The sequence below is a fragment of the Brienomyrus brachyistius genome, chromosome 16 (assembly GCF_023856365.1).
Source record: "Brienomyrus brachyistius isolate T26 chromosome 16, BBRACH_0.4, whole genome shotgun sequence".
Lineage (NCBI taxonomy): Eukaryota > Metazoa > Chordata > Actinopteri > Osteoglossiformes > Mormyridae > Brienomyrus > Brienomyrus brachyistius.
Genome location: NC_064548.1, coordinates 28,656,220 through 28,777,348, shown reverse-complemented (window position 1 = coordinate 28,777,348; position 121,129 = coordinate 28,656,220). Strand labels below are relative to the sequence as shown.

General features: G+C 44.1%; 2 protein-coding genes and 2 long non-coding RNA genes across 7 annotated transcripts; 1 reads left to right on the top strand and 3 right to left on the bottom strand.

Annotated features, from left to right (window-relative positions):
• Positions 1-23,516: 23,516 nt before the first annotated feature.
• LOC125709571 (neuronal membrane glycoprotein M6-b-like) lies at positions 23,517-61,009 on the top strand. 3 transcript variants are annotated; one of them, XM_048978162.1, is made up of 7 exons: positions 23,517-23,617; positions 52,035-52,221; positions 52,618-52,774; positions 52,968-53,136; positions 53,990-54,063; positions 54,391-54,456; positions 59,108-61,009. In XM_048978162.1, the coding sequence occupies exons 1-7, from the start codon at positions 23,614-23,616 to the stop codon at positions 59,255-59,257; spliced, it is 807 nt and encodes a 268-aa protein (XP_048834119.1). In that variant the 5' UTR covers positions 23,517-23,613; the 3' UTR covers positions 59,258-61,009. The 3 variants fall into 3 exon arrangements, with proteins under 3 accessions (XP_048834119.1, XP_048834118.1, XP_048834120.1); XM_048978161.1 differs by lacking the exon at positions 23,517-23,617 and adding an exon at positions 39,865-40,223 and having other exon boundaries at positions 59,108-61,008; XM_048978163.1 differs by lacking the exons at positions 23,517-23,617; positions 59,108-61,009 and adding exons at positions 39,867-40,223; positions 55,494-56,634.
• A 13,672-nt stretch (positions 61,010-74,681) lies between these two features.
• On the bottom strand, positions 74,682-91,683 carry LOC125709565 (epidermal growth factor-like protein 6). 2 transcript variants are annotated; one of them, XM_048978153.1, is made up of 13 exons: positions 91,514-91,683; positions 89,463-89,569; positions 84,908-85,000; positions 83,422-83,541; positions 83,037-83,156; positions 82,352-82,486; positions 81,789-81,911; positions 81,303-81,365; positions 79,833-80,084; positions 76,635-76,694; positions 76,472-76,567; positions 76,005-76,267; positions 74,682-75,543 (listed from the first exon to the last, which is right to left on the bottom strand). In XM_048978153.1, the coding sequence occupies exons 1-13, from the start codon at positions 91,579-91,581 to the stop codon at positions 75,436-75,438; spliced, it is 1,608 nt and encodes a 535-aa protein (XP_048834110.1). In that variant the 5' UTR covers positions 91,582-91,683; the 3' UTR covers positions 74,682-75,435. The 2 variants fall into 2 exon arrangements, with proteins under 2 accessions (XP_048834110.1, XP_048834111.1); XM_048978154.1 differs by lacking the exon at positions 81,303-81,365.
• A 437-nt stretch (positions 91,684-92,120) lies between these two features.
• Positions 92,121-93,664, bottom strand: LOC125709574 (uncharacterized). Its single transcript, XR_007382748.1, has 3 exons — positions 93,580-93,664; positions 93,074-93,441; positions 92,121-92,981 (listed from the first exon to the last, which is right to left on the bottom strand). It is a non-coding gene; the product is annotated as an uncharacterized LOC125709574 (long non-coding RNA).
• Positions 93,665-94,333: 669 nt separating this feature from the next.
• On the bottom strand, positions 94,334-102,312 carry LOC125709575 (uncharacterized). The gene is made up of 4 exons (XR_007382749.1): positions 102,001-102,312; positions 99,526-99,670; positions 99,131-99,239; positions 94,334-96,188 (listed from the first exon to the last, which is right to left on the bottom strand). It is a non-coding gene; the product is annotated as an uncharacterized LOC125709575 (long non-coding RNA).
• Positions 102,313-121,129: the final 18,817 nt, after the last annotated feature.

The following is a 121,129-nucleotide window of genomic DNA, read 5'->3' as shown; positions in this document are numbered from 1 at the left end:
TCATTCATTCATTCATTCATTCATTCGTTCATTCATTCATTTATTCATTCATTCAATGATTATACTTACTCTTTTATTTATTTTGTTGTATCAGTCGGTAATTTAGGTGCACTATACCTCCCAGTTGACAGGTACCTGAGTATTACTACCACTAGGAAGCTTAAATCATTGAGCTGTTAAGGTAACAAACCAGAAGAAGTTGCAAATGTGTCTGTACGTGTGTGTTGGGACTTGGGGGAACCTTTTAGTGTATAATTTTGGTGACGCACATAAGCTGAGCTCTGCAGATACACCTAGCAAGGCCTCCTGTAATTTGCAGTCATGCTGGCTATAGAGCCGCATGTGATGGTGCTGCTGCACAGCTTGACAAGCCTCAAGTGCTTTCAGCCTGCAGATTGGCGTCTACTGACTCCTCTACTTAGACAGACAGCTACGGCAAAAGAAAGGTATTGGCCATTCCGTCCATGCTGCTCTCCTACCTAAATTACAAGTGTCATTTCAAAGTGCTCATTGTGTGCTGCATTGTTACTCATGTTTTATTGTCATGTAAACGCTTGTTAGTCATTTTGGAGGAATGATGTTGTTATGATTACCATCGAACCATCCATCCATCCATCCATCCATCCATCAGCAGTAATACCATTTACATGCCCATGTGACATCTCTCCCCAGTTGGCCAAATAAGTAAACAGGCCCTTGAGATCTGTCCCACCTGTCACAGCTTTCCAGACTCCTTCCCATGGGCCTTAAATGTCACTGAGATTTTCATTACCCTGGTAAATGGCTTTTAGCTTCACATTAATACTTACATCTTATATTGCTTGAAAAATAATTGGCATCCATGCTGTTATAGATAATATATAACTTCGCTTCCACTTAAAAATGTCAGACTTTTGTCTCTGTTCATAGTTGCCATTTACTTCCATCCATTTTCGGCAACCACTTGTTCTATTATGTAAAAGATAGCTGTAAAAAAATAGCTAAATGTAAAATTGGAGTAACTACAGTTATAGCTGTTGTCTTGTTATTTTCACTAAAGGAAATACAGTGTCTTCAGTCTCATGGTACCATCATAAACTAAACATAAGATCAGATTTAGACATGTATTACCATGTAAACATAAATGATTTTTCATTACAGAAACGTTATATGCAAACATCGCCTACTTGTCGATATTTCTAGGACATTCCTTTTCTCAAGAAATCGGGCTTATTCCCAAACTGCTCCAGTCAAAAAGGCTGCCCAGCCACTGAATTATTACTGCATAACTCAGATAAGGAGTTAATTAACTTGACAGGAAATAAATTTATTCATAGCCAAGAAAAAAAAAAAAAAATTTGTCTTTTCCACTGCTCCAGTATAATTGTTGCATACTTACCTTCACCATAAAAATGTAGGTAAGATTCATTTTAAGCCTATTAATTACCATAAAAAGAAAACACAGGGTGCTTTGTGTTGATGCTAAATGGTTCTGCCTTTCAAGAAATCAAGAGACACTTTCGGTTCAGGAAGTGGAAAATATATAATGTGAGGCAATGCAAAAGGGCAATGTGTAACGAGGGGTAATGAGACAATATTTCCTATTTATATTGGTTGATTTGTTATATATGTAGAAATAAGCATTACTTTTGACAGTTCATAAAAGCCTGAAATCTCGTTATCTGGTGTAACAGTCACGGCTCATAAACGTCACCTTCCAGACACATGGAGAAACATTTCCCCCCAAAGGCTGTAATCTGTCTGCTGAGACTTAGTCCCAGAGGCTTTATTTAAACCAATTATCCATCTATCAACCGAATGCTTGTCCTGGACGGGGTCAAAAGGGGTCTGGATCCTGTGGAACTCTACATGACATGGGAAGAACCGACAAACTTCACACATGCAGAGGACGGGTAAGGTTCATACTCCCAGGCTAGACCAGTAACTACTTTATTTTTTTCCCAATAATTTCATTAATCCATAATCTTTTTAATCACCAAAAGAAATGTAGACAAATAAAAAAAACATGATGAAAAGGTAATGTAATGTAATGCAATCGTCCAACAGAAATCTACGCCAGTAGGGGGGCAATCTGAACTACACAGGCAGGCAGTAACTGTAGCAGACCTCAGGAATGCCAACGGGGATGCCCCTCTTGGCCACTAACTGCCCCAAGCAAGGGGCAGAACTGTCTTGGCTGGAAAGGAGGTCGCGGAGAAAAGAGAACGATGAGCAATTGGCATCTGTTTGCTGTGTGCCTGCACTCAGGTGGCTTGGAGAGTGTCTGCTTAGGGATCCAGTGCTTCTTTCCCTCCTGGGCTGTTCACTTGCACCATCCTCTCCTGTGCCCTTTTGCTCACCATGGTAGCAGTTACTGGAAGTCTGAATCATATTCTGTATTTGTTTACATATAGTGGTCTCCAATATATTGGTTAAGATATGAAAACTAGGTCAGTAGCACTTTGGGGTAATGAATCGTTAAGAATTATAGTCAAAGGCCCATAACCTAGTATGTGCAAAAAAGCATGTAAATCAGTGTGTATAAGCTACCAGTATAAGAGTATATACCAGTGTAAGAGCTTCTATGGCATGTGTGAAATATGGCATGTATGAACTATTGCATGTGTGAAATATGGCATGTATGAACTATTGCATTTGTGAAATTTTGCATGCATGAACTATTGCATATGTGAAATATGGCATGTATGAACTATGGCATGCATGAACTATTGCATGTGTGAAATATGGCATGTATGAACTATGGCATGTGTGAAATATGGCATGTATGAACTATTACATGTGTGAAATATGGCATGTATGAACTATTGCATATGTGAAATATAGCATGTATGAACTATTACATGTGTGAAATATGGCATGTATGAACTATGGCTTGTATGAACTATCACGTGTGAAATATGGCATGTGTGAACTGGCTTGCGGTTTCCTCCGGGTACTCCGGTTTCCCCCCACAGTCCAAAAACATGCTAATTGGAGTTGCTAAAATTGCCCGCAGGTGTGCTTGTGAGAGTGACTGGTGTGTGAGTGTGCTCTGCGATGGGCTGGCCCCCCATCCTGGGTTGTTCCCCGCCTCGTGGTTTGGAAGCAGTTTGGAAAATGGATGGATGGATGGATGAACTGGCTTGCATATCAAATGCAGTACTATGGGTTGGACCCTGGTTGGACCCTAGATAATTAAATCTTATATCCTGGCTCATGTTTTTTGTTTCCAAAAAGGTATGTTCATGACAGAAAAAAATGTATCCAAAAATCTCAAGTCTCCTGTCAAAAGGAAAGCAAACCACTGTGGCGAGTTTCATGGGTGATCAGTTGCCACCTACTCTCAAGTAATCTGCTGAAGCCCAGCTAGTCTAGCATGAACTCCCTGCCTTTTTTCATGTTATCATTAGAAGATGATGTGTATCATGTTACTGTGAAGTAAAACTGGTGCCCCCTTGTGGATGGAGTGTTTTTATGGAAGAGTGCTATCTAGAGGTAGGGAACCTATTCCATGAAGGGCGGGTTTGTGAGATGACCTCTCAATCAGCCAATAATAAAACAGCGATTCTCAGCTCCTGTCCTGGGGACCCACTGTTATTGGATGATTGAGAGGCCATCCCAAAGACCTGCAACCACACCAGCCTTCCATGAAACAGGTTCACCGCCCCTTGTTTAGACTATATTGCATATATGTGTCCTAACAGGAGCTATTCTACAGGTTTATCTAATGGATAAGAGGGTTCCTGAATAATAATTTAAAAGATGGGCACTTCAAGAACAAACACCTTGTTCGGATGTGACAAATGGGGACTGTAGTCTGCGGATATTGTTAAATCAAAAACAGAAAGCACTACTGCATAGGGTGTAAGTGGACTTAAGTGAACAGATATAGTCACCTGACCTGCCCTCTCAATAAGACATAGGGCACAAGAAATCACTCTCACATAGCCACACACTATGTGTGATATATACACGCTAATGTCTTTGGAATGCTGGGAGGAATTAAAATTCCATCCATCTTATAAGCACTAATCCGCAGAGTCACAGGAATGAATTTGACATGATTTCCTGAAATGGTAATAAGACGTTTTTGATTTATGTTTGATCCATAAATCAGGTGTGTCACAGGCTTTTGTGCAGCAGCACATTCTGGAGGCAGTCATCTGTCACCAGACTTTAGAAGGATCTAGAACCAAGGCTCATGCATTGGCCCACCTCTGATAATTAAACAGCAGATACCATAATGGTAAAGGGGGGCATTTGTCTTTCTACCCTGGTGCTGGAATAGCGAAGTAGCCCATACTTTAGTAAGCTGGGCTGCACCAAAGTCAGACTGTCATTCACATATTATATTATGATTAGCTGATCTACCAGCTGTAATTATCTTGTCAGGAGCCTGTCATAGCTGTCTTTCCCACTTCCTCACTTGTTTAACCTAAATTCCAAAAGGTTTGTTTGTCTGTTTAACTTTGAAGGGCAATTAGACATTAAAGCTCTGCCGACAGCAATGTATGACGATAATAACAATTAGACAAATTAATCAAAATACATAGTGTTCAGTTTAAGGTCCCCAAGAAACTTTGCATCCCCTGTTAAAAGTCTCTTTCACACCGAAGTTCCGGAACCTGGGCCCCGGGACTTTACAAGTCCCTCAGCTGTCTTGACCTGGAACATTTGTAGCTTCTGGACATTTTCAATTGTCGCTTTCATGCCACACAACAGGAACTGTGACCTTTATGCTAAATAAGAATGGGAGATGCAAAAGGCTCACAGGTTAAACTCTACACATAATTTCATATGAAACTGCACAGCTACACCAAAACAATGGAAGATAATTAAGTCATTTTGTTAGTTATTTCTTAGTTATTGGCAGAAACAGAATACAGCCTTTTATTTATATTTTACTTATATGAGCTGTGACATAATCATGATTCTTATTGAATCTGGCCGGCAGTTCGATCTTTCATTTTCCACAGAATAAAAAACTATGTGTCATTATCCCGCTATTAAGTGCTGGCAGGTTTCACCACCAGCACCGGTGATATTAGACAAAAGTACATCGGTTAGTGATCTAATTTTCTGATGCAAAAATATGGAGACGCAGGCAAAAAAATGCGTTAATTGATGCATTAAATGAATGCACAAATGGGTGCACAAATAATTCCATCTGCTCAATTTTTGCATCTCTAATGTTCACCTCAGATACTATTTCCAACTGTTTAAAAATTTAATTTGATTTTTTTTCCAGAACTTTTATTTACATTATTTTGATAGTATTATCATTTCTGCTGATTTTAATATTTATATTAACAACCCTAAACACACTACTGCCAAAGAATTATTTTCTCTGTTTGAAAAATGGTCCTACTCACACACAGGCCCACACAGTTGATTTGATTATAAGCAATGGCCTCCACATTTCTTCTGTTAATGTCAAACACATTGCCGGGTTGGACCATTGCTGTGCTTCCTTTGATGAGCTTTTTCACTCAGATTCTCTCTGTATATACATGGCAGATAATACTGCTGAAGTGTTCATCAGTGTGTTACTGAAGAATAACACCCTGTATGCAGAGCCAGTTGATGTCATGCTTGACCATTTTAACTTCAAAATCACAGTGGTCATTGATAATTTAGCACCTGTCAAGGGCAAAGCTTCCTTTGTCAAACATAAGGCATGGAGAAATGCTGCAACTGCTTCCAATCAAAAAAGATGCTGCAGAATTCTAGAGCATAAATGGAGCAAAAGTAAACTGCAGATTGACTATGAGATTTACCCAGAAAGCTTGCATACTTACACCTCTGCGCTAGCCAGTGCTAGGCAGTCTAATTTCTCTAAGCTTATTAATGGAAATGCCAACAGTTCACACAAATTATTTGCTATCGTTGACAAGTTAACTAATCCCCTGTTAGAGATATCCCCTGATTTCGTAGCAGCCCAAAAATGTAATGAATTCGCTTCTTTTATCTGTCAAAAGATTGCAAGCAAGAAGTCAGACATAATCTCCACTCATTCAACTTATTATTATGATTATTATTATAATTATTATTTCATTTGATCAAATTAAATACTAGTTGTCTATCAAAATATAATAAAGATTAGTGAAATATAGTAAACTTTCCCTATTAATGTCTGAGATCAATTGTATTAACTTGTTGACTTTAAAGGAAATTGGACAACGTGTGAAGACTTCAGCCTGTTCCACTGACATTGTACTTGGTCTTTTTTAGTAGCTTAGCTCTAGATTTCTTCAAATAGTAAACAGATGACTGGAAGCTGGAGTTTTCCTTACAGCACTAAAGACAACCATTATAAAGCTCCTGTTAAAGCAAAGCAACCTGGATCCCTCTGTCCTTATAAACCACAGACAGACTTTTGTCTAATCTGCCTTTTATAGGCAAAATAATTGAAAAGGGGCTTTTCAAGGCTGGGGCTTTCATGTTGCCATAGGGAACGATCAGTCTAAGTACAGTATACTGATATAACCTGTGGAGTCCCTCAAGGATCTGCTTCCACTAGGTCAAATTATCCGGGGGAGAAATATTGGCAATCATTGTTATGCAGATGACACTCAGCTCTACTTGTGACTTTCTCCAAATGACCTAAGCCTGATTGATAAATTAGGTGAATGCCTACAGGAAATTAATATCTAGATGCATGTTGTGTGAAGGAGACTTGGAAAAACTCATTCATACTGCAATGCTTTTTTCGCTGGAGTGCCCAAGAAGACTATCAGACTGATGCAACTCATTCAGAATGCTGCTGCCAGGATGCTCACTAAAACCAAGAAAAGAGAACATGTCAGTCCTATACTCAGAACACTACATTGGCTTCCAGTTAATTAATTAATTAACAGCTTTTAATTTTTACATGCTTAAATGGTTGAGGCCCAAACATATAGCAGACATGTTGGTAGAATATAGGTAGATTTCTTAGATTGTTAGGCACTGTCAACTGACAGACACCTATTTTATCTAGCACTTTGGGTTGCCTCTGGTATGAAAGGTGCTATACAAATAAATTTACCTTGCCTTGCCGTGCCTGAAAAAGGCTTCTGGAACTGCCACCGAGGAACTACAATCGGGCTGAACTCCTGCGATATGAAGCCAACAAAAGTCCCTGGTTCTGGAAAAAGGTCCTGGTTCCAGAAAAAAATTGTGGTGGTGTGAAAGCACCTACAGGTTACATGAACATCTCAGTCCTTGTCCAGACTCCGGGGCAATCGAGACTCTAACAGAACACGTGTGAAAAACTTCATATTATACAAATGTTTCCAGAACAGCCTTCCGCTTTCGTGCTCCCCCTCCCACTCCTGATTCAAGGTCAACTATTTTAAAAATAGTCTATTTTATCTTACAACCAGCAAGGCTTATCATTTTTTTCCCTGGTTTTAATTATAATTAAAATTTTATTTTATTTTGATATAATTGCTTTCATATGAACTTTAATATAAAAAAACAGCTTTTACCCATCTTACAATTAAATATTTATGCGAGCAATTGCGGTTACGGACCATATTTAAGGGGATAATAAAAGGGCAGTAACTGTTTTAACCTTCTGCTTTCAGATTAATCCCTTATCTAGCCAGTCACCATCTGCCCCACACTATACCTTCAGATTAATCCCTTATCTAGCCAGTCACCATCTGCCCCACACTATACCTTCAGATTAATCCCTTATCTAGCCAGTCACCATCTGCCCCATACTATACTTTGAGATTAATCCCTTATCTAGCCAGTCACCATCTGCCCCATACTATACTTTCAGATTAATCCCTTATCTAGCCAGTCACTATCTGCTCCGTACTATACTTTCAGATTAATCCCTTATCTAGCCAGTCACTATCTGCTCCGTACTATACTTTCAGATTAATCCCTTATCTAGCCAGTCACTATCTGCTTCGTACTATACTTTCAGATTAATCCCTTATCTAGCCAGTCACTATCTGCTCCGTACTATACTTTCAGATTAATCCCTTATCTAGCCAGTCACCATCAGCTATACTTTCAAGAATACCGACTCTTTATTTATTGCTTTGCTTTTGTCCCTTTATTAAATATTAAACTTACATTTAATTATATTTTTAACTTGACTCATTTTTAAGAGTTTGAAGCTGTTTTAATTGATTCAAGATTACTGCAAGACTATGACACTTTTTTGTGATGTTTCGTGGGACACTAATGTCTTTCTCATTATAGTTAATTACACTTATGAAATGCAAGCCACATAGCTTTAATTGAGCATGACTAAATTGCCGATTTTTTTTTGAAGATTGTCACTACTCATGAAACTTTAATGAGGAAGAAACACACATACACTGCTGAACGCCCCTCGAATTTCACAAATATGGTCTGATCCCGACATGTCTATTGTCATTTGGACTATTGAGAGTGACTCACTTTAAACAAAATAGAGCAGAATTACTGTCTTATGATCAGCAAACATGTAACCTGAGTTACCAGGTCTATTCACATCAGCATAAAAGTTTTTTTTGTGTAAGAATATTTATTTCACCACAAAACAAAAACACACCACAGCAAAATTCATTATTAATTAAGGTCTTTGTGTTCATTGTCTGAGGGGATTCACACAGAATGCAAAATGTCATATTATTTCCGGATGTTTCCCGCTTAGTCTGCTGTGCTCCTTGTTCTGCCATGTGAATGACAATACCGAAGTGCTATTTAGAATCAAGCAACAGTCATGAATTCAAATATTTGTATTGATGCAGGGAGCCTGGCCAACACGTTGCTATGGCAACCTGGGCAAGTTTTCCGAGCCTGACATTGACAAGGCCTGTTTGGTGTTTGTGGAGCGGGTTCCGTGCTGTATGCAAATGCCATGGCTCGTGAGGTGAGGACTTCTAGTCTGAAGATTCAGCAGACATGGTGGTGAACATCTACTGATCCTCCTCAGCTGAGGTCATGTTGCCTCATGATGGACATTCATTTAACTACTCTTGTTAGATTTTATCCTTCATTCTGGCTTTAAATGAAAACAGAGAAACACTATTGAAAAATGCCCAAATTGTCTGTGTTGTGTCTCAGAAAGCTTACCGGTGTCATCCAGTGTGTGCATGTAGAAGAACCCTCAGAGTGAAGCAAGACAATTCCCATCTTTTTAGCCATGTTTTTCTGCGGAATGTCTGTTTTAAAGCTTAATGAAATCACCAGGAATCATGAAGCTATTGTGTTTTCAATGGCTAATTCAGTTGTGAAGGGCCAGTACATTTTCTTCAGTGACAAGCCCATGGTATATGCATGGGAGGTGTGGTATATGCATGGGAGGTGTGGTATATGCATGGGGCTGACACCGTGGTCCTGAATTATGAGTTAATTCCAGATAACGTCAGTGGAAAACAGCTTGAATTGGGGCAGTTTGATTGCTCAGAAACTGTTTGAGAAAACAGTCTTTGAAAATTTTACCAGGTTAGGACCAAACGTATGACCCAGGATGTTTTGTTTTACACTGGATCATATAATTTAGGTTGGTAGAGAACTATATAGTTTATGTTTCATCCAGCATAACACAGCAAGTGCATGGGTTCCCCCAGACTGCTGGTCTATCTGTATCCTCTGGCTTAAATAGAGTCATGCACGGTTAATTCTATGAACAAGTATTTTGATATGACCCTTCTAGTTCATTTGCCCGTAGCCCACAGTGTAAAACCATCATTTTTAGTATTGTTTTTAGAATTATTCATTTGTCATAAATAAGAGCAAAAGAGTTATTTTCCCTTTGCACCTTTTTGGAAAAAAAGTCAGTAACACTTTACTTGAAGCTCTCATCTATAATGCACTATATGCACACTATATAAATAATGCATTATAATGGTCGCCATAAGAAATAAGCATGATTTTTGCTGCATTATGAAGGTATCTATAGAGCATCATATATGAGATCTTCATAAAGCATTCATAATGCATAATAAACGTGGCTAAAATGTGTTATGCCTTTGTATTATATTTATAATTCTCTATGAAAGTGTTATAATGTGTTACAAATGTGTTCATAGATTCTAATAGATATGGCATTCATAGAAGTGCTGTTAAAAACTCTCGTGGCAACTGCTACCATTCTAAACATAGAACTGAACCATAGATAAGTGGTGGCGACTGAACATAGAATATGACAGATAAACGGCCATCATGCTCTCCCCGGCAGCCATTGGGCTCTGTGACTGGTGCAGCTGCTTTCTTAACATGCTGCCTACCCACGTTACCACGCACAGCAGACGTGTGACACCAAGAGAGTCAGCCAAGGCTCCCTGTCACTCATGAGCCATTTGTTTATTGCATGAGCAGTGGCTGTAAACACCATCACCATGGCAACATCAGCAAAACACACTTTGATAAGGGGATTGAGGCTCTGACAACAAATTAATTCTCTGAGCTCCACATGTTTCCACTAGTGAGCACAATTAACCACTGCCAGTGTAATCAAGCACTGACTTTCACTGGCTCTCAGCGACCATTATCAGAGATGGAAAATAAATACATTTTATCATCGGTCCAATCCAGCCTTCAAAACCAATTTTTAATTAAATTTTTAAATTGATACACTTGTATTCTTGTATTTCAAAGACTTTAATCTGAGGTTGGGTTGTGTGGAACGGTGTTAAAGTGGTTTAAATCGTATTTGACTGATCGTTATCAATATGTTGAAGCGTCAGAAACTTGTACTGCATCGGCAGTGTCACCAGTCCAGTATGGAGTACCACAGGGATCAGTGCTTGGTCCTTTGTTTTCTCTGTACTGTACATGCTGCTAAAAGGAAGCATAATGAGAAAACATTATTATCACTCCTATGCCGACGACTCCCAAATACACATTTCGCTTACGGTTAACGACACCACATCTTTTGTCTACTCAGCCAATTGCTTTAACAAAGTCAAGACCTGGATGGCTGAAAACTTCTCACTAGATGTTCAGAAATCCGAAGTTCTTTTGTTTGGAGGCAGGTCTGCAGATAGGAATATTATAATTGCCGAACTCCACTCCAAAGGGCTGAACTTTCTCTCAGCAGCTCAGCCCATAACCTAGGTGTCATCTTAGATGCGAGTCTCTCATTCTAATCACATGTGGATGAAGTATGGACCGCGTGCTTCTTACAGCTACGCCAAATTGCCAGACTTCTTACAATTTCTTACTATTCAAGACACAGAAAAAATTATACATGCCTTTGTATACAGTATCTTAGACTACTGTAATGCTCTGTTATCTGGGAGCATGCAATGCACATTAAATACCTTGCAGCATGTTTAAAATGCAGCTGCACGAATTGTCACCAGGAGCAGGAAGTTTGAACACATAACCCCTGTTCTTAGTTCCCTGCATTGGCTTCCTGTAAGGTTTACAGCTGACTACAAAGTTCTCTTACTTACATATAAGGCACTTCATGGTCTAGCTCCTGCGTACCTGACAGAATTACTTCAATTTTGCTAGCCATATCGTCCATTCAGATCACAGAATGCAGGTTTCCTTGTCTTCCCACATATAAATAAAGGGCACCACTTTACAATATGGCTCCTTTTTGCCACTTGTAAATGGTAGCAACTCATTAATAAAAAGAAAACTGTTATAAGTTCTTTATAATTGTCTATTAATACGTTACAAAGTGTTACAGCCTAATTAATAACAAGCTTATAAACCATTCATTAGCTCTTTATATGGGTAGTCTTACTGTAAAGCGGCACCAAATAAAGTGAGGGTGGGCGGTAAAGCACTCTGCTACAGGGTCCCTATATTGTGGAATGGTTTACCAGCCTATGTTTGGGATGCCAAACCTGCAACCTAACACACTGTATCTATAGCTTCTAGTTCTGCTGTACATGTCATTTTTATCTACTGTGCTTGTATATTTATCTGTCAAGGTATGTTCTGAACATCCATGCCATATAGTCCAACCCCACTCCAGGAGTATGCTTCCAGAACCCGAGCCGTGTGTTGGGGTGAACCCGACTATATCTCAACAATGTCTCTCTAAATGTTACGTACATACAGTCCCACAATCAGTTTATTTAGCATCAGAAAGATTTACTCATAAAAGAAGAAGAGAGGAAGAGAGGTCCCTGATTTCTTCCATATTTTTACATGGAGTATGTTGCTGCTCAGATTGATTCCAAGGCAAAATAATCTCCGAAGCTGTAATTCTTTTCGTAAATGGAAACCTATAAATCAAATTTGTAGCTCAAATGGCAGATGAGAGGAAATAAATCAGTGGAAAACAATCAGCCCTGTCATTTCCATCAGGAAAAATATTCTTTTACAATGGATTACTCAATTTTTTTCTATAGATGTATTTTCTGTCTTGGCCGTAGATAACCGATGCTATGAAATAAGTGGTTTGTGTAAAAACTAAAATGTTGACAACTGCATAATTGCTCTTACACGAGGGGGACCCCCCCCAGAAAAACGCACCAAAACATTTAGCCAATGCACAGCAGTAGCAAAGGCTGGACTGCCAGAACGTCTAGCGTACCAAACGGTGGGCCGATGGGTATAAGGCAGAATATGTTTCCCCTCCCCTACTTGGCAAACTTTACTGTGCCATTGTAGGGGACCCCAAAGTCCAGGGCCAAAATTTAATCCTAATCCACTGCTGGCTGTAGCCATTTTCACGTCCTGGCAGTTCTTGTGTGTTGTCCTTTTTCAGACTTCACAATATCTCCCTACTGTCACGACTAAGATTTATTGCTGAGCTCATACTGAACCAAAAATGTGTTTTCAAGTTTTTCATTGAATTTGTATTCATACACACAAGCTTGCATTTGTAATTAAATATAGAAATGTCCTTGTTATAATGTAAGCTTCTAAAATCTGAGCTCCTCTGTTTTATATTCTGGAGACAAGCATAACATGTCCAGCAGGTGCTCAAAATAACATCAACTGAATTACAAAATTCACCAAAAGTATAGATCTCACTTAGCAGGTCCTGTAAGCACAACAGAATTATGACTCATTGATGACTGCAAATAAGCCCCTAAAACCATTTCAGTTGACTCACAAACTCTGATCTGTAAATGAATATATTTTACCATCCATCCACCCATCCATCCTCCGACTGCTTATACTGTATGGTAGACCAAGTGTAGTTGACTAAAAACAGAAAGTTTTGAAGACATATATGTAGAAAACACAAGATCCATACAGGTTTGTGGGAATGGTGACAGTATAGCAAATGGGACCTCAAATCATACCACATCCAACATTATTAACCAACCTAATAAATAAACACGTTCCACAATGTGGGTTGCGTATGAGTTCATATCCTGACAATATATCTAATTAATTGAGACATAGTTATTTGCAGCATATTGACATTTTTCTCTGGTCCTTTTTCTGTTTTCATTAAATTAAAATGAATTTCACATCGAATGATATTGCTTGCGGTTTTTCAGACAGCTTCAAGGTCCCCGTGTTGAAGAGTGACAGAGGATAGTTATGCTTGCTCTTCCTTTGAAAGCAGAAAAAAAGATTGGTGCATGTACCATATTGTATCCAATGTGGTTTTGTGCGCAGTGTGGGGACCACAGATCTTTAGAAATCAGCGACCTCAAAGTTCGGATGATAAGGAAAGAGTATATGGTCTCTGTGAGTAGGTATACGGTCTCTGTGAGTAGGTATACGGTCTCTGTGAGCAGGTATACGGTCTCTGTGAGTAGGCATACGGTCTCTGTGAGCAGTTAAATAGGGTTTTGATTCATCGTAGTAGGTTTGCTAAATGGCTGGTATCCCATGGGTCACAGCTGGCTACCTCACAGATTTGCTGACAATAAAATAACACACATAATGATCCCACCCTAGAGTATTGCTACTGGGACGTATTTAATTCCGTTCAAATGTTTATGGAAGGTTGTTGTTGGTTCTGCACTGGTCTACTAGACATTAGCCTGACCATCACTGTCACCAATTCCTGACATTACAGTTCATGGGGGGGTGCACTGGTTTATTTCCCAAGGAAAGCATTTAGGTGTAGATAGCGTAGCTGTTAAAGCTTTGATATAGCAGACTAATGGTTACTAATTTTATCATATGAGAGGCGTTACTGTAGCTTTGCTGAACAAGGTACTTACATTTGCTCAAGTGAAGCATCACACAATATGGAGGGACTGAAAGCCCCAATGTAAAAGAAAATAATACAAGAGTTATGTATTATATAAATCATATTATTCACCAGTGACACAAATTGATGTAGCTAGCATTTCACCCAAAGCACCACACCTGATTCCTTCTGTGTACTTCAGAGCAAAGATTCTCTAAAGCTTGAGGTCCGAATGTTTGGTTCAGGTCAGACCAAGCAATCCAAAATCAAAGGGGAGGAATCAGAGGTGATTGTTTACTGCTACACTGTCACCCAACAGTCTGTTCTAATACACAGGGGATCACATCATTTATGGGGTTTCCATGTATCTTAGAAAGAATGACCTAAGGTTGAACCTGCCTGCAAATTGCTTTGGATGGAAGCATCCAAAAAGCACTTCTCACTTGCCTTCCCTGCATTATACACCTGTGCCCAGCAACAGATACTGTTATCAAATCCTTCAAGCACAAAATGCATAAATGTTTCTCTCCATTACTACCATTTAGTTATTTATTTAAAGGCAGGTAAATAACCAGAAAGCTAATGTGCCTTTAACATAATCCTATGGGACGGTTAGGCCATTTACGATCGGGGGTGCAGCCTTCAGTGCCACCCTACACAAACCAATGTGGATAACGGACACATCGATGGGCTTTTTCTTGATCCTTTATCACAGCTCATGTCTACAGTAGCTTTTAGCCCTCAAGTCCACTCTTTTCTGTTTTCAGTAATGTTAGTATGCCCAGGAGTCTTGGGCAGCCAGTTGAGCTGGGACCCCCAGAGGTATGTAGATAGGGCTTAACTAAAGGTTTTGGAAATTCTCACACCCGTCAGATACCTATAAAACATATTGGCAAAAATACAGCAAATACCATTTTTTATAAGCCTTTGAATATGGAGTCGATGTTGCTGGGAAGTCTTAGATGAACATTGCGCATTGTGCAGCAGATATCCAATTTCCATGTCACATCAAAGACACTTTGACAATGAAACTAATACATCAGGAAAAAGGTGAATATTTATGTAATACATTTTAGAACCTTTTGATAATTCAAAGAGATTGTAAAGGTACATTTTAAAGAACTTGGCTCTAATATTGGAAGGTGCAGTATACTAAATTATCCTCTTTCAATCCGTTGCCATAGGTGACAAAACTCTGAGAGCCTATGATGAGGTCCTACATTTATTAGAGATCTCCTAAAGGAAATGAATGTCAAGTGTGATGTGAAGTATTTCTGTGAGGAGAATCAGCTTTGCAAAGAGGGGTCAGTTTTAACAAGGGAAGTCAAATGGCAATTAAAGACTGAAATGTTTCTGTACCTTAGTAAGCCAGTGCCCCCTGCTCATTGAATCAATCAATGGCATTTTTAAATCTGCATCTTTTTGCATATATCATCAATTTATTCATGTGTTTCATATGCAGTTAACTGAATACCCAATAAAGAAAAGCGTCTTCATGGCTGTGTTTAAAAGGTACAGGATGAAGTGGCTCATTCTCCATTTGCAGTAGGATTTCGGTTTCATTGATCCAAAAAGTAAACCACCTTAATATGTCTATTAACTAACGTCCTATAATCATGGCAGGCATTCATTTGTTGATAGAATTTAGTTAGTTTGAATTTATATTTCTGTGTGTCTGTAATTAATAAATGAATGAATTTTAATATTTTAAATATTTATTCATATTATCAGTGATCTTGCGTTGCAGTGATCAGTACATATTGCAAAAATAGAAAAATATGGGGGTCTGTTACGCATTTTTAAGGCATCTTCATATCCCACTTTACAAAAATCGGGAAAGAAAACATAAATGCAGGTACGATATACTAGCGAACTCCCTTTGTTAGCGGTATGACTGGCCGAGTGTCCAAACCAAATTTGCTATACATAGTAATCTAGTGAAAGCTAACCAGCTGTCTAACCATCATCTTATTATTTTAATAATAACTATTGTTGTACTTTATTAATCCCCAAATTGGAAATTCTCTTTTTCACCTTGGTCTCCAGAGAGAGACATACGTGAAGTTTGAGATCAGATCAGTCAGTCAGTGTTCAGCACCACTGGAATAGTTATGTTTAAAGGTTTTCCTTAAGGGCCCAAATGTGGTGCGATGGATTTGCTGGGAGCGGGAATCAAACCAGCAGCTTTTCAGACAGAGGACTCTTAACCCCTGTTGTGCATGTTTAAGCCATAAAATGCTCACAGCACTTGTGTTTCTCAAAAGAAATATATTGTTGTAGAGTGGAGAGTCCCAGATATCACAGATATGAAACATAGTTCATTACACAGTACATCTACCACTAAACATTGTGTGTGCAATTTACCTACATTATGTGTACTTCTGCAAAAAGTTTTTAGGCAAAAAAGTTTTGTATTACATTTTGGAATGTTATTTGGTTCCAGGACCAATTGTATATGTGATCAGCAGGATAAAGTAATGTTACAGTTAAATTAACACATTTATACTATTACATTGGAAATACTTTTCTTTGCTTGCATGCAACTGCGCGGCCATAGAAGCCAAATCCATGAAGATCCTGGTGCACAATTTTTGTGTTGGGATTAATGCCAGAGGAAGTTTGTAACTGTTGTTATTGGGTGAACAGAGTGTTAGTGTCTTAATGACACACTATGTACCTCAGCACTTGGTGACCCTGCTCTGTCACTTTTCATGGTCTGTCACTTCGGGGCTGTTTCTCTTCTTCCCTAGTGCTTCCATTTTGTAATAAAACCACTTACAGTCGACTGTGGATTATCTAGCAAAAATTTTTTTTTTTTTTACGAACTGACTTATTGCAAAGGTGGAAACTTAAGGACATAAGAGGTTTACAAAAGAAAGGAAGTCATTCAGTGTATCTAGCTCATTGGGGAGAACTCAACTAATAGCTTAAAATTGTTAAAATCTTATCTAACTCTGACTTAAAAGAACCCAGGGTTTTAGCTTGCACTACACTAACAGGAAGACTCTTCCACACTCTAATTATACTCTGTGTAAAGAAGTACTTTTTCAAATCCATTTAAAAATTTTCTCCCGCTAATTTCCACCTATGGCCTCAAGTTCTTGTATTTGAACTAATTTTGAAATATTTTTTTTGGTTTAACGGCATCCAGACCTGTTAGAATTTTATATACCTGGATCATGTCCCCATGTCCCTCTTAGTCTCTTTTGCTTGAGGCTGAACAGATTCAGCTCAGTTAATCTCTCCTCATAAGACATTCCTGTAAGACCAGGAATGATTCTCGTAGCCCTACGCTGCACCTTTTCTTGGGCAGCAATGTCCTTTTTAAGGTAAGGTGGCAAAACCTGCACACAATTTTCTAGCTGGGACCTTACCAAGGAATTATATAATCGTAGCATCACCTCCTTTGACTTAAACTCCACACACCTACAGATGTAACCCAGCATCCTATTGGCATTTTTTATTGCTTCCCCATACTGGCGAGAGTGAGACATGGAAGCATCAACATACACACCGAGATCTTTCTCATAATCAGCTACCTTTATTTCAGTAATACCTATAAAATATCTATACTTTACATTTCTGCTCCCTGCATGGATTACCTTACATTTGCCTACATTCTCATCTGCCAGGTATCAGTCCAATTGCTAATTAAATCAAAATCCCGTCTATCAGTCTCTGCGCAGATAGGTTGGTGTAGCAGATACTGAACTATCTGCAAATTTAACCAGTTTACTGTACGTATTGGTGTCAATATCATAAGCTATTCAAAACAACCCATTCATTCACAAATGTTTGTAAACCTGACTGCATAGCTAGATGCTTGATTTTATACCCCTATGGCAATAGGTCTGAATGAAACATCTGAATTCAATGATTCAATTCAATTCAATTTAATTCAATGTATTTTTATATAATGCCTTTCACAACAGAGTCTCTCCAAGACACACATATGTGTGTGATACTTTACATCATTAACAGAGAACAATACAAAACCAGGGAAAAGCAAAGACAGAGAAAAGAAAGAAGGAAAGTCAAATGACAACAGAGGAGAGAAACCAAAAACTCTCAAGTAGGGAGAAAAAAAACTCTTGGGGTCCAAGGTCATCTGGCTGCCCCCCCGTCATACTAATATTGTTGGAAAAAGAAAGAGTGGACTTGCTTGCTAAAAGCAAGGGGTTAAGTCAAACCAAGGTCCATCGATGACTCAGTTCTCTACGCCGGCCTGTCCAGGGTGCAGATTGGAGTCGGTACCCACAATGTTTCATTGGTAGGTCACATGCAGAATCTCACCCCTCTGAGCACCATCCGAACATGTGGGAAGGCAGAGAGCATGGATGGTCAACACATGCACTGACACATTAATGGACAAACACATTAGATAGAAATGGCATGTGTATGTTAGCATACTGTTGGCTACCTTTGGCTCTCATGTGTTTCCTTTAACCCAGCCTATCTCTAGCATTAAGGCTTCTTTCATCCACGGTGCATCTGGCCCAGTCTCCAACTCCACTCATCTCTACAGTCTGCTGTGGATGTTACCTCAACTGCTGAGACACCTGTCCTTACATTCAAAGCAGCTTTCTTTAACTTTTACTGCCACTTAGAAAATAACCTCAAAATTCTCTTTGCAGTTTGAAATTTTCCAGTACTATAATTACAACGAGAGACTGTGACCATCTAATATAAAACCAGTCCAAGTCCATTTCTGATTTTTTTTGTGTTTTTAATTACACAAGACTGCTGACATACTGACAGATGCAAGAATAAGGAGTCTGGCCTTCTGCAGGCATAATGGATGCTTCCTCTGAGGACTTATGGGTGTCCCAGCGAGTAGAACTACCATCCTCTCCATGGTTGGTGTGCATGTGCAAATGTCATGTGATGGACTGAAATCCTGTGAGGGTTTCTCTCAGTCTAATGCCCTATGGTACCTGCCTGCTCTTGACTACGGGCACCACAGTGATCCTGGTGAAAATTAGTGTTTAGAAGATGGATGGAGAGTTCCACCTAGTGTCAACTTTAAAGAATTGCATTGACACAATTATACAGCCAGGACACCCAAAATCATGTGGCTTTTCACAGTTCCTCTTTGCTGGGTTTGGAAAAGGGACTCTCTGTGTACCTTTATAGTGATTTGCTCCAGGGGATTTCCCACAATGCAGCAGTAGAGCAATACCTGGTTCTGGAGTGAGGTGCTGCAGCAAGGTGGCACAGCCATGTTCGCAGTGGGAACTCATCGTTCCGGTTCCCATCGTTCCGGTTCCCATCGTTCTGGTTCTCGTCGTTCCGGTTCCCATCGTTCCGGTTCTCATCGTTCTGGTTCTCGTCGTTCCGGTTCCCATCGTTCCGGTTCTCATCGTTCCGGTTCTCATCACTGTTTCATATTTATTGGTTCAATCATGTTAGACATGTTAAGCCTGGGTTGTCATTTTTCGAAGGAAAGGGAGAGGAAATATATAAATCTGATTTAGTTCTGAAGACATTGCTCTGTTTTTATACATTTTTCCTTGAATTCACGTAATTTTAATACTATATCCAATTTTTGGATACGGGTACAGTGCTATGTTATCCATTAAATTATAATTAAATGCTTAGAGTAGACATATGTCATTATGCACCCTAATAGATTACGTTTAATGCAGCCCATACATTTTTTGTAACTGCTTGTCCTATTCAGGGTTCCAGGGGGTCCGGAGCCTATAGTAGAGGCTATGGGTGCATGGCAGGTTTAATGCAATTGGTTTAATTGCTTCATATCAGTGAACACACCCTCAGTTTAACACAAAAATACCCACCAAGGCAATATATTTTTAAATCATTAAAATGTATAAAATTAAATTACTTGACATACTTCATGAAACTGAATTGTAAATGATTACTAAAATGTTTTTTCTCCTCTATGACTAGTATGCTGTGCTGATTGAGTTTTACTTTAATTAGAAAATCCTGGTAACAGTTTAATAGGATAATTCTTGTTTGTTTTTAAAGCACATTCTGCTCTGAAGTCTTAAATAATAGGGGCCTCTTCCTGGAGGATGTGAAAGGCTTCCTTTCTGCTTTATTGTCTCCCCCCGCAGTTCGTGTCTTTGGGGGGAGTTACAGAGATACGACTTCCTCTTTCTCCTCCCACAGCTGGGGGTGCCTCTTCTTCGGGACACTGAGGAGATGAATTACGGGAGTTACAGTACCCCCCCACCGCCCCTGGCTCCTCTGCTTTCCCAGGAAGGCAGTATATCCAGCTAGTGTCCATTTAACACAACGTTCACGGATCATTATTCCACACAGCAGGTCTAGGGCCTACGCCGTTCACTGCGCAGAGTTTCCAAAACCGTGCAATGAATCTCTCCCTCTTTAGCACATTACAAAAGAGTAAATGTCTTAACAGTTTTCCACATTCAACAGATGAACCGATTTTTCATGCTTGAGCAGTGACTGAAATCAGATTGCTTACTATGAAGAGGGATTATGTACAGCTGTCTGGAAAGAAGCGTGGATTCGATCCCTGCATGTAATGCGGTGCCCCAGTGAACAGCACTCTGTCCTCTAGGTTAAATGTTCTAAAATGTAACCCTTTTAGCCACACGCCCCCATCTGCAGTGTCCAACATGTAGCCACAATGGACAAAAATGTAAATCAGGTCCCAGCTAAAGTTACAGGTAAGATGATTGTAACAACAATAACAACAACAAGCATCATCATGATGGACCGAATGGTTCCCTCTTGTTTGTAAATGTCTGATGTTCATATCATCGTCAAGATCATCGACAGCACAACCCTCCCCCAGAATAACAGAGAATACATGGATGGATGTTGTTCAGACAAGATAAATGGTTGTTTGATATGCGAGGCAGAGGGAATGGCCTCAGGTTATCTGCTGAGTAAGAGTCAGGTGACCAGGTGTATCTCTACTGACCAGTTGCACCTGCATTTCATTCTCTGCCAAATATGAATGTTCTCCTCAGTTTCTGTCCAGCTTTTGGTCTGTCTGTGGCTATGAGACCAATGGGAATCCCCATCTTGGTTTTTCTAATTTCTCCATAACAGTATGACAAACCAAAGCATTTATAGGACTTTGAAACCCACCTGCCAAGTGGGCAGTAATGTTTCTCTGACATTGTATTCTGTGGCCTGTAACTCATAGTTCTCAGAATACCGATGAGGTGACTCTGAATTGGCTAATTTCCGATGGAGGCCATTTCAGTGTCTGATTTATTTTGTTCATAAACTTAGAAGTTACAGTGGCAGGTTGCACTCCCACAACAAACATTATTGCCTCATTTCACACCTTAAAAAAGCCTTGATAAATTTGAACTTCCAGTTCACGCACACTCCTTTACTTCTCTTTTAGTAAGTCTTCTGTTTAAATGTTGCTGTTCTTCAGTATTTAGTCTTCCACTTAGGTGGAATTTTATTGTGAGTTTACCAACATAATTGTGCATGTTACAATTTGCCAGTTACCAGTTCCTATAAATACCCTGTAAGGAATTAAACATGACTTGTATACTGATTTCCTGCTGTTTTGTGGCTGCCACCACATGCAGAATTGTCCAGCATCTCCATGGTAATGAAGCAGCTCTCCTGCTGGTGTCATTATTGCCTTCTTGACATTGTGTGTGTTAAGTTTAAATGCTTTCCCTGTGTTTACATGGGTTTCCTTCCACACTCCTGCTTTGGGCCTCTTGCCACCTGGACTGGGCTGCAGGCTGACTGTGACCCTATAATGGACAAACAGTTATGGAAAAATGGATGGATGGATGGATGGATGTATAAGTTTTCGATATGTGCCTGTGTGAAATATGAGATATGTCTTCACACCACTACAACAGCATAAGTATTTCACTGTGTTCCTCGAAATACATGTGGCAAAAAACCCTGTTTTAAACATGTCTGCACCAGATCTTGCTTCAGCTCTCAGATTAACATTTGCGATCAACATATTCTTTACAAATGTGTGTGCCATAAATCAGCCTGCCGTTAGCTGGGCTCTTGCCTGCCTTCCTATACTGAATTAGTGGCTCAGCAGCTACAGCGGGATCTTGATTTAATTAGTGACTGGGCCGATACCTGGCAGATGAAATTTAACGTCGATAAATGTAAGGTACTCCATCTAGGGAGCAGAAATATAAAGTACAGGTATTTCATGGGTGTCACTGAAATAAAGGTAGCTGATCATGAGAAAGACCTTGGTTTGTATGTTGATGCTTCCATGTCCCATTCTCGCCAGTGTGGGGAAGCAATAAAAAAGGCCAATAGGATGTTGGGGTATATCTCCAGGTGTGTGGAGTTTAAGTCAAGGGAGGTAATGCTAAGATTATACAATTCCTTGGTGAGACCTCACCTAGAATATTGTGTGCAGGTTTGGTCACCATATCTTAAAAAGGACATTGTGGCCTTAGAAAAGGTGCAGCGTAGGGCCACAAAAATGATTCCTGGTCTTAGAGGAATGTCATACGAGGAACGGTTACTTGAGCTAAATCTGTTCAGTCTCAAGCAAAGGAGACTGAGGGGGGACATGATCCAGGTATATAAGATTCTAACAGGTTTGGATGCTGTTCAACCAAATAGTTACTTCAGCATTAGTTCAAATACACGAACTCGTGGCCATAGGTGGAAATTAGCGGGAGAACATTTCAAGCTGGATTTAAGGAAGCACTTCTTTACACAGCGTGTAGTCAGAGTATGGAATAGCCTTCCTGATAATGTAGTGCAAGCTGAATCCTTGGGTTCCTTTAAATCAGAGCTAGATAAGATTTTAACGACTCTGAGCTATTAGTTTAGTTCTCCCCAAGCGAGCTTGATGGGCCGAATGGCCTCCTCTCGTTTGTATAGTTCTTATGTTCTTATGTTCTTATGTTCCTCACTGAGGAAGCTGGCCGAGTCTCCTCTGCTCTCTCTACTGTTCTGGTGTTACCATGTGGAAGTGCTGCATGATTGTGGCCCTAAACCCGCCATTCAATCTGGACTGCTGGTTGTCAGCATATCAAAGGTGGAAGTCTGATGTTTTTTGGTGTTTTCTGAGCTGCAAGCGATTATTTTCCCATCATGTGATGTGTGTCCCACAAATAACAAAATGTAAAATGTGTGAAACAGACCAAATACCCGGGAATCGGTCTTTCACTTGGTTTCTGTAACCAAGATACCAATATCGGTAACAGTTTATAGGGGTAGCAATCATATACTTAAGTAATGCTTAACTAATGACGATGAATTGCATAAATTAATGCAAGATGTGTCATGAAGTCCTGTTGATCACCATGATATTATATCAAGTCATTTTGGATTTTAGTTAGGTAAACGGTATTCAGATTTCTTAGAAAGAAAACATTTATATTTCAAGGACTGGATGATACATGTATGTAACAATAATTTTTAAAAAAGAATGACAGTGTCGCATACACAAACATTTGGAAAAAAAGCAAGCTGAGAAATGCCGAAGGAGTCGCCGGCAGTGATCCCGGGCCGTGACGTCACTGTCCCAGGCTGTCCTGCGCGGCTCGTGGTCCAGTTCAGCACTCGTCGTGCAATATCTCCGCTCGGTCACCGCGCGTTTAATCACACAACTTCTCAGTTTTTTTGAAGACGCCGGAATGGGTATGTACATTTTCTAATGTTTTTTTAAGATCTCTGTATCCATGTTCAGCTGTCTGAGATGCATCTATTTTTCCCCCGCTTTTGTTTGGGACTATGAAATATGAGTAATAATGATTACTTTTAAAGATCATATGCGGGTAAAAGGATCCCCTTAGTTACTGGCGTAGGCTACTTAGAATTTTTTTTGCATAAAAACATTAGCAGACTTGTCTCGTATTCGTAGAAAAACGTCTGTATGTAATGATTCCTTTTCTGAAGGGAGAAATTAGTGAAGTTTAAATGTAAAGTCTGTTTATATAGAATGTCTGTTATGTTTAATAATTGTGACAAGGAAATGGCGATGTTGTTTTGTGTATTTGTGTGTTAATTCGAAGTAGTACTACTTATGATGTGTGTTGCAAATGTTTCTTTCAAACCAACTTTTTACATAGAATGGATTTTCTGAGCTGCGACTGATTTTTCTTTTGCTACCCAAAATTCCCGTGCTAAAAACTGTTCATGCTGGGTACTAACCCAGTAAGTTATTTAAACCACTTTATTATTATTATTATTATTATTATTATTATTTATTGAGCGTCAGCTGATGTTTCTCTGAAACGTGCAGTTACTTGTACAAACGTGGTACGCGCTTCTTCTGTGTGTTCAGAGCCTTAACACTTGGTAACGGACTCGGAGTCTCGGAGTCAGCAAAAGGGCAGTCTGATAATCTGGAGCATTGGCGAGTGTAGACCATAATCTATAGTTCCACACCGTATGGTTGTTACAAGGTGCCTAAACAGAGGGACGTCTTGCAGTGATCACTTCAGAAAGCCAGTTTTTGACGATGCATTCTTCTTGGTAAATTTAGGCTATTTTCTCATAATGTGGGTTTGTGGTTATAAATTGTGCAGAGAATAATACAGAAATTATGACTGAAAGACTGAAAAACACAGGGTTCATAGTAATGGAAGGTAAGTTGACCTAAATATACTAAACGTAATATTTAATCAGGAGTCAGCGATGAGGCTGAATTTGTCCTGGTGTTAGAGGAGTCAGGCACAGGCTGATGGTCTGGACAGAACACTTATACTGTCCATTGGTGCATTATTTTACATGCATCTAAATTAGAATATATTTCAGTCTTGAATGAAAAGTTCCCAGATGGGCTTTCTGATGTGCTTTCTGAAAAAACTATAAGCTAAAGACTTTCCTTGTCAATACACCTAGAGTGTGAATTCTGTGAATTTAATTACAGTCATTGCCTTTTTTTACTAAAGTGCGGCAGGAATAAAATTATAACAAAAGGCAGAATGAAGCTTTCATTAATTCTGGCTGAAGCCACAGAACTAGCTTTGTGCTCTTGAGAACTGCTAATTCAGTTCTGTTCTTTTGTGTGACTGTAGGAGCAGCTCCTGTGGATGGAGAGCTTAGGGAGTGGCCCAGCTAATCTCATTGGCTGCCTTTGTCAGGGTCCCCTGGCCAATAGTCATGCACAGTTTCCAGGGGGCATTGTAGTAAACCCTCATGTTTAATTTATTTATTTTAATACTTGCTAGCATAAATGCTTAAACAGTGCTGGCCCACTTGGAAAAGCTGTAACTTGCAGACTATAATTTGGCCCTCAAAGATGACCTGGTTACCTCTGGAGAGGAGAGGCTGCCACACTTTCCAGATTCCTGTTGGCCTAAATGTGCCCACCTTTTTCTTTGTCCAAATGGAAATCGGCATCATCCATTACTGTAACCCCAAATCCCAAGTGAGAATATTTCTTTTCTTAGGGATGTTTTGTGAATGTGATGTGTGGAATTTCACTCCGTAGAGTATGGAGCCCCACAACCCCCAGCCCGCTCTGTGTTATTCCATCCGCCCATGGAATGCTGGAGGTTTTAATGTTGGGTTGCATAATTTTCATTTGCCTTTTTATGGCGCTTGACATTCATCTGTCCTGATCACATTTGAAAGAAAGGAAACAGTTGAATCTATTACATCTGTACCGTCGATTGAACCCCCCCCCCCTGACATAACCAGGTAGATGTCATGCCAGTCACCTCACTGTGCGAGTTTCAGTAGGACCTAGTACAGAATGCACAGGAAGACCAAGCCTGAATTTGGACTACATTGAAATAGGCTGTCACCCATTTTCACTCAGTCCTGATTTTTTTAATTTCTCTCTGCTGTCCACGTTTCACAAAACTTCACAAAAAAATCATCCATCCAAACTGGTGCTGGGTTGCGGGGGTAGGACCAGGCGTGATGTCCCTCCCAGCAGTATAAGGGAGGGGGACACTTTGGAAAGATTGTTACAGGGCACATGTATTACGGTAATGAAACACAGTGACCGTCCAAGTCAGTTTTAATAAATATGAGAAAAAAATGTTTGCAACAGTATTATCACCTTAAAAAATGCAGTTCATTGAAATGTTGAGAGACCTTTAATAAAGCATTTTTATAAAGTGATATTTAAATGGGCACGTGTGTGTTTTGTTTTCAGAAATTATTTCGTTTACGGGGTTGTTGCCAAGGAAATAGCAGATTTTGACTCTTGGGATCAGTATCTTCAATGGACAGGATATTGCCTAAAGGGTTATATGTTTTTCTTCAATATAGGCGATTAGATCGTCAGTAATTTAGCAATTAAGACTGTCTTATGACTGCTGTGGTTAATCAATTATAGGGAATTATTGGTAATCTTGTCAAAAATTCCTTTGTTTGCCCTTTGTTAGACCACGATAACTAAAAGAGCAAAAATGCCATCTTCGTCATGGAAATGAAACCCCTATTTTTAAAAGAAAAGCTTGTTCTTTGTTCATATTTTTTTATCTTGGCATTTAGCAAACTTTTTGTAAATGGAAAAAGTGATTCGCTCCAAACCTTGTTAAAAGTGTTTGCATTTGGTTATGAACAGTGTGTGATTTCTAAACAAGTTGCTTGATGTAACAGTATTCTGTTTTTCTGTGAACTCGCTCGCATGTAAGTCTCACTCTGTGGGCCTGTCTGGGCTTTTAGGAAACACAATGTAAAATGTCCACGCTCTTTGATCCTCATCGCTTCCTGCAAAACAAATAGTCAGGGTGGTCAAGTTATGGAAATGGTTTATATCTATACAAAATAAGCAAAAAGATGTCTTTTCAAGCCATATGCCAAATTTGGTTTGAACCCAAAGCTCAGAGGACTGTAGCTGGTCATTTTGGTACAAATGTGTCTGTGTAAGACAGCACTGTTCTGAGATGGAAGGACACTTGTTACTTTCTGTGCATCTCTCCCAGAGGCCCTGGAGTTCAGCTTTGCTTCCATACAACGTCCTTCCTGCCCTAAAAACAAGTCACTGCTATAAATCCATAGTTTGGAAAGAAGTTGTGCTTCCTGTCACTTTATTCAGCTTTTTTCTCTATTTTTAAAAAATAAATAATGTGCACTGGGGGTCAGCTGTTAGCGCCCCCCCCCCACTATGTGTATAATATGAATGAAATTTCCCTTTGCTCATCTTATCTTATTCTATCCTACCTTATCTTACTTGATCTTATCTTACCTTATGATGTGGCGCTGTGAGGAGGACCATCTCTTCTGAAATGCTTCTAACCCGCTTTGAGATTTCCCATTTTCCAGACAGTCTGCACAGTTACATCATACCGATGCCTTGCAGACTGATAGTCGTGTTTGGCTGATCTGACTGTAACCTGTGTGGACCTGAGCTGCAGATGAGGTCTTTTGTGCCTGTGCAGTGAGAAGCAGGAAAAGTGACTCGATGAAGTGGTGCAGCAGTAAACTCGCACCGCTGCACTTAGCTCCTCTCCCATACCCCATCTCTCCTTCTCTCTTTTCTGCATTCATCACCTGTCAATCTCCCCTTCTGTCTCATCCTCCCCTCCTTTGTCTACATTTCCTCCCAGTACACAAACTGGCATCTTTGGCACTGGCTTTTGATGTACTTTTTCTTAATAAGCTTTCTTGGTGACAAAGAAGGACGTTGTTTACAGTGGTATGCAATGGCAGGACTTGGGCGTCTGCTCAAGTGTGTCTGGTTTACACAATTCCGACTGGGTTCCATTCAGAGGGCCACACTGGGGATGCTGGACAGCCTGACCTGCACTGAGCCGCCCTCATCGGGGCTGAGCTCATGCTACGTTGTTTACACTGGCCTCTATCAGTGCCAGCAAGTGTCAGTTTATATTATGGAAGACGCCTGTAATATTTAAGAGAGATGTTGCTGTGATGGTAATGAGCTGGTCTCATCACAGAGTAACATGTGCCGTGTCTTTGTGGATGAATAATGCTGACAGTTTTGCTTTTTATGTGGCCAGATTTTTATGCTCAGGCAGAGTGTTGTTGAAGGTTGCTTCATAAGGAATGACAAGTTTGAAGCAGGACAATACTCCTGCTGTGTAGCTAATTTCCACCCAGATTGCCAATGGAATTGCATGTTTTGCATTTTGGTTTTTCTCCATGTCTCCATGTCACAAAGGCTTTCTTTCGTCTGTTTTTATTACACATGTCCCCAAATAAAATCTCTCTTCCTTCCTGTCTTCCACATGACTCTGTTCAACGTCGGGGCTGTAGGACGCCTTTCAGCAGGGATGTTCACCAGGTTTGGAGCAGAAATTACTCACTGAATTAAAGATGAGTGGAGGGTAGGTTCTTCTCATTAGACACTTCATTAGCAAGTTGGCGTCCTTCACAGCTCTAGACTAGAAGTGACAGGACAGATGGCAATATTAGGGATGTGGGAAGTGTTTACTTCAGTGGTCCAATCACATGACATTCCAAGAACTTTTATGATCTGCTCCATGTAATTCAACAGAGGTGTTAAGGGTAGATGCCACATCAGTGATAAGGGAGTGCTGTGTCCTATCTGATTGGTAGATACAGACAATATCTGACACATGAAGAAATCCCAGATGAGTCTGATAAACCGGGCTGATCCGACAGAACATCGGGGACGGGGACGGAGGGAGAAAGCGGAAAGTGTGTGTGTGTGTTGGGGGATGGGGATCTGCTGGGGGGGTCTTCCTCTGCAAAAGGAGGTTCCATTGAAATCAGCCCTTTTTCAGTAGTGGGAGGTATGGCAGTTTAAAGAGAAGCTGCGGGAGCGAAGCATTTGGCAGGCAGGCTGGGGACATATCCAGCCTCTCAAAGGCTGGCCTTTGTGTAGTCTGAGCCCCCCCTCCCCCCCCTTCACTTAATGCTGCTGCTAAACACAAATAAAAACAAAGGCATTGAAAGGCCCCCAAGCAACTAGCTGAAGCTTTAAGCAAGTGGGGAATTTACCAAGTGAAGTGGAGTCACTGACATGGCCGTCCAGGCTTATGCACGAGAAGTCACTCACAGGGCTGTACAGGCTAATGCACAAGGAGTCACTCACAGGGCCGTCCAGGCTTATGCACGAGGAGTCACTCACAGGGCTGTACAGGCTAATGCACAAGGAGTCACTCACAGGGCTGTACAGGCTTATGCACGAGGAGTCACTCACAGGGCTGTACAGGCTTATGCACGAGGAGTCACTCACAGGGCTGTACAGGCTTATGCACGAGGAGTCACTCACAGGGCTGTACAGGCTTATGCACGAGGAGTCACTCACAGGGCCGTACAGGCTTATGCACGAGGAGTCACTCACAGGGCCATCCAGGCTTATGCACGAGGAGTCACTCACAGGGCCGTCCAGGCTTATGCACGAGGAGTCACTCACAGGGCCGTCCAGGCTTATGCACGAGGAGTCACTCACAGGGCCGTCCAGGCTTATGCACGAGAAGTCACTCACAGGGCTGTACAGGCTTATGCACGAGAAGTCACTCACAGGGCTGTACAGGCTAATGCACAAGGAGTCACTCACAGGGTCGTCCAGGCTTATGCATGAGGAGTCACTGACAGGGCCGTCCAGGCTAATGCACGAGGAGTTACTCACAGGGCCGTCCAGGCTTATGCACGAGGAGTCACTGACAGGGCCGTCCAGGCTAATGCACAAGGAGTCACTCACAGGGCCGTCCAGGCTTATGCACGAGGAGTCACTGACAGGGCCGTCCAGGCTTATGCACGAGGAGTATTTACTGAAGAGTCTTTAAATGCTGAGTTACAGCTCACTTCTGAGCATACCTACTAAGCCAGTGCTTTATATTTGTGAATGGTTTACAAGCTGTTTTGCAAATGTGAGGAGTATGTTATGATTGTAATATATTTATAAATTTGTTTGTTAATGGATCTTTATATCTATTATCATATGACTAGTAACAATTATTAGTAGTTAAGGAGCACACATTATACTAATGTCTACCAAAAGATTTCATCCGAAGGCTTTGTGAATGGTGAATAAACATCTTGGGAGAGGCAGTCAATGGAAGAATCAAATAGATCATAAATCATATAGATGTGCATATGTACATTAGAATTCCATCATTAGCCGTTCTGTTGTGTCTGTACTGTGTCTGCTAATCTGTGATTTACTCTCCTATGAGGAAAATGTAACTAATACTAAAATTTTGTCAGCTTCTTGATGGTCTAAATAAATTAAATAAACAAATAAATAAATGTGTGAATAAACAAACAAATAAACATAAATAAATAGTAAGAAACGTTCTAAGCACGTTTTACAGGGTTACGTAACGTAATCCTGTACGTAATGTAATATGCACATGGTTCAACGTAACCCTCTGTGGTAGATTTTTTTTCCTGAAGACAGTGACCTTGCCAAAACTATTGCTGAAGTCACTAACTTTGTCCATCTTCTTAGCCAGTTTCATTTCTTACTAGTGGACTGGGAAACGCTGAATAAACTACAAACTTTCCACCTTTAAAGAAGGTACCAGGCAGGTGACCATGTCTGCAATCTGGAAAGTTTCTTGCTTGATAGAATGACAGCTGTAGGATATCTGGTGGCCTGGGTGACTATATGGTGAAATTGTCGTTCTTCCACACAGTGGTTCTTCCTGAAAATATCTAAGTAAGATTTTTTTTTTTTTTTTTGGGGGGGGGGGGGGGGGGGTTAGGAAGCACAAGCGTAGGAAGTAATGGCAGATGTTCCAGATGTTCTTGTGGAGCAGAAAACTTTCAGAGACCCACACAGTGTCCCATGATGAAAGATGACAAGCGCAGAGTGAGATCTGCAGTAGAGTTTAAACGGTTGTGAGACGTCATCGCCCATTTTAGCCTTAAGGAAACTTTAAGGAAACAATTGAGCCGCTGTAGCCAAGGAAAGAACACGTAAATCAGAGGAAGAGAGCATCTGGAGTGAGGAATTTCTGGGTTACCTCAGCCTGCAGAGGCCTGAACCCGGACAGAAAGGTGCTGCTGTTTCGCAGCTGACATGGGATTTGGGAAACACTTTTCATTCCATTTATAAGGCACAGTAGTTAACCAGGATGTTTCCCATGGATTGGCATAGATAATGTTTTCTTTGTTAGTACCTTCTTGGGTGTAGATATATCACATAAAATTTTAAACAATTTAATTTAATGATTTTTTCTATACCACAAAAATTTACGTTTCCAGACTGCTTGATTTCTTCTTCTGTGCATTTATTCCTCCAATTATCGGACCCTAATATCAAAACACCATGTCTTTGGGGTTTTAAAGTATCTGTTGTCATGTGAAACAAATATAAGCAGTCTGGGTCCTTGGAAATAATGTGGTTTATAAGGAACTGCACCCACAAAATCTCAAATGATGTCATTAGTTTCTTTGAGATGTTTTTTGTAGGGAGTCCTTGAAGAACAACTCATTAAACAGGATATTAGTTCTACTATATTTTTGTTCTCCTTGTAATGGTCTGACATCCCATTGAATATGCCCTTTGCTATCTGCGAGAGGCATCTTGTCCACTATAAGCTGGAGGAAGATGGAGAGAATAATGTGCTTTTGTTTTTCCGCTATTACAGTTGACCCTCTGATTATTTGCCCCAATTTTTTTTGTTGTTCTCATGTGAATTTGAAGAAATGTTTTTAAGCATTGGCCAACTTAGGGGAAAAAGCACAATGTGGCACCCTAGGCAACCCTCATCACTGGCCACCTATGTTGCCTATAAGGTTGACCCTGGTGAATATTGACAAAAGGTAATGAAAATGGCAGTGCCTGTCAGACCATTAATTATTCAGACTTGTTGTAGTTTCGATGAACGTAAGAGAGTTAAGTTTCAAAGACAATCCTTAAAGTTTTCCTTTAGAAGATCCATGACCCCCCTCTTGGAGCCGAGACCTTATCATGGTGGAGGGGTTTGTGTGTTCCAATAATCCCATGAGCTAAGTTGCCCGGGGCTTTATGCCCCTGGTAGGGTCACCCAAGACAAACAGGTCCTGGGTGAGGAACCAGACAAAGTATAGCTCAAAAAACACGGATCTACGTTTTCCCTCGTCTGGACGTGGGTCACCGGTGCCCTCTCCTGGAACCAGGCCTGGGGGCGAAGGCCTGGTGGGCAGGCCTGCACCCATGGGACCTAGTCGGGTACAGCCCAAAGAAGGCACGTGGGTCCCCCCCAATGGGCTCACCACCTATAGGAGGGGCCATAGGGGTCGGGTGCGATGTGAGTTGGGCAGTAGTCGAAGGCGGAGACCTTGGCGGTCTGATCCTCGGCTACAGAAGCTAGATCTAGGGACATGGAATGTCACCTCTCTGGTGGGGAAGGAGCCTGAGCTCGTGAATGACTCTCAGGTGTTACAGTGTGTCAGCCTGAGATTCCATATAGAGAGACGCCTCATACAGGCTGAATGACTCTCAGGTGTTACAGTGTGTCAGCCTGAGATTCCATATAGAGAGACGCCTCATACAGGCTGAATGACTCTCAGGTGTTACAGTGTGTCAGCCTGAGATTCCATATAGAGAGACGCCTCATACAGGCTGAATGACTCTCAGGTGTTACAGTGTGTCAGCCTGAGATTCCATATAGAGAGACGCCTCATACAGGCTGAATGACTCTCAGGTGTTACAGTGTGTCAGCCTGAGATTCCATATAGAGAGACGCCTCATACAGGCTGAATGACTCTCAGGTGTTACAGTGTGTCAGTCTGAGATTCCATATGGAGAGACGCCTCATACAGACTGAATGACTCTCAGGTGTTACAAGTGTGTCAGTCTGCGATTCCATATAGAGAGACGCCTCATACAGGCTGAATGAAAGGTGTTACAGTGTTTCAGTCTGAGATTCCATATGGAGAGACGCCTCATACAGACTGAATGACTCTCAGGTGTTACAGTGTGTCAGTCTGAGATTCCATATGGAGAGACGCCTCATACAGACTGAATGACTCTCAGGTGTTACAAGTGTGTCAGTCTGCGATTCCATATAGAGAGACGCCTCATACAGGCTGAATGAAAGGTGTTACAGTGTTTCAGTCTGAGATTCCATATGGAGAGACGCCTCATACAGACTGAATGACTCTCAGGTGTTACAAGTGTGTCAGTCTGCGATTCCATATAGAAGCACAGACTCGTCTTTGGCATTGGGTGACACTGGTCTAATCACCAGCCATACTCAAATTCATTAGATTAGTTAATTAAATTGCGGCAGTATTGAGCATGATTTAATCCACAGAGACCTGAGCGCACGGAGCAGCGTGGGCACTGGGTGCCACGGCAGGGTGGCTGTGTACAGGGATCCACGGAGCCGTGTCGGAATGCCGGCAGAGGCCTTTGGTGAGATGCTATTGTGTGCTGGCGGCCCGCAGTGGCATTTTGCGGCCAGAGCATGCCCCACGCAGGCTAACCTTTGAGCTGACGTGGGGGCGGCTGGGCACAGCAGGCTGGGAGTGATTGTCATGTGCTTTGGCTGGGGTTCCACTCCATGCTGTTGCTCGGTGATTGAGAAACTGATTAGTGCTGTCTGCAGAGGGCCCATGACTATGTGATCATGATGTGTTTCTGCTGCCTTGGCTTCCAGAAGGATGTGCTGTATGTGTCTGGGCTGCATTTCAGTAGTGTTACAGGGAGGTCATCCTGGGATGGGCATCTGGGGATTCTGAGTGGTAGGTCTTGGGGGGGGTCGCCTAGTTGGTAAAAGTAGTTAAGCCGAATATTTACAGTTTTATGGGGGCTCCCTAAGCATTCTGTTAAATGAATAGTAAATATCCTATTAAATAAATAATGATTGGTTAAATTTGGTCTGTCTCTGTTGAATGGGCAGATGCTCGGTAACCACGCCCCTACCCACATGTAGCCATGCCCCTTTCCACCCATAGCCATGCCCATACCCACTCATAGCCACGCCCCTGCCCGCCCATAGCCACACCCTTACCCACCCATAGTCATGCCCCTACCTACCCATAGCTACGCCCCTACTAACCCGTAGCCACGCCCCTGCTGCGTCTCTTACGTATCACAATGTTGCCATTATGTTACCGACAGCATATCTACTTACGTTTTTAGCCAGATTGGTTTCTTGGGAATTATGGAAAAAAGTTTTTCCACATTCTGTACTCAGTTTTGAAATTGTTCATTAACACGTTACCTTGTTCATTAACTCTTCAAGGCAATATGTTTATTTTATGCAAATAAATTAAATTGTTTTATTTGCTGTCTCTTTCGGGAAAGCCACCTACCTGGATGGTTGACCTGGCTTCTGTTTCTTGTACATGGAAATAAACTGATGGCAGTAAAATTCTTGTTGGGGGCTGGAGTGGAAAATATATTAGCCTTAAATTAAGATCTCTCTATATATTCCTTTGAACTTCTGCATTTAATCATTTAAAATCTGCGGCTTACCAAAAAAAGCTGAGTTCTTTTTGCAAATCAAAACAACGCTCCTCTCTTCTAAGATTTTATAGAGTGTTCAGATATTTACTGGGGAATAATAGGCTTTCTAGCATGGATCTATGAAGTGTGTCCACTTATTGTGCTTTTATAACAAGTATGGGGTCTTGCAGACCACTGTAATGTCCTCACATAACCCTGGCCCGGTACCATCTACATCCTGCCAGCATACAGTGACCTGACTTACTGCAGAGACACCCCCATACATAAAACTCGGCTTTGGACTGGGGAAGGGGAGACCACAGCACCACGAAGTTTTCCCAATGGACATGGTGGAGGTGTGGGGGGTTCCTTACTCAACAGCGGGAGAAGGGAGCCTTCCCTTCCAGGTCTAAACAACAAAACCGCAAATATGCTCTTATTTCTGCTGCTGAGTCTGTTTCCCTGAAATAGGGCATTTACATTCTGGAAAGGTTTTGTGGAAAATTACTCAGCTGCTGCCATTTATAGTTTTTCTCAATTGCTTTGGCGACATACTTAGCATTCTGAAGACTATAAGAGCATTTCTCAAAACATAAGAACATAAGAAATGTACAAACAGGAGGAAGCCATTCAGCTCATCAATCTCATTGGAGAGAATTCAACTAATATCTTAGTTTTTTTAAAAAAAAAAAAAAAACTAAGTTGACTGGAGTGCCAATCTGCCAACAATCTCCAAATTTTTCTTTGCAAGTTTGAGGACCACCTCAGGACGAGATTCAGTTTCATGTCTTATCCAGGTGTTGCCATTGAAAAAGATCATTTAACATATGCAAAAAAAAATAATTATCGTACATGTGTGTTTGTAGATGGTAACTCTCGTATAAAATAATGGTTGCTAAGCAAAAGTTCAGAACAGCCACAATAACACAATAACGAAAATTCTTTTGTTGATTCCATTGATATCAGCCGTGAGTGTTGTACTAGCCAATAAATGTTGTAATGCAGAGAGCATCCTGCCGTGGGATACTGTAGTTTTCTGCATCATACACAGTTATTTCTGTCATGTCAGCATTTCAGTGCTGAGTGAAGTTCCCTCACTGGAAGCTGTAGGCTGTAGCCCCATCTAGTCACTCTTCAGGTCAGGGTGAGAGGCTGAAAACATGAGTGAGAAACTGGACTGAAGTGAGGTGTGAGCTTTGGGCAACTGATCAGCCTTCCCTGAGTTTTGTTAGGGTACAATCCCGGTCAGTGTGGACAGCACTGTCTCTTTGTGAAAAATGCTTGGAATGATTTTGTCAGTTCCGGCCGGTGCTTCTCCCACATCCATTTCACTTCATTGGCCACGTACACCTACAGTACATGTATTAGGAATATCAGTTGGCAGTATTGGTGCATACATTTACAAACAACATAGGACATAATTAGTAATATTCAGTAATTAGTATTTACAAAATGTGCAATGTGCACGTGTCCAACTGCAAGTTTAAATATTTAAATTTATATGTTAATTACTTAAAATACTTCAGTTTAAGTCAATGCTCTGTGTGGTTTATACATGATGTTGAAAGTTGTTGGATGGAAGTCAGATATTCCAGGACACACTATTCAAGTCAGGCGCAAAATTCCATCTCAGGGTGTACCCCAACCTAGTGCCCTGTGTAGTCTGGGAAATGCTCCCCCAGGACCTAAAAAAATAAAAATAAATATGAAATCATGACATTTTCATTCAAGTGGTGGAAAAATGCAGTACATTTTGATAATGTTACTGTCCATACTCGACAGACAGAATTTGTAAATTTAGATGTTACCTAGAATAAGGTCCTGATTGCCTTAAGCTTAATACTGTAGGTTGAGTACTTATGGACTGACGGATGGATTTAAATTTTTCACTCAACATTTGAGAACATAGTGCTGATCTTGAGAAAATTATAGCCAACAACAGCCCCTGTGCTTTTGATTCATATTAACTCAAGTCACATCCTTTGGTAAATATGTATGGTTTATGCAATATCTCATAGTTGAAAATAATGATTTGTTCATTGTTTGGATAGTAGAAGAATGCTGACACTCTGTTGGCAGCTGCAGCCTGCAGCTTATGCCCTGTTTGAACTTCTCTGCCTACAGATTTTTCTCTACTAACAGGTGGATGTTCTTAGGCTTTTGCTTAAGGTTATATGATACCAGCTATTCCTCTGGTTGAACCTGTGTGTGTTATTATTATTCTTTATGTAAACTAATTTGGAAGTTAAATGACATCAACAGTGTCTGACATGTTTGATTGGAGGGCTAGTCCTTCCATATTTAATGTGATGATCATCTACAGTAAAACAAATGACTACTGTTGTAAAGAAAATGTCTGTTGGACAGGTTTCTTCTGAAAAAAAAGTTAATAATATAGTCACTAGTATTCTTTCAGTAATGGTGTAAGTTAAGCATATGCCAGTTTGACACCAGACCCCACGTGTCACCTCCCGTGTGATTGTTTCACTTATACAGCACAAACTCATTAGTTCCACATTTGTATATTTGTTCTATTTTTGTGATAATCATGTGTCGGCTATAGGGGAGGTGCATAGTAAATCATTTTCAATAAATCAGTCATGCTCCAAAGTCGAGAGAAAATCTTCTACATGTGATGTGTATGGATGGTTTATGCTCTGTCTATGAGACAGATCTTTCCTGACAGAATATTTATACCGCAAATATTTGGAACTTTTCCTTAATCCCTCCCATGAATGGATTCTGCATGGGTGCAGGCAGAGGTTATGCAACATCAGGAAGACTGCATCTTGACCTCATTCGTTTCAGTGTGTCAATTCCTTGTCTCTTAAACTGAGTGATTTCTGCTTGGTGTGAACAGTGAAGTCAGTTTGGCATGATGTCACATGAAAGACAGACAGCTGGCCCAGAGACTAACATTAGACTCCTTTCAGCATGCATTAAACAATGCAGGGAATGTGATTCGCGGATAGTACACAGACAGAGTGGTGAAGGATTGGAGAATCCAGTGTAAGCTAATTCTGTAATGCTTCACAGAGGAAGCCTACCATCAGAGTGGAGGAATGCATTTTACTCAGATCCCTGGGTTGAATAGACCGATCACTCAGCCATGAAGACAGTGATGATTTCCATGGATCCAGTGGCAATCTCTTTTGTCAAATCAGAAGTGTCAGGATGCTCCCTTCTGTCCAGTAAGAAGTATCAAGACATTCCATTCTACTCTTTCAGAAGTATCAGAAAACTCCATTCTGTCCAGTCAGAAGTATCAGTACATTCCTTTCTGTCCTGTCAGAGGTATAAGGACACTCTCTTCTGTCCAGTCAGAAGTACTGCGGCACTCCTTCTGTCCAATCAGAAGTTTCAGAACCAATCTGATGTAAATTTACCAAATTCTTTACAGAAAAGAATCACAAGTTAGACAGGTCATTTCTCAGGAAAACAAAAGGAAAACATGACTGAAAATGTACTCTTTCTGTGCCCAGTGAGCTGTATCCAAGCAGAAGATAACTGAGTTATTTCCAGTGCTGCAAGCACTCGGATGGAATCACATGCCTCTGAAGTCGGTTGACACGCACTGTGATGTGCAGGATGACCTGCTAAGGTCCTGCTAAGGATCTCTATGCTGACTCAGATATGGGCAAATGTCCTGGTACCAGTGATGCCTGGAATGCTCACCTGCAATGGTCCAGCTGTTTCCATGTTTACAGGAGTAACAGCTTGCAAAGGGAAGCTGTGTGGACCTCAGGCACTTCCTTCTCTCTGCCTCTCCACTATGGGGATGTCTGCCTCAGGCCTGCTTTTGATTCATAATCTATAATCAGACAACCATACTGGGTGGGTTTCAGATTCCCCACCTAGAACCCACCCTTTCTAGCAACAAAACTTTGACGCAGCTTTTACAATAGAATAATATTTCCATTCTTCACAACTCGATGAGCAGGAAGAGAGCTTTAATTCTGCTTCCTTTCTAGGCCCTGTAGAAGATATAAGGCTAGATTTGCTCTGAGCAGTATAGTGATGGGGGGGGGGGAGTTAAAATAAACAGGGCATTTTTTTTAGATGTACTCCCTTTCTGGAAGGTTTTTCAGAAAACAACACCCCCTTTAGCATTGTCCTTTTCGTTTATACCGTGAATTATGAAATATATGTGAAGAAACAGGTGTGGGTTTCTTAGGTGTGGAAAATTCCCAGTAGGTTCTGCCCAGTTTATCATCAGATTTATTTATTGATTCATTTCCGATTATATGCTGTACTTAGCACATGTAGAAGAATAACAACTTTAGCCCTAGTCACAAGTACTGTACAGACGCTCCTCTACTTATGAACATTCAACTTACGAACTTTTAGACAAACAGACGAAGAGGACTTTAAGTCCAAATTGTGTTCACTGGGCTCCCGTTTCTTGTCCGCAACATAATTTTTTTTTCTGCACTCCAGTTCTGCCAAGTACGACTTCTGGCCGCTACTCCCGCCGCGCAGCAGCATATCGTGCGTACTCCCAGCATCCTACTTCTTCGTACTTGCATATTCTTCGTATTGCATAGTTGAATAACAACTTACGAACATTTCAAGTTGCGAACGGCAATTCGGACCGTGAGTAGAGGAGCGTGGGTATTGCATTACTTTTATAAAAAGCAACCTACTTGCAACACTGGTTTTACCAATATGAATCTGTAAAATGCACATTTATTAAGAAAATCCCCAATGAAGGGAAGACTAGATGTCACAGATGCATGACAGTTGCTGTCTGTGTGGTTATGGACTGTTTGAATTCTCTTTATATTTGATATTGGTGCCCTTCAGCCATTAACTAAATTACTGTTTGCCACATTCTGAAAACGTGGCAACCTGTGGAGATCACATGATCATTTTTATGAATGCGACCATAACATTACCCATGCGCATCAGGGATTGTGCCGCTCTGTGCTGAGGAATGTTTCTGCTGCCGATGGTCTCCCTTCTCATCCCCATCCCGCCCCTCCCCCACCCCCAGGGGGTTTTTTCTCTGTTGTTTCCTATCCGTAACAAGCCCCCATGTCAATGCTACCCCCCAAAACAAACCTTCATTAGCACATTAGCATGTAGCCAGAGTCTCCGTTCTGAAAATGAGGCGTTTTTTTTTCATTTTGTTCTTTCCATTATTCACCCCCCCCATCCCAGCCCTTTGCTGAATGCTGAGATCTCCCTCCTTATCCTCATCGAGGGAGGCTACCAGCCAGAGGCAGACGGTAGCCAGGGACAGCTAATGAATGGCGTGGCAGTGGGCGACATATGGTGCCAATCAGGAGACAGGGAACCCCTCCACTGGCCTCCCTCCTCCAACGCGATTGGCTGGGAAAGAGCGGGCCAGCCATTGTCTGCTGACATGTATTCTCCTTCAGTACATAGTGGCCTTTTATGCAAATAGCACCCTGGCTGGAGGGGGGGTCGGGGGGGTCCTAGTCTCCTTTATGCATGTTCCCTCTCGTGACGTAATACGGATATTTTTCAGTGGCAACTTGCAAGTGTCCCCCTGTGAGACACCGAGAGTGGATGGAATGGAGGGCACCTTTTCACAACGGGGATGGGGGGGGGGGTTCTGTTCTGTTCCTACTATAGCAAGTAATGAAAATAGGGGTGGGAAAAATACACCAAACTTGGAGGGGTTTGCGCTAATGTATGGGTGGCGGGAGTGCTGCAAGTCCAGGAACATGTAACGGGAGCTGATAAACGCGATCTGCGTGTTCCTCAATCAGCGTGTGTGTGTGTGTACGTGCGTGTGTGTGTGTGTATGTGCGCGCGTGAGAGACGGAGCGAGAGCAGGAGAGAGCGATAGAGAGAGCAAGCAGGAGAGAGAGCAAGCCAGTGAGAAAGCAAAGAGAACACAGAGTGTGTGAAAGAGAAAGGTGTCTTTGTAAAATAGGAGTGTTTCACTGGAAACTACAGCCATGGAAACTACATCAGAGGACAACCAAGAGCAGAGCCAAGAGAAAAAAGGTACTGGTGAGGCTGGGAAAGCGGGCAAAGCTGGAAGGGAGACGGCATCCTAGGCAGATGGGGTCTAACCTACTTGTGACTGTTGTGATGAAGTAACAAAAGCAGCACCGAATGCAGTCAGGCATGGCTTGCCAATGATCTTGCTTTTTTAATTTTACAATGAATAAGGGATGTGTTCATTTAATTCAATGCAGCTTTCTTGAATGAGAGTTTATAACTGGCATTGATTTATTGATATTTATTGACTGATATTTAATTGAGGAAGTTCTTTTTGATCAGTTGTTTGCATCACAATTACAATTCATTTCCTTGAAGTGGATTTTAATTGGAGTCGTGTGGTTTATGGTCTCGGTGGGTGATATTTTGCAGCACTTACCGAATAAATCTGGGTCTTTAGCACTTGGGGGAGGATTCAGTGACGGCATGTTCGCTGACAGGAGCCTTTCAGGCTGCTTCGTTAGCAGGGCTGTCGATACGAGGCTGCTCACTAGGACTGTATTAACCATCTGCAGGCAAAGGCTCGTCTGAGGAGCAAAACCCAAGAGAAAGACGGGCACTAACATTGCTGAATCCATGGCAAAACACACTCAGGCCAGACTCAGGTTGTGAATCTGGCCAATTTTGAGACGAGTGCGTTTCCTTCCACCTTATCTGCTGCTGAAGCTCAAGGCCACATGGCTGGATAGGAAGGTTTATATTGTGACTGGGGTCTGGAATTGACTTTTACTTTGAATGTTACTGGGGAAGCAGGCCGATTGCATTTCACTTGCTTGCCAGGGCACTGTGAGCCAAAGATTTTCTGAGCCTGTGTCCACTCTGCCAGAGCTTCCTGCTGACCACCCTCTGGCCATAACAGTCAAACTTGGCTACATTTCTTCTACAGTGGCTTGGCATTATTGTCCTGAGGGACACGGGGGAGTCAAACATCAGCTGTACTTTATAGAATGTTAGTATTTTCTCCAATGAGGGATGTTTAAAATGGCTGATATGCATCAGTAATAGCCCATGATGGTCCTTCCTGCCCTGTGTCCTTGAGAGGTGAAGTTTTTCTACAGAGCTCACCTGCATCTTCTTACCCCCCCAATACTGCAGCACCCCCCCTCTGCGTCCTGCAAATTTCCTGTACTGTGAGCATAATGAGCTATGATTCAAATGTGTTCTGTGTGAGTGGTGCTTCTCCGGCGACTGATTCCATTGCTCTAAATGCATGTACAGGAATGCGCATCTGCTTGTGGAAATCAGCCATCTTCCATAAACAGGGATACAGTAGTCGCATGGACACTCTAGCAGATTCAGGGGGCCCAGCACACTACAGGAGGCCGTGAATATGTAAGAGAATATATAAAACAGGGCCATCACAGAAACGCCCCACCAGGCCATCACAGAAACGCCCCACGAGGCCATCACAGAAACGCCCCACCAGGCCATCACAGAAACACCCACCAGGCCATCACAGAAACGCCCCACGAGGCCATCACAGAAACGCCCACCAGGCCATCACAGAAACGCCCCACGAGGCCATCACAGAAACGCCCACCAGGCCATCACAGAAACGCCCACCAGGCCATCACAGAAACGCCCACCAGGCCATCACAGAAACACCCACCAGGCCATCACAGAAACGCCCCACCAGGCCATCACAGAAACGTCCCACCAGGCCATCACAGAAACGCCCACCAGGCCATCACAGAAACGCCCACCAGGCCATCACAGAAACGCCCACCAGGCCATCACAGAAACGCCCCACCAGGCCATCACAGAAACGCCCACCAGGCCATCAAAGAAACGCCCCACCAGGCCATCACAGAAATGCCCACCAGGCCATCACAGAAACGACCCACCAGGCCATCACAGAAATGCCCCACGAGGCCATCACAGAAACGCCCACCAGGCCATCACAGAAACGCCCCATGAGGCCATCACAGAAACGCCCCATGAGGCCATTACAGAAACGCCCCACCAGGCCATCACAGAAACGCCCCACCAGGCCATCACAGAAACGCCCACCAGGCCATCACAGAAACGCCCCACGAGGCCATCACAGAAACGCCCCACGAGGCCATCACAGAAACGCCCCACCAGGCCATCACAGAAACGCCCCACCAGGCCATCACAGAAACGCCCACCAGGCCATCACAGAAACGCCCCATGAGGCCATCACAGAAACGCCCCACCAGGCCATCACAGAAACGCCCACCAGGCCATCACAGAAACGCCCACCAGGCCATCACAGAAACACCCACCAGGCCATCACAGAAACGCCCCACCAGGCCATCACAGAAACGCCCCACCAGGCCATCACAGAAACGCCCACCAGGCCATCACAGAAACGCCCCATGAGGCCATCACAGAAACGCCCCACGAGGCCATCACAGAAACGCCCACCAGGCCATCACAGAAACGCCCCACCAGGCCATCACAGAAACACCCCACAAGGCCATCACAGAAACGCCCACCAGGCCATCACAGAAACGCCCCATGAGGCCATCACAGAAACGCCCCACCAGGCCATCACAGAAACGCCCACCAGGCCATCACAGAAACGCCCACCAGGCCATCACAGAAACGCCCCATGAGGCCATCACAGAAACGCCCCACCAGGCCATCACAGAAACGCCCACCAGGCCATCACAGAAACGCCCCATGAGGCCATCACAGAAACGCCCCACCAGGCCATCACAGAAACGCCCCACAATGCCATCACAGAAACGCCCACCAGGCCATCAGAGAAACTCCCCACCAGGCCATCACAGAAACGCCCCACCAGGCCATCAAAGAAACGCCCCACAAGGCCACCACAGAAACGCCCACCAGGCCATCACAGAAACGCCCCACCAGGCTATCACAGAAACGCCCCACCAGGCCATCAAAGAAACGCCCCACAAGGCCATCACAGAAACGCCCACCAGGCCATCACAGAAACGCCCCACCAGGCCATCACAGAAACGCCCACCAGGCCATCAGAGAAACGCCCCACGAGGCCATCACAGAAATGCCCACCAGGCCATCACAGAAATGCCTTACGAGGCCATCACAGAAACGCCCACCAGGCCATCACAGAAACGCCCCACCAAGCCATCACAGAAACGCCCCACCAAGCCATCACAGAAACGCCCCACGAGGCCACAGAGGAAACGTTTGAGGACATGCTTATTAAACACACACAGACATCCAAACCTACAGAGTTCATGACTCTTACTCTTGGTTCTCTTAAAACTTGGTGGTTTTGTCAGTGGCATCGATTAAAGGCGGGTGTGATGCTATATTTATACATTACAGTCCACAAGTACTGTACAGCTGCTACAGTAAATCATCATTACTGTATGAATAGTGAACTGTACCCAGTGTGTGTGTCTGTGTCATGTATACGTTTCATTGTGGGGACCTGTTATTTTGATGTTATGATACCATTGTGTGTGTGCATGTAAGGAATAACAGACAGCTGACGGCTCTCATCTACATACAGGTGCACATCGTCAGAGCAGCTTAGCGATTATAATAGGGAAACTGAAACAGAAATAAGCAAGATTTAAAAAATGAAATGCAGGATTTAAGACATGATTAGACGCCTCTGTCACTCTTGCCAGTGCTTCAGTTTGATGCATGCTTCTCGTTATTTGGGGGCTGAATGTCACTGTTCTTCACACCGGAGCATAATTTCTCAGCTTCTCAGAAAGCAGAGTCACTCACTTTTTCCGTCATCCATCCATCCATCCATCCATCCATTTTCCAAACCGCTTATCCTATTGGGTCGCGGGGGATCCGGAGCCTATCCCGGAACCAATGGGCATGAGGCAGGGAACAACCCAGGATGGGGGGCCAGCCCATCGCAGGGCACACTCACACACCAGTCACTCACACATGCACACCTACGGGCAATTTAGCAACTCCAACTCCAGCATGTTTTTGGACTGTGGGGAGAAACCGGAGTACCCGGAGGAAACCCCATGATGACATGGGGAGAACATGCAAACTCCACACACATGTGGCCCAGGCAGAGACTCGAAGCCGGGCCCCAGAGGTGTGAGGCAACAGTGCTAACCACTGCACCACCATGCCGCATTTTTCCATCATTTATAAGGAGTTTCAGACTCTCGTTGTGTTCATCATTTGTCAACATCTTAACTTTATTTTGGTAGAAACATGCAGAACATATCAAACATAGGTTCACAAACCGGAATGGAACTGGTTCTCTGTCAGTGGTAAAGCACTAATAGGGACCTCATATTCAAATAAATTTATATTCAGATTATTTACATTTATATAGCATTCGGAACAATATATTGACCTCAAGGCCAATATATATCAATAATAACGTTGTTCATGACAAACATAACAGCAGATTTGTATCATGCAGTATGATATGTACATTGGTTTTCACTATAGTGTTGCTATAGATGAATGGTAAGGGAAAGTGGATGGATGGGTGGATGGATGGATGGATGGATAGACATAATGTATATAGTAATGAGGTAAAAGAAGAATTGCCCCCTCGTTTTATCAATCAATGCATGAAACATAGTTTCAATGCATGAAACCTTATTTTGATTAATTCTTTTTAAAAATTGGCAAGGCATCAAAACAAACAAAACCAAGTATCTGACATAGCTTGGCATAATGCATTATTGTTTAAAATTATAGGGTTGTGTCACTGCCAGTTACATTTAGAAATTTATTTTTTTTATGTGGAATCAGGTAGTCCAGTGCAGTGATATTACGCTGCAAGCGCATTGCGCCGTGGATGCGTTCTTATAACACATAGTCCAGAGTGATCAAGTCAACATTCTCTGGAGGGAACACAAGTTGAGGTAATTCTATAGTTCTAATCTCCTGGCCTTCCATTTTATCCATTAATGTATTTACCATCCATCCATATTTCAGCAACTTATGCTGCTCAGGGTTGCAGGGAGCTGAAAAACCATATCAACATGTTGAATAAAACTTTTTTTGCCTCTTTGTTCCTGAGGGATTATAGGTAGGGATCTGGTAGGCTGATGCTTAGAGGAGAAACTGTAACAGGCTCTTGGGGGCTGCCCAGAGATGATGTCACGGCAAACAGCAGGAGGAGCAGAAGGGGTGGGGTCTGGCGTGACTATGTCCAGCAGGTGGAGTCTGGCATAGGGTGAGAGCCTCCGTAGTCTGTCTTCATAATTCATCGCATTCAGTACAAACGCTGCCAAAGCTGTGGCCTAAACATTTGCCCATACAGTAAAACAAAAGCGCGGTGATCCAAAGAAATCAACTGGCAGTTTGTTATGTAATTACAGAATGAGGCAGGGTTTATGGATGCATGGAGCAATTACGTTTGTTGGAAACAAGCACACTACATTTTTATTTAATTCCAGCATGACGTTTCTGCCCTCCTTTTATGACCACCTATGAGAGGTGTGAGAGTTTTTCTTGTCTTTCTTTGTTAATCGTTGATGATTAGTTTCTCCCCTTCTGGTTGAAGAGGGGGGCCCACGTGATTAAACCATAAATGAGCGGCGACCCACTGGGCTGCGAATCTTTCCATGCAGCTCCACAGCGCCTCATTGTCACTGCACGCCGTGTCCTGGCAGGCGCGCTGCAGTTTCCGTGGTCACGCTGCCGTGCTGCGGTCCAGAGAACAAGAGGCCGGAAGCTGCCGGGCCCCGGGCAGCCGGCAGGCTGGGTGATGCACTGGGCAGACCGCGGGAGGCTGGTCAGCGGGCCCCGGCTCACACACGGCCCCTTTGTGTCACCAGCCTGCTCGCTGCCCCTGGCTTCCTGTCCTCAGTCTCATGCTCCCTTCAGCTGTCACCTCACTGATTACGCAACCGCCTTACTGCTCATAGCTTGTCACTATGTTCTACCAGTTGGCCAAAGATATTTGTTGTTTTTTTATTAATTTGTTTTTTCATTTCTTCTGACTTCCTTTTTTCACTCTCTGCCTCTCCTTGCTCGCTCGGAGGGCCATAATTGTGCCCTGTACAAATAAAACCTGTGCGTTAATCTGGAATGTCTCTCTGGTTTTGCAAGCATGTGAAAGTGATGAAATGCAAGCCGGTTGAATTCTAGTATTGTTGCGGTTTGCCGTCTCTATGTGTGTGTGTGTGGGTTTGTATTTACCACACTGAGAGTACGAAAAGTCCGCACAAAATTATGAAACCTCTTACTTTTTAGTTCATGGGGACATCTTTTCAGTCTCAACAATATTCACCTCTAATTCACAAAAATCTGTGACTGCAATCATAAAACTAAATCATAAACTGGCAAAAAATCTGGTTTTGGTTTCTTATGGTTAAGGTTAGGACTGGGTAGGGGTTAAATTAGTCATTGTTGGGGTTAGGGTTTTACCCACAGAAATGAATCGAGAGTCCCCACAAACATATGAATACAAACATGTGTGTGTGTGTGCGTGTGTGTGTGTATTTGTTTCTATGTGTCTGTCTGTGTGTGAGCAGAACATAAATAGCTCTGAGAGCTCAGGACACGTGTCCTACCGCAGCCTCCAGCCCATGAGACCATCTGTGCTGCGTCCATGTTGGGCGGGCAGGATTCCCATCATGCATTGCTCTTGTCACATACCTACACGTTTGCCTGAAACAGCATTTAAATATAAGCGCGCAGCAGTCGCCGCAGCGTGTGCTGCATCCCTCTCGAGGTGCAGTGATGCCAGCCCCCCCATCCCTGGATCCACTCCACAGCCCACCGATGTCCAATCTGTGCTTTTATTTTTCCTGTCTCTCTTATCTAGATAAAACTCTACAGTAGTTATAAAAATCTATGTGCTACATGCAGCATGAGTTATTACTGCTTGTTTTATTGCTGTATTTTGGAAAAAACAGAGGTCAAGAAGGGTTAAATTAACTGGTGGATAGTGGGGATCCCATTTATGTTAATGCTCAGAGAGTAACTGTTCCTTCGGTCTATAGAGCTGTAAATGTGTGTGTGTGTGTGTGTGTGTGTGTGTTTGTGCGAGCAGGTATACCTATCCTTATGGGTACACAATGTCCTCATAACGTGATAAATATCTGTTTTTTATAAAACTCTATTTTATAAAAATCAGTGACTGCTATGAAAAGGTTAAAAATGCAAAAACTCTTGCATTTTGCTTGGTTACTTATGGTTATGGTTAGGGCAGGGTGGGGGTTAAGGTTGTCATAGTTAGCGTTAGCATTTTTCCCATAGAAGTGAATGAACGGGCCCCATAAGGATAAGTATACCCTACATGTGCGTGTGTGTGTGTGTGTGTGTGTTAAAATACCCTTGTGCAACTTCATTTAAATATGTTGTCTCGTACATGTCGACAGCTTTACCACAGTTAAGATAGACATCACAGTCACATAAATTCATATTTATCGCATTGGATTTGAATTTAGGACCTGGTGGATTGACAACGTCAAAATAATTTATCATATTGTGGGGGAAATATGATGTAATATAAACCTAGTCCCCCCCACACTCATACACAAAATATTCATTCATTCATTCATTCATTCGATTATTTATTTGCTTGCTTACTTGTTTTTAAATCTGGTATATGGCCCTTCAGCAAGGCCCCTAACCAAAACTGCTCCAGGGAGCATTGGACCCTGCTTCCTCTATTTTATGTTGCTTTTGGTAGAAGCACCTGCTAAATAAGAGTAAATGGAATATACTGTAAATGAAAATGTGGATCAGGAGAGTTTAGGCTGAGAGCTCGCGCAGTCTAAGGAAATGCTCCATCTGCTTCATGAGCCTGGAGATTGCCGATGTTGAAAGAGCATTCTTCTTCGTCAGGACAAACTGACCTCCTTTGGGGTGAGGGAGTTTAGATGAGCTGTAGCTCTACTGCATGGAAATTAAGATCTGCATTTTAGAGTCTTAATCAAAAGAGTCCATGTTAAATGATCCAGTGAAGCACTACAGGAGGTCCATGCAGGGTCTGCACCATAGAGACTGCCACTCTGTTAAGGTAATGTGATGAAGAAAGAATGGTCATATGACAGCTGTGTACCTGTGGTGTATGGACAGCGGTGTTACGCTGGCCCTGTGACAGCTGTGTACCTGTGGAGTATGGACAGAGGTGTTACGCTGGCCCTGTGACAGCTGTGTTCCTGTGTTGTACAGACAGAGATGTTACGCTGGTCGTGTGACAGCGGTGTACCTGTGTTGTACAGACTGAGGTGTTACGCTGGCTCTGTGACAGCTGTGTTCCTGTGTTGTACAGACAGAGGTGTTACGCTGGCTCTGTGACAGCTGTGTTCCTGTGTTGTACAGACTGAGGTGTTACGCTGGCTCTGTGACAGCTGTGTGCCAGGAGTGTACAGACTGAGGTGTTACGCTGGCTCTGTGACAGCTGTGTGCCTGGAGTGTATGGACAGAGGTGTTACGCTGGCTCTGTGACAGCTGTGTTCCTGTGTTGTACAGACTGAGTTGTTACGCTGGCCCTGTGACAGCTGTGTTCCTGTGTTGTACAGACAGAGGTGTTACGCTGGCTCTGTGACAGCTGTGTGCCTGGAGTGTATGGACAGAGGTGTTACGCTGGCTCTATGACAGTTGTGTTCCTATGTTGTACAGACAGAGATGTTACGCTGGCCCTGTGACAGCTGTGCTCCTGTGTTGTACAGACAGAGTTGTTACGTTGGTCGTGTGACAGCTGTGTTCCTGTGGTGTAGACAGAGGTCTTACCTTGACACTCTGACACCCAGAGTTTTGCATAGATCCCAAGGAGAATTCCATGGAAATTGACCGATTGCTTTACCATAAAGATTTGTTCATTAGGAAAACCATTGAATGCTTTCAGGACCTTCGGAAAGTGACAATGGAAGCCGGTCACCTAATTCAGGCTAAGAATTTAAGTATTGCAGAAAGGTTTTCTGCAATACTGTCATATAAATGCGTGTTCATAGAGAGTGTATACAAACTGAAGGCCAGAACTAGGTAGCAGCACTATAACTTCTACTGGGAAAGCCAGGCACTGCAGTGCATTCTGATGGTGACCCACTTCTCCTTCCTTTGTTTAGGATCCCGGCTCTCTTATGAGGTATCCATAGTAATAATGTTGTGCTGCTATTCATCAGCTTGTTTTTTGGGGAAGCTATGGATGAAATATTTGTACATTACAGAAAAGACAGAAAGCAGCTTATGTAACAATTATATACCTAGAAATAGGAGAATGTAAAATGTTAAAAGTTTGCAGTTGGGTTTCTGGAGAGAGTGTGTATGATTTCTTGCCCAGTCCTAAGTGAGCACAGTTGACTTTGTTTATGTCCTTGATGCTTTAGTTATTACGACCAACAGCTGCACATTAGAAAATTGTGCTATGAATGTGAAAAGGAACCATGACTTAGCTTCAAGTGGCAAATGGTGTTTTTCTCCTAGGAATTGAAAGTTATTGGCTAACTTTGGAATATTCTGGAATTACTCGCAGTGTCCTGACAGTTCAATGGAATGAGAAAAAAGGTATTCAGTGGGGTGATCACACAGTCTTGCCAGTGAGGATCTGTGTTTGGATGCTGGGAAAGTAGTTTGGGTGGATCTCCATCACTACTGCCACAAAACACTTAATTAATTAATCTAGCTTTTCTCTTTGCTTTTGTTGAATGAATAAATCCAATTTTTGTGGTCATTGTAATTCTATGTTAGAATTCATATATTACTCAAATGCGCAGATATCCAAATCACTTAATTGCTTTTAAATAATATCATGCACTTTAGGTCTAGTGGGTTTATTTATTACCTGCTTTATGTAATGCATCTGGCTGTGGGGGGTGCAGTGTGAGCCTCTGTGGGTTAGGCTGCTGTGCCTGTGATCGGAAGATTGTGGGTTCGAATCCCAGGGACAGCAGAGTGATTACACCACTGGGCCCTTCAGTAAGGCTCTAATCCTCATTTGACCCTTCTTTCTCAGAAATATATCTAATTTTGGGTGAAAGTTTCTACTGAATAAACATAAATATAATCCATTATAATCTCTACTTCATATTAGGGCCTTTTGAATGATTTGTGATGTTCTGGGCAGATCATGAGTATAACTGACATCAGGGTCAGCTTTCGCCTCTGCTGACTTGCCCCACAGACTGCCTCAGACACATTTATGTCCCAGACCCTCCCCCCAGCCTGCCTGCATGTCAGACGTTGGTGGGATAAGCAGGTCCGCCAGCAATAGGCAGGCAATAGGCTGCCATAGAAACAGCCATTCACCATTTCTATGACAAAAATGTTTCTATCGCTGTGTTCTTCACTAAGGGGTGTTGTGACAGCAATACCAATGAGAAGTTTACTGCAAGTGATATATCTTTACGTTTCCTTCCTGAAAATAAAAGATTATGTAAGCAAAATTACATCCTGAAGCCATGTAATGTGTAGGATTTAATGCACATCTGCACCTGATTTATAACTGCCCAGAGTATATTACAGTAACTTACCTTACAGTATATCTTACTTACAGCTGTGGAGATGCAGAGATCATTCTGGGTCATTTATTTTTTATTTAATGAATTGCCTTGATTTACTTTAGTTTAACTCAAAATTCTGTGCTAGCCACTTAGCAATAGCGCCCGTCATTTCTCCCGGTGTTTGGGTGGGGCAGGCAGGCCGTTCTACAGACAAAGCCACGGACACTGCATGTGGGTCCATGTCTCTCAGTCTGTTTGGGAAGAGCCCAGCCACATTCCACTGCTCCGGTGGTATGATCTGGCTGAATATTTAAGCTTTTCTTTTACAGATTTTTTACAGAGCACTATACTCACAAGAAACATGGGGTGTTTGTTGGAAATATATCAAATTAACTCAAATAAAAAAGTGGCATTGTCCTTGTCCTAACTTGCATGAACCAAAAGGCGAAGGCGTGTCAGTCTCAGAAGGACGCACTAAACTGAGTGGCTCCACAGCCATTTGTCCCCCCCATTAAGTCTGTCGATGTGTCAGTCCTCTGAGAGCCGCACTTTTTCACCATGCATCCACTCTGTGCCACAAGGCTAATAACAGGCAAACCCCACAACAGGACTTCAGTGACGTTCATGGTCATCACTGCCATCGGTGACTCAGCCACCTTAAAGTACTATGCAAGCAATCAGAGATCACAGCACCTTATTCATAATTAAGGATGAACACAGTTGTGTAATAGATTTTGATGTCTCAGTATTTTCCCTGTTATGTATTCTTCTGTTACTGTAATTCAATCCTCTTGTTGACTGCTGTGCCTGAAAGCTTATCAGTTTATTACTGCTACAAAGAGCCATTTCCCAGCAAGCTGACAGCTGAGTTTACCTTCCCCCATACATTCCTATGGTGTGCAGGATAAATTGTGCCATAATCATGTTGAACCTTTTAGCATCTCTGAATATGAAGTAATCAGGACTCAGAAGCCCCCCCTCCACCTGCAATTAGCAGATATGAGGAATGCTTGGTGCTGGTTGCCATGCCACCAGCCAGATAATTAAGTGAAGCATGTGATTATTCAGGAAAATTTCCTTGGAACATACTTCCATGGAAGCTACTTTGTCCTATTTTTTAAGGAGTGTTATTTAAAGATTCACCTACTTCGGTAAAATTAAGATCAGCTAAACTGGCAATAACTCAATTCACATTCTGAACCTTTTCAAGGTGACAAAATTATTAATAATTGTTATAATAATTCTAGCTTTTAACTTAGTGAAAATGAACAAAACACTACTGACTGTACGTGGAATGCATTCAAAGTATATGAAGAAAATTTTACGCAGAAAATAACATGGATGAATCTCATGTCTTTGATACATAAAATTTTGGTTCATCACCAACAGTCAAAATGCCTCAAATTTAGTTTAACTGTTAACTGTTAAATAACACAGGTCTCTACCACCTTGCTGCTTGTGTGTCCAGGCTGTTTTGAATGCTGCATCAAGTGTTTGGGCGGTGTTCCCTACGCTTCCTTGGTGGCCACCATCCTCTGCTTCTCCGGTGTGGCCCTCTTTTGTGGGTGCGGCCATGTAGCGCTCACGGGTACAGTCACCATCGTGGAAAACCACTTCTCCAAAACGTTTAGCGATCACACAGTGCTGACTAACGTGTAAGTATACACACGTCTGTAAGCATGTATACACAGGAGCGTCATTTCACTCATTGCTAGAATCCATCTTCAATAATTAACAACTGAATAATGCTGAGCATCTTCAAATTGCATTAATTAACTCTCATTTAGTCATTTAATGCATTTAGTTGGACCCATTCGTTGCATATTTGCATATTAGTTTAGGAAACACTGGTATTTGATCCCAGTGCTAAATAAATCTCTGATCTCTTGTGTTTATATCCACTTTCATGCAAATTTTGCACAGTAAGTGTTATTTTGGGAGTAAAACAGTGAATGTAAGCTCTTCTGCTGGCTTGGCATCACAGCGGACAGGTGCTTCTCCATTGCATGTTTCTCCATGCAATTATTGCATTCTCACATGTCCCCACGCAGGGTGCAGCTAATGCAGTATGTTATCTACGGCATCGCCTCATTCTTCTTCCTGTATGGCATCATTCTACTGGCCGAAGGTTTCTACACGACCAGCGCTGTCAAGGAGCACCGCAACGAGTTCAAGACCACAGCGTGTGGTCGCTGCATCAGTGGCATGGTGTGTTGGGGCTGCCACCTTCCAGTGCACCATCTTGCTATGGAGATCTTCATTGACTCTTGATTCTATTAGGACTTGCATTAAAATATCAGCCAGGGCTTCATAACATCAGATCATGTCAATGAGAATGATCTTTAATGACAGGAACGATGATGATGATGATTATGATGAAGGATCATCTGTATCTGTTCAGTTTGTGTTCCTGACCTACATCCTGGGCGTGGCCTGGCTGGGAGTCTTTGGCTTCTCGGCGGTGCCTGTTTTTCTCTTCTACAACATGTGGTCCACCTGTGCTGCCCTGAGGTCCCCGGTGGCCAATCTGACATCCGAGGACTCCATCTGCATTGATGTGCGCCAGTATGGTGAGCGAGCCTGAATGCCGTTCACAGGGGGTTTATGTCGAAGACACACTGTTCATCCTCCACTCTCCATCATTGGGCTGGGCTGCTCAAGGGAAAGAAGCAAGGAATGATGGCTGATCGGAAGGGACTTCAGCTGGGAGTGGTACTCGGCATAAAAACAATGACAGGGATTGGAAAAAAAGAGCTGGTTAGGGATAGCATAAGGGCAATTAACAGGAAAAAATGAGCTGTTTTGGGGATAGCACAATGCCGATCACTTGAAAAAGAGGAGCTACTTAGGTTTATCACAATGGCAATTATAAGAAATAAAGCTGCTGTTTAGGGTTAGCACAAGAGCGATTACGAGAAAAAGAAAACAGCTGGTTAGGGTTAGCAGAAGGGCAATCACAAGAAAAAGAAGAGCTGGTTAGAGTTACAACAAGGGCAATCACAAGAAAAAAAAACGCTGTTGTGAGTTACCACAAAGGTGATCATAGGGAAAAAGAGCTGTTTAGGGTTAGCGCAAGGACAATCACAAGAAAAACAGCTGTTTTGCAGTTAGCACAAGGGCAATCACAAAAGAACAGGAAATGGGGAAGGCGAGTCATGCATAAGTATCCAAGAGTGTTTCCTCTGGCAGTAGAAAAAAACACGTCAGTCTCATTAATGATCAATAACAAGACAAAAGTTTAATCTTTGAGTGGGTTTGTCACCTGACTACAGTTTCTATTGAACATATGTATCTGTACACCTGTCACTGTACCTCTTGGCAATATTACATGACATCCTGATTGACAGATTTTAGCCTGCCTTCTATGCCCTACTCTTCTTTACATACAGTATGCTATGAAAGATTACGTTCTCTTTCTTGTAGGGGTTATTCCATGGACTGCCACTCCGGGGAAGGCCTGCGGAGCTACACTGGGTGATTTCTGCGACACCAGTGAGGTAAGCAAAACGGAAACCTCAGCATCAGTAAATGACATCTCGATTAAATGCATGGCATTGAAGAATAAAATTATACAATCATTTATATGAAGGTGTAGTGCACTTTTAAATGTGCAACTGATTAAATTAATTATTATATTCGGTGTTGATTGTTTTGCAAAGGTTTTTTCGTAATTGATGATGGATAGACCAAAATATATGGAAGATGGGTGGATGATTATGGATATATTACTGTCTGGTTAAATAGCTCTGCCGCAAACTGTGAAAAGTCACTGTAAAAGCACGGAACTGGCTTCTATGATTCACCGGACCATCTGTCTTTTGCAGTTCTATCTCTCCTATCACCTGTACATAGTAGCCTGTGCTGGGGCAGGAGCCACTGTTATCGCCCTGGTAAGCTTACAGTGCCTTTGGATTTTGTTGCCTGGCGTAGTGCTCTGTAGGTTTGGGCTGCTGTGTCCCTTCATTCTCTAGCTCATTTCCCATGCAGCTGATTTGATGTGATGTGTTTTTTAAAAACATTTTTCCACATCATATTTATTTAGTTGTTTGCTTGTCTTATGTATTTATTTGTTTGTTCATTTCATTTATTTATTCATATGTTTATTTGTTTGTTTATTTATTTACTAAAGGATTAACTGACTGGTGACGTGATTTAGCCAGTAGGGGCAGTGTGTGGGTATGGAAACAGTACAATGGGTGTGTCCATGCTACCGAAGGCATGCTGTTAGGAGCAGTTTGCAGAACAGGAAAGGAATTCAGCAACATGGCTCTTTTCTTATTTAAGAATTGTAACAGCTTTCCTAGTAGATGGAACAATAAATGAAAGGAATTCAGCATGTGTATCATTAATTTAGCGTGCACACAGTGGCCAGTTTATTAAGTCCACTTGCAGAGAAATGTTTGGTTGCAGTTGAATACATATAGTATGTGGACATACTGAAGAGGTTCACTTAATGTTTGACAATTATAATACCCAAGATGTCTGATGTTACAAATTTTTAATGTAGTGTGACTGTTGGTGCCAAAATTGGTGGTTCTAGCATCTCAGAAATAGCTAGCTGTCTGGGCTTTTCGCCCACTGTGCCCCTACGGCGAGTGGTGCGACAAACAAAAAACAAAAAACAAGGGAATTTTGGTAGCAGAAAACACAAACTCCTTAAAGCTAAGAGGAGAGCATACAGGAAAGCTAACAGGAAGGGCAGAAGTACAAAAACCAACTCAGTACAACAGTGGCGCAGAGAAAGGAATATCTGAAGAGCCATTCATCATGTTAGTTTCAGAGGTAAATGTAGGTTCCTAATTTTACTAGCGACGTCTACCGAATAAAGTGGCCACTGAGTGTGTGTGTCACCGCTGTGAGTCCCCATGGCAGAGAGTGTTGACCGGTGTGATTCCTCATTTCCTGTTGTTCTGTTTTCTTCCACCAGCTTATCTACATGATGGCCACAACCTATAACTATGCTGTTTTGAAGTTTAAAAGTCAGGAAGCCTGCTGCACTAAATTCTAATGCGCATGCCTTTGTGCTGCCTACGAGGCATCCAACTGACAACGTGGACTAAAATCAGAACGTAGAAGCAAAAGTTCCATTTCCTTTGACATAATATGTAAATATATTTTTATATACCTAACTTAGTGTCTGTATAGAGGGTTAGGTTCTTGTAACAGGCAATCGGAAAGGCGGCGTGACACTTGGCAGGGGTTGTAGTCATCATTGGGTCAAGTAGCACAAGCAGCCTCTGATGTTATCAAGGGAGCGGACAAAGCTGAAAGCCTGTCTTCCTCCTATCACAGGCTGTATTGCATGAGGCAGATCTTAACAAAGAGTAAACTTCAGGAGATTATACAGACGTATACAACGCATGCAAACACCCACACCCTGAGGTCACTCACAGTTACCTGCGGGTTCTGCTTCCTGCATTTCGATTCTGCAGAAATTTCTGGAAAGTTCTCGTGTTAGTGTCTACTGGCGCTTCTCTACTGTAAACGCCATCACTTTTTTCATATATTTGCTTATATTTGTCGGTTTTCTCTATACAAAATAGAGACTCTGCAATGAAATAACTTTCTCAAGCCAAGTTCCGCATGTTGTGCTCTAGGCTGTTCTTGTGGCCTGTACGAGGATGTAACAATTCCAGAGATGTCACTAGGAGTGATAGTATGAACAGGCAGCAAACATTAATGAAGGACTTGTGTCATGCCAGAGATGTACTGCTGCGAGACTGAGTAACTTAAAGATTCCCATATTACAGGTCATTTATCTTGTTTTTGATAGGAAGTATATGAGACCTGATTTTGTAGCTTCAGTCGTCAACAATTTTGTTTTTCTTGTTTTTCTTTTATTTCTTAAATTTTTTTTATCCAAACACAATTGCTGTCAAAATGTGTTTAATTTCCACATTTTTCTGTTATAACACTGAATCTGCATGCTTATATTTGATTTTTGTCTGTTCATGTCTACTTGTTTCTTATTTCAATAGTATTTAATTTTTTTTTATTTTAAAAATTGAATTGTAGTCTTTTTCCATTTCTACATTAAATAAACCTGCTTTGTTTGCAAAGAAAAGTCAGTGATGGTCTTTCTTGTAGAGGATGTTCTAGCCGGAGCAGATGTGCTTGGTGTTGGTGGCTCTCCCTTTTTCTATAAACTTACAGTCAGTTACCTCGCCTAATCTCCCCATGCATGCCATGGTGAAGCCTTGATGGCCCCCCTCCTATGTGCCCTTAGTGCATCCTTTCCCACTACCTCAGCTCACAGGAATAGCCTCGTTTCCCCGTGGTCCACTCTGCTCTCTGACCCACGCTCTTGCCTTCTGTCTGAGTTTATGGACATAACCTCACTTTCTTATGGACCACTCTGTTCTTTGATCTGCGCTCCCGCCGTCCACCTTAGCATACAGACATAGACCTGATTCCCCGTGGTCAGCTCTGCTCTCTGACCCACACTCTCACCGTCCACCTCAGCTCACAGGCATAGCCTTGTTTACCCGTGGTCCGCTCTGCTCTCTGAGCAACAATATCACCGTCCACCTCAGCTCACAGGCATAGCCTCGTTTCCCCGTGGTCCGCTCTGCTCTCTGAGCAACAATATCACCGTCCACCTCAGCTCAAAGGCATAGCCTCGTTTCCCCGTGGTCCGCTCTGGTCTCTGACCCGCACTCTCACCGTCCACCTCAGCTCACAGGCATAGCCTCGTTTCCCCGTGGTCCGCTCTGCTCTCTGAGCAACAATATCACCGTCCACCTCAGCTCACAGGCATGGCCTCGTTTCCCCGTGGTCCACTCTGTTCTCTGACCCGCGGTCTCACCGTCCACCTCAGCTCACAGGCATAGCCTCATTTCCCTGTGGTCCGCTCTGGTCTCTGACCCACATTCTCACCGTCCACCTCAGCTCACAGGCATAGCCTCGTTTCCCCGTGGTCCGCTTTGCTCTCTGATCCGCACTCTCACCGTCCACCTCAGCTCACAGGCATAGCCTCGTTTCCCCGTGGTCAGCTCTGCTCTCTGACCCGCACTCTCACCGTCCACCTCAGCTCAAAGGCATAGCCTCGTTTCCCCGTGGTCCGCTCTGCTCTCTGACCCGCACTCTCACCGTCCACCTCAGCTCACAGGCATAGCCTCGTTTCCCCGTGGTCAGCTCTGGTCTCTGACCCGCACTCTCACCGTCCACCTCAGCTCACAGGCATAGCCTCGTTTCCCCGTGGTCAGCTCTGCTCTCTGACCCGCACTCTCACCGTCCACCTCAGCTCACAGGCATAGCCTCGTTTGCCCGTGGTCAGCTCTGCTCTCTGACCCACAATATCACCGTCCACCTCAGCTCACAGGCATAGCCTCGTTTCCCCGTGGTCCGCTCTGGTCTCTGACCCGCACTCTCACCGTCCACCTCAGCTCACAGGCATAGCCACATTTGCCCGTGGTCAGTTCTGCTCTCTGACCCACAATATCACCGTCCACCTCAGCTCACAGGCATAGCCTCGTTTCCCCGTGGTCCGCTCTGGTCTCTGACCCGCACTCTCACCGTCCACCTCAGCTCACAGGCATAGCCTCGTTTCCCCGTGGTCCGCTCTGCTCTCTGACCCACAACATCACCGTCCACCTCAGCTCACAGGCATAGCATCGTTTCCCCGTGGTCCGCTCTGGTCTCTGCCCCGCACTCTCACCATCGACCACAACTCACAGGCATAGCCTCGTTTGCCCGTGGTCAGTTCTGCTCTCTGACCCACAATATCACCGTCCACCTTAGCTCTCAGGCATAGCCTCGTTTGCCCGTGGTCAGTTCTGTTCTCTGACCCACAATATCACCGTCCACCACAACTCACAGGCATAGCCTCGTTTCCCCGTTGTCCGCTCTGGTCTCTGACCCGCACTCTCACCATCGACCAGAACTCACAGGCATAGCCTCGTTTGCCCATGGTCAGCTCTGCTCTCTGACCCGCACTCTCACCATCCACCACAACTCACAGGCATAGCCTCTTTTCCCCGTGGTCCGCTCTGCTCTCTGACCCACAATATCACCGTCCACCTCAGCTCACAGGCATAGCCTCGTTTCCCCGTGGTCCGCTCTGGTCTCTGACCCGCACTCTCACCGTCCACCTCAGCTCACAGGCATAGTCTCGTTTCCCCGTGGTCCGCTCTGCTCTCTGACCCACAATATCACCGTCCACCTCAGCTCACAGGCATAGCATCGTTTCCCCGTGGTCCGCTCTGGTCTCTGCCCCGCACTCTCACCATCGACCAAAACTCACAGGCATAGCCTCGTTTCCTCGTGGTCCGCTCTGGTCTCTGCCCCGCACTCTCACCATCGACCACAACTCACAGGCATAGCCTCGTTTGCCCGTGGTCAGTTCTGCTCTCTGACCCACAATATCACCGTCCACCTCAGCTCACAGGCATAGCCTCGTTTCACCGTGGTCCGCTCTACTCTCTGACCCACAATATCACCGTCCACCTCAGCTCACAGGCATAGCCTCGCTTCCTCATGGCCTGCCCTGCTATCTGACCCTCGCTCTTGTTGTCCACTTTGCCCCACCCCCTTCTCTTCCAGATCCACTTCCTCATGATCCTGTCAGCCAATTGGGCTTACCTTAAAGATGCTAGCCACATGCATGCATACCAGGACATCAAAACCAAGGAGGAACAGGAGCTGCAAGATATCGAGTCCCGTTCAAAGGAATGCCTCAATTCCTACTCATAAGGATTCCGCAGGTCCACCCTCCCCTTTCTCTTGCCCACTCTAGGTGCCAGATGAAGGATGAAGACAAAATAAATCTTCAGTTATGCCCAGTAACCCGAACAGGCAGCACTAACACAGCCCCTAACAGCTAGTGCATCAGCATAATTTTCTGCATTAATCTGACATGACACCAGGAAGACCCATAGTGTGTGTGTATGTGTATATATATATATCCTTTTTAATTGTTCGTGTTTCAGAATGATCTTCTGTCCTATTTCTATCTCTGCAATTTACCGATAAACCTTGAGACATTGCACTCTGAAGAAAGAGTTTATGCTCATGGTTTGCCAGGTTTTAGCAGAAGAAGCTAAAGGAACATACATTTGGATAAGTAGGCAAAATTAGTGCAACGTGCTTATATGTGCATGACTGTCTGTATGCATCATCTTGTCTTTAAAGGGAGGGAATCGCTGTACCGAAACGAGTGTGGAGATGTGGTGTTGTTGGGGGAGCAATGCATGCATTGTATTTTGAGAAATGTAGTTTTAAGTGGTCTAGTGGAAACATCAGTTTGAGAAATATTCCTGTTTTTCAAACAACTTTTAGTACATAGTGAAAAATTGTATATAATTTTCTTCTCATTTGTTATAAAGACTCCAGCATATGTCTGCCTGTTTAAGGAAAAGAATTATGCAATATTGATGATGAGTTTCCCTAAACGTACAGTGACCTAAAATGTTGACCATTTTTAATCTACCTCAAGTTCAAATGTCAAATACTAACACTGATGAGACCTATTAAGAATTTAGGGTGATTTAACCAGTAAAAACTACATAGGTCAAGCAGCATGTATTCACAGTATTATTCAGATCCATTACTAAAACAGAAAAAATATTTGTAGTTCTGCATTTATATTGTTGCATGCAAAATCGGGAGGCAGAAGTTCACATTTTTTAAAATATCAATCTCATATTCCATTCAAATTTTGCATTTTGCATTAAAATAATAAAAATAAAAAATAAAAGCACAGCATGAAAAAAGACAGCATTAAGTGAACTGATTGTTATAGCAGGAATTGCATTGGCAACATTTTCTGTTATAAAACATAATGGTAATCACTGCCTTCTTCAGTTGGTTCTGAATGCTCATTGGTCGATTATTATTTTTGATTATAACATCACCCTCACCTTGTGTAAAAGATGTATCCGCCAAGTATTTTCCTTGTAATTTTTTAAATTTTGATTTACAATCAAGTATTATGTACTACACACCATTACCACAACAGACTTACAAATGTGGATCTTTTGAAAAGGTGAGATCACAGATTACAGTGAAGGTCAGTTTAGACCATGACCTCATACTTTCTGTAGTCACATGACCCCCCCAGAAGAAGCATAACTAGCCAAATAAACACAATATGAATATGTGATATGTGAAGAATTTTTTATTTAAATATTTTTAAACACATCTAAACCGTAAAATGAAAACTTATTTTTGAACGGTGTATTTCTATGTTGCTTTAATGTATGAAGGCTTAAATTCTGATGTAAATTACTGATTTGTTTTCCGTAGGAAATAATGTACAGGGATGTTTTGGTGTTTATTCATTATCGCATGAATAGAACATGATACAGGTGATGTATAGTCATCAAAAGACAAAAAAATTGTAGCCATTGTTTGCACATACTGTATTTTATTTTGTTTTATTTTTATTAATTTTATTTTATTTCTAACAAAACCTTTCATGTCAAATGCATTGTAGTCATAGTTTTTTTGTTTCTATTTTTATTTTTTTAAAGTTTTATGAATTCTGTATCGTGACAATTTGTAATGTTGTAGTAAACGGATATTTTCTACAAGTGCCAACAAGGTTTCATGTGTTTTGTTGGAGTAGATAATGACCATTTGTGGAGTGAAATAAGACCCTTCATCATTCTAGTGTGTCTTGATAAAACATATTTATGTTTTGTGAATAAACAGAAACATTTAATGTCAATGGAGCAGAACTATCAGTTTGTACTGATATTCTCAATTTATTTTTGTTTCTTTTATAATAGAAAATACTGTCAGCAGAATTCTGTATATGTTCCACATATATATACAGAACATACATACAGTGCTCACAGAAAGTCTTGGGATGTTTGCCTAATTCAGTAAAAAAATATTGCAATTTTATTTATTTAGATAACAAAACCATTATTTTATCCATTTGAAACAACAAATTTTAGATAAAACATTTATTTCAAGTAGTAATAAATTGAAACCCAAATTATAGTTCTAAAAGAGCTGCTATGAATTACAAAGTTAAGTGACAAGCATTCTCAATGGGTGCTTTATAATTAGTGACACCTTTGCAGTAACATAAAACACCAAGCATCTCTGTTCTCTTTTGTATCCCTTTGGGAGCCACTGACTACAATTGCATTTCATAGCAAAATAGCAAGAACAGAACTGAATGATTCAGTCAAAAAATGACGAGACAATAAAAAGAAAACATCTGTGCGCAGATACGTTAAATATCGCTTGTCTATTGCATGGATTTTTGCAGTAAACAAATTGATTTTTATAAAATTACGCACGAGTCACAAGACTTTCTGTAAGCATTGTACATGGATTGATTACCTGACAAATACACAATTTCCTTTAATTTCTGGATATTATGCACTTAAGCACTGATTTTTAATGGTTAATTCAATGGGCACTGGTCAAAGGCTAGATTAGCGAGTGACCTTGAGGCTGTGAAGGATTGTAGAACAATGAAGAACTATGTTCAGGCATAAGGGTGTCCATATGTGCACTTGGCACCAGGACACCCTAGGCCGCAGTTCGATGATCGACTTTGTAGTCGTGTCATCGGACTTGCGGCCGCATGTCTTGGACACTCGGGTGAAGAGAGGGGTGGAGCTGTCAACTGATCACTACCTGGTGGTGGGTTGGCTCCGCTGGTGGGGGAGGAAGCCGGCCAGGCCTGGCAGGCCCAAGCGTATAGTGAGGGTTTGCTGGGAACGTCTGGCAGAACCCCCTGTCAGGGAGAGTTTCAATTCCTACCTCCGGCAGAACTTCTCCCATATCCCGGGGGAGGCGGGGGACATTGAGTCCGAATGGGCCATGTTCCGTCCCTCCATTGTGGAGGCGGCTGACCAGAGCTGCGGCCGTAAGGTGGTCGGTGCCTGTTGCGGCGGCAATCCCCGAACCTGCTGGTGGACAACGGTGGTAAGGGATGCCGTCAAGCTGAAGAAGGAGTCCTATCGAGCCTTTTTGGCCTGTGGGAGTCCAGAGGCAGCGGACAGCTACCGGCAGGCCAAGCGGGATGCGGCTTTGGCAGTTGCTGAGGCAAAAACTCGGGCGTGGGAGGAGTTTGGCGAGGCCATGGAGAACGACTTCCGGATGGCTTCGAGGAGATTCTGGTCCACCATCCGGCGGCTCCGGGCGGGAAAGCAGTGCAGCATCAACACTATTTATGGTGGGGATGGTGCACTGCTGACCTCAACTCGGGACGTCTTGGGTCGGTGGAAGGAATACTTCGAAGACCTCCTCAATCCCACCGACACGCCTTCCGATATGGAAGCAGAGTGTGGGGACTTGGGGGTGGACTCGCCTATTTCTGGGGCGGAGGTCACTGAGGTGGTCAAACAGCTCCTCGGTGGCCGAGCCCCGGGGGTGGATGAGATTCGCCCGGAGTTCCTTAAGGCTCTGGATGCTGTGGGGCTGTCCTGGCTGACACGCATCTGCGGCATCGCGTGGACATCGGGGGCAGTGCCTCAGGACTGGCAGACCGGGGTGGTGGTCCCCCTCTTTAAGAAGGGGGACCGGAGGGTGTGCTCCAACTATAGGGGGATCACACTCCTCAGCCTCCCTGGTAAGGTCTATTCGGGGGTGCTGGAGAGGAGGGTCCGCCGGCCTGTCGAGCCTCGGATTCAGGAGGAGCAGTGTGGTTTTCGCCCTGGCCGTGGAACAGTGGACCAGCTCTATACTCTCAGCAGGGTTTTGGAGGGTTCATGGGAGTTTGCCCAACCAGTCTACATGTGTTTTGTGGACTTGGAGAGGGCATTCGACCGTGTCCCTCGGAGAGTCCTGTGGGGAGTGCTCCGGGAGTATGGTGTTCCGGGCTCCCTTTTAAGGGCGGTTCGGTCCCTGTATGACCGGTGCCAGAGCCTGGTCCGCATGGGCGGCAATAAGTCGGACTTGTTTCCAGTGAGGGTTGGACTCCGTCAGGGCTGCCCTTTGTCACCGATTCTGTTCATAGCTTTAATGGACAGAATTTCTAGGCGCAGCCAGGGCGTTGAGGGTGTCCGGTTCGGTGACCTCAGGATTAAGTCTCTGCTTTTTGCGGATGATGTGGTTCTGTTGGCCTCATCGGACCATGACCTTCAGCTCTCACTGGGGCAGTTCGCAGCCGAGTGTGAAGCGGTTTGGATGAGAATCAGCACCTCTAAATCCGAGACCATGGTTCTCAGCCGGAAAAGGGTAGAACGCTCTCTCCAGGTTGGAGATGGTGTCCTCCCCCAAGTGGAGGAGTTTAAGTATCTCGGGATCTTGTTCACGAGTGGGGGAACGATGGAGCGGGAAGTCGACAGGCGGATCGGTGAGGCGTCAGCAGTCATGCGGGCGCTGCATCGGTCTGTCATGGTGAAGAGAGAGCTGAGCCAAAAGGCGAAGCTCTCGATTTACCAGACGATCTACGTTCCTACCCTCACCTATAGTCATGAGCTATGGGTAGTGACCGAAAGAACGAGATCGCGGGTGCAAGCGGCCGAAATGAGTTTCCTCCGCAGGGTGGCTGGACTCTCCTTTAGAGATAGGGTGAGGAGTTCAGTCATTCGGGAGGGACTCAGAGTAGAGCCGCTGCTCCTCCGTATCGAGAGGAGTCAGATGAGGTGGCTCGGGCATCTGATCCGGATGCCTCCGGGACGCCTCCCTGGGGAGGTGTTCCGGGCATGTCCCACTGGGAGGAGGCCCCGGGGAAGACCCAGGATACACTGGAGAGACTATGTCTCTCGGCTGGCCTGGGAACGCCTCGGGGTCCCCCCAGAGGAGCTAGAAGAAGTGGCCGGGGAGAGGGAAGTCTGGGATTCCCTGCTGAGACTGCTGCCCCCGCGACCCGACCCCGGATAAGCGGAGGAAAATGGATGGATGGATGGATAGATTTCCTATAATCCTGCGTTTGGTTCCAGCAAAGGTCTCAATTAACTGGCCCTGAATGAGTCGGGACTGATAAGTAAAATGCATTCTCTCAACTTATTTTTGACAAGTGACCATGAAATGAATTAGAGTACCGTAAACTTGGAAGTAAACTTGGAACTTTGTTTATAATTCTGAGCAATTTCCAGTTATTTGTGCTTGTGTGCGTCTCTGTGTGAGTGCACGTATATCCCAGACTCTACACTCATATCTTGAGAGGCCCTGAGCAAAGCCTCCACTGACTGCAACGATCACAGGATCATCGGCAAATATCCATCCATCCATCCATCCATTTTACACACTGCTTATCTTACTGGGTCGCTGGGGGTCTGGAGCCTATCCCGGAAGCAATGGGCGCGAGGTAGGGAACAACCCAGGATGGGGGGCCAGCCCATCGCAGGGCACACTCACACACCATTCACTCACGCATGCACTCCTATGGGCAATTTAGTAACTCCGGTTAGCCTCAGCATGTTTTTGGACTGGGTGGAAACTGGAGTACCCGGAGGAAACCCCACAACGTCATGGGGAGAACATGCAAACTCCACACACATGTGACCCAGGCAGAGACTCAAACCTGGGTCCCAGAGCACTGCAGATTAGGATGTATGTAATGCTTTCATTCCTCTGTAAGCTAGATGTTTGGTCGCTAGACCATAGATGGTGTGTCAATTGCTCATAGATCCCTCTAACAAAGATCTATTTGTCTGCCCTCAGAGCCCTTGCAGTCATCCTTCTCAATTCCTGGTACAGACTGGAGTTGCCATCAAGGTGTGCATAATTAGATTGTGACACTTCACTCCAGCTAATTAGCATGGATTGTTCAGTTTAGTGAGTATCCAGCCGTCAATGACCATGGCTTCCTATGCTGAGTCCTGGATTGTGTGAACTAAATGACTGGGCTTATGTGCTTATAGCACCGTCTCAAGACAAACAGTTCGAGAGATAATGCATGCTGGGTAAATAGAGTGCTGGTCATTGCTATAGCCTACGTCCAGCTGAGAAGGATTCTGCTGTTTTTCTTTTTTCCATCGTGGCTATAAATAGAGATTTCTTTTGGAGGATAAAAAAATCATATTATTCTAATAGCATTTTAAGTTTGACCATAAGAAAATTAACCATTCGTTTATAATTTAATGACGCATAAATGAGCTTGAGGTTATTAAAAAAAAAAAAACTTTTTTTGTTTAGGAAGGAGGGCTAAACACTATCTAAAAAACAATAGTTTGAGTTAGTGATATTGTCACTTGCATAGCTGGAAAGTAAACTGGAAATATGAATTAAATTCAGTAGGAACTGGAGTTAAACTCAGATTATTTGGAGTAATTGTAGGGAAAGGAGTCTGATGTTGGCCTCCATTCACTATACTGAAATTCAAACTGCAACACCCAAATTGTGATTTGTCTGTGTGTGAAACTGTATGAACTCAGCAGGAGCTACTGTATATATACAGTACTGTATATAGCCTGGATTGACCTTTAGGCAGATTAGCTGGCTGCAAAGAATAACAGCCCAGTCCACCACCCATCCATTCATTTCTCATGACCTATTAACCATTGAAGGGTCCTGAGAGGGTTGGGGTTCATCCCAGAAAGCACAGGGCACACCAACCCAGCATCCCAACACAACATCATCATTGTGTTTCTGAAATGTGGGAGAAGCTTCAGGAAGCGTGACGAGAACATGCATACTGCTGGGAGAGCTGGAGCCAGAAACGACCCAGAAGTGCGTGGTAAGTGACCCACTGACCCACTGTCTCCCAAAAATGTAGATAACTAAATTATGCAGTTAACTCCTAAAACATTGCAGGCTTGTTAATGCTGGAAAATTCTCATGTTACTGATTTGCCTGAGATTACCCTCATTATCTCTGATGATGTTCAGCAAAATGCATGGCTAACTGTATGGCAAAGGCACTGACCTGTAACATAGACTAGTTGAGGGGTGAGATTAATCACAGCATCACAGATGCTCTTGTCACGGCCTGTAAAATTGATTACTTGAGGGGTGAGTTTAATCCCGGACATCACAGTCGCTCTGGTAACAGCCTGTAACATTGATTACTTGAGGAGTGAGTTTAATCCCAGCATCACAGGTGCTCTTGTCACGTCCTGTAACATTGATTACTTGAGGGGTGAGGTTAATCCCAGCATCACAGATGCTCTGGTAATGGCCAGTAACATTGATTACTTGAGGAGTGAGTTTAATCCCAGCATCACAGATGCTCTTGTCACGTCCTGTAACATTGATTACTTGAGGGATGAGTTTAATCCCAGCATCACAGATGCTCTTGTAACGGCCAGTAACATTGATTACTTGAGGGATGAGTTCAATCCCAGCATCACTGATGCACTAGTAACGGCCTATAACATTGATTACTTGAGAGGTGAGGTTAATCCCAGCATCACAGATGCTTTTGTAATGGACTGTAACATTGATTACTTGAGGTGTGAGTTTAATCCCAGCATCACAGATGCTCTTGTAATGGCCAGTAACATTGATTACTTGAGTGGTGAGGTTAATCCCAGCATCACAGATGCACTAGTAACGGCCTATAACATTGATTACTTGAAAGGTGAGGTTAATCCCAGCATCACAGATGCTTTTGTAATGGACTGTAACATTGATTACTTGAGGTGTGAGTTTAATCCCAGCATCACAGATGCTCTTGTAATGGCCAGTAACATTGATTACTTGAGTGGTGAGGTTAATCCCAGCATCACAGATGCACTAGTAACGGCCTATAACATTGATTACTTGAAAGGTGAGGTTAATCCCAGCATCACAGATGCTCTTGTAATGGCCTGTAACATTGATTACTTGAGGGGTGAGTTTAATCCCAGCATCACAGATGCTCTTGTAATGGCCTGTAATATTGATTACTTGAGGGGTGAGTTTAATCCCAGCATCACAGATGCTCTTGTAATGCCTGTAACATTGATTACTTGAGGGGTGAGTTTAATCCCAGCATCACAAATGCTCTTGTAATGCCTGTAACATTGATTACTTGAGGGGTGAGTTTAATCCTGGCTCCTTTGCCTCCTTTTCTCTGGGAGTCGTGCCTGAGCCCTGTGCTCTAGCGATCACTTCCTCTTCTTAGTATAACACTCCATCCCTGAGGACATGTGGGGCCCTATATCCCCCTGTGCTTCACACAGAGAAGAGAATCCTTCTCTGCAGGACAAGGGAAGTCTTGACCTCCTGCCTTCAGAAAGGACGGGCCTCTGTTCTTCCTATTCATTTTTAAACCCCCACCCCTCCATTTCCCTTCAACTTTCGATCTGCTTCCCATAATCTTGACTGAAACAAGCAGCTGCCAAGAGGCCCAGCACTGGGACATCTGAAATGGGCTGCTTTGGGGGCCCAACACTGACAGTGGGGGGCGTGTCTGAAATGGGCTGCTTTGGGGGCCCAACACTGACAGTGGGGGTGTGTCTGAAATGGGCTGTTTTGGGGGACCGGCACTGAGAGTGGGGGCGTGTCTGAAATGGGCTGTTTTGGGGGACCGGCACTGAGAGTGGGGGCGTGTCTGAAATGGGCTGCTTTGGGGGACCGGCACTGAGAGTGGGGGCGTGTCTGAAATGGGCTGCTTTGGGGGACCGGCACTGAGAGTGGGGGCGTGTCTGAAATGGGCTGTTTTGGGGGACCGGCACTGAGAGTGGGGGCGTGTCTGAAATGGGCTGTTTTGGGGGACCGGCACTGAGAGTGGGGGCGTGTCTGAAATGGGCTGCTTTGGGGGACCGTCAGTGAGAGTGGGGGCGTGTCTGAAATGGGCTGTTTTGGAGGACCGGCACTGAGAGTGGGGGCGTGTCTGAAATGGGCCGCTTTGGGGGACCGGCACTGAGAGTGGGGGCGTGTCTGAAATGGGCTGCTTTGGGGGACCGTCAGTGAGAGTGGGGGCGTGTCTGAAATGGGCTGTTTTGGAGGACCGGCACTGAGAGTGGGGGCGTGTCTGAAATGGGCTGCTTTGGGGGACCGGCACTGAGAGTGGGGGCGTGTCTGAAATGGGCCGCTTTGGAGGACCGGCACTGATAGTGGGGGTCGTGTCTGAAATGGGCCGCTTTGGGGGACCGGCACTGATAGTGGGGGTCGTGTCAGAAATGGGCCGTTTTGGGGGACCGGCACTGAGAGTGGGGGCGTGTCTGAAATGGGCCGTTTTGGGGGACCGGCACTGAGAGTGGGGGTCGTGTCTGAAATGGGCCGCTTTGGGGGACCGGCACTGATAGTGGGGGTCGTGTCTGAAATGGGCCGCTTTGGGGGACCGGCACTGATAGTGGGGGTCGTGTCTGAAATGGGCCGTTTTGGGGGACCGGCACTGAGAGTGGGGGCGTGTCTGAAATGGGCCGCTTTGGGGGACCGGCACTGAGAGTGGGGGCGTGTCTGAAATGGGCCGTTTTGGGGGACCGGCACTGAGAGTGGGGGCGTGTCTGAAATGGGCCGCTTTGGGGGACCGGCACTGAGAGTGGGGGCGTGTCTGAAATGGGCCGCTTTGGGGGACCGGCACTGAGAGTGGGGGCGTGTCTGAAATGGGCCGCTTTGGAGGACCGGCACTGATAGTGGGGGTCGTGTCTGAAATGGGCCGCTTTGGGGGACCGGCACTGAGAGTGGGGGCGTGTCTGAAATGGGCCGCTTTGGAGGACCGGCACTGAGAGTGGGGGCGTGTCTGAAATGGGCCGCTTTGGAGGACCGGCAGTGAGAGTGGGGGCGTGTCTGAAATGGGCCGCTTTGGAGGACCGGCACTGAGAGTGGGGGCGTGTCTGAAATGGGCCGTTTTGGGGGACCGGCACTGAGAGTGGGGGCGTGTCTGAAATGGGCCGTTTTGGGGGACCGGCACTGAGAGTGGGGGCGTGTCTGAAATGGGCCGCTTTGGGGGACCGGCACTGAGAGTGGGGGCGTGTCTGAAATGGGCCGCTTTGGGGGACCGGCACTGAGAGTGGGGGCGTGTCTGAAATGGGCCGCTTTGGGGGACCGGCACTGAGAGTGGGGGCGTGTCTGAAATGGGCCGTTTTGGGGGACCGGCACTGAGAGTGGGGGCGTGTCTGAAATGGGCCGCTTTGGGGGACCGGCACTGAGAGTGGGGGCGTGTCTGAAATGGGCCGCTTTGGGGGACCGGCACTGAGAGTGGGGGCGTGTCTGAAATGGGCTGTTTTGGGGGACCGGCACTGAGAGTGGGGGCGTGTCTGAAATGGGCTGCTTTGGGGGACCGGCACTGAGAGTGGGGGCGTGTCTGAAATGGGCTGTTTTGGGGGACCGGCACTGAGAGTGGGGGCGTGTCTGAAATGGGCTGTTTTGGGGGACCGGCACTGAGAGTGGGGGCGTGTCTGAAATGGGCCGCTTTGGGGGACCGGCACTGAGAGTGGGGGCGTGTCTGAAATGGGCCGCTTTGGGGGACCGGCACTGAGAGTGGGGGCGTGTCTGAAATGGGCCGCTTTGGGGGACCGGCACTGAGAGTGGGGGCGTGTCTGAAATGGGCCGCTTTGGGGGACCGGCACTGAGAGTGGGGGCGTGTCTGAAATGGGCCGCTTTGGGGGACCGGCACTGAGAGTGGGGGCGTGTCTGAAATGGGCCGCTTTGGGGGACCGGCACTGAGAGTGGGGGCGTGTCTGAAATGGGCCGCTTTGGGGGACCGGCACTGAGAGTGGGGGCGTGTCTGAAATGGGCCGTTTTGGGGGACCGGCACTGAGAGTGGGGGCGTGTCTGAAATGGGCCGCTTTGGGGGACCGGCACTGAGAGTGGGGGCGTGTCTGAAATGGGCCGCTTTGGGGGACCGGCACTGAGAGTGGGGGCGTGTCTGAAATGGGCCGCTTTGGAGGACCGGCACTGAGAGTGGGGTCGTGTCTGAAATGGGCCGCTTTGGGGGACCGGCACTGAGAGTGGGGGCGTGTCTGAAATGGGCCGTTTTGGGGGACCGGCACTGAGAGTGGGGGCGTGTCTGAAATGGGCCGTTTTGGGGGACCGGCACTGAGAGTGGGGGCGTGTCTGAAATGGGCTGCTTTGGAGGACCGGCACTGAGAGTGGGGGCGTGTCTGAAATGGGCTGCTTTGGGGGACCGGCACTGAGAGTGGGGGCGTGTCTGAAATGGGCTGCTTTGGGGGACCGGCACTGAGAGTGGGTCTATTCCAGCCACGTCAACATGTCAGGATGCTTTTCAGAAAGGCATAAGAATTGTCCATAAAATCTGGAATACTGGATTTGTGTATGAAATACTCAAGAAGAGTGGAAAAACATAATGGATCCAAAAGTTGCAAAGCATGCAAACATGTGAACAAGTTTAATAACGTAAAACATTGATTTTACATTTGAGGCAACACTTTGTTACATGTGATTTCCTGTCCATTAATAAGAATATCTGTAGTACCATAAAGAATACATCACTTTTGTAGTGGTAAAACGTTTACAAATACGTCAACTGTGCTTCAGATTACATCTGCTGCAGAATAGTGACACCTGCTGCTTACAGGAAAAAAGACAAATCTAGAATGGCTGCAAAAATAATGTTGTACTACAAATTATGGTAGATGGGGTTTCGCCTTTGGTTAGGTTAAAAATACATGTACTGTAAATATTAACCTCACTCTCCCACATCTTCCACAGCCCACAGATTGTGAGATTTCAAAGTGATTTCTTATCATCCATCCATCCATTTTCCAAACCGCTTATCCTACTGGGTCGCGGGGGATCCGGAGCCTATCCTGGAAGCAATGGGCATTAGGCAGGGAACAACCCTGGATGGGGGGCCAGCCCATCACAGGGCACACTCACACACCATTCACTCACACATGCACACCTACGGGCAATTTAGTAACTCCAATTAGCCCCAGCATGTTTTTGGACTGTGGGGGGAAACCAGAGTACCCGGAGGAAACCCCACGACGACATGGGGAGAACATGCAAACTCCGCACACATGTGACCCAGGTGGAGACTCGAACCCGGGTACTGATGGTGTGGAGGAGGTGTGCATCAAATTTATCGGTGATATAGCGAGTCATAAGGGAACTCTCACTCACACCACCATCCCCTACTAAGATCACCTTCAGGAGGGATGACTTGGCTGGAATGGCTACTGGAGAAGACACTTGCTGTATGTGGCATGAGCTTGAGAACAAACCAGAGCAAACCAGTGAGAAAGAAACTTCTGCCTTAAATGAGAGTATATTTGAGTAATACCAGGCAGGGTAATATAAGCTTATCATTACATTAAAACTTACACTGCCCATGCATACACAAAACTTCACTAGGAGTCTACATAAGAGCTTAAAACACTTCACAGCAACTCTGCAGCTCAGCCTAAACAGGCGTTGCCTGCTGCATGGCGGCTCTTGGGTCCCAATTTGAGGAAGCCCATCCAGGTAGGCACGTGGAATATCTTGTCTCTCCGGCAAGATGATCATCTTCCTCTGCTTGCGGCGGAGCTTTGTAAACTCCACATTTCAGTGGCGACACTCTCTGAGGTACACAGACCAGGGAGTGGTCAGATCTCTGAAGCTGGGAACACCTAATTTTGGTCTGGTCGCTCTGCTGTCTTCCATGCTTAGGGAGTGGCTGTTGCTGTGACGGATTGGATCCTACAGATGGTGTCTGATGTCAGATGGTGTCTTTCAACGAGCATATTACAGTATGTGACTCACGCTAAAGCACTCCTTGGGGGTCTTGTCTGTTGTCTCAGTGTATTCACCGGCCACGGTGAATGATGTTGAGGGAGACATTTTACTCTCAATTTAGTGTCCTATGGGTACTCCTCTGGTCATGGGTGACTTCAATGCGACCACAGGCACTGACTGGGCTGGCTATGAGGATTGTGTTGGTCCCCATGGGTCTGGAGAACAGGGTGAGAGTGGCTCCAGTTTCCTTGACTTTGCGAAAGGTCAGAGGCTGCGAGGTGTTTCACAGGTTCCAAGGCCCTGAGTGACATCGTTGGACTTGTTTATACTGGTGGTGCTGGAAAGGAGATTGATCACATCCTAGTGGGCAGATGCTGGAGACTCCTGCAGAGTTTGTGAATTCTGACCACAGACTTGTTGTTGCTACTCTGAAGATTCAGCTTAGATCCCACTAGGTGAATGAGGCTGGACTTGACCAGACTCCAAGATCAAGCTGTTTCTGTTGAGTTTTGTGTGAGTAACTTGCAGATCTGGGTGTGACTGCCAACTCTAATGTGATGTGGGAGACCTTCCATGATAAGACCCTGAAGGTTGCCGAGGGTTGTGTTGCTGTTGCTGGTGTTTCCATAAGGAGGTCTTTCATCTTTCAGGGCGCCCTGGATATTATTGATAGGAATTGCAGTACATGACTTGGTGGAAACTCCAGTCTGTACCGGGAATCGAGGTGGAGAGCTGTGAAGCTCTGAGGGCAGATAACGAGGCAGTTGATAGACAAATCTGTAAGCAGGTGACACCTCATCTGTGGTCTCGTGACCCACATCCCACAGAGGAATTGAAGCATCACATACATCTGAATCTGTTCCTCAGAGACTTGCAGTCAGGGTGGATGATGGAACAGTCCTTACGGATACACTGCTCTTGTGACCCACTGGGCCGGCTACTTTGAGCAGTTGTTTAAAGCTGACCCTCCAGCTAGGATGTTGGACATCTCTGGATCCACGGTTCTCGAAGGTGACCCTCCGATCAGCTGTGAACCACCCAATCTCACTGAGATTCTGTGGGAGTCCGCAGGGATCTGTGGTATCCGAGGTTACCTTCTCCAGGCTGCTGGTAAGGCTCTCTTCCTGCCATTGCAGGCAATCTTTGCTTCTATTTGGGAGTCAGGCATTGTCCCAGCTCACTGGAAAATGGGACTTATAGTCCTTACCTGGAAAGGGAAGGGTGATCACCTGGATTGTGGAAACTACAGGGGGATAACACTGCTCTCAGTGCCAAATAGGGTCCTTGTAGGCTCATCCTTTACAGGATCTGTGAGCACTTGGTCACATATCAGAGGCCGGAGCAGTTTTGCTTTACACCTAAGACATCTTCCATTGGCTGCATCCTGGCACTGAGTGTTCTCATTCAGTGCAATTATGTATAAGTACCCAAATATCGCAGACGTTTTTTGCAGCCTTTGTTGATTTACGTAAAGTGTTTCACTCAGTTGATCATGTTGCCCTATTGGACATCCTGAGACTTTGTGGGATCCCCCGGAAGCTTCTGGACATCATGGCTGGCATGTACACTGGTACGGTGAGTGCTGTGCAGAGTGGAGGGAGAACCTCTGCGTTCTTCCCAGTTGATTCTGGAGTTCGCCAGGGGTATGTTCTTGTTCCTACTCTGTACGATGCTTGCATGAATTGGGTGTTAGGTAGGGTTGGAGGGTCCAGTGGTTTTGGGGCATTTGATGGTGAAGAAAGTTTTTCTGATCTTGACTTTGTTAATAGAGTCAATGGAGGCTTTGATTGAGGCTCTCAAGAGTCTGAGCGAGGAGTATTTGGGATTCAAGTGTCCTGGATAAAAACCAAGATCCAGGCCTTTAATGACTTCTTAGGCACAGCCATCAAGAGTGTGTCTGTCTGCGGGGAAGGTGTCAACCTCACCAAAAGATTCATTTACCTCTGCAGCAACATTCATGTCTCAGGTGACTCTTCCTATGAAGTCATTAGACAGATTGGGAGAGCATGGGGGGTCATGAGGTCACTGGATTGGGGTGTGTAGCTCCCAATATCTTTGCAAGAGGATGAAGGTCCAAGTCTTTAGAGTCCTGGTGCTCCCTGTCTTGCTGTATGGCTGTGAGACATGGACACTATCCAGTGAGCTGAGATGAAGAATAGACTCCTTCAGTACTGTGTCTCTTTGGAGAATCCATGGGTACCGCTGGTTTGAATTCGTGCCGAACAAATGGTTACTAGAGGACTCCCAAAGGAGGCACATTACCTGCATGGCGAGGGAGCGTTAGTTACAGCACTACGGCCATGTGGTGTGATTGCCTGAGGGTGATCTAACTCGCAGGATCCTCGCTGCTGAGGATCTGGGTGGCAGGACCAGGCCAAGAGGACGCCCATGTAACACCAGGCTGCGACAGATGGATGGTCAATTTCAGGAGGGTGAGACTGGACTGTGTGACTGCCTGGGGGGTCGCCAGTCGGGATCCGGAGGAGTATTGCCATGTGTTGGGTGTATCAACGTGCTGCATCAGCTTATGCTCCCCAACCTGACCTGACCTGCTACTTGTATTTGACAAAGGCTGCTTTGTTAGACAAAATTACCTTCTCCACAAAGCATTTAAGTGGATTTTCAGAATCTGCTCAGAGGAAAAATGAAATTAGAATGCAATGTTTAGAAAAACAAAAACATTTATTGTAATACAGTATGAAAGCGTACTTTACAACTGCTGCATTGCTATAATATTAATACAATAAAACAAACAAAATGAACATAAAACCCCTTCAAAAGCAGCCAGGAAAAATCTAGTGTTAATTTTCCTGTTCTTACATTTACTGTTCTACTCAAGCTGAACATTATTCTCCACATAACAGAATTTTATTATCACAATTCATAATGATTTTTGTTAAAGCGATTTAATGTCCTAACGTATCGTGAGTCTTTAATGCACTTAACATCATTTAAACATTATCAAACGTATACTCGTTGGACAGTTTAGTGTCTGTTTGGTTGGTGTGCTTTACAGATGTCTATCCCCTTAATGGACTATGAGGTCATTAAAATGCCCTTTTCAAGCTAATTATGCACTCATGCCATCAGCAATTGGAACAGCTGTTGAGGAATCAGAATCGGTACTGTGTTCAGTGGAGAACTCATAATCACTGAGATAAGGCCCACTGTCCTGGGCCTCTGTCTCTCTCAGCAGTCTCAGTGATGCTTGTAGAGGTGTGTGTGTCTGTGCATGTGTCTGTGTGTGTGTGTTTGCGTGTGTGTGTGAATGCGACTGTGTCTGTATGTGTGTACAGTATGTGTGTGCGTGTATGTATGTGTCCATTCGACTGTGTGTGTATGTGTTTGCATGTGTGTGTGCGTGTGTGTGTGTGCACTATGATCGGCGGTGCCTGTAGGTGACACAGGATGGGCTGCTTAAAAGATAACAGAGTCGTGTTCCTCACAGGAGCCTGGCGTGAGCGTCACGTTGTCCAGTCCAATCTCGCCGCCGACACCTTTACCACGCTCTGCCTCGAAGATGATCTGCACGTAACAGAAGCACAGCAATAAGCCAGCAGTAACAGGCTTTCATTGTCATTTCATTGACAGTAACATTCAGGCTTTCAATGTCAAATTTTAACAAATGCCACCAGAAATCCACCCAATGTACTCAAAGTGCTCTAAAAATGATCAGAATCTGAATCTAGATTTAAAAAAATTTATAATGCGTCTCATTTCTCTTAAAATAGGTAACTAAAAACAGCTTATTGGGTCGATATGAAATATATTATTATAAAAAAACAGATTTTACATGATAAATAGTGGCAAAAACATCAACATAACATTTAGAATATCTAAATTTCTAGAAAGTTATACATTTTATGCTGTACATGTTAACGCAGTAGTTCTGTTACCAGGGAGACTCTGTAGTGAATATGGCAGGTCTTAATGAGAATGCTGCTTGAGATAAGCATGCAGTTTCACTGCAATGTGACGCTTCCTACCGACTGGGGGGGCTTGTCCTCCCAGGCCACGGTGAGAAGCTCAGTTTGCCAGGCCCACTCGCGGCTGCTTTGCTGCTCCCACGCAGGATAGCCATTGTTCTCCAGCAGCACACGCAGGGCGCCCACCTGCTCGCCCACCAGACGGTAATTAAAGGCCAGGCATAAGGCAGCTCTCTGTGAACCGTGATTCAGCCGCAGCTTCAGCCGCGCAAGGTCTTTCCTCTTCCCCAGGAGGCCACTGGCAGCCATGTAGTTTCCAGGACCTGCGGTGGATGGAGTGATTTTGGCACAAGCACACTTGTAGGGTGTCCCACCTGGGCCATTTCGTACATTGTCCCTACAGTACAGAAGTGGCAATTACAGTAGGAAGTTGCACTTTGGAGTGCCCCCTAGTGCTCATACGGAGGTATGGCCTTTACAAAAAATACATTTCCAAATACTCCACTACAATATATTTTAAATGTCACCTTTATCATGGTAGGCCACATTCCAGTCAAAGTCATCTTCCTTGTCCTGTATCCATTCACATGTTCCTTGATCAAAGTCACAGTCCATAATGGCTTCTGAAATATAGTAATGCAAGTGTGAGTAAAAGTGATGTTGTGTAAATAAACACCGAAATTGCATTACCTTCCTTTCCAGGATCCATGGAAATGTCCTTCACCTCTGACTGTGGGCCAAACACAGCGACTGTTAAGGGGGGGAAATAAGCAGAAGTTAGTGGCCACATATTACACGTATGTACACAGTATATGTAGGAATCATGGGTCAGAAATCTCAAACGTACCATCTGACCTGTGCAGCGCTACATGGGCCAAAGTGGACACAAAGATTGATAATGAACTCTAACCTAGCGTTGATTAGTCCATGACAGCTTCTGTTACATATGAATAATTAAGCTGAAAGACATGTGACCTCTGCATATGGCCACATACATTAATGTGATCTTAACCATCAACTGATGCTTGTGTTCTTATAGATGTTACATAATTGCTGTTACAAAATATATCAAAACAACTGAAAATTTGAAACAACAAATAAAACAAATGAAAGAGCTTTGCTTAAATTTAAATACAGTGCTTGTAAAGAGGAGGTATGATTCTTATAAATGGTAAATGGACTGCATTTATATAGCGCTTACTCCAACGAGTACTCAAAGCACTTTACATTTCATGCCTCACATGCACCCATCCACACACCCATTCATACACTGGTGGCGGAGGCTGCCATGCAAGGTGCCAACCTGCTCACCGGGAGCAATTTGGGGTTCAGTGTCTTGCTCAAGGACACTTCGATGGGGTCAGGAGGAACCAGGGCTCGAACCTGCAACCCTCCAGTTGCCGAACGAGAGCACTAACCCCATCTTCTGAACATTAAAAGGCTGCTTGTTAATGGAGCTAAACCAGAGAGTGTCTTTTCATCTTTAGCAATGCACACTCACTCTAGTTGCTATATGTCTGTTAACACACCTTGAATGTGCGACAGGCCGCCTGTCTCTTCTGAGAAACCTGCTGATCTGTACGAAACACTTAACAAGCAGATGGACCAGGGCGTAGTCAATGGGAGCCCCAGCAGCAGCAGAAGCAGATTGCAGTCTAATGACAGACATTGCACTCTGAGGGATTTCTGCTATTTGCTTAACATCTGTTCCAGGGAATGGTAATGAAAGGCTCCAAATTGCTATCTTTCCTCGCTCTCTCTCCCCGGGGATGGGAAGACCATGTCCCCAGGCGCTCACACGGCACTGAAGGGAATTTCTCCTCGATCAACAACTCGGGGCCTGTTTCCTCTCGCTGTCCAAGCCCTGGTATAGCTGGCTTCTTCAGGGCTGAACATCTGGCTGTCAACACAGTTATATATAGCTAGCTAGATTTTTTTCTCTGCATAATTTTTCTAAAATTCAACAACATCTTGCAGTTTGGTTTAAATACTAAACCAGCTTTGCTCTTGCATTTAGAGCAGGGGTCTCCAACTCCGGTCCTGGAGAACTACTGTCCAGTAGGTTTTCTGTCCTACCTGGCTTCTGATGAGCCACACCTGCTCTCTGGTAAATACAGGGACAGGTGTGGCTCATCAGAAGCCAAGTGGGACAGAACTCCTATTGGATAGTAGCTCTCCAAGATCGGAGTTGGAGACCCCTGATTTAGAGCTTACAAAATACATGTGGAATATGCAGTAACTGTCTACCAATCCGGTTCCAAGTCACCAGGTAACCTGGGCATGAAGGGAGAAAGGCAGGGAGCACCCAGATTGGAGGTGTGAAGTGACAAGGCCACCAGCTCGTTCCAGTCCATCAGACAAATTAATATTTGTAGATAAAATGGATCACCAGATCTTGTAGGCTGATTTGTTAAAACACAGCCACTGGGAAACAGTGCAGTATGTTTTTTTACTTAATACATCTTATTACAATTTTGAAACAAGAAAATATAAGTATTTCAATGCTATAAAATATAATTGTGATCATGTCATTTTTCCGCTTATCATCAAGGTGTTTTATGAAACTTGTATCAGGATCTATTTGGGAAACTCAAAGAAATTATTTTTCTAATGTTCCTCCTACTTTACTGCACCAAATGAACTTTTAGATGGACTGGCAGGGTCACTGCAAACTGACAGGAGAGTGAAAGTGGATGTTTTTGTCCTTTCAATCTTTCGTATAAAAACTGCGTAATAAACAATTAACTTACAAAAATATGGTAAATAGACATGTCATTTCTATGCATTTTACAGAAATTGAAAGTGGTAACGTGAAAAAAATATATATATTTGTATAAATACTGTGCATTCCTCTGGATCCTGCCATTAAGAAAACTGGCATTATTAATGCTGATAAGTGAAAAGTTCCATTGTTATGCATCTTGCTTATATGTTTATGTAGGCATTTACGTGTACGATGTCAAACACATTAATCATCAATCATCAAATTAATCATTAAGCCTGTGTTGGGTCTGACCGATGACACGGATCCCGTGAAACTCATCCTAGCCAGAGGCAACAGAACTTGGCAGCTGATGCCATCGCAAAGTGCATTATGGTGATTAAAGCACCAGAGAGACACATTTGAAAAATCCAACAGCAACGTCTCTTACCAGAAATCATGAGCAGGTTATTGAATATAATTCACAGACTTTGTTTTGAACATATGGCCAGCATGATCATGTATCTTCTGTGCAGTGATACGACTGGTGTGTGCAGTTTGGAATAAGAAAACAGTTCCTTGATTAAACTACTTCCTACTACATTGTTATTTCTTCATAGTTGCATATTGTATATTGTTATATTGTTTGCATTCGTGACATCGCTGCACTGATTTTTGCACTAATAACCATACTGTTCACATTTCACGAAGGGTTACAGTTTTAACCACACAAAAAGCTGGACATTGTATTTAAGAATGCAACTTTGGTGACTGATTTTTTCATTCATGCATTAATTGCAAAATGTGTAATAATTTTTTCCGATTGATTGACAGCCTTTCTATATATGTGTCTGTGTTTGTGTCTGTGTGTGTATATATATACTGTATGTATATATATACTGTATGTATACATATATATATATATATATATATATATATATATATATATATATACACACACACATATACATATACATACTGGCTGTGACAATGATGTGAACACCAGAGATTTCATAAATCAAATAAGACCAAAACTCTCTACGGGGTGCTGAGGCAACACAAACATAAGTAGCTCCTTTGTCTTGTCATGTTAGTTAAGAGTAAAAAACCTCAAATCAACTAGTATGGATAGATATCAAGGCATATGGCAGTAGTGGGTTGGAGGAGTAAACAGAAAGCAGTCTCACAGAAGACATCTCCCCGGGGACTGACTGCTGCTTCCTGCTCCTCCTCCTGCTCCTCCTCCGGCTCCTCCCTCTCAGGCAGTCTGCTATTTGGTTCCGTCTCACCGGGATTTCCGATGTACACGTCTCCATCATAGTCAAAAGGCTGAAGCTGAGTCTTTGGGCGTGAGGTTGCCACAGATTCAGGGATGAGATTCCTTTTCTGCTCACTGTCAAGCTCGCTGTGTGGTCCTTTTAGCAGCGGCTCCGGAATAGCTGCAGGTTTGGGTATAAAGATCATCAGGAAGCTGGGAATGAACATGCCCCATGGTGGGTCGTTATAACAAACTGCAATACAGTCCTGAAAATAGCCACTTTTTAACCTAAGACATATTGGCCATTTGCATCTGACATGTTTTCTTATGCAGACTTGTAAATATTTTTCAGCAGTTAAGCCAAATTCATATTGTATGGCCTTTTGTGCTTTGCTCAGTTTCTCGTTAAGTGTCTTTCATACAAGAGGTTAGCAGCAACACATATTGGAATTCTGATTTCATTGTACTGTATTTGTTATTTTTCTCAGTTGAGTTAACCACCTATTTTCCTTGTGTCATATACCTTTTTGTATTGAGAAGAACCAAAATCCCTACAAAGCAAAGGTGGAAGTTGATGACCAGAAACAAGATGGGTTGACTCAGTGATTACAGCAATGAGGATGTCGCTGGGAGGCATGAACACGTTCCAGAGGAACGCCATCCATATGGTTGACAGCAGGCAGCTCAAACCTCACAGTACATAATAACAACAACAATAATAATGTTTATTATTATTATTATAATTATTATTATTATTCATACTTGGTGAGAATATTAGTGTTGCAAGAGATGTTAGGTTGCAGTGAAGCTAAACATTCAATTTATTTGCTGTATTATATATAAACACACAGATGCACAAAGTACCACAGTATCCCATGCATGCATGGAAAAAAGCACAGAAAATAAATTTCTGTCACATCAGCAAAACTGGAACACTTATTATTTCGATCAGTGCACTGCTAAGAGGCAGGGACGGATTACGGACCGGGTCAGCGAGGCCGCTGCCCAGGGGCCCTTGTGGTGCAGGGGGCCCATGGGGCCCCTAGCCCAAAACAATTTGCAACGCTTATCAACAATGTATTTTCGTTTGTCTGTTTTAGAGGGCCTACATTCTTTGATCCTCTGCCTACAAGGGCCCCTGACCCTATAGGGAGGGTGTTTGGCTGCCAAGGGCCCTTGAATTGTGGTGGTTGTGGTGTGGTGCTGGTGGTGGGGGGGGGCCCTCGCGAACGTTTTGCCCAGGGGCCACACAACCCATAATCCGTCCCTGCTAAGAGACACATGTGTAGATAATTGGCTACAGGTGACAGGCAGTGCAGCACCTACAGGTATGCTTTTTTTTGAAGGTAATGCTGGGATATGAGGGCACTGCACAGAGGCACACATTGCGTAGTCTCACCATTGAGGAACTCATCTGCACTGCCCCTGTCCCCATCCCATGAATGCTGAAAGAATGGCTTTGCTAAAGAAGACAGAAGGCACCTTCGTTTAGAGAAACCCTCCAAGAAAACCTGCAAACAAGGTATGGAAAGCCCAGCACCCGCCAGTGTTTGAGTAATAAGAGAGAGACTATCACAGCATATCTCTGAATTGCCTTAAATTAATGTTTCATCATACTGACACGCGTTCACACAGGCAGGAGTTTGGACAGGTGTGATTCCCATCACCTCACTGGTATCCACAGAACGTGCTGAGCAATGGAAACAGCACATGGATCACATTCATGCATGCTTGTGTTTTGAGATGTAATGAACAACTGTAGGCTTCGTGTCCCTCTATTTATTGTTTATTAAATGTGACCAAACATCATTTAAAAAGCTTTAAAATGTCACCATTAGATGACTGTTAAAGAATTTATCTCTTTTGCAGCCACTTCCTGTCTCACCTGTGCACATAGTGCCGTTGCCCCTGAATCCCGTCTTGCACTTGCACTTATACGAGCCCTGCGTGTTCAGGCAGCTGGCATGCAGACTGCACCGGTGGCTGCCGTCGCCACATTCGTCGATGTCTGAAACAACGTGTGCAAAGGGCAGTGAGTTAAAACCCATGAAGGGAGGAGACTGCCTTGCAAAGTAGCAGATGTGGCAGCTCTTTTTGTCTCCAACTGAAAAGCAAATTTCCAAAACTCACTCAGTCCTTTGGATACATGGACAGGATAAGTTAATAAGAGAGTTCAATTACTGTGGATTAGCTTTGGGCCCCTGCCACTCTGAATAGGACAAGTGGTTATAGAAAATGGATGGATGGATGGATGGATGGATGGATGATTAGGAAGCCTGTCATTGGCAGGCTCATCTTAAAAACACCAACAATGGGTTGAGTGAGATTTTTGAAATTTACTCTTCAGTTAAACAATCTTTCCAAAACACTGCTTCACATCTACATTTAAACCCAGTTGCTGAATTTCCTTACTTTGATAACAGTCCCCGGTCATACAAAGTAGCTCACCTGCACAGTCATATTTGCCGTTGACGTACTTCAGATCGAACCCGAGCTGGCACTTGCAGAAGTAGCTGCCGAAGGTGTTAACACATCTTCTGTTGTAAGGACAGGGATTCTTCATGGATACGCACTCATCAATGTCTGTTGGATGTAGATGGAGGCTTTGTTACAGCAGAAGAAGGAGAAACCATCAACTTTTCCATTGCTTATCAGCTTGTAAAACATGCATTTAAAATATACAAGTATTCATCATGACTTGTTTGGATGAACATTTGCAGCGCAGAGTTTCCTGAGAACATCTGCAGTTGTTTTGATCCATATATCTAGTGACTCAGTGGACAGCTTGTGTGTGTCTGTAATCCAGGGTTAGGACTTTGGAGTTGGCATGTTCTCCTGCTATTGTTCAGGATTTCTCTGAGTGCTCTTGTCTCCTCCAGCTGTCCAATAACATGTGATTAGGTTAAATGGCATCTCTAGCTTTCCTTAAAAATGCAAGTACCCTATGATGGTGTATTCTGTACTTTGTCCCTGTACTTACTATTTTCGATTTCAGACTCATTGCAGTCCTATATTGGAAAAATTATCATAGAAGTTCGTTAGTGCAGTGAGATAATGGATTGGGGAAGAGTTGCTATCCTGCTGAAGTTAAACACCAACTTGGTGTGGGAGCCTGGGAACCAAAAACACTTACCGACACAGGTTCTCTGGTCTGGGGCCAGCTGCAGACCCAATGAGGGGCAGAGGCAGCGGGTCTGTCCTCGGACCTCCTCGCAGCCGTACTGGCAGTGAGCCAGCGAGCAAGTTCTGGAGTCTGGGGCAGGACATAGCACCATAAGAGAATGAGCGACACATTATCTGCTGTGTTGATAATGTGTTCCTAAGGAATTCAGGTAACTATAAAGTACCTAAGTCAAGGGTACCCCCCCACTGGTGCCTCCTAAAATAAACCCTGTAATATATTGGTTAAGTCTAGGTACTTACCAATGATGCCACCTACTGATGACACCACAGCATTGCAAAAGTGTGGGACTGTGTCTTTATACAGGCACCAGTGGCACTAGTGAAGGTGTACGTACCGGCACAGGAGCCGTCGGCCATGAGCATGTATCCATTCAGGCAGTAGCACATGTAGCTGCCGTGGGTGTTCATGCAGCGATGCTCGCATGGGCGTGGCTTCAGGCCACACTCGTTCAGATCTGCAGAGAACCGCACACTCATTGCCCTGCATTCTCCTTCCCCAGAGATCGCACAACAAATTATTCATCTCTGCTGTTAATATGGCCAGGTAGATTTCAAGGGAAAACCCTGAAAGTTAAACCTTTTGTGCTTAATTCCTTTAGCAGACATTATTAGTCAGAGTCTGAGATCAATGTTTGGTTTTCAATTTATTCATAAAAGCCTCAGAAATCATCTTTTGCATGCTAGAAGTTTATGTGCCTTTATTTAACCTTAAGCTGACTTGATTGAAAGAGTCTGTGACTTTGCAGTGGTGGTGCTGCCAAAACATTCTCAGAGAGCAACATCCTGGGTGTGCAGGTATGCAGCAGCAGTTATAGGGCTGCAAAAGCTGAAGAGCTGCAGCTTAGGCATGATGAAGTCATTATGACAGGAGTTACAGACAGCCGAGCACTGACAGGAGTTACAGACGGCCGAGCCCTGACAGGAGTTACAGACGGCCAAGCACTGACAGGAGTTACAGACGGCCGAGCCCTGACAGGAGTTACAGACGGCCGAGCACTGACAGGAGTTACAGACGGCCGAGCACTGACAGGAGTTACAGACGGCCGAGCCCTGACAGGAGTTACAGACCACCGAGCACTGACAGGAATTAAAGACGGCCGAGCCCTGACAGGAGTTACAGACGGCCGAGCACTGACAGGAGTTAAAGACGGCCGAGCCCTGACAGGAGTTACAGACGGCCGAGCACTGACAGGAGTTACAGACGGCCGAGCACTGACAGGAGTTACAGACGGCCGAGCACTGACAGGAGTTATAGACCACCGAGCACTGACAGGAGTTAAAGACCACCGAGCACTGACAGGAGTTAAAGACGGCCGAGCCCCGACAGGAGTTACAGACGGCCGAGCACTGACAGGAGTTAAAGACGGCCGAGCCCTGACAGGAGTTACAGACGGCCGAGCACTGACAGGAGTTACAGACGGCCGAGCACTGACAGGAGTTACAGACGGCCGAGCACTGACAGGAGTTATAGACCACCGAGCACTGACAGGAGTTAAAGACCACCGAGCACTGACAGGAGTTACAGACGGCCGAGCCCTGACAGGAGTTACAGACGGCCGAGCACTGACAGGAGTTAAAGACGGCCGAGCCCTGACAGGAGTAACAGACGGCCGAGCACTGACAGGAGTTACAGACGGCCGAGCACTGACAGGAGTTACAGACGGCCGAGCACTGACAGGAGTTACAGATGGCCGAGCCCTGACAGGAGTTACAGACGGCCAAGCACTGACAGGAGTTAAAGACGGCCGAGCCCTGACAGGAGTTACAGACGGCCGAGCACTGACAGGAGTTACAGACGGCCGAGTCATTAAGTGCACTGACCTTGGTTGCATGTCTTCCCGGTGTATCCTGGGAAACACTTGCATTTGTTGGGGCCCACACACTCTCCATGCTTGCATCCATGTTCGCACTGCGCTGTTGACATGGCAACGGGGATTCAGAATACAGTGGATATAAAAAGTGTACACACCCCTGTTAAAATGCCAGGTTTTTGCTGTGTGACCATGATAAATAATTTCAAAACTTTTTCCACCTTTAATGTGACCTATAATCTGTACAATTCAATTGAAAAACAAACAATTCTGTTATGGGGAAAAATATAAAAAAACATAGAATAAGCTTATTGCATAAGTGTGCACACTCTTAAACTAATGCTGAAAGGTGAAATTCCTCTTCATGATCAGCTTTCTAGCGGGCACTTGAAGGTTTTAGGACAAAAATAGACTGGCATTTGGAACTGTTCATAATTTCCTCCTCATTGAATAAACCCCAGTTCCAGCTGAAGAAAAACAACCCCAAAGCATGATGCTGCCACCACCATGCTTCACCGCGGGTATGACGCTGCCACCATGCTTCACCGTGGGTATGACGCTGCCATCACCATGCTTCACCGTGGGTATGACGCTGCCACCATGCTTCATCATGGGTATGACGCTGCCATCACCATGCTTCACCGTGGCTATGACGCTGCCATCACCATGCTTCACCGTGGGTATGACGCTGCCACCATGCTTCACCGTGGGTATGACGCTGCCACCATGCTTCATCATGGGTATGACGCTGCCATCACCATGCTTCACCGTGGGTATGACGCTGCCATCACCATGCTTCACCGAGGGTATGACGCTGCCATCACCATGCTTCACCGCGGGTATGACGCTGCCACCATGCTTCACCGTGGGTATGACGCTGCCATCACCATGCTTCACCGTGGGTATGACGCTGCCACCATGCTTCATCATGGGTTTGACGCTGCCACCACCATGCTTCACCATTGTTATAACGCTGCCACCACCATGCTTCACCGTTGGTATGACCCTGCCACCACCATGCTTCACCGTTGGTATGACCCTGCCACCACCATGCTTCACCGTGGGTATGACGCTGCCGCCACCATGCTTCACCGTGGGTATGACGCTGCCGCCACCATGCTTCACCGTGGGTTTGACGCTGCCATCACCATGCTTCACCGTGGGTATGACGCTGCCGCCACCATGCTTCACCGTGGGTTTGATGCTGCCACCACCATGCTTCACCGTGGGTATGACGCTGCCATCACCATGCTTCACCGTGGGTATGATGCTGCCATCACCATGCTTCACCGTGGGTATGACTGCCACCACCATGCTTCACCGTGGGTTTGACGCTGCCATCACCATGCTTCACCGTGGGTATGACCCTGCCACCACCATGCTTCACCGTGGGTATGACGCTGCCACCACCATGCTTCACCGTGGGTATGACGCTGCCACCACCATGCTTCACCATGGGTTTGATGCTGCCATCACCATGCTTCACCGTGGGTATGGCCCTGCCACCACCATGCTTCATTGTGGGTATGACCCTGCCACCACCATGCTTCACTGTGGGTATGACGCTGCCACCACCATGCTTCACTGTGGGTATGACGCTGCCACCACCATGCTTCACCGTGGGTTTGATGCTGCCATCACCATGCTTCAACGTGGGTATGACCCTGCCACCACCATGCTTCACCATGGGTATGACGCTGCCACCACCATGCTTCACCGTGGGTATGACGCTGCCACCACCATGCTTCACCGTGGGTTTGATGCTGCCACCACCATGCTTCACCGTGGGTATGACGCTGCCATCACCATGCTTCACCGTGGGTATGATGCTGCCATCACCATGCTTCACCGTGGGTATGACTGCCACCACCATGCTTCACCGTGGGTTTGACGCTGCCATCACCATGCTTCACCGTGGGTATGACCCTGCCACCACCATGCTTCACCGTGGGTATGACGCTGCCACCACCATGCTTCACCGTGGGTATGACGCTGCCACCACCATGCTTCACCATGGGTTTGATGCTGCCATCACCATGCTTCACCGTGGGTATGGCCCTGCCACCACCATGCTTCATTGTGGGTATGACCCTGCCACCACCATGCTTCACTGTGGGTATGACGCTGCCACCACCATGCTTCACTGTGGGTATGACGCTGCCACCACCATGCTTCACCGTGGGTTTGATGCTGCCATCACCATGCTTCAACGTGGGTATGACCCTGCCACCACCATGCTTCACCATGGGTATGACCCTGCCACCACCATGCTTCATTGTGGGTATGACCCTGCCACCACCATGCTTCACTGTGGGTATGACGCTGCCACCACCATGCTTCACCGTGGGTATGACGCTGCCACCACCATGCTTCACCGTGGGTTTGATGCTGCCATCACCATGCTTCAACGTGGGTATGACCCTGCCACCACCATGCTTCACCATGGGTATGACGCTGCCACCACCATGCTTCGCCGTGGGTATGACGCTGCCACCACCATGCTTCACTGTGGGTTTGATGCTGCCATCACCATGCTTCATCGTGGGTTTGATGCTGCCACCACCATGCTTCACCGTGGGTATGACGCTGCCACCACCATGCTTCGCCGTGGGTATGACGCTGCCACCACCATGCTTCACCGTGGGTTTGATGCTGCCATCACCATGCTTCACCGTGGGTTTGATGCTGCCATCACCATGCTTCACCGTGGGTATGACGCTGCCACCACCATGCTTGACCGTGGGTATGACGTTGCCAACACCATGCTTGACCGTGGGTATGACGCTGCCACCACCATGCTTCACTGTGGGTATGACGCTGCCATCACCATGCTTCACCGTGGGTATGATGCTGCCACCACCATGCTTGACCGTGGGTATGACGCTGCCACCACCATGCTTCACTGTGGGTATGACGCTGCCATCACCATGCTTCACCGTGGGTATGATGCTGCCACCATGGTTTTGGGAGACTTGATTATGTTTTTTGCAAGATTTAGTCAGGCATGGATGTTTTTCTTTGTAAGACAAAGCTTCCATCTTGTGACCGTGTCCCATAGTCCAAACATATGAAGAATATAGGAGATTTTTCTTAAGTACACAACTATATACCTGCAGCCCTTTCAGTTTTGCTGTAGGCCTCTTGGCAGCCTCCCTGACCAGATTTTTCCTGTCTTTTCATTGATTTTGGAGGGACGTCCAGTTCTCGGTAACGTCACTGGTGTGCACTTATGCAAGCAGCTTATTGTATATTTGTTATTTTTTTGTTCAGATTTGTTCATTTTTTAATTGAATTATACAGGTTATAGGTCACATTAAACATGATTTCTCATGGTCTAATTTTTTTACATCATAAAAACTTGCCATTTTATCAGGGGTGTTTCCACTTTTTATATCCACTGTACATCAATGAACTAAGGTCACAGCCTACCTGCCTACCGCATGGTATCTAGACAAGGTATAGTAACAATTGAAATTTAATTGTTAATGTCAAATGAAGGGCTCATTTTGACCTGAATTAACCTACCCCAAGTGGTATTTTCCCTGTTAGAATTCTTTGAACCAGAGATCTAGATTTCTTGTACAATTAATATACATAATGTAAACTGAATTAATGTGTGTTGAAAAGGTAACTGATTCACATGACTGCTCATAAATACAGTGGCCCGTAACTGCAAAATATAACAGCAAGAACTAAAACACAGCAACGTTAACAAAAACACAACAGCAAAAAGGAGAACGCATCATTATCAAAAATAACAACATTGACTCAAATCAGAAAAGGTAGGACCACACTGAACATCATGTGCTCATTTTTGATTGGAAACAGAGTGTCACAGAGCATCACGGCGGGTTAAGGGTTAGTCATCTTTAATTCTGAGGTAAGGGTTGCACATGTACCTCCGAATTCCCAAATTGGTACTCAACTAATAGCTCATACTATTTAGCTCTGATTTAAAGGAATCCAAGCTTTCAGCTTGCATTGCACTAACAAGAAGACTATTCCATACTAACTACATGCTGCGTAAAAAAGTGTTTTCTCAAATCCAGTTTATAATGTTCTCCTGCTAATTTCCACCTATGGACATGAGTTCTTCTGTATTATTCTGACTTCAGATGGCGTTCCAGTTGAAATTTCTGTGTTCTGAGTTCAAAGGGAACACAGCAAAACAAATGCACCAAGATGGCAACAGGAGGCGACGTGCAATAAACTGCAACCTTCCTCTTATAGTTATACCGCGATGTCCAATCAGAAGCAAGCATGTGATGTTCAGTAAGGACCTACCCTTTCCGTTTTGAGATAATATTATTGTGTATTCATTTTTGCTGTTGGGTTTCGTTAATGTTGTTATGGTTATGATTTTGCGGCTGTGTTTTGCACTTATCGGCCACTGTATATAAAACGTATGTATCCTCTCATAAAGCACCTTTTAAATAATCAAATGTAATTCTGTTCAGGCATGAAACCAAAGAGGATTGTGTGTAACACTGTAATATTGTAGGATGAAGGATCCACTTTCTAATTCCATATTTAACTGAAGCGAAAGCTAAGTATTAGCCGCTCACCTTCACAGAACCCTTTGCTGTTCTTCTTCCAACCGTAGCAGCAATCCAATCTCCACCCGTAGCGACACAAGCCTGGCTGGGTCCCTGCTGAGACCTGCCTGGCCTGTCTGAGTGGGTGAAGAAAAAGTCCACAAAGAGACAAGCATTCAGTCATGTTTAGTAACTGCCTGATTCAGGAGTTTGGCTTTGAATTTACCTGTCCTGTCAGAAGGCCAACTGCTTTACATGGCCAGGTAAATCCAAAAGAAAGAAGAAAAAATAGATAAATGTGATAATTATTCCTGGCTTCTGGATGAGCAGGATGGCCAGCCTGTCTTCAGCATCCCTCCCTGTTTGTCGTGGGCTCATGTGGTTCCCCAGGGTACCCCGCTCTCCATTCGCTGGCTAAAGACATTAGTACTTATTTTTTTACTGGAAATATCCCCTGAAGTGACTCGAGGGTGTTTGACAAGACCAGTAAGGGCAACAGATGATATACAAAAAAATATACAAAAATATAGTATAACAGCCATTTTGACGACAGAAACAAGGAAACACAAAAAAAACAAATTAGCTTTCAGGCTGTGTAAAGGGCTGAGATGGGGTGAAGGCTTAAGAGTGTTTCTGGTGTGTGTTCTGTGGTGAGAGAAAGAAAGCCAACATCAATTGGTAAACAAGTACTAGACTCAGTTACTCAATTACTAAAGGACTGGGCTGGTCTCCTGTGTTCATTTTGCTCCAGAAGGACAAATATTGACATGTCAAAGACATGATGATAGGTGAATGAGTATATCTACAATGAACATTACAGTAGCAGAAAGTTATACATATATATAAAGAGGCAAAGCCCTAGAATGAATATGAAACACTAATGTGGCTCCAGTGAGAAACAGTGGAGAAAACAAAGGACAAAGAAGGTAAATCAAGACTCCAGAGGAAGCAGAGGTATATCAGCTGGCTGAGGGGGAGGGTTCTCTCCAAGCTCCTCCCACTCCATTTCATTCACCAGTCTCGCCAGAACTTTAAATAAATCCCACTTGCCTTGCCTTCCATTTAAATAACCGGGGCTTTGAAGTATAACTTGTTTAAATTGCCTTGCAGAACTTGTTTAAAAAATTTGTACCTTATTAATATGTGTAGTGACAGTACAGATCCAAGGAATATAACAAATCATGTTGATTTTTATATCAGCGATAATAAAAGCTCCTATTCATTTCCCTCTACTGCAGTAATGAGACATTGAATAGTGTGAGATAACAGAGACTGTCCCATGGAATTAGACCCCAGCATGCAGGGACAATGCAATGTCCCATGAACTCCTTGACCCACAGCCGACATGATGTGAAACTCCGGTTGTCCCAGATGTTTTGCATTCTGTCAGCACTTCTGAAAATGAGCGGGGGGCCCACAGGGGACCTGGGCGCGTAGTGGGGAGGGGGAATCTGAGACTTGTCTGAACTGCACGAGAATAGCCCAGCGGAGCAGAGCGCTGACTGTCCTGACAGCTGCCTGACCGCATTTAGTGTGGCGTCTTGCGGAGCAGCCACGAGGACAGGGGCAGCGTAAAAGGAGGTGCACCCCAGACCTGTCTGTCCTTCTTAAACACCCACAGGCTCCTCTGACTCTCAGCTATGAGCAGGAAATCCACACCTTTCAACCGCCTTTATGACAGAGTGTCATTTCGCAATTTACAACGCATGTGAAATCAAGGCCAACATCTGTCTTTTCATCTGGTTTCACTGGTAGCTAGTAAACGAAAGTTTTTGCATTTACAAAACTGCCCAATTTCTCGTTCATGTTTAAAGCACCAAAACCCCCGTAGGAATCAACCTGAACCTGTTGCCTTCTGACCAAAAGCTCCATCTGACTGTATTATACAACAAAATGAGAGACAACGGGTCTCACTCAAGACAGGAACATGAAACACTGTTAGGCCTCAGAGGATCAGTCCAGCAATCTCATAGGGAGAACAGCTTGTAATTGATTTCAGATCTGCCTGGGCTTTGTCATTTGAAGAATTGTAAATGCAGAAGTCCTTCCTCATGGAGATATCTGCTGCATCTGCCACTCACCTGTGGAGCTCCACGCCGCTGACGGAGACCAGGAGTGTTATGGCGCTCATCCAAGAGAGAAGCTTCATGACTGTTTGAGAGGCAGAGCCTGTCGGCTGAATGGCTTCTAGATAAGGGCTGTGCAAACCCTGCTCCTCTCTGGGACACTAAGACGGGGGTCACTAACAGCAATCCCTTCTCAAGCCCCCCCCCCCCCCACTGAACCCCCAAGCTCACTCTTTGTTTAGTCTGTTTTCCCCACTCTCTTTCCCTCCCTCCCTCCCTCTGCACGATGTCCACTCCCCCCCGCTGTCTTACAGCCATATCATCTCCTGCCCCCCCCTACCCCCCGGCTGCCGTCAGCTTAAATTCCAGAGGTGGCCTACCATTATAGTGAGCAAGGCAGGGGGGTGTGCTGGGTGAGGTTCTGCACGCCCCAGGCATCTGCTTTCTGTAACCCAATACTGCCCGGCTCCTCTCTGAAACATCCAACATTATATTTCATTTATATCTAGGGCTACTGACATGCAGAGTTATATATATATATATATATATATATATATATATATATATATATATATATATATATATATATATATATATATATATATATATATATATGGTTTAAGATCCATTCTTATAACTAACATTTTACACTTTATCAGTAAGGTCACCCAATTTTAAGTGCTCAAAGCAACAAAACGCTTAAGATACAATTGTTTCTAACTAAGAAAATCATTATACCACGTCATTGTAGTCATTCTGACAGAATACTGGCAGAATAGTAATCTTGCAGCTGAATGCAAACTTCAGTTGTACACAAATGTGTGGATAAACTTGCCAGTCAATGTGTACAACAGCTCCTACAATCCAGCATATTATTTCAGTAGAACCTGAATGTCAGGAATCTTTCAACAACAATCTGAGCAAAAGAGGGGAAAGAAAAAGCAAGAATAAGAATTTTAGGTTAATTCAAAAGTTTTTTTTTTTGGTCGTCTTCAATACATTCTAGTTAGCAGTTAAATCCTTTGGCAAACTATCCTTAGCTTTTGAGATAAGATTTGTTTTCATGTTTTTCAGCTACTGTCAGTGCACAGAGCAACTCTGCTCTGTATTCAGCTGATTTTAATATGTACCCCAGTAATTACGGTTAATATTAAGAGCCATGGGTTATTTCTACAAATGGTACAGAAAACATAACTTTCTGCTTAGATGGTGTAGGAAGAGAAGTAATTCCTTACATTTTAGGTAACTGATTGATAAACATTTGCATCTGCTCTCAGCATTCTTAGAGTGGACTTGGTCGACTGAACCTTCCACTATACCATAAGTACCAAATAATGCTGTTATTATTATTGTAGTCTAGATGATTCTTTGACAACATGCAACAGTGTATCCTTACCGGCAGAGACCGTCAACCTGTGCGTGCACAGGCTGTGTAACCTTACCGTCGGAGACCGCCAACCTGTCCGTACACAGGCTGTGTAACCTTACCGTCGGAGACCGGCAACCTGTCCGTACACAGGCTGTGTAACCTTACCGTCGGAGACCGCCAACCTGTCCATACACAGGCTGTGTAACCTTACCGTCGGAGACCGCCAACCTCTCCGTACACAGGCTGTGTAACCTTACCGTCGGAGACCGCCAACCTCTCCGTACACAGGCTGTGTAACCTTACCGTCGGAGACCGGCAACCTGTCCGTACACAGGCTGTGTAACCTTACCGTCGGAGACCGGCAACCTGTCCGTACACAGGCTGTGTAACCTTACCGTCGGAGACCGGCAACCTGTCCGTACACAGGCTGTGTAACCTTACCGTCGGAGACCGGCAACCTGTCCGTACACAGGCTGTGTAACCTTACCGTCGGAGACCGCCAACCTCTCCGTACACAGGCTGTGTAACCTTACCGTCGGAGACCGCCAACCTCTCCGTACACAGGCTGTGTAACCTTACCGTCGGAGACCGGCAACCTGTCCGTACACAGGCTGTGTAACCTTACCGTCGGAGACCGGCAACCTGTCCGTACACAGGCTGTGTAACCTTACCGTCGGAGACCGGCAACCTGTCCGTACACAGGCTGTGTAACCTTACCGTCGGAGACCGCCAACCTGTCCGTACACAGGCTGTGTAACCTTACCGTCGGAGACCGGCAACCTGTCCGTACACAGGCTGTGTAACCTTACCGTCGGAGACTGCCAACCTCTCCGTACACAGGCTGTGTAACCTTACCGTCGGAGACCGGCAACCTCTCCGTACACAGGCTGTGTAACCTTACCGTCGGAGACCCCCAACCTGTCCGTACACAGGCTGTGTAACCTTACCGTCGGAGACCGCCAACCTGTCCGTACACAGGCTGTGTAACCTTACCATCGGAGACCTCCAACCTGTCCGTACACAGGCTGTGTAACCTTACCGTCGGAGACCGCCAACCTGTCCGTACACAGGCTGTGTAACCTTACCGTCGGAGACCGGCAACCTGTCCGTACACAGGCTGTGTAACCTTACCGTCGGAGACCAGCAACCTGTCCGTACACAGGCTGTGTAACCTTACCATCGGAGACCTCCAACCTGTCCGTACACAGGCTGTGTAACCTTACCGTCGGAGATCGCCAACCTGTCCGTACACAGGCTGTGTAACCTTACCGTCGGAGACCGGCAACCTGTCCGTACACAGGCTGTGTAACCTTACCGTCGGAGACCGGCAACCTGTCCGTACACAGGCTGTGTAACCTTACCGTCGGAGACCGGCAACCTGTCCGTACACAGGCTGTGTAACCTTACCGTCGGAGACCCCCAACCTGTCCGTACACAGGCTGTGTAACCTTACCGTCGGAGACCGGCAACCTGTCCGTACACAGGCTGTGTAACCTTACCGTCGGAGACCGCCAACCTGTCCGTACACAGGCTGTGTAACCTTACCGTCGGAGACCTCCAACCTGTCCGTACACAGGCTGTGTAACCTTACCGTCGGAGACCGTCAGGCTTTCCGTACACAGGTTGGTTAACCTTACCGTCGGAGACCGCCAACCTCTCCGTACACAGGTTGGTTAGCCTTACCGCCAGAGACCGTCAGGCTTTCCGTACACAGGTTGGTTAGCCTTACCGCCAGAGACCGTCAGGCTTTCCGTACACAGGTTGGTTAGCCTTACCGCCAGAGACCGTCAGGCTGTCATAATGTCGTGGTGCTGACGCCTGCTTACCACCCATTACTTTGTCTACCAAGGGCTTAATAATAACATGCATGACTTGGTATGAGGGCAATAACTATGCATTGCATGACATGAGAGAAGCTTTCAAGGCCAGTTTGAATAAAGATGTCTGGAGTTAGTTGAAACTCTTGCTTCACTAATTCTTGCCATAGGGAAAGTAAGTTGATGACAGTAATGTGGTGGAATGGCAATATTACTGAGCTGGTGGGTATGTCAGCCAAGGGTACCTATGATCATCCACAGCACTGAGATTTTTATTTACTTTATGTCGACGAGTCGTCTGAACAGATACGTCAAAGCAAAAAGGGAAAAATGCCGAGCATGGAACCAAGAAGAAGTGCTTTTTTCAGAGCATCTTTGAAAATGGTTCATTCATTCTGAACAATTTTTTTCTTTCTGCACTGTTTCTTAAGAAAACACAGGAAACACGGCAGTTCAAAAACCCCTATCTTACACTTTCTGGATGTTTCTCTGACTCGTTTGCTTCTTGGCATCCGGAAAGTTGCCTCCACATCTGGAATGCTGCCCCGAGGACGTCCATTTACTTTAATAACAACTTGTGACTATACAGGTAAGTCTGCATCCCTGAGGGCAAAACTGTACAAATAAAGTAATTGTTCTCGGGGGATGTGAAGACATACGTGAAGCTTCCTCGCTCTGTCTTGCTGGTTTGTTTTGGCAAGGAACAAGATCCTTGCAAACTGCCCCCCCACCACATTCTTGGTTAAGATTTAAACAAGCTCTAATTTAGCTAACAGATTAAGTTACATGGAAGGGAACATGGCCAGAGAAAGAGCTGATTTATGGGGACACTGAGCACAGCATATCGTTACCGACACGTAATGTTCATGCATGGATCACATGACCTCACCACATGATGGCAACATTGTCTGGCAGTAATGTTGCTATTTCAATTAGGCTTCAGATTGTGTACTAAATAAAACTTTAGTGTAATAGGCTTCTGCTCATTGTATCTGATCTCCCGGGTGCCAGATGGCTTCTCTCACTGATCTTCTAGATCTTCTCTGCTTATGCTGTTCGTCATCAGCGGTTTGGCAGCCGGTTCCTGTGGTAACTCCACTCCAAAGGCATGTTGGCTTTTTTTGAATACTGACCTGAAAAGGCCTGTTCTGCTGGTTTTATTTCAAATATCATTTGAAGCTAAAGAAAATCAAACAATTTGGTGCTAGCAAAGGAAGTCTTACTACAATTATGGTAGAAGGTTCTTATCGTTAAGACCTGTCTCCCACTGAATTGCCATGTTCCGCCTTAGTGTTCTGACGGCAAATGGAGATGCTTCCTGGTTTGTGACAAAACAGCTCCCTAAAACAACACCAATGGCCAGTCCAGACTGAGATTAGTCCAGATAAAATTGTGGTGTATTTGGCTAATGCAGCACCATTTGGAGAATGGATCCCAACACTTCTTTGAAACCCAGGGTTCGTGTTTCAGCCAAATGGCCTGTATTTTTGTAGACATATGATGCCTGCAGGAAAAGACCGAGCAGCAATTTTTACTCAGGTGAAAGAGGCTGTGTTTTGATTCTGCTGTTTTTATGTAAGTGTCATCAAATAAACTTTTTTTCTTCTTTTTAACTAATAATATGAAAACTATTGTTGAGCTCTCAGTTACCAAATTAAATCAAATGCTGGCTTTCTGTCAAACCACAGAAGCTAGCTGTGCGCATGGCATGCATTGGTGACCAAGAAAGAATCATGTCAGGTTTGTGAATGTTGAGGTTAGGGATAAGTCAGTCAAATGTACTATAGGCCTTAAAGTCAATGACCTTAAAAGGGTATGAAGACTCACTTTCTGCAAGAGCATCTGATTAAAAACAACATCTGGTGATACATACATTTTAAATATACTTCTAAGGAAAATTGATGTTAATCAGCACATAAACCATAATAGTCAATATCCACGCAAGAATTTGTTACATATAGCTAACCACCTGTACAACTGTATAATTATCTAATGGTGTACAATTCGGGTTTGAGGATCTATATGAAAAATGTGATTTATGTAACAGTCATTTACTTGAGATATTTCTGCCAACATGTGAAAATTAAAAAACTATTTGACTACAAGGAAGTGCTGTTGCAACTTTTACCACTGGAGGTCTCCATAAGTCAGCATAGATCAATAAGAGGAAGTATGTGAATCTACATCCTGTTTTCTTTTCTTCCATGTAGCTAAAAGCACAGCACATTATAAGCAGACAACAACAAATTTGTTTTTCTATAGCGCAGTATCACGACATTATATTGTCTCAAAGCGCTTTTCAGAATCCTCACCCAAAGTAGAGATAAACAAATTCCTGCATTACTCGGCTAAAAAAATAAACACTGAAGTGAAGTTATGCTGCCTGGTTTATACCTCCAACAAAAACACTTCCCTACTCACCAATATACTTTAAAAGCTAATGAAATATGACACTGTTGCTTATAGAAACTCCTTTCTTGTTCTTTTATCAGGATTTATAAATGTGGTGCTTGGTTAAAGCCACCCACTTACAGGAAGCTGCTTCATCTACTTCCTATAATGCTATTCAGTGCTTCAATTCTGTGGAGATTTCACATCAAATGCAGGGTAAATACTGGTGATCTTTTGAGGTAACATTTATAATACATCAGAGTATAAAAAGTCTGCAAACTCTTTGGGGTGTACAAGGAGAGCGTACAAGGTCAAAAAGGTCACTTTCACATCAATCCCCATCACTGCCCCTTTAAGAGCGACTTTACGGGCGCTGCCACACCAGCATCCTCATGGGGTCGTGCTGCGTTTCAGGTCAGAAGGATACAGACCTGCTGTTATGTTTGAGTAATTATTGTTGTGACTTATTTTAAACAAGGTTGGCCACTACTAACCCGTATCCGGCCAGAGTGTGGAGGTGGGGGCACGTGTCACAATAGTGTGTTAGAAAGAAGCGTGCTCCCCAGCCTCGAATCTCTGCCTGATCTGAAGATGGCTGGTGTGGACACCAGCTACTGCTCCTGCAGATGTGTTTTGATGGCCGAATCATGTCAGCAAATATCAATACACAACAAGCTAGTCTGGAATTAAAATGACGGATGCTTATATGAAAACACACAGACGAGTGTCTGGCTTTAGCTTGTGCTGCATCAGTAACATGTTTTCTAAAACTGCTGTTGCACACTTTTAGCTGTCTGTGCACTGTCCGTTGAGCCCACACTAAGTCTGTGCTTGTTAGCGGTCCTGTCAGTCGCAGTTACTGTGCTCTCACTGGCCCTGAGACCCTGAGTTTGCACTTGTTAGCGGCCCTGCCAGTCGCAGTTATTGTGCTCTCACTGGCCCTGAGACCCTGAGTTTGCGCTTGTTAGCGGTCCTGCCAGTCGCAGTTATTGTGCCCTCACTGGCACTGAGACCCTGAGTTTGCGCTTGTTAGCGGTCCTGTCAGTCGCAGTTATTGTGCCCTCACTGGCACTGAGACCCTGAGTTTGCGCTTGTTAGCGGCCCTGCCAGTCGCAGTTATTGTGCCCTCACTGGCACTGAGACCCTGAGTTTGCGCTTGTTAGCGGCCCTGCCAGTCGCAGTTATTGTGCCCTCACTGGCACTGAGACCCTGAGTTTGCGCTTGTTAGCGGTCCTGCCAGTCGCAGTTACTGTGCCCTCACTGGCACTGAGACCCTGAGTTTGCGCTTGTTAGCGGCCCTGCCAGTCGCAGTTACTGTGCTCTCACTGGCCCTGAGACCCTGAGTTTGCGCTTGTTAGCGGTCCTGCCAGTTGCAGTTACTGTGCCCTCACTGGCCCTGAGACCCTGAGTTTGCGCTTGTTAGCGGTCCTGTCAGTCGCAGTTACTGTGCTCTCACTGGCACTGAGACCCTGAGTTTGCGCTTGTTAGCGGCCCTGCCAGTCGCAGTTATTGCGCCCTCACTGGCACTGAGACCCTGAGTTTGCGCTTGTTAGCGGCCCTGCCAGTCGCAGTTATTGTGCCCTCACTGGCACTGAGACCCTGAGTTTGCGCTTGTTAGCGGCCCTGCCAGCCTTAACCCTCAGCTCCCTGGGCCATTTCGGGTGGCTGCCCTTCGCGGACAACTTGCTCTATGAAAAAGAGCAAGTTGAGAGAGGCGTAAAGACAATTTCCCTACGGGGATCAATAAAGTATTGATTATTATTATTATTATGTATGTAGCTTGAGGGCGTGTGCTGGATAAGCTAGCTGTGCTGGACCAGACTGGGCTCCACAGGCTCAGGGGCAGACCTGCCTATAGCAACTAGCTGAAGGTGGCTGCTCCAATTGCCATCCTTCTGACACACACGCACATACAGACACAAACACACACACACATATACTGTGTGTGTGTATATATATATATATATATATATATATATATATATATATATATATATATATATATATATATATATATATATATATATGGGGGGGGGGGGTATGCTGATGACTGACCGTTGCTGACAAACCCATCCTGGGGCTTGTGTAGGTGGTGCAGTTTGCAGAGGGAGAATCATCTCTGACAGCTCATGCCATTTCATGGCCATGTTTTCCATTTCCTGTACTAGATGAACATTCATCAAAGAAGGATGAATATTGTCGCTTTCTTAAATCACTTTGCTTTTACAGATACAAACAGTTAAACCTCAGCTTACAGCAGATCCCGCTATGTAATGAGACATTACCAAAGATGACTTTATATAAAATTTTTTCATAGAAAACTTGAGTTCACTTCATTTGGTTAATATCTTTTATTGGCAGGCATTTGCTCTTGAGATATTTTTGAAAGTACTGGAAAACATTAAGTAAATATCTTAAAGATCCTATGTCAGTAACAGACAGATCATCACCTTTTATTGCCAGTATATGGTCCTGTTAGTGTCCTAATCGCAGCTGATGTATTTCTTACATATGCTCGTGTATGCAGTCTCTCCCCTGGACCTTGGATGTTTGCTTGGCTCAGATGGGACTCTCCATCCAAGCCGGAAGGCCTTTCTGTAAGAAGATGACCACAAAAAGGCGTGAGCTATCATACACTGCGTGAGGCTTGCAATGGACGATGGCTCCAGCTCAGCAAAGGCGTAACAAGCTGCCTAGAAACACCTCCCACAGATCTCACATCTGCCATCTTTGTCCTGATTACAGGCCACTTCATTACAGATGCCCCCCAGGCCAGACTTCAGCGAGTGTGACTTCTGTAGTAAAGGCCAATGCCCTGGTCACTTCTTAACTCACTCTTTAACTACCCACTGACGCATTACTAATAAATAAGTTATTGATTAATTTAATTAATTTAATAAATAATAAAAATCAGCAATAAAAATGTTATTATTTAATTAATCTTAAAATATACTTGAGCTATACCATCAATATGCAGTTTTACTAAAGAATAAAAAGGTTAAAATGGACCCTCTAACTCTTTAACAATTTTTAACCTGCAGCACATAGTTGAAACACTTTTCCAAAGGAGGGGATTCACATGATCTCATTCCAAAGCCTATTTCCTCATATGCGCATTGCAGCTGTATTTTGACCTGTTGTACTCTTGATATTCCCAGGAAAGGTTAGCCAGGCAATAGGCTAATTATCTCTGGCCCAGGCTCTGCCATTCTGTAGTACCCAGAGCCGGTGATTAATCTCTCTGGCGAGATAGAAATCTTTTCCTGTTATTCCAGAGCCGTTCTGAAGCATGGTGGGAAAACCAGAGGCTCAGTGACAGTTCTGTTACTAAACTGCTAGAAATGACAGCTGCCATAGCAGTCCAGTATAAACCTGCACTGTCACTCTTGCATATCTCTATCATGGTATTAACTGGCTAATTCTTTTGTTGTATGTAAAATGCTCCAGGGTACTTCATAAAAATACTGTTAGTGTCACGCCCAGCTCGTGCGATCCTCATGTGTGCCACGCCCCCCTGATTATCCACGTGTGCTTCCCTGATCGTGACCAGCTGTGTCTTGTTATTTTGATTTGATCCTGTCTATTTAAGTCCAAGTCTTGCCTGTGTCCCTTGTCCGTCATTGATGTTTGTCAATGCCCGTGTTCCGTTCCGTTCCGTTCCGTTCCGTTCCGTCCCGTCCCGTCCCGTCCTGCCCTGCCCTACCCGTTCCGTTTTATTCAATAAATCCTCATTTTTCTGCCTGCCTGCTTCCTGCGTGTTGCCTGCCCGAGCAATCGCCCGCTTAATCAGCGCCGATTGTCACAGTTAGTTGGACTGATTTAAATTAAAAGCTGTTTCTGAAGATGTATGTAGGTGAGGCTGACTCACATAAAATGAGAGAGATAATATGGGAGACCCAGAAAGGCCGTCACTTCTGCAATGATGCTTCCTATTTGAGAACATCTGTATAGCTCATATGAAACAGGCAGTAGTGTTAAAGCAGGCTAGTCTGTCAGTCTGTGCTCTCAAGGATTTGTAGCACAGTAAAAATAAGGTTAATAAATAGCGTTAACAGAAATTAAACCAGAAGGCAGATCTCTCGGGAAATCTGGGGAAAAAAATGTTACTGTAAGTAAGCAGGAGTTCAGTAGGGGCGTGGCTACCCTGGCAGATTCAGGAGCCCAGCACTTTACAGGGGCCACAGAAGGGGCGTGGCTACCCTGGCAGATTCAGGGGCCCAGCACTTTACAGGGGCCACAGAAGGGGCGTGGCTTCCCTGGCAGATTCAGGGGCCCAGCACTTTACAGGGGCCACAGAAGGGGCGTGGCTTCCCTGGCAGATTCAGGGGCCCAGAACTTTACAGGGGCCACAGAAGGGGCGTGGCTACCCTGGCAGATTCAGGGGCCCAGAACTTTACTGGGGCCACAGAAGGGGCATGGATATCCTGGCAGATTCAGGGGCCCAGAACTTATATGTAAAATCTGGCTCAAGGTGACATTTTGTCAGGGGGCCCAGAATTTCTAGCTATACCCCTGTAAGTAAGCAATAGTCAAAGAACATAATGACAACAAATTATGGAATATCTTCAATGCAGGTTCTGTGCCATTATGTGCAAACGCAGTTAGTTAGGGAAGCAGTTGTTGATGGAACATGGCGTTTGTGACATGCAGAATTCTATACTATGACCTTTACAAACCCTAGTTAGTTCCTGAAGAGTGTTACCTTCTACATTTCATCCATTTTTAAACAGTTTTGCCAAGGTACCTGACACAGACCTATGTTCCTCCTCCAGTCTAGGCCTTTGTCAATAATCACTGATATCATAAGTAACATGTTTCTTTGACAAGCCCTCTTGTTCTTTCTGTAACTTAATAGCCCAATTTGCATCTTCAGTGCACGCTTCCTCACAGACACTAAGAGCATCAAACAAAAATAAGGTACTTACCAACGACAACAATGTTCAACAAAGCCAAAAAGTCCAAAGGGTGTTTGCAACTACGGAAAAACCCAAACACTGTGTAAACTTATGGGTGTGATCAGATTCAAAGCAGAAGGGTGATATACAGTTGAATGACGAAATAAGGAAGGAATGCATGTCAGCTTCAGTACTACAGCCAGGTGTCTCAGGAGTGGGCGATTACGAGAAAATAAATGTCAACTTCTTCTGACCTGAGTTTTTGGTGAGTTATATAGTTAAATCCATGCATACAATCACAGGGGATGTATAATATAACTTAAATTTCAATTATAAAAGGGCTCTGATGGGGTAGCTGCCTTTATGACATGTTCATTGGGTGACTGAACGCGAAGAAGAGACACCCCACTGCATACTGTAGATGATATCCCTCTAATTAGAACAGTCAGTCTCTCTCTGCCCTTTGCATCAATATCCCTCTAATTAGAACAGAGTCAGTCTCTCTCTGCCCTTTGCATCAATATCCCTCTAATTAGAACAGTCAGTCTCTCTCTGCCCTTTGCATCAATATCCCTCTAATTAGAACAGTCAGTCTCTCTCTGCCCTTTGCATCAATGGGCCTCAAATTAGAACAGAGTCAGTCTCTCTCTGCCCTTTGCATCAATGGGCCTCAAATTAGAACAGAGTCAGTCTCTCTCTGCCTTTTGCATCAATGGGCCTCAAATTAGAACAGAGTCAGTCTCTCTCTGCCCTTTGCATCAATATCCCTCTAATTAGAACAGAGTCAGTCTCTCTCTGCCCTTTGCATCAGTGGGCCTCAAATTAGAACAGAGTCAGTCTCTCTCTGCCCTTTGCATCAGTGGGCCTCAAATTAGAACAGAGTCAGTCTCTCTCTGCCCTTTGCATCAATGGGCATCTAATTAGAACAGAGTCAGTTTCTCTCTGCGCTTTGCATCAGTGGGCCTCAAATTAGAACAGAGTCAGTCTCTCTCTGCCCTTTGCATCAGTGGGCCTCAAATTAGAACAGAGTCAGTCTCTCTCTGCCCTTTGCACCAATGGGCCTCTAATAAGAACAGAGTCAGTCTCTCTCTGCCCTTTGCATCAATGGGCCTCTAATAAGAACAGGGCCAGTCTTTCTCTGCCTTTTTCCTCAGCCAACTTGGTCTTACTTAGATGTAGTTCTTTAGTCTTTATGAGTCAATTTATTTATTGATGTGCTTTGGTTTGTTGATATGGTTTATATGATTTCACCTCCTGTACGGTTTACAGAATACGGAAGGGTTTACAATTCCATCAGCCAGAGGTGTAGCTAACACCCTGAATAATGATCAACAAATAATCTTTTTGAGTAAGAATACCTGATGCAGACTGTGAGCTCTGAACTCCCCACACGTTTACACTGTGAGCAAACACCAGCAGGGTAATAATATTATGCTGTAGGCAGGCAGTACTGACAGAGAGCTGAAGGAAATCATTTTGAGCCAGTCAGAGCCTGTGACCGCTTGCTGAATCGTTTATGGTGGCGACAGATATAAGGTCCTTTCCAACCACAGCTGAAGTGAAGGCATTAGTGAATTCTGAGACATTTACTGCACCTGCTGACAAACACTTCAGTTGGCTCCTCTGCAGTTTACCACCAAGCCAGGACACCAGAACTGAAGAAGAACTTTAACTAGTTATACAGAACAGGAAGCAGTTATGCAGGGAACAGAAAAACAGAGGACAAGCCAGCCAGCCTTGCTGCACTAGCCTCACTAAACAGAGGTCAGCTTCAAGATTCACAGCTCAAACTCACACTATGACTGAGTGGCTACATTAACATTCACGCAGTCACAGCAAATCTGCAGTGGCTGCATTAACACTCACACTGTGACAGAAAATGTGCAATAGCTGAATTACCACTCACATTATGACAGCAAATCTGCAGTGGCTGCATTAACACTCACACTGTGAAAGCAAATCTGCAGTGACTGCATCACCACACAGACTGTGAAAGCAAATCTACTCACACTGTGACAGCAAATCTGCAATAGTTGAATTACCACTCACATTATGACAGCAAATCTACAGTGGATGCATTAACATTCACACTGTGAAAGAAAATCTGCAGTGGCTGCATTAACACTCACACTGTGACAGCAAATCTGCAATAGCTGAATTACCACACACATTATGAGAGCAAATCTGCAGTGGCTGCATTAACACTCACACTGTGAAAGCAAATCTGCAGTGCCTGCATTAATACTCACACTATGACAGTAAATCTGCAGTGGCTGCATCACCACACACACTGTGACACACTCATGCTCATGGCTGTTTATTATACATATAGCTGTCACGTCCATTTCACACTGCTCAACAATCTTTACACATCTATAGTGCCTTTGCTTCTCAATAATGTTCTTAAGCAAACCAGAAGTTTTATTAGTCTTCAAAACTTTGTGCTGTGTCCTGCAAAAGATATTTGAAGTGCTTTTTTTCTCTAAAGTTTAACTGCTGGCAATGTGAAACGTCACATTTTTATACATTCCAATAATGTTGAATGCTTGAACACTTACACCATTCAAAGGCCTTGGGCAGCAGGCTGTAGCCTGCGCAAGAAATATGGCGGCTTCGCTGTCATCCAGTTTGCACCTTCTACCTTCTTTTGTCAACCACAGGCTCTTCAGCAAGATATGTTATTACGTGTCACAAGAGTCGCTTGCTACTCCAGGAACAGCTAAGCCCCACATGGGAAGCTCTTTGTGCCAGTTCTAACAGTGCCTGTTTGTACTGTAATGACTGTTTGTACTGACTATTACCAGCCCATACCGATGTCAGCTGTTAGTAACAAGAAGTTCTGAGCAGTTTGGGAGGGGCCTGACCTTGAGCCTCCTGCAAGAAATATGCATTAGCAAGATCTTTAAATGGATTGTAGCATATTTATTATATATTGTGTGACCATGCCACACATTCTGGAGTAGAAAAGTATATTAATAGCACAGTTGGCAGCAAATCTCTGAATACTTCAAGTTTTAATGCAACTGCAAGCCACAAAAGAATGTCAGCATAGAGAGAATGTTTAAAGGTTGCCAATGAAAGCATGAGAGCAGACTGGTAACACACTTCCTCTGCTCACGAGAGCATGCACTGCAGTGCATTAAGCTGAGTGTGGTGCGCAGATCTTAGAATGACTGGCTCTGTGGTTTAAAAAAAATATTAAAAACAGTACATCTCACTCATGCACATTTCCTGTCTTTTATCCTGGAAGAATCGTTTGGGCCACACCAATGTGGCAGCTACTTCCTGGGATTCCTAATGGAGCTGGTGGATAATCTAGTTTTGACACAGTTAAGAGCTTGTGTGCAGCTCAGCTTGTTTTAACAGGAAACCACCACTTAAACTTCCCCTTGTTCCAAATGCAGAAGTGAGAGGCAGCGATAAGAGAATGCTAGCATTTAGTAGTGTCAGTAGGCTGAAAATATTAAGGACCTATTTCAGTCTGCCCTGTCGATTACCTAGAATTCTCCCTACTGGTTGACATTCAAGCACAAAAGTGAACAAGTTGTGTCCCGTGGTTAAACAAATGCAATGTTGCACCGTGTGAGAGCGCAGAGCTGTCACGCAAACCCTAACCCATGCGCTGAGAGTTTGTCCTGCTTGGTGCGTTTATTAAGAGCCACTGAGTAGTGCTGCCCACATTTCCAAGAGCTGAAATCATTCTTCCAGCAAATGATTGGTGTCTTTTGTTAATAACCTCTTTTGTTTGCATACAGGACAAGAGAAACTTGAGCCTGCAGACTAAAAACCATGATTGTGTTACTTTAAAATGAGAATCACACAGCATGGTCTTTCCTTTTCGACGCTACAGAACCATTTTCCCCGATGATTTTCGGCATGTATTGCTAAACAAGTAGCACAACCGGTAGCTCACAAGGAAAGGAGAAGGTTTACTTCTGATGGAAGTTTATCAGCCTAAATGTGGGAAGTATCTCTAAAAAACTGGTCCAATGTCACAGTCTCGCTTTCTTCTCACTTAGCATGTAGCCCTGAGTTAGTCTGGCTCTCCCCTCAAACCACATTTCCTGATACGTGTCTCACTTGCAGCCCTTTCTGAAATGTCTTTTTTTAAAAAGTACATTAAGAGCACAACAGATGACATGTACATACAGGTAAATATGCAGGTACATGCAGGGGTAGAACTTTTTGCAAATAGTCAACTGAACAAGTTCAGTAAAAATGTAGTCCGACCTGCAATTTTTCCAATAGTCAGCGGGCTGGCTGTCAGCTTCTAGTACTTCATCTAAACGACTCGCCCTAGGTGAGGCGAGCTCTGTTCCCAGCCCTGTTTAAATGTATATGCTATTTAAGATTCAATTACATTTGTGTGGTCAGTCTCTCTGGTTTGATGCACAGACAGTATCACAGGTTATTGAAAGAGGCATGACTGCATCAAGGCTTGGAACGTCACAATACTGGAATATTAGACACATCGGGAATAACTGCTTCATCCACATTCAGTATTTCCCCATCCAGAATAGATATGTAGAAATAGTTTTCCATTTTTGCCAGTTTAGGAATGAGTAGGATGAATGGGAAGCTGGTGGGATGAATGGGAAGGTAGTAGTAACTTGCATATTGTTCTTTTGGGAATCCTTTGATGGGTCTTTACCCAGCGTGAGCCTGTAAGTCCTGTTTTGCAAGCTGCTCCCTATCAGGTATAGTGGTCCACAGCAGGTGTTTCAGGTTCCTTCAGGGTGATTTGGGCTTTGATGTTTTCTGGTTGTCAGGTTGGTGGTGTCCTCCTGATTGTTTTGTTGACATAAAATGGCTGCAGTTTACGTGCAGAGTGCAGCCAATGTAAGACCTGGCTAACAATGCTTCACGGTTCTTCACATCCCAGGTTCTTGGTAAAGGCATTTGTTGAATCAACACTGCTGTAATTAATTCCATATTAGTCCATATTAGAAGCAGAGAACTGGCTTTCAGATACTGTAAAGCACAATTTATACAGTGCATACATGTTCTGTCATTGTATATGTGCGTGTAGACACAGCTGTGTGTGGCTGGGGCTGGATTTGGGTAAAAGTGTGAACCTGTCAATGCTGCCAGACTCTCAGCTGGTGTGCTGCTGTTCCTCAACAGGAAGCCATTCTTCCTGTTCCTTGTCCTCCACACACCCCATAGAGTTAGTGTCAGTGACCAAAGTGTCTCTCCAGTTCTTGCAAAGATCAGAAAAACCACAGAAATAGGATGGTTACTAACAGATGTCAGCATATGGGATGTTACATTCTGTGCTTCTTCAGAGCAGAAGTATGTAACAATACTTATGATTATTATTTCATTATTATTCTAGTGGTCCAGAGGATCCCGTCTCCCTCTCTGGGCCGTGTTCTGTTGTGCCGACACCAGGCCCCTGCCGACACTCATCACCAGTGATTAGTGCATATATCTGTGTCACACTGAAGTTCCCTTGGCCGGGCTTTGCACTCCCCGACTGCTCTTTCATAAACTCACTGTACTGCTGTGAACACAGGTAGTTGTTTACATTTTTATGTGACACCCTAAAAAAACCAATACAAATAAGTATAGGGTGGGTAATACTTATATGTAAGTGTGCACAACTGTGCATAAGTGTACATGCATGGGTGCCACCTGGGTGTGTTGGGACACATAGAGGCCACACTGTAAGCATGCATGGGTGCCACCTGGGTGTGTTGGGACACATAGAGGCCACACTGCAAGCATGCATGGGTGCCACCTGGGTGTGTTGGGACACATAGAGGCCACACTGCAAGCATGCATGGGTGCCACCTGGGTGTGTTGGGACACATAGAGACCACACTGCAAGCATGCATGGGTGCTCCCCAAGGCTTACGGAAAGCACACAGGCCTGCCAGGGCTTCTCCCATGCTATCAGGATGACAGATGTACTGAAAATATCAGGCTAATTACAGATGGGGGGTCAAGTGAGTATGGCCTTTACCCACTGCTCTTTGCCTGGATGGCAGGCAGCACCAGGGCACCTCACAGGTCGTCTGTGATTAAGTTAATCTTGTTCACACCATTCTCAACCGTGACTCTGCAAAACTGTGAAATTTAGCATAGCAAGAGCATGACACTTCCTCTTCTCCCTGTGTTTAAGCATGAGACCAAAACCCCATCCAGCCCTCACAAAGCCAGAAGGCACTGAATAGTGAGGCAAGAGGAAGCTAAATTCCTTTGCAGAAAAAAATTATAATAACTTGTCGTACCTGTGTACTGTTTTCTAGCCAATGGTCATTCAAGGAAATGCCTCTTTCCTATCTGTTTTCGACCTTTGAGGAGACTACAGATTGGGATAAAGCACAGGCCGATGCTAAGTATTTTGTAGAAGTTGACCTGGCCAGACCAGCATGAGTCAAAGGACTGTTTTATCGTGAGCTTCCCCTTATAGTCCTTCGAACTACAGCAATAAGTATGATCCCAGCCACACACAGTATAGATAAAATGCTAATTTCCATTCTGAAGTATTTTTGGTAAATTATCATAAAATACAAATGCAAAAGAAGGGCAGACATGGTGAAAGAAGATAAAATAAAACAAGTCATCAATTTGGGAATGGTGATTTGGGTTGTGGCATGATGCCAGTACATGTGTGTGGTTCTGGGAGGCATCTAGACCAAAGGGAAGCATCCTTGGATATAAAGTGGATTTTCAAATGGGGTAAAGTACTAATGTCTCATTCAAGCTGTCATATTACAAGACACACAGAGAATTCGCAAACTATATACTGGCAAAGCGTCAAACATGCTCTTACCATATAGGAATTTCAGGGAATTCCCCAGTTAGATGATGATTTTTTTATCTAATACTGAATATGTGAAGGGCCCAGTGGGTGCAGTCCAAGCTAAAAACCACTGTGATTTTAAAAAGATATTTCATTATGTAAACAACCAACCAGAATGTATATCAGAATATGTGCTGATCTCACCAAAAATGCATAAACGGATGATGGACGTTTGAATCTGACTTGGATTTGAATATAACTATTAAAAAATTATATTTAATGTCTGTTACAATATTTACCATAAATATATGCTATGTTTGGTCATTTATTAGTGTCCCAGTCAAAGTGATAGTGACCTTTGATGGTGTTTGGCATAAATTTCTTGCCATTGTAAAAATATTGAGTCATTCTGTCTCCCTTGAAATTCCATCTGAATAGCATTACTATCAAAATGAGAACAAATTCATCATCATGAATATCAAAGCAATTATGGAAGAATAAAATATGTTCCAAGAATAACATGTGTGTGATTCATGTGTATGCATGTGTGTGCATGTGTATGCATGTGAATCTCTACGAGAGGTGAAGAAGTGGAAGCACGGAACAACAGACAGTCCCTCCCACATGTATAAAATGTGGTCATTTTTATACATATACTAAGCTCCCCCAACCTGCTCTTCACGAACTGCAGCATCTCCTTGACTTTTTTCAAGGGCATCTGGCCACTGGTCTCTCATTGGTCCATCGTCCTCTTTCGCTTTGTGCACCATCCAATCAGACGGTCGTGGGAAAGTTGTGTGCTAAAGGGAATGGTATTCAAGGGGTGGGAGCTTTTGTGATTCATGAAAGCAGCAATATTCCCCGTCCCACATAACTCCCATACTGTGCTAACAGTCAGACTGCAACCGATGACGGTGCAGCCTGGGTGTGACATCTGCTCTGTGCTACAGGGATGAGTTTGGTACCCACTCCAGTACTGAGTGGAACTCTGCCCTTTACCCTAACCTGCTTTTCCTTTGGTTGTCAATTCCTGGCTGTGCTGTGATGGTGTTCCAGCACATTGCAGCCTTATCTCAGCTGGGCGGTGATTTTATAAAGCCTGCCCTCTGGCCTTCAGTACACATCAGATTTACACTATTGCTCATACTTAAATGTATTTCATTTATACTTTTCAATGATTCTTCTTAATTTGTCTTCATATTGTGCAATAACAGTGGCTTTGCTGAAGGCAGGGCCACTGTCAGCTTGCAGCCAGAGGGGCTGCCTGAGCTGCATTCCTGCTCGTTGTAGGGCAAACACTCACACAAAAAGGCACATGCTAATTTAGAGACATCAGTTATCAATTCAGCCTCTCACTGAATACAGTATACAGGATCTTTTTAAAAGTGCTTCTGTATGACTCAGACTGACAGACAGATCACTCTCTCTCCTGAGGTGACAGCACCATACTATCACTGCACTGGAATGGGCTTTTACTGTAAACATCACATCCTGGATGCTGAAATGTTACATTTCACATAAGGTTTTCCTTAATTACTTATAAAACTTCCAGCTTCATTAAAATAAAGATTCTAGTATAAGTAGATGAATATCAGTCGGTGTAGCACTGATATTATTTTTCCATGTCCATGACTTTACTTTGCATAACTATCTTGATAGTCTTTCAATGATGCAAAACGCGTTAAACATTTATCTCCTTCCTGGAAAGGCAGCAGTGTGCTGCCCTGTCTCCCGTCCGCGTCCTGTGTGAATTACGCCTGCACCTGGTGGCCCCTGTCATCCAGCGTAATCGGCCGTGTGCTGTAAGCGCTACAGTAAATCAGCGCTGGTGGCTTCGCCCCCACGGTCCAGCTTACCGTAGCAGTCCTATTAGCAGCTCCGGCATGCTGCAAAGACCATGTGCCAGGAAATTAATTCTATTTAATCTAGTCCTGTTCCATGGTTAAGTACAACAACAATCTTTATTGGCGATCTCAATCCACTTTCCGATGATGCTAAAATTAATGAGCTATTAAAGAGTTAATGTTAATGGTTTCCACATACATGGTTTTCAACTTTGGTCAGATGACTGGTGTGAGATTTTCAGTTTGAGACAAGTATGCACATACATTTACATGTATCAAATCCATATTATTATGTATATCAAAAACGCTGGGCTAGTTTGCAAACCCTACAGACTATTTACATGGTAATAAAACATACATGTCAATGCACGTCTCAAATTGAAAATCTCACGCCAACCAGCTGACCATGCAACCCTACACTTGATCAAGTCACCTAGCATTGATTAGTAATCAACCAGGAAAAAAAGACAACTACGCAGAAGAGCATTTGCTAGGTTAGCATGTTATAAATCACGTTGCAAACCAGTATAGGTTTACAATATTGCCCTAGATTAGGTTCCCTTATTTATTTGGTTGTTCTAATTAATTGTGTGTTATTGTGGTGTTCTGGCTAAACTCTGGCTATCACAAGAAAAAAAGTAAAGCTAATCTCTTTTCATTTAATGGGTAAAATATGTGTAGTAATATTAATAACTCATTGGTTGACATTTTTGCATCTGCTGTGTCATCCATAATGCAGCTTATCAGCTTAACAGCAGTTTAACACCATTTTCATATTGTAATTTTACTATCTGAAGTTGGGGAAGTGGGGCGGCATGGTGGTGCAGTGGTTAGCACTGTTGCCTCACACCTCTGGGACCCAGGTTCGAGTCTCCACCTGGGTTACATGTGTGTGGAGTTTGCGTGTTCTCCCCATGTCATCGTGGGGTTTCTTCCGGGTACTCCGGTTTCCCCCCACAGTCCAAAAACATGCTGAGGCTAATTGGAGTTGCTAAATTGCCCATAGGTGTGAAAGGTGTGTGAATGTGCCCTGCGATGGGCTGGCCCCCCATCCTGGGTTGTTCCCTGCCTCGTGCCCATTGCTTCCGGGATAGGCTCCGGACCCCCCACGACCCAGTAGGATAAGTGGTTTGGAAAATGGATGGATGGAAAGAAGTTGTGGAAGTAAATCTATTTATATGATGTTACACGTTTGTGAAACATTTCTTAATCTTACTTTTAGATTACCTGGTTCTCAGTGGGATATTCGTGATTTGTGATATAGCTGACATTAAATGAAATAATGAATTAATAAATGTCATTTATAGATACAGCATCCAGACCGAGTCTTACTGAAACATCAGCACATTGTTTGCTGAAATAATGATGACAGATCAAACTGATCAAAATCAGTCAATTTAGTGTGACTACAAGCTTGCAGTTCAGTGTGCTACAGGCGTTTTGCATGTTGTCTAATATGTATGAGAATGTTGTATCTCATTGCTGAACAAACATCAGTCACAAAGTCCTCCATACCTACTAGCCAAAGAGTGTGGCACTTATATGGCAGATTTTGGCATCCTTGTTGTACATCTACAGAAGCTGCATTTCCTGTCAGCGTTTTGTGTGAATTTGAATACAGCACAGAATGAGATGCTGTCACTCTCCTGACAGAAAGAGATCAACATTCAGGCTGATCTATAGACAGCTGCAGGCTGCCGGTAATTAGACTTTCTCCCAGTCTCGTGTTTTCATCGCCCAAATTAGCCCATATATGCTTTCTTCTCAGTCCAGAATGCTCCCTCCCGCAGGAGTAATCAGAAATTCAAAGAGAGATCAAGATAAAGCCTCTGACAGGTGCTGATTAATGATGGAATGAGGTCTGTCTGCTTTGGAAATGCAGGAAAATGAACTGTTGTAGCAAGTTTAAGTAAGTGCTTAAGGTCTGAAAACTTCAAATATTTATTAGTATTGCCATATCAATGTCTAGTTAACCACTCTGATGTATAATTCATGTTTTATCAGAATATGCCCCTTAATTTTGGAATAACCAAATAAACATTTGGACAGTATTATTCTTCCCTGGTGAAATATTTCTGTTACCAGTAAGTCTATATTTCCTTATTTTCCTTCCTTCCGATCATGTATCTAATATCCTCTGTACAACTTCTCGAAGTTCCTGTTCTGTAAGTGTAGCATCATGTTGCATATTATTGATTGTACAGTTTAAGGATAATTATTATACTTTAATTCAATTTAATCTATATTCTTTCAGCAGCAGGTGATTACTGTGTTGTCACAATTTTCTTCACTGCTTTTATTGTGTGTAAATGTCATTTAGACTGCATTTATATAGCACCTTTCTACTCTTACGAGTACTCAAAGCGCTTTACATTTCATGCCTCACATTCACCCATCCACACACACATTCACACACCCTCCAGTTGCCGAACGACAGCACTACCTCCTGCGCCACCATCGTCCCTGTGTAACTTTCTTCAAGATACAGTAAATATACAGTATAACAGCTTTTTCATGTCAGGTTGAAACATTGGAAACCATTGGTTCTGGAAAGCTTGCAGTTGCAGTGTCCAGTAGAGAGTAACAGAGCTGAATGATTCAGAGGCACACAGTTCAGACAGCTGCATGAGCCCTAGCTGCGCTGACAATATCATTTAAGAGTTTGTGCTTGTTTTATGAAAATGAAAACCTGTTACTTTTATTTGCTTTGGGTAGAATTCAGGACAACCTGCTTCTGCTGCTCTAACACTCTGTGTCTAGATCATTCTGGCCTGATAATTTCCAAGAATACTGGTGCCATAGCAACAGATTGTCCTACCAGTTAGGAAACTAGACATACAACTCACATACTGATGGTTCTATATTATTATAATGCTGTAGATCAACAGTAGCACCTGCCCCCTTTCGTTGGGGTGGCCAGCAGTGGGCAGTAACAATTATGAGTGTGGCTAGGAGTGGAGGGGTCAGGCTGAGCTGGCTGGGGCCCTGGGGGGGTCAGGCTAAGTGGCCTGGGGCCATGGCTCCCAGTGGGGGGGGTCAGGCTGAGCTGGCTGGGGCCCTGGGGGGGGTCAGACTAAGTGGCCTGGAGCCATGGCTTCCCAGTGGGGGGGGTCAGGCTGAGCTGGCTGGGGCCCTGGGGGGGTCAGACTAAGTGGCCTGGGGCCATGGCTCCCAGTGGGGGGGGTCAGGCTGAGCTGGCTGGGGCCCTGGGGGGGGTCAGACTAAGTGGCCTGGAGCCATGGCTTCCCAGTGGGGGGGTCAGGCTGAGCTGGCTGGGTCCTTGGGGGGGTCAGACTAAGTGGCCTGGGGCCATGGCTCCCAGTGGGGGGATCAGGCTGAGCTGGCTGGGGCCCTGGGGGGGTCAGACTAAGTGGCCTGGGGCCATGGCTCCCAGTGGGGGGATCAGGCTGAGCTGGCTGGGTCCTTGGGGGGGTCAGACTAAGTGGCCTGGGGCCATGGCTCCCAGTGGGGGGATCAGGCTGAGCTGGCTGGGGCCCTGGGGGGGGTCAGGCTAAGTGGCCTGGGGCCATTGATCTAGCAGCTCCTCCCCTCCTCCTTCCTCAGCTTGTAGCTCCTCTCCTCCTCTCTGAGCCAACAGCTTCTCCCTTTCTCCTCCATAAACTGGCAGCTCCCTCCCTCCTCCCGTCCTCCTCTCTTAGCTAATAGCTCTTCTCTTTCTTCTCCTTCAGCTTGCAGCTCTTTCCCTCCTCCTTCCTCAGCTAGCAGCCCCTCCCATACTCCTCCCTCAACTTGCAGCTCCCCCTCCTCTTCTCTCAGCTTGCAGCTCTTTACCTCCTCCTCTCTCAGCTAACAGCTCCCTCCTTCCTCCTCCCTCAGCTAGCAGCTCCCCCTCCTCCTCTGCCAGCTACGCTCAGAAGCCATGGTGAGTGCACTAACAATGACAAGCAAGACAGACATGCAACACAGATACAAGTATTCAAGTATACATATGTATTAAAAAATTTATTAAACTAAATTAAATACTTGCAAAAGATGAGTGTGGGTGTGGTAGATGTCCGCAAGGGAAGGGAATGGCATCCCACTGGTCTGCAGGGTTTTTCGATCATTGGCAGTTCAGGTTCCAAACCACACAGTGATGCAGTTTGTCTGGACACTTTCAATGGTGCCTTGAAAGGAGGAGGCCATGATCTGTACCAGGGCACTAGCTCTCTTTAATTTGTAGAGGAAGTAGAGGCATTGTTGGGCTAGTACATACTTACCTAATGCATTAATTAACCAGTAACTAAATGGCTATAGCCCAGAGTGTTTTACCCCCAATGCCAATCTTCCTTCAAAAAAAAAAAAAAAATCCCAGGTAAACTTAACTTAGCCCCACTCTTTTTTTTCAATAGCTTGAAATGCCCCTGCAGTTCATGGTTTCCCTTTAGGAACTATAATAGTTAACAGTTAATTACTAACAGTTAACTAATTAGGTAATTATTAACTAATATTATTCCTGCATGGAATACATGAATCATCATAATTTATTAATGAGGAACTAACATTTAGGTAGTGGTTAATTGATGCATTAAGTAAGTGCGCCTGCTACACTGTTTGTGTCCCCTCAAGTAAAGTGTTACCAGTTTTTGCATGGTGTTTTTTTTTTCTTTTTTAGACTAAAATTAGAATATTGCAGTTGATTTTATAGGGAACAGGTTATGTTAGCATGGAAGACATCACTAATCATGGGCAAATGCAGATGAAGACAGTACTACAGACCTATATGTGATGTCCATGAGGTGAGAGGAGAAATGAATGAGCGGCTGTGAGTCAGTTACCTGCAAATGTCAGATTGTGGTGTTTCGACAAGCACAGTCCATAAAAACACTACATAGTGAGGGATACCATGGATGAGGCCCTACGTTACACCCCAGAATGCCCTTCTTTGAATATAGATGTGTGCAGAACACAGGAAGTGGTCTACTGAGTAGTGGAAAACTGGTCACATGAGTCATCTTTAATCGTATTGTCTTCAAGCATGTGTGCAGCGTGTCTAAGAAGGAGTGCTTCTTTTTCAGGGTGAAGGGCTGTGGTGCGATGCATTTGCTAGTATGTCAAGGTCCACTTAGCTCTCATACATTTTAAGTCTGTGGGAAGACATTTTTGTTCTGGTTTGAGAGAAATTAATATTCCAGTGTGACTGAGTGAGTGTGGTTTCATTATTTGGTGACTGCTCGAGGCGCCATCTCAGCTGGGCATTTATGGGAAGCTCTAGAGGAACGTGAAACAGCATATTTAGTCTGGCTTCTGATAAGCTGTAAAAGTGACAGGCAAACAGGAAGGCTGAGTTGCACTGTGGAACTTACTTCCTGATTTTACTAAAGCTGAAAACACGTCTCACAGGAATGGGTGTTCTGTATATAGTCTGCACACAGACAAGTGAAAGGAGTCATGTTAGAAAGACTGAAAGGGTAATGAAAGTAATTACAAGCAAAAAAGAAACGTATAAAAAATATTGAATGAGTGCAGAGCTGGTAGCTGGTTATAGATTTTAAACTTTTAGATAACGTCACAGTCGATTGAGTTTTTTTATGGTGTTTATATATGTATTTCTACAGTATTCTCATACATAGCAGGAAATATGCAAAGACCTTGAGACTTGTGTTGTTTAACTTCAAAAACAATCCAATAGCATGTTGGGTTTCATCTCTAGGTCTGTGGAGTTTAAGTCAAGGGAGGCGATGCTAAGATCACACAATTCCTAGGTAAGACCCCACCTAATAGTGGGCCGAATAGACGTCTGTCAGGTTGTCACAAATTGCTGGTACTATGTGCATTTATCGGTACTTACGTTACTTCCTCCAGTGTGTAATATTGGCACTTGCACTACACCCCCCACGCCATCTGTATGTCCACATACATTCCCTTATTCATGACTTTTTAATTTTATTTCTTTTTCTTATCTTGTTTCTTCTCTCGTCCAATTTCATTGTAATGTTGGCTCTGCGTTAACATGCATATGACAACTTAATAAATTAAACTACACTAAGTTAATCAGTGCCTTAGCATTGCAAGTTTATTTCCATAGCAACAAGCAGGTACTAGTCAGGACTCATCTACGAAGAACACATCTCCTGGAAACTGGAATGCTGTTAGCATTCTAGCTGTGCTTCAGCTCTTATGGGTTCTCTGTGATACATAAACAAACAAATCTTCAAGACTTACAGGAGAGTGATGTCATGCAATATTTGCACATGTTAAATTATTGAACCAAAGCTTGCTTAGAAGCCAATGCAAAAAGAGCTTTTTGAAGGCATCTGAGTTTCCTTCAGACAGCACTGTCTAGAGTCAGCTGGGTGGCATCTATTATGATGCTGGCAGATGTCTGAAAGCCCCCAGCTGAGCTCATTGCAGTCAGACCTCGGCAGACCCGTCATTGGCATCACTGTGTTCTAACGCAGGCCCTGCAGCTCTATCGCTTGCCCTGCCACAGGCCCTCAAGCTGCAACCCTGAGCTCTAACGCAGGCCCTGCAGCTTTATCGCTTGCCCTGCCGCAGGCCCTCAAGCTGCAACCCTGAGCTCTAGCGCAGGCTCTGGAGCCGCAGCACGAGCAACAGAAGGAAAGGAAAGAATAATGGTGAAACACAAATGTGCTGCGTGCCGTTTCCGAGAGAGGCCACATTGCCCAGAACTCTTTATTCCTGCAGGTTAAGCGTATAACACACACCTCTGACACCAAGTTTACTGAATGTGCGCACTCTGTGGTTTAAGTACGGGAGGACTTGTCTTCTTTATAATCAATCTCTTACTCTTTGACACTTTGTGAAGTTTCCTGAAGTATTCAAGCACATGGAATGATTCAATAACAATTCAATAACATGGGATACTCTAATCCTGTCTTAAATGTCCAAAAGCAATAATTTCATATCCAGCTTCTTATGAAGCAAATGAAGCAAAATAGAAACCTCACACCTAAATCTTGCATGCGACATGCTCAGGAGCTACATGCAGCATCAATCTTAAGCCACTGACTGCTGTTCACCCTCCCCTGTAGATCAGCCAACAGAGAATGATTTTGGAGTTTTATACTGCATGGGAAACACTTCTGGCAACCTTTGCACGCATCCTGTAAAATCTTCTGTATTTCTGATGATATATGTTAATTAGTTATTAGTGATCCATTCCTTTTCCATAACCTTTTATATAGTGCATGATCAGAGCGAGTCAATTTCTACCTAAAACGCATGACTTGGACTGTGGAAGGTGAGTATGTTCAGCAGCTCTCAAGATGTGATTATAATTACCAATGATAATCACCAATAAATGACCAGTTACGGCTTTTAGCACTTCCAAAAGTTGTTGACATTATGCAACTTACAACATAGTGTTTATGGGTCAGCAAAAGGAATTATTAAAGAATCTCCAGAACAAAAAAAAATCTTGAAAACTGGATGATTACCGTTGGCCTTTATTTCCATTTTGTAGCCAATTTCAAACTCTTATTTAATTGAGAGTCTGCTTCTCTCAGGCATGGTAGAAATGAGGCTGCCAGGCCTATCAGACTGTTATGAAAGAGACACACACACAGGCCTACTGTATACGCACACACAACGAGACCATAGCAAAGGAAATGAGCCAGACATCAAACACACAACCCCCCTGTATGCAGCAGTTGCCGCTCCTCTGTAAAGCAGTGCTTCTCTGTGTCTCACACACCACACACTGAAACACACTCCTGTGCCCATTGGCTAATTAAACATAGGCAGCACCCACTGTGTGGACAGTTTAATTATACTGCAGAAGAGCAGTGATGAAAGCAGTTAGGTCTTACTCACATACATTCATGTTGAATGAAGTTTGTTTTTATCTTCTATTGCTCTACTTTAACAGACAGTCAGTTTCAGTTGTTTCAGTCTATGTCTCCCAGTCATCAATCATCACACTGTTATCAGTCAGACATATCATAGAAGAAAGAGCGTCCTCTTCATTTTCACATTAGTTGTAAAGCATCTGCACTTCACATGGAATCTCAATGTCTGTTCCTGTTAATATTTAAATAATTTGTAGATTTATGAGTACGTTTGGTATATTTGTACCAAAATACCATTGGATGACAGGTTATTCTGTACTCAGAAACAGTCAGACTTCCTTTCTGCCATGCACCAGAACCAAAAGGAACCAGGCTTTAGAGGCTTTAGAATTTGCTTCTGATGAAACAGGAAGGCCTGCAGTCTCACACTTCCTGTTTGACTGCATAGTTTCCCTGCTTATACTGAAGGTCTGATAGTGGTGTTCCAGCTGACATATTGACAGTGTTGGGCCACCCCGTGCTCGAGCAACACTGGGTGCTGATATCTGCTGTGACCTCTCAGAAGTACATGCTTTAGCATTGGCCCTCTTGGATAAGCGCTAGAAATATACCATTCAGTGAGCTTCTCAATCTTCAACCTTGGACACCCATCATCAATCTGTGTGTGGCTGAACTGCATGTGGCTGTACTGTAGCATCATGTTGTGAGGCCTCAATAGGGCCATTATATCTTCAGCTCAATGATACGCATGATCCTTGTTGGTGATAGTGGTGAGCAACAAGCAGCATTCTTTTCTATGCCAGGATTCCTGAGAACCCCTCAACCCTTGTTGGAGGCCATAATCAGTACTGGCAAAATTGCTGATGGACTTGACAGTGAAGAAGATATGATAAATACCCCCTACCTGGTCTGATACATACAAAATACCATTTAGAAACTGAGAGCTACTTTGCGGGTACTGAGCCATACGAAGGGCTACCAGTTTGAAACACCCTCCTAAACTAAACTTCATGTATAATAAACATGTTTTATTGCTGATTAAAGAAGAATGGCAACAGGACCATGTTGGTGACCCCTGATTTAGAGTGCCCTAAATGTGTAATGCCAGACCAAAAACAAAGGTTGTCTTTCAGGAATTCACACTCCGCTTGGAATTCGTTCTGTTGCAGAAATAGGTGTCTTCCCATTGGTTTCTGACAAAATGATTTGACTCATGACAGCATTTTAGAAATGTAAGATCAACAGGAATCATTTACTCAAATAATTAGCTAATGACATTTTAACATTTAATGAGGTAGGTAGGCTAAATGTTTGGAAGCCCGGAATTCAGGGATGTCTGAGGGATGTGGCATTTCCCGATCACACTCTGAGGGATGTGGCAGTTCCCGATCACACTCTAAGGGATGTGGAATTCCCCGATCACACTCTGAGGGATGTGGCATTCCCCGATCACACTCTGAGGGATGTGGCATTCCTTGATCACACTCTGAGGGATGTGGCAGTTCCCGATCACACTCTGAGGGATGTGGCAGTTCCCGATCACACTCTGAGGGATGTGGCATTTCCCGATCACACTCTGAGGGATGTGGCATTCCCCGATCACACTCTGAGGGATGTGGCATTCCCCGATCACACAGGCAAGAAGTGCAGCAGATGTTGGAAAAGCTACCATCAGTTGGCATAATACTGTATGAAAACGTTTTGCACAAACCCTGTTTCCCAAGCAGGGTTAACACAAAACCACAGGGATCCAAATATAGTACGAAACACTTCCTATTGTTGAGAAAGTATATATCCTGTTTCGAATTTTTTTAAAATTCAAAATGAATCTAATGTTCAGCAGTTTGTTACACCCTACATTTTCCAGCAGTGGAATTGCCATGGCAACATCAGCAGTGCCAGTCTTTCTTACTGCCAGCTCATATTTAATGTACTGTTTGTATTTCTCTCAGGAAACCTATTGATTAATTTCATTTGCAGCATAAACATTAAATTTAATAGCCCTATCCTTTTCATTCAATTTTATATATTTTAAAACATGTTACACAGCTGACAATAAGCTTTCTGTGACCACATATCTTGGGTCAGGTGTCTTTATTGTGGATATTTCAGCCTGAATTACTTTAGTCTGAAAATAAGTGCAGTACTGTATGCAGAATATGAATTACATTAACTTCATGTCAACCACTCACAGACAATCAATAAATCAATATTAAATCAATAAATCAATCATTTTGTCTCCACTCCATTTTCCTGCTTAATTTAAGGATAATGGCTATTCCTGTTTCACATGTTATACAAATAACCAACTACATATACAGCCCTGGAAAAAATGTGACCACTCTATATTTTTTTTAAAATCCGCATTTTTTAAATCCTGGTTTAATCCTGATTTAATCCTGGTTCTGCGGGCAGAAGGCTACACTGAGCAGCAGGTTGCTTCCAGGTTGCTTAAAATTCATAGTGAAAGTAGCACACAAGAATAGGATAAAGCAGGTGACACTGCAAACGACCAACTTTCTAATGCCAGAGATGACCGTTAACTTATCTGACAGTTTCTCATGAATCGGAGGATGACATCAGGTGACCTTCAAAAGAAACAGGAAACATTAAGTGCATGTGTGAGGTGCACTGCTAGGACAGTTTATATCAGGCTCCTAGAAGCAGGATTGAAGACCCATAAAGCAAGGAAGAAGCCTTTCATTATGTAATATGCATAAGTTATATTTGATGTGGGACAGACCCAGAAGCATGGTACTTCTGTACTTTCCCGCTCAGAGGTCACACCCGGAACACGTACATGTAAGAGTTAGACT

Bases quoted from the DNA above. Each gene is read 5' to 3' on its own strand.
- LOC125709571 (XM_048978161.1), top strand. From the start codon at position 40,175: ATGGAAACTACATCAGAGGACAACCAAGAGCAGAGCCAAGAGAAAAAA. The intron at 52,222-52,617 runs GTAAGTATACAC...GTCCCCACGCAG, and splicing joins CACACAGTGCTGACTAACGT to GGTGCAGCTAATGCAGTATG. The intron at 52,775-52,967 runs GTGTGTTGGGGC...GTATCTGTTCAG, and splicing joins GTCGCTGCATCAGTGGCATG to TTTGTGTTCCTGACCTACAT.
- LOC125709565 (XM_048978153.1), bottom strand. From the start codon at position 91,581: ATGAAGCTTCTCTCTTGGATGAGCGCCATAACACTCCTGGTCTCCGTC. The intron at 89,570-91,513 runs GTGAGTGGCAGA...TCACCCACTCAG, and splicing joins AGCGGCGTGGAGCTCCACAG to ACAGGCCAGGCAGGTCTCAG. The intron at 76,268-76,471 runs GTGACATTTAAA...CATCCACCGCAG, and splicing joins TGTGGCCTACCATGATAAAG to GTCCTGGAAACTACATGGCT.